A 144,179-nucleotide genomic window follows, 5' to 3' on the forward strand; every position below is an offset into this window, starting at 1 on the left:
TGACTTTACGACCAGGGACATAGCAAGGTTGGAGTGGGCCCAGAGACAAGATTTTAAAATCCCCCACCCACTGAAACAGGCTCACGAAGTAAAGCAGATATGTGTGTGTGTGTGTGTGTGTGTGTGTGTGTGTGTGTGTGTATGCAATAGAACATCATCCTATGTGGACGATGCAAGTCATTTAATGGTACTAGAGAAAGACATGCTGTTCTAGTAGCTTCTCCAGGTCTTAACACCCACTTCAATTTTGGAGGATGAATACAACTGAAAGGAAGCCCAGGCAGGTGCGCGGCTGGGGGAGTCAGTCATGTGACTTGCTTCTGGGGGCCCCCCAAGGCAGTGGGCCCCCAGACACTATCTCCCCTTGTCCTATTATAGTTACGCCCCTGCTTACAACTAATTTTAAAGGTGCCCTCTCACCACACTCCCAGCCAACCTTTTGAAGCCAGGATTCTCCTTTGCTTGTAAAGGGGAACCCTCACTGGATTCCCCTTTACAAGCATAGCCCCTCCAGCCACCAAACTGGGTCAAACTGGTTTGATTGAATGGACCGGACCAGCCAGTTGGCTTCGCAGAGCAGTGGTTTTGTCTGAATTCAAACCTTAAAATGGTCTGTGCACACCCCTACCACTGTCTTCTGTGTTTCCTACATCAAGGAGATGTATTTAAAAACATATGGGATGCTTGAATCTGCAGCCTTAAGTAGTACAGTCTTTCCTACCACTCATTGCCTTTTGATTCTGCTGTGCTGCATGAGTATGCCAAGTCCCCCACCTCTTTCTGGATAAAGGCAGTGGATTCAAATGTGTCATGGTAGGGCTGGCTCTCTGGCTTAGCTTCATTCTGGGCTTGCAATACCATTGAGAGTCTTGTGAGACTCCTTAAAATCAGAATGACCGTGGCATAATCTTTTGTGGACTAGAGGCCACTTTCCAGGTGAATGCTATAGCCCACAAAAGCTTATGCCTCAACATGTAGTACGCAGGTTCACTTTTTAAATGAACGCATGTACAATCTTTCACATACAAAACACGTACAAATACAGATACAACATGTATGCATGTTCAATGGAGTGGAGAGAGCCAGTCTTGTAGTAGATGCATGAATTGTCCCCTTACAAAGCAGGATTTCCCTTGGTTTGTATGTGGATGGGTGACTACATGTGGTGTGGGCACACACGGTCTGTAAGATATTCCCCTGGAGGGTGGGACTGTCACTGTAGCTCATTGACAGATCATTTGCTTTGCATGCAGAAGCTCCTTGTTCAATCCCTGGCATCTCCTGATCTGGCTAGAAAAGACTCCTGCCTGATATTTGAGAACCGCTGCCAGTCAGTGCAGACAATACTGAACTAGATGGACCAATGGTCTGTCTCGGTATAAGGCAGCTTCATATGGAATGGAATGTATGTGAAGAGAGCTTCCCTTCAGTTGTTTTGTGTTCTTCCACAACAGCACAGAGAAGGCTAAAGATGCAACTCATCCAACATCCTGTCTCCTATGGTGGTTAAGCAGCAGATGCCTCAGAGGAGCTGCTGCACCCAGATGTACAGCTGTAGATTAATCATGATAATAATAAGCCCTGCGAACGCACTGCACACGCGGCCAGCGTCGGTGGAAATGCTCTCCCTCTCCTTCGCCTCCCCCCGCCACCCCCGATCCAGAAAAATCCTCTCTCGAGGAGGCCAAATTCTTCTGCAGAGCTAGGGCCTGAGGGGGCTCCCAAGATCCCCCACCCGCGTCTCCTTCGCGGCCTTCCCCTCGAGCGAGCCCCGTCTGTGCGTGTCGGGCGGGCCTGCCTTCCATGCGTTCTGCAACAGCGCTCTCGAGAGCAAGAGCGGCAGCCGCCGCCTCCGGGCGGAGTCCAGCAGGGAGGGGAGGCTGCGTTCTCATTGACAATGTTCCACCCTGTGCCGCGCAACCTTCCCTTCCTCCCTATCTCTGTCGCACACACGCGCAGAGCGGAGGGAGGCGGCGGCCGCCACAGCACCAGCTGTAGCCCAGCCAGCCAGCTCAGAGCTTGAGCAGCAGCAAAGACAGACAAGCAGCAGCAGCCGCATGGCGGGGCTGCGCTACCCGCAGCAAGGCAGCAGCTACTGCCGCACAGCCACGGCCATGAACCTCCTGCTCGGCGTCTTTCAGGTCCTCTTGCCCTGCTTTCGCCCGGGAGAAGCGCAGGGTCAAGGTAATGCATGTGGTTTGGAAAGGCGAGCTCTGCGGGGAGAAGGAGCCTAGTGGGGTTTGCACCGAAGGGAGGGGGCAGATGGGTAAGGACGGGGGGGGGGCGGCGACGGCGTCGGCTTGCAAAATGGGGAGAGCTGAGGTAAAAATCCAAACCCGCGCGAGCCGTGTGTGCGAGCGGCTGCAAAAGCCCCTTTCTCTCCCTCTCCCCATCCTCCCTTTGTGCAGCTCTGTCTGCTGTGTTGCTTTCTTAATGGTTCCCAGCCCTGAGAGTTCCTCTTCCTGTGCCTCTTTGCTGGAGGAGCCTGATGGCTTTGCCTCTTGTCAGTTGTTTTTCTTTTTAACATTTTCCTTTTTTAAAAACGCGGCTATATAGCACTTGCAACCTTGTGACAGACCAGTGATTAAAACGCCACCACCGCCACAGGAGGGGAGCGAGTGGGGATGGCGGCTGGAGAGCGGACGACGTTTACACAATGCGTGGTTCCTTCCTTCCCTTCCTCCCTTTTCTGGGCTGGTGCCTCTGCCTCTCCCTCCCCCCCGTAGCACGCTGCTGCTGCACAGGCTCGCGCTGTTGAGAACAAGATGCCACCCCCCCCCCGCCTTTTCCCCGTGGTGGAGGCACTTCAAGAGAAGGCCCCGGGTTCGAGCCAGCCCTGTGCTGATCTTTACCCTCGGCTGTAAACTGCCTCCCAACACAGCTTTTGTGCGCCAGGTTGGCCTTCCTCCTCTTGCAGGCGACCCGCCGCCGCTGCAGTTTTTAATATGGAAGCGCCTCTCTGCATAGCAGGGAAACAAAACAGAGCAAAGCCCAGCCGCGTGTGTACAAAGCCAGCGGGCAAAAGACCCACTTCTGGGGTGGGGAGGATCTCCCGTCAGTTTCGATCAAGAACGGTCCAGCCCTCGACAGTCCGCTCTTGTCCTCGATTGAAATTCTGACTTCTGGTTGAATGTGGCTTTGTTTTTCTTACCTAGCGATTGACCCGATCCCCAACGTGGTGGAGTTATGGCAAGCGGAGGAAGGCGAGCTCCTGATGCCCGCCCAGGTAAGGAAGGCGGGGCGGGGGCAGGGATGGGGCTAGTATATTGAGCAGGCATCTCAAAGGGAAAAACCATCCTGCCCTTAACTGTCCGTAGTGGATGCTGATGTGGGTACCTCTAACCCCAGTCTGTGGACTCTGCACATGGCAGTCTTGTTTTCCATTCCGTGTTATGCAGGTTCTAGATTCAGGGATGGTGGTGGTGGTTGGTAAGGAAGCAGCGTTTCTGCGTCATTTTGGCAGTAGAACCATTTGGGATTAATTAAGCCTCTTAAAGAGAAACCATGCAGCTATCAAATCACTTGTGATTCGACTGGGGAGGAAGAATTAAAGTCTAGTAACACCTGATTTTTGCAAGAGAGATGCAACAAACATACTGCAGTATTGCTTCTTCAGGGATATCTCCCTGCACTGCAATCCTATCAATACCTTAGAACAAATCTCATTGAATTTGGTACTGTGAACATAACATAAAATCAGTCTTGTAGTTCTGTTTTTAATAAGTTTTGTGTCCTTTAAACAGGGGCGTAATGAGGCTGGAGTGGGCCCAGGGACAAAATTTTAAAATGGGCCCCTCGCTGATACACACACACTCACTTCACATGTGACTTGCCTCTGGGGGCCCCCTCGAGGTGTGGGGGGCCCCAGGCAGCCGCCTCCCCTTGCCTAATGGTAGTTACGCCCCTGCCTTTAAAGATACACTACATCATTATGTATCAGGATACAACTGCTACTGCAATAAACATTTATATACTGCTCTTCAACCAAAGTTCTCAAAGTAGTTTACATAGAAAAATAAATAATACATAAATAAGATGGTCCCCTGTTCCCAAAAGTCTTACAGTCTAAAAAGAAGGCAGTTCCCAGCAACAGCCACTGGAGGGATGCTATGCTGGGGTTGGATAGGGCCAGTTGCTCCCCCTGCTAAATATAAGAGAATTGCCACTTTAAAAGGTGTCTCTTTGCTCAGGGTGTTTTAGCAGGGTGTTTTAACTCATGTTAGTTTTTTTGATTGATATTAATCTTGAGTTTTTCTGTAAATGCTCTTAGTAAAGTGATCGAATATAGCCACTTAAAACTGAATTTTCTGGAATCTGTATGCTGATGCACATGCATATACACCAAGCCGGTTAATCATCTATCTTAATATTTTCTTAAAAGGATTTATAATACCACCACTGAAAAAGATTTTTCTTAATTAACACATTGAGTGGAATCTTTTAAAATTAAGTGGGATTTAAAAAAATTCTTTTAAAGTTCTTTAAAAAAATTCTTTTAAAGTTCTTTAAAAAATTCTTTTAAATTCTTTTAAAATTCTTTTACAAAATTACACTAGGGGGTAATGGACATGTCTTCAAATGCTTTACTTACACATATTATCATTATCATCATTATCATTATCTACATTTTATATCCCGCTCTTCCTCCAAGGAGCCCAGAGCGGTGTACTACATACTTAGGTTTCTCCTCACAACAACCCTGTGAAGTAGGTTAGTCTGAGAGAAAAGTGACTGGCCCAGAGTCACCCAGCAAGTCTCATGGCTGAATGGGGATTTGAACTTGGGTCTTCCCGGTCCTACTCCAGCACTCTAACCACTACATCACACTGCAGTTGTCGGCTTGCAATTTTTGTAGTTGTGTAGCATGTAGGGATGTGTTAACAGTATAAATATGGGAAGGATGTGTGATTGTATATGCTGTTTGCTGAACTGATATTTTTCTAAATGTCTGTAGGTAGTGAACAATAAGAATAAAGCCATAAATCCCACTGAACTCAAAAGAACTTACTTCAGTGTAAATATGCAAATACTTTGCTGCTTGGGGGTCTGATACAGTAGGGAGGGGGATATGTAAATCCTCTGCTCCTGTAAACTGTCCAAAGGATGATCAATGTGTACAGTATTTGTTTATCTAATGCCTATCTATCCTCAGTATTGTGCAATTGTACTAAACTGGGGAATGGGCTGGAATGCAAAGCTTTTTAAACATGTTGGAACACACATGAATGTGACTATTTGAAATTCACTCCCAAAACGGAAAATCCTTTTAGCCCTCAAGAGAAAGCAAGCGCTCTCATCAAACTGTTTTGTCTTCTGACCACCCCTTCACTCCTCAAAATGAAACTTCAACAATGTTTCTGCTCCTGAAGCTAGAAGAGAGGCCTTGGCTCAGTGGCAGAGTGGGTGCTTTGTATGCAAAATATCCCAGGTTCAATCCCCAGCCATCCCTGACCCTTCTCTGAAACCCCGGAGAACCAGTCAGTATGGACAGTACTAAACTAGCTGGAGCTATGTCTTATACCAGCTAACGGTATAAGACAGCTTCATAAGTTTAAGTTGCTTTTTAAAAAGGACAGTTTCAGGTTTTGTGAGGCACATTTGTATGTTATGTGTAGCTTTCCCCAAAGCAAGAAAGTTAACATTATCCCTCAGTTTCAAACTAATGTATTATTAAAATAAAACTATTTTAAAAATTAATATTATGGTAAAAGCCTTACTGATTTCAACAGAGCATACTTTCAAGTAGACTGTGCTTAGTATTAACCACATTACACCCAGATCCTGTAGTTGCATGTAGCTGTAATAGCTTTCAAGAGTTGCTAACACAACACAGGAGGTATCGTGCATTTGGCAGTTGGTTCAAGTCTGCTTTAGTAAGCTGTATGTCAGTTACAATCCTACTGAGACGTTTCATCCTGTGTCCTGGGTGCATAGAATTTTACTGAAGTAGCTAGCTCTGTGGTGGATAAAATGTCTCTAGGATGTTAGGTAGATCAATGATTTTTGGCCCAACTCTTTCAGTTCTTTGTTGAGCAACAGTTTGGAGTGACACTGCTATTCTGCATCTGATAATAGCAGCTGTTGTCTTTACAGCAGCAGTTTTCCATACTTCTGGACTGGTGAGATATCTTATAGTGCTTTGGATGCATGCATGTGATGGCACAAATATTAATGTTGCTTTAATACAGCTATGCTTGATCCAGAACTTAAACACCTAGTTGCTAGCTTTGTGACTAATAAGTTCAGGTCTTCTCAGAAAAGATGAGCTGATGCATTTAATGGCTTAATGAACAAATAAAACAATAAGTTTATCTCTCTGTAGAAACTCTCAGAGATGTGAAATGTGGGATCTTCCAATATGTTGGATAGTTCAGTTTCTGAACATTTATCTGAACATGTAAAGATAGAAGATAATCTTTCCACCTATCAGGTGGTTAATGACAAGTTAAAGTGGTAGAAATACTAAATAATGTGAGGTTATATTTTTGATATTAATTTCCTTCCTGTGGCTTGCATAGTCTACCAGATAACTATGAAGGTGGTATATGTTAGGTAATAATTCTGTGGGAGCCCAGGAAAAGTGCAGAACATAATATTATCTGCAGAATTCAGCTTCTTGAGACTATCAGTTTTTTTAAAAAGTGTTTAAAGTCATGGTTGTGCAAATTTTCTTGCAAGTATGCTTGACTTGCTGAAGTTGCAGAAGCTAATAAGGTGGGATGATGCTCCATTTTCAATGCAAAATAAGAAAAAATGCAGAGTTTTGCAAAATAAGAGGAATTATTCAAATTTGTTCAACTTAAATACGATTTTGATTGCCTGTGTGCAGAATTCTATTATTATTAAACACAGAGCCCTGAGCAAAAGGCTTCATTAGTAAATCTAGTTTGATGAGAAGTTGACTGTCATGTCCTTTTGTTAGAATCTGAATTGCTTTAAGATTCAGATTTGTAATCTGAATTTTGAATATACTTCTGAATACAATAATCTGATATTTACTTCTGAAATATATCAGAAGCAGCTTTTCTGCCAGTTTGGGGGAAATATTCTTTCCCCTTTCTATGAAATGTTTTCTCCCTTCTGTGTCATGGGCCTACTTTTATACTATCAAGGACTGTGGAAGATCCTCTTCTACTCCTCTTTCCTCAGTCTCTTGTATTTCTTTGCTATGAAAAGTTTCAGTGGCATGACTTCCTAGTCATGCTTTCTTGTAGACATACTGGTATCAAAATAGAATCAAACTTACTTTGGCAGCTCCAGTGCTGACAATTCTGAAAAGGCAGCTGTGAATTGGTGGCAGATCATCTTAGTTCTGAACCATAGCTGCTGTGAGAGAACTAGAAATAGATTTCAAACAGAACAGCTAAACTGATTCATATTTGACTCCTTAAAACAGAGCTGCACAAATTTGGCCCTCCAACTGTTGTTGGACTACAATTCCCATCATTCCCAGCCACAGTGGCCAAAATCAGGGATGGTGGGAGTTATTGTCCAACATCTGGAGGAAGGCCAAAGTTGTGCAGCCCTGCCTTAAAATTTTGTTGAGAAACAAGTTCAGTTTGACAATCTCTCTGCAGTGGAATATTGCTTTTCATGCCAAGATAGTAACAAAATATTGCAACAGATTAAAAAGGAAAAGAGGGGCCAAGTTTTTTTTTGTCTGTAAAGTACTTAGCAATATGTTGTGTGCTTTATGAGCTGGTCTACGACTGTAATAAACTATCTATATATCTACTTAGCCTCCAAAGTTCTTCAAGACTGACATAACTTCAAACATTGTTGGATGATTTTGGAATGCCAGTAAAATGACATAAGAGATTTTTACATACTGTTTAGGAGCAGGGATAAAGTAAATAGTGGAGTGCATTTGAGAGTACATATACTAGAAAGCAAAAAAGAAAAAAGAAAGGCTGAGGCAGTTCACAGAATTGCTTTGGTGAAAGAATATTATTATGTTTGCCCACAATGACTATATTAGTCATTTGTGACCTAAAAGCGAAGGGGAAAAAACCACAGTGGGGCGGAATAGAAGATTTTCCACTACCATATTTCTCTGCACAAAATTCTCTGCCCCACATAATTGCAAATAGCTTAAATCAACCCATATCACTGTGTAGTGATCACCTGGAAATAGTCATTACCTACCACAGGCATAGTATTTTTCAAGCCTATGTTAGAGTACTAATAAGAGCAGTGAGGATCAACCCTCATATCCATTATGAATTCATATTTTTAAAAGGGATGCTTCTATGTGTGTTTGTTCATCTGAACTTCCATATATGAAGATAATTCCCCAGCAGCTTTATATCATTAAATAAATGAGCTCCAACTATCCTTTCAGGTGACTAGGTGGCACTGCTTTGCTGTGGTTCCATTCCTATCTCTCTGGTAGATTCCAGATGGTGTTGCTCGGAGATAGTTGCTTTCTGAAACGAGAGCTATTATATAGTGTCCATCAGGGCTCCATCCTATCTCTGATGCTTTTTAACATCTATATGAAACCGCTGGGTGAGATAATCAGGAGATTTGGAGGAAGGTGTTATCAATATGCTGATAACACCCACATCTATTTCTCCATGACATCATCATCAAGAAATGGCATAGCCCCCGTAAATGCTCGCCTACAGGCAGTAATGGACTGGATGAGGGATAATAAATTGAAACTGAATCCAAGCAAGACAGAGATACTCATGGTAAGGGGTCATACTTCGAGGGACATGATGGATCTTCCTGTTCTGGATGGGTTTGCACTCCCCCTAAATGAACAGGTACATAGCTTGGGAGTGCTTCTGGACCCAGGCCTCACTTTGGTTTCTTAGGTTGAGGCTGCAGCCAGAAGCACTTTCTATCAATTTCAGTTGATACAACAGCTGTGTCCATTCCTTGGTGATCTCAGAACTGTGGTGCACTCTTTGGTAACCTCTAGGCTTGACTACTGCAATACACTCTATGTGGGGCTGCCTTTGTATGTAGTTCAGAAGCTTCAGTTGGTCCAAAATGCATCAACTAGTTTGGTTTCCGGGGTGTCTTGGAGAGACCATATTATGCGTGTTTTAAAGCTATTGCGTTGGCGACCAATAGGTTTCCAGGCAAAATAAAAAGTGCTGGTAATTGCCTTTAGAGCCCTAAATGGCTTAGGACCAGGTTTCCTGGGAGAGCGCCGCCTTCTACATGATCCCCACTGCACATTAAGATCAAGAGAGCTCCGTCTCCGTGTACCGCCAACTTCGCTGGCAGTGACTCGGGAGTGGGCCTTCTCTGCAGTCACTCCTGGGCTATGGAATGCGCTCCCTATAGACATTTGTGGTTTAACATCTTCACCAGCCTTCAAAAGAGCCCTTAAGAAACATTTTTTAAGTCAGGCTCTTAGTATGTTTTAAATGTTTTAATTGCTGTTTTGTTTTATTTTGTTTCTTTTTTTAATGTGTGAACTGCCTAGAGCCTTTGGAGTCAGGCGGCATATAAATAAAATAATTAAATAAATAAATAAAAATAGGAACAACCTTTTAGGAAAGGTTATGTTTGATGTTTCCTTCCCCAGTTGACTCTGTCTCATGGTGTCCTGGGTTAGGAGAACCTGAGTTGTGCTTGGTGCGCTTTAAACAGTCACATCTTGATTTACACATCATTTTAACAGTAATTGTAGTGTGTGAACACAAACAATCCGAATGCATATGAAAGCGACCACAAATAGCTGGTTTGTTTTGAAATTCCCTTTGTGGGAGCATTGGCTAATCTGTCTTTAAAGTAGTGGTACTTCGTTTTTCTTACATTGTGGTGCTTCTGGCACAGATTAAATAAAATGGTGTAGTTGTAAAGGTGTTAAAAGTATTTTCAGTCAACATATTTCCAGACTAACTTTTACTTAAATTACCATGGTTATTTTCCAAAGCATTTGGAAATGCAATATTAGATGGCTGAGCAAAACTGAGCAAAACAAGATAAATTAAGGCTGCAATCCCAAACACACTTACTGTATTGAACACAGTGGGGCATGAATAAGTATGTATGGGATTGTGATATAAGTTGAGTAAGGCCAAACTTGAAAATAGAAAGCAGATGCTGTCTAACCAAATAGTACTGCGCTAGATGTGTGAAGAAATTAGTTGAGAGCAGAGGCTGTTCTGTTCTGTTTCTTCATGTTTCAGGAAGAGTTACAGTCCAATAAGGTTAGCCACCTAACGGTGCAGCGGGGAAGTAACTTGCCTAGGGAGCAAGAGGTTGCTGGTTCAAATCCCCACTGGTATGTCTCCCAGACTATGGGAAACTCCTATATCGGACAGCAGCGATACAGGAAGATGCTGAAAGGCATCATCTCGTACTGCATGGGAGATGGCAATGGTAAACCCCTCCAGTATTCTACAAAAGAAAACCACACGGCTCTGTAGTCACCAGGAGTCAACACCGACTCGACGGCAAGACTTTACAATAAGGTTAATCAGTACTGTAGCTTGTGTATGGCTGCTGAAGAAATCCTTCTTTATTTGTATTTTGACCATGTGCTGCATGTGTGACTGTACATCTAGATTTGTAATACTCACCTTGGAAAGTGTTGTGTATATTGCTAAGACATTGAAGAATTGCTATTGTGACATGCTATTGATTGAAAACAACGCTAATAACCCCTGCTAACTGAGCACAGAGGCATCTTTTTAAAGTGGTGATCTCTTTACTGAGATGGGAGAGCAACTGGCTCTATCCATCCCCAGCACAGCATCCCTCCAGTGGCTGTTGCTGGTATCTATCTTACGTTGTTGTTTTTTAGATTATGAGCCCTTTGGGGGCAAGGAGCCATTTTATTTATTTATATCTATGTAAACCGCTTTGTGAACTTGCGTTAAAAAGCAGTATATAAATATTAATCACATTTGTAATATACGAGGTTTCTGTAGCTAAATCTGGCTCAGTTTTGTAGAATTGTATGCCTAGAAGAGTTCTGAAGGTAATTGTCTTTATAACACTGTACTTAAAACCAGTTACAGATTAACATAGATTATTCCGATAATGTGCTACAAGCAGAGACCAGGAGATAAAAAGGCTTCATTCTGAAGGTTTTCCTTATAGCCAAAGCACTCAAGAAATGGGTTACCAGAATAGCATATATAGAGTATATAAACAAGGAAGCCTAGCAACACTCAGCAGGAGAAGGCAAGCATCTCAGGGCCATTGCTTACATGACCGGAGGGTGGGCAAAAATACATCCAGCTGTATGCAAAGCACTACCTGTTCTGCATGTCTCTTGCATGCGCAAACCTATGCTGCAAAACAATGACTGCAGCTACTGCGACCTCCAGGGATGGCATGTAATTTGAATTTTATGAGAAAACATTTTAATTTTCCTTAGGTTTTTATCAATGGTATCCTTTATCAGTGTATCATATGTGGATGGGGAAGCTACTTTTTCACAGTTTTCACAGAAACTATTTTCACAGTTTGCAATACAGAATTAAAGGTGTTTAAAAACAAAAAACAAAACACCCAACAACTGTTCTGACAAAGATGGCAGGGAAGCCTTCACACCCTCAACAGGACAAGAATCTATAACCTCTGAGCTTGGAGCAAAATCTGATGAAAGCATGTCTTCAGTAGATAATTGATGAGTGCAAGGATAAGTACTGTATGACCACCTCAGCTGCAAAACTGTGAGCAAGGATTCAACAGAAGAAGCTGGTGAATGAGTCATGGGCTGCCAGAAATGGGCTTTGAGAAGACTGCTTTCTCACGGCCTGAGTGTTCATAGCATGCCACCATCCATGTATGAAGCTATGCTTTCTGAGACTCTTCCAGGAACTCTCAAATGGTGACTAATTCAACTGAAACATTGGCCATTATAGACAATGTTTTGCTGGGTAACATTTTTTCTAGCCTACTTTCCCTAAGGAAAGTAAGCTTATGAGATCTCCTGGCATTCTCTCTCTTTGTGTGTCTGTGTCTTTGTCTGTGTCTATCCCAACAACTTTGCAATGCCTGGATCAATATGATTCAAATTGAATACAGTTGTAGGGACACATAGGGACACCTCAGTGGTGTAGTTTGTGATGATGTCATCCACCTAATTCAAGATGGTGGATGAGTGAACATTTGAGGCACAATTGGGTAATTGGTTCAAATTGGCTAGTAGGTTCACAAAGTTTTCCACAGCTGTAGGGACATGTAGGGATGGCTCAAGAGTGTAGTTTGTGATGATGTCATCCACCCCAATTCAAGATGGTAGATGCATGAATGTTTGCGGATCAAGTTGTCCACCTAACCGCTGTGAACCAAATTTGGTACAGTTGTAGTGAGTGACACATAGGGATGCCTCAACCCCACAATTACTGAATTGGAGGTGTCCAGCGACTCCTTATGTGGTCAAGCTGGATCAGTTCCAGTTTGTGACTCATGAGGATGTGGACAAGCTGGAGCAGTGCAGCCTACCACCTGTTCTCTTGACCCTTGCCTGACATGACTTATACTATCTGGCAGGGAAGTTGCTGTAGAAGGCCTAGTAGAGGTCATAAATGCTTCTTTGAGGGAGGGTAGGATGCCTCCTTTCCTTAAGGAGGCAGTTAGAAGCCCTCTTTTGAAGAAGCCTGCATTGGATCCCTCAGAGTTAAGAAACTATAGGTGTCCCTCGGGGATTGTTGTTCTTTAAAATCTGAACTTTTGTATGGTGTCCCTCAGGCTTCCGTATTGTCTCCAATCTTGTTTAACATCTACATGAAACCACTGGGAGAGATCATCAGGAGATTTGGTGCAGGGTGCTATAAGTATGCTGACAACACCCAAATCCTTTTCTCCATGTCAGCATCATCAGGAGAAAGCATAACCTCCCTAAATGCCTGCCTGGAGGCAGGAATGGGCTGGATGAGAGATAACAAACTGAGGCTGAATCCAGATAAGACGGAGATACTTACTGTGTGGGTTTGTAACTCGGGAGATAATTTTGATCTGCCTGTTCTGGATGGGGTCACACTTCCCTGGAAGGAACAGGTACACAGTTGGGGGTGCTTCTGGATCCAAGCCTCTCCCTGATGTTCCAGGCTGAGCAGTGTCCAGAACTGCCTTCTATCATTTTTGGCTGATACGCCAACTGCACCCATTTCTTGAGATAAATGACCTCAGAACAGTAGTGCATCTGCTGGTCATCTCCAGACTTGGCAACTGCAATGTGCTCTATGTGGGGCTGCCTTTGTACATAGTCTAGAAACTGCAGTTGGTCCAGAATGCGGCAGCCAGGTTGGTCTCTGGGTCATCTCGGAGAGACCATATCACTCCTATCTTAAAAGATCGACACTGGTTGACGATAAGTTTCCTGGCAAAATACAAGGTTTTGGTTATAACCTATAAAGCCCTAAACAACTTGGGCCCTGGGTATGTAAGAGAATGTTGTCTTCGCTATGAACCACACCGTCCATTGAGATCATCAGGAGAGGTTTGTCTGCAGTTGCCACCAGCTCGACCGGTGGCTCCTTGGATGGTCCTTCTCCATTGATTCCCTGAGGTTTTGGAACATGCTTCCTGCTGAAATAAGAGCCTTCCCATCTCTCACAACTTTAAAAAAGGCAGTTAAGACACACTTTTTCACCTAGGCTTTTATTTAGATACTGTTTTAATAGTTTGATTTTTAATTGTTTTAACCTTTTAAATTATTGTAATGTATTAACCTTTTTATTTATTTTAATATTTTGTTAACAAAAAATATGTCAAATAAACAAAATAAGCCATCTAGAGCCTTTTGGAGTCAGGCTATATATAAATTAAATGAATGAATAAAATAGTGTAGTTTGTGATGATGTCATCCACCCCAATTCAAGATGGTGGATGCATGAATTTCTGAGGTGTGTGGCCTAGCTTATAAACCGCCTAACTGATTTGAACCAAATTTGCTACAGCTGTAGGGACTCATAATGACTCAAGGGTGTGGTTTGTGATAGTGTCGTCCACCCAAATTCAAGATGGCAAACTTGTGAATGTTTAAGGCTGAAGTGGGCTAATTTAGGACGATGGTAATGATCAATTAAGATTATAGTGAAAGGAAAATAGCAGATTAATTCTCACCAGAGTACCTTGTTACTTCTGTCATTGCACTCTGTTTTAACAGAGAGGATTTTATTCTGAACTGGTAGCATCCAGACTAGTTAGTCATGACTAAAAGCAGCACTAAAATCAACAAACTAAGTTAGTGCCATTAATTTCTATGGGTCATGATTAATTTAGCCTGGATGCTGCCCAGTGACACTAACTGCACAGTGCATGAGTAACACCAATTTAGAAGTGTTTCTTCCAGTTGATCTTAGTTCCTTTGTGGTGATTTCTTCACATGTTCTGATCACAGGGCCATAGCCAAGTTAGTGTGGGCCCTGGAACAGGGCAATTATAAGCTAGATTGGTGTCGTCCTGTTTATTAAGGTGGCCCAGTCCTGGGTGGTCTCACAGAAGATCAGCCTTTCTCCTTAGAAGCAAGCACTGATATTCTCACATCTCTTGATTGGTCCCACTCTGGTGCGTTAAAAGAAACATGATAAAGTATTGCTGGGTTTAAAAAAAAATGCATATTGGTGGCTTGAGAGATTCTCTGAAGATGGCATTTGGAGCTATAATTTTTTTTTAAAAGAGGCATATATGGCCATGCCTCCTGATAATATCCAGAGTGCTCTTACTACTCATAATAGCGATGAATGTTTGCCTTGATTTTTTTTTAGATTTCTAAGGTTGTTGACCAACATGTTCATATATTTAGAATACTTTATTAGTTTACATGTAAGAGATTGGTTCAAACATCTTACAAAACTGGTCTTATTGAATGATGTTTATTTGAACAGCTCTAGCTGGGATTGTTAACATGCAAAATGTATGCTGAAAACTTGTCTTTGTTGCTGTAAACCTTTCAATGTATTTTCTCTTGTTTACTAGGCTGAATCAGAAGAGGATGTCGAGGAACATCCACAAGAACAAAGGTAGGCAAAGTGAAAATTAAAAGAAGTATCTTCAGTCAAGAAAAATAAAATGTCTTTGTACTGTGCCCCCATGGTAAACTGAAAGCAGCATTAGAACATAAATAAGTATTTTGAATAGTTTAATTTTATATTGCACTTTTCTTGGGAAAATGCAGGTTTAGTAAAACCTATCTGTTTGGCCTGGCCTTCCAGGATTTTTAAATGATTGACAAACTGTTTTAAATTGTTGCCCTGATTCTCCAGGGTTTTTAGCTGTTTGAAATTTTTAATTGGTTTTATTTTATTTTTATAGTTTGATTTTAACTGTTAACTTGTTTTAATTATTTTTACCTTGTTGTAAACCACCCTGAGCAAATAAACCACCCTGAGTAAATAAATAAATAAATAAATTAGTAGTTAGCATTCCCCCCTCCCCCATTTCAGTGTTTTCTTTATAATCTTGGACCTCCTTTTTAAATTGACACTTTAATGGGAGATGTCTTGTTGCAAAGGGTTTTTTTTTCCTAAAGAAGTCATGAGTTCTGATGTTCATATTGCCCTTTTCAACATCATGTGTAACTATGGTTTAGTTCAAACTGTCCACTTACCTCATCTGTGAGAGTGGGGAAGAAGGGAAGGGAGAGCATATGAACCTATGACTCTCCCTGGGCTCATCCTTGCAGTGGGAAACTACTGTTTTTACCTGAGTCCAAGACTAGATTTCGCCCCCATGTTTTTTTTATATTGGGAGGTCATCGTAAATTCAGAGTTGTGTTTTGAATAAATGCAGGCATAACCTGTATTTAACCTCTACATTTTAAGGTGATCATCTTTAAAAAAAAGTCATCTTTGATTTGAATAAATAAGAGTGTGATTTCCTATTACTTTTCTGTATTATGTTACAGAGGCACCATATTACTGGTGTAGAACGTGTGCACCACCAGGGGTTAATTCAAGCAAGCCATGGATCCCTGTTTCACCTGGGATTGAAATTATGGTTTGAAATGGGCATGCATACCAAGGTGTTTATGGAACCTGATTTGCATTAACTATGGTTTAAATTGGTGCACATGTAATGTGAATGGAAGGTTATTAAAGTGAAGGGAGGCATTGAATGTGTTCCTTATTTCTAAACCATGATTTGCAGGGAGCTGAAACTCTCTGTACTAGATTTCAGAGGAGGTTGTGGGCAGGTTATCTCAGAAAATGCAATTCTTTAGAATTCAATAAGCTGGTGTTATGTTCCCACCATAAAACTTTTCAGTATTTGCTTTCATGTTTTGATGTGGACATCTGGTGTTGGTTGGATCATGAGGTTGCTTTTAGCTAATTAATGGAAGTCCTTTTCTAAAAAAAAGAAGAAGAAGAAGGTAAATCGAGCTTCATCTGCTTTTTATGCAGTAACTTTTGGGAACATACCTTAGAAGAACCTGCAAGTTGGAATATCTTTGCAATTTATCTCAAAGTAATTTCTTTTTATATAATTAGATATTGTTCGCAGTAGGTTCAGTCAAATGTCTTAAATGATCATGCAGGATTCTTGCACTGTATTCTTTCAGAATTTCCAGACTGAGCAGGTATACACTAATGTCAGAGTTTGAATGCACTGCAGTTCTAAAAAGCTAATGAAACATCCTGTAATTAAAAATCAAGATTTGGTACATTAACACACAATCAAGATTAATGCTGTATTTTTTTAAAAAAAATTATTTAGTATCTTCTTAGGCTAATTTTAGAAAATAATTGCCATAGTATGAACAGCTGACTTCCTGTGTGTATTCATGCATCTGTGTATGTATGTATCTCAGAAAATCTATATAAGGTAATTTAAAGTGATGTTCTGCTAAGTTGATGAGAATCTATTTTCTTTATACCCAAATGTCTGTCTTGGATCATAGCAGATTTAGTTGTCCAAGCATTAAACCAGAAATGACAATGACACTAAATGTGCCATTGGGGATTGCATTTTTTCTTAATTGAAATAGCAGCTGCAGGAGGCCCAAGCAGAATCAGGACTCTGGGTGTGTGGGAAGGGGCATTTAACCCTTTAAACTTCTGCTGTAATCTTGACCAAAACAGTGCCCTCCTGAAGCTGCTGTGTCTGTCCTGAGATTTGTAGCCATTAGGGGGTATTCTTTCATTATGTCACATAATGGTGCAGCGGAGAAATGACTTGACTAGCAAACCAGAGGTTGCCAGTTTGAATCCCAGCTGGTATGTTTCCCAGACTATGGGAAACACCTGTATCAGGCAGCAGCAATATAGGAAGATGCGGCACACTTTACCTTTATTCTTTTTTTGGAATGGCCCACTTGCCATGTTCCCAATCCTGCTAACACCTCCTAACATTTCTATTTTAATTAAAGAAAAACAATGCAAGCCCCAGTGACTTGTTTGGCATTATGTTTGGCTTGACCTTTGGACATCTCCTTTCACATATACACTTATAACCCAAGCTCTAGCATGTCACCATGTTAACGCTCTTGAAGAATTATTTATAAGAAATGTTTGCAGCACCGTAGGCTGGCATAAATTAGGAAAATTCCATGACATATTTAAGTTTTTGTCTCTCCAACTGTATTTAGTCTTTTGGGGATAAATTGTATCTTGTTTTAGGATATGGTAGGAAATGTCACCTAATGGCACAGCAAGTAAACATCCTGTGATTAAGGAGCAAAAGGTTGCTGGTTGGAATCCCTGCTGACTATGGGAAACACCTGTATTGGGCAGCAGCGATGTATGAGATGATGCCTTTCAGCATCTTCCTATAACGTGGGAGAGGGCAATGGTAAGCCCCTTCTGTATTCTACCAAACAAAACCACATAGCTCTGTGGTTGCCAGGAGTTGACATCGACTTGACGGCACAACTTTACTTTAGGGAATGTAACTGTTAGAAGCTGTGAATGTATTTTTCAATATTATTATTATTTCTTGTTTACACAGTCAGACAGGTGTTATTGACTGGTTTGTTTTATCCAGACATCGAGTCCTTCCATTATTATTATTAACAGCAATAATATATCTTTTGGGAAATGAGAAGTTATGTTAATCTGAAAAATTCAAGAAAAAAATTTCTTACATTTGGATAGCATTGTCTTGTTTTCAGAGAAACTAGATTTCCTTTTCTTGGTGGACAAATAAGGATGAAACACCCTAATAAATCTTGTGGTTAAGCTTGCGTTTGACAAAGGGTTGGGATGAAATACATGTCCAAACTGGCCTGCTGATAGTTTTGATTTCCTGCATGCAAAGAAAAGGGCTTTCCCCCCCAATTTAGAAATATGCAGGAGAGGTATGTTAAAAGGTTTCCTCTCCACTTAGACATTTAGGGTGCAAGCTATAAAAGTTCTTTAAATCATTTCCATTTCCAAAGGACTTGGGTGCACAGTTCATATATGGGTCATTTCAGTGATAGATGAAGAAAAAGGAGCCTCCTAATCTCATCAGAACAATATATTCCCCCCTTAGCCAAGGCACTGCTGGAACAGGGATGGCCTTCCAACTGTCACATGGGTTGCTGGGGGAAAGGAGTATGTAGAATAAAGAGAGAGTGGCTGGATTGGTTCTTGTGAAGTTGCGTTGCACAATTTCCCCAAGCTTGCTTTTTGGGGCTGAATAAGCTGCCTTGTTTCTAAGTCAGATATCTACCCTGATTTATGCTGTTTTAGGTTAAAATGTATGTATGAGCTGTGCAGCTTTCTCATTCCTTGGGCTATAAGTATGAAAATCCATGGATTTGAATCCATGTTTGGGAGGCATTGGACCAAGCCATCAGCAGTTAAGATTTTGACTATGTGGAAGTAGTTGAAATTCAGAGAGAACGCAATTTGTACATTTGTCCTTTTTCATATTATACTAGCAGGGGAGGCCTGTCATTGACCAGGCAAATTCACTTTGCATAGATTACACATATAGGATGTATAGTTTTTTTTTAAATTAATGTGCTTGCAGAAGGGAAGTAAGAGAACAGCTTGAAATTTGTAGGATTTCAGCCATTTATTTAATTGAATAATTTGCATATATGGTAAATTTGAATCTGAGAAGCATCTTATGCATCTTGTGGACATCATGTCATTTTCAAATTATTGATCTAATCATTGAGTGTTAAGAATCTGAGGACTGTAACAGTTAAAATCTGATTATTATATTCAGAATTTTATTTTAAAAAATCCAACCACTTTCCCCCAGCATGTTCTGGTGTAAAAATTTCAGTAGCAGGATTGTATGCAAAATGTAGTGTCTGTAGGTAATAAGTAATGTGACTTCCTTTTGCACAAACACGCTCTTCAAAATATAGGATCGATTGTTGAGCTGGGGTTTAGCAGATGATGAGGAAAAGTAAAGCATGCATGTAATTCTGTACACACAGGCAAAGGTTCTTTCATGACCTCTCTGAGTAACTGAGCAGTGTTAAGCAGGCTTCTGCATGTAGAACACATTCTCTGGGTGCAGCTTAACTACCTTCTGCAACATTCTTGCACAATTTTGTTGCACAAGGAAGATTACTGTATCACACAGTGAATAAAGGTTATCTAAGTCTTTTCTTTGTACCCAAATGTGTTTTTTATGTTATAACTGAATCTGTGTAGTAGTTGTCCAAGATGTCATTGTATCACAACTTATGGAAGAAGTCTTTCACAGAGTTTTGCAATATTGTAGGCCGATTACTGGCAAGAAGGGTATATTGTATATCTATTGTATATCTTTGTTTTTGTGTTCCTGATAAGTATGAATTTGAGCAATTCCGCTTCAGTCATTGGTTAAAACAAGAGTTTTTTGCCACTTTTATAAATCCTCCTTAACCACATGGAGTGATTCATTGTGTGCTGAAGTTCTTTTGACCTCAAATTTTTTGGCTTTTAACAGTGGCCAACATGTTGTGCAGTGAAATGCAGGCTGTTCTGCAACACGCACACTGCTGCAAGTGCCTAAAATAAAGCCAGCGCCCTTGAACAAGAGTACTCTCATGCAAATTCCTAAATTGGCATGATCACACTTCCACAACACTACTTAGATTATTTCCAGTGTAAGTCATGTAACAGAAGTACAATCATGCCAGTTAAGTATTTGCATGAGAGTGCTCTTGTGCAAGGGTGCCGCAGTGTGTGTTTTAGGTCCTTGCAGCAGCATGGGCTGTTCACAAGCTCCCGTGTTTCACTGCAACATTTTGGCCAGTGGCCCTAGAAACCTTGGAGTTTCTTAGTAACTTTCCTCTGTGGCTGTGCATTACAATAAGTGTTGAGTGTGTTCTCAATATGCCTGGGACAGTGGTGAGGCTGAGCCTTACTGGTGGCCCATCTGAACTGACAATATACTCCAGATTTCCCTACTTCACACAGGGTACACAAGAACAGCCCTGCTGGATCAAGCCCAAGGCCCATCCAGTCCAGCATCCTGTTTCACAGAATGGCCCACTGCTGCTCATTTTAAGATATAGTGACCAGAACTGTACTTAGTATTCCAAAAGTGGTACTGTTTTGCAATGGTTCTGGCCTTTCCTGAAGGGTAGGTTCCTAAAGGTAGCACTGGGGAATTTTCCCTGTGCATCATGGCCATTGGCATATAGCATAACACAGGATTCGATCATATCCCCTATACTACTCAACATCTTCATGAAATTGCTGAGGGAGATCATGCAAAGTTTTGAAGCTTGGTTTCACCCTATGCTTTTGGTACTCTGTGGTGGGGTTGGACCAGGGGTGGTGTTCAAGTTTGTTTTTAGGTTTCCCCCCCACCTTGGATATTAGTTAGATTTATTTATATATACATTTATCTTTGCTGCCACCAATTATATGATGAAGCCTCTCTAACTCTTGTGGTTTCTTTAGCTTAATAACATGGCTTTGCAGACATGAGGAGGGTTTGACAGAAATAACTCAATCAAGATGTTTTCCGTAATAAAACAAGTGTAGTATCTATCTGTCTGTCTGTCTAATTCTCTGAGGCATACCCATGGCTAATCCCGTGTGTGGCTGCTCTTGTGAGAGTTCATGAGCAGAAGCCGTGGGGATTGGGCAGTGGGGATTCCATATGCAGATAGGGGGGAGGAGCCTGTGAGAGCAAAAGCACCATAGTGATTGGGCAATGGGGATTCCATATGCAGATAGGGAGAAGAAGCCTGTGGCACTGTAGTGATTTGGCAGAGAGGAATGTCGCCATTTGTGTGTGTGTGTGTGTGTGTGTGTGTGTGTGTGTGTGTGTGTGTGTAAATAAAGGATAGTGGGCAGAGGTCTGCAAGGAGAGGGTTCATGAGGGAGGAAAGAGCCTCTTCAGAAGGAGGCTGCCTTTGTGTGAATTAGATGAGGAAACAAGATGAACAAGATCTGTTAACTCAGGAAGGGGGAGAGAGAGAATGAGAAGGCAGGGGAAGAAAGACGGGAAGAGCGAGTGGAGGAGAGAGAAAAAGGGAGAGAAAGAAGGAAGGGTGAGGGACGGGCCCAAGCCTGTCAGTGGCCTGAGGGGAATGAGAGGCCATGGCGGCGGCAGTAGCAAGGAAGGGCCTAGTCAACCACTGCTGCTGTTTGGGGCTACTGAGGCCATTGGCAGAGGGAGGCAGGCAGGCAAGGGATGGGCCCGGGCCTGTCAGCGGCCTGAGGAGAATGAGTGGCCGTGGTGGCGGCAGCAAGGAAGGGCCTAGTCAACCACTGCTGCTGCTCCTGTGGGGAGGATCAGGAGTGGGGCTCGGGTGAGGGTGTGGAGGTCTTTGGGGATAGGGGGCTGCAGCTTGGCCAATAGGCACCATGACGCTGCCTATTCTAGGGGGGTGGAAGCAGTGGGGTAGAGGAGGAGGAGCAGGCTCAGGTGAGGGTGGAGAGATCTCTGAGGTGAGGGGGGCTTTGGCAGGGGTGAGGGGAGCAATCAAGTACTAGCGCGCAGATGCTCTGCGTGGGTTAAGCTAGTTTATTTCAATTGTTGTCTGTGGTTTGTTTTTCATTACTGTTTAGTAGGGCTGAAATCTTGCTTGGTTACAAAGTTGCTCTTATTTAATTAATTTATTTTTATTGTTTACATTTTATATCCCGCTCTTCCTCCAAGGAGCCCAGAACGGTGTACTACATACTTAGGTTTCTCCTCACAACAACCCTGTGGAGTAGGTTAGTCTGAGAGAGAAGTGACTGGCCCAGAGTCACCCAGCAAGTATCATGGCTGAGTGGGTATTTGAACTCGGGTCTCCCCCAGGTACCCAGTCTTGTACTTTAGATTGTTGTTCCTAATAACCCAGTCCTCTATTTTAAGCTGCCTTAAACATTGAGTCTCAAATCAACTCTTCCTTGAGACTGTCCCTAACCAGACCCAATTTCTCCAACTAACTGAACTTTAAACGTCACTCAGATTCTTATGACTGACTTTCCAGGGTTCTAAGCCTATTTGCATAAAAGTTCAAAACCATTTCAGCCAATAAACTGACATTTAATCCTGACAAGATAGAGGTGTTTCTGCTTGGGAAATAGGCGGCCATGCACTCCCTTTGAAAACTCAGGTTTTCTTTGGGCTTGATTATCTGGGCTTGATCCTGGATGCTCAGGTGTTGGCTGTGATGACTAGGGGTTCCTTTGACCAGCTGTGCCCATTCCTTGACATGACTGTGGTGACACATGCTTTGTTCACCTCAATAAGACACCTATATTGTGACCTATGTCGGACTGCCCTTTAAAAAACACACATACCATGCAGTTGATGCAGAATGCAGCAGTTAGACAGTTTAGTGGGGGCCCCTAGACCATATAACACATATTTTACTGCAGCTTCATTTCTGGGCTCAATTCAAGATACTGGTTAGATTACCTTTATAGCCTAAACATCTTGAGTCCAAAGTATTGAAGTAACACCTCTTCCCATCTGAGCCAGCCTGAACACTGAGGCCCTCCTGTGTTTTCCACTGCTTGTGAGTGGACATCTGGCAAGCAAGTGGGAGAGAGCATTCCAATAATTAACACCCAGACCATGGAACTCCCTGCCCATAGAGATCTGTCTTTCCCCCTTGATTGTTTTTCCTGGTGCCTTTACAAAATACATTTATTTAAATTGATCTTTAATCTGTAATTATGGCCTGTACTCTCTGAATTGTATTTTTAGCTTGCTGTGTTTTAATTTGTCTCTTGGTCTTTTATAATAGTTCTGTATTTTAATGATAAAATTATTTTATATACTATATGCTGCCTTGAGCACAGGAAAGGTGGGGTAAAGGGGAAATAAATATATTTTTATGCCCAGTTAAAATAGTAGGAAAAATCCATATGTGCTACTCTCAATCAGAAATTTGAATTTTTTAATGCCACAACAGAATGCTGTCATTCTGCTCTATGTGAGAGATCTCTGCAACTTGTGCCTTGATAGCTATAAAATGGGGGCAATTGGGAGTTCAGATTATATTGAGGATGTACCTCAGTAATTGTATGTAGTATTTGTGCATCACTGTTGGTAGTTCCATGTGGACAGCAGTCTTCTCTCTAATTTTTTTCATCTGTGTGCAGAATGAGTTTTGTTCTGAGTGGCAGTATCAAGGCAGTGTGTGCGCGTGTGCATTCAGAGTGGGGCTTTCCTAATTCAGCTTGACTGGGATCTAAAATTAACTGAGTGGACATCTAAAAACTTTGGAGCATGCACACGCCTTAGAGGGAACACTGGTGGACAGTTTCCCTTTCTATCTAGGAGAGCTAGTCTTGTGGTAGCAAGCATGAATTGTCCCATTTGATAAACAGGATCCACCCTGGTTTGCATTTGAATAGGAACACTGTGTTAGCATAGTAAGATATTCTTCTTAAGGATGGGGCCACTCTGGGAAGAGCATCTGAAGGTCCCAAGTCCCTTCCTTGGCATCTGCAAGATACGGCTGAGAGATACTCCTGCCTGCAACCTTGGAGAATCTGCTGCTAGTCTGTGTAGACAATACCGAGCTTGGACTCTGTATTGTAGACAATACTGAGCTTGGACCATTGGTCTGACTCAGAATGTGGCAACTTCCTATGTTCCTATGGGACTATGCAGTAAGTAACAGTACATATTGGTGTGGATATAAGGATTTACTTGCATTTGTGCACTCTCTGTATGTGGCACTCTCTGTATGGCACAGCCAGGGAGCAACTTGCCTAGGGAGCAAGAGGCTGTCAGTTCAATTCCATTCTGGTCTGCTTCCCAGACTGTAGGAAAAACCTATATCAGGCAGTGGTGATATAGGAAGGTGCTGAAAGGCATAATCTCATACTACACGGGAGGAGGCAATGGTAAACCCCTCCTGTATACTACCAAGGAAACTACATAGCTCTGTGTTCTTCAGGAGTTGACACCGACTTGATGGCTCTATCTATCTATCTATCTATTGTGCAGAGAGAGGAGTGGTTGGGTGTGGAAGCCAGCATGGAAGCTAAACGGAATTGATATGATGGAGTTGCATGAGTTTTACTACTTGTTTCTTCCTCATAGTAGTTTAGGCTGCAATCCAGTATACACTTACCTGGAATAAGGCTTTCGGATACAATAAGACAACTTCTGAATATTATTGATTGATTGATTGATTAGATTTTTATGTCACTCTTCCAAAATCGCTCAGGGCGGTTTGCAATTAAAACAAACCACTAAAACATAAAGAGCTAAAACAAATTAAAAACAATATAACAATTAACAATTTAAAAACATTTTAAAACAACAATTAAACAATTACAGTGATTAAAATCCCAAAATTGGATTTTCAATTTTAGAATAAACCAGATGTTAAAATCCCCCAAATTTAGGAAGCTGAGAAAGCTTGGGTGAAAAGATGGGATTTCAGGTGTTTTTTGAAAATTACCAGAGATGGGGAGGATCATATCTCAGCAGGGAGCGCATTCCACAATCTCGGGGCAGCAACCGAGAAGGCCCATCATGAATAAACATGAATAGGACTGTGATGTTAGTTTGCTTCCCAGATATTCTCTTGTATTCTATGCCAGCAAGTAATTTACTGCCCATTTACTCAATTCCTGGCTTGTGAAGCAAGCTGGCCGAGCAGTGAAAATGAATAGAGTATATAATATTCAGTGAACATGGGACTGATGTAATCCAGACACAGGTACAGTGTATATAGACTCTTATGAACAAGATCCACTGAGATGAGCAAGACTTGTACAGAAACACAGCAGTGCTCATATGGAACTATAATTCTTGTGGTCTTGGCAATTTTTTCTTCATAACCTACTTTATCTGACGTTGATAGCAGTTGTCAAAGTCAAATTTTAGCCCATCTTGCTAGGGTCCAGTATGCTCAGAAGCTGTATATGGAGAAAAGAGAGCTAATAGCTTCTATGGGTGCAGCCCACTGCGTAGAATATATAACCTATTTTAATTGTTCTGGGCTTCTTTGAGCTACTATATTACAGTAGCTTTGTACCACTGTCTCCCTTATATTTACTATTCCAGGACTTGCAGAAATGATGCAAGGACTGGTCAACACATGCTTTAGTTAGTTAGTTAGTTAGTTAGTTAGATACACCTTTATTGCATGACCATTGGTTAATAATTTTTTTTAACAAGAATTAAAAACAAAGTAAACATCTTTGCCTATAAAACAGTTAAAAGAAGTACAACATTATAATGACTTTAAAAATATCATTATCCTACAACAGAAATGATAAACTAATAAGATCATTAGGGACCATATTGGCATGTATAGTAAAAAGAGATATCTATCCCTGTATTCAGTCAGAAACTGACAATTTAAAAGTTAATGCAGCATATAATCTTCTTGGGGGTTAGCACATCTACATGTAGTTAATTCCACTTCCAGAACAATTCTAAGTTTCTGTAAATACACTTTGCAGCAGATTGCATGCATTCTTAACTTACCATAGGCTGTTCTTAAGTGAGTTAGAAGGTACATCTATAGGTAAGGAGCAGTACTAATAAAGACCTTAAGGTCTGCATATCGTTTCAAAGAACTTAGCCGTCTTGTATTATACAGGTCCCCTATCAGTGCCTTGTTCCAATAGTAGTCTTCACCAAGACTTTGGCAGTATCTCTGATCATTGAGAATAAACCTTCTTGTGGCAGATGAAACTCTTTCTGGCAGGTTAGTACTAGAGATTCTCATGGATTGTATTCGTGAAATCTTTGAGTTTCTTTCCACGTAAGACCCAGTAGTGAGGAATCATCGACACTGTTAAGCTTTAGCCAATACAAGATAAGTGCCTTTTTTACATAATGCAAGATAGAAACTGAACTGGTTTCTGCTCGAACCACTGAATTTGCTGTACCTCTTGGGAGAAAAAACATCCACTAAAAAAGAAAGAAATTTGGACCACATTTATGGCTTCCCCATATAGGACCTGATTAATAACCTCAGCTTTTATGGCTGAGGGGAATAAACCAGCCCCAGCCCCTCGTTGAATTTTTAAGATTGCCATGGCCAGTGTTTCAGCATCATTCATTAGCTTTAGTTGCAAATAAACCACTGTTCTTTATAAAGCAATATGCATCAGGGAGTTTCAGTTACTGAAACACACCATAGGGAACCTGGTATTGTGGTAGTCGTTGTGCTATTAGCTGATTTTAGCTGGCGGGGGGAGGGGGGCGGAACCAACATTGTTGCATAGAGGAAAACAAATGCATAACATAGCTTGGCATTATTTAAGCCTGCACTAATTAGAAACAGCTTTCTTGGACATCAGAGCTGTGACATTTGAAGCCTTCTGTTGAAGTCTCCTATAAATGCCTTGAGTTCCTTGCACGTCTGGTTTTTGAAGAGGGGTTTTCTAGGAGCTTACCCACATATGGCAAGAGCCAGCTTGGTGTAGTGCTTAGAGTGCTGGACTAGGACCGAGTTCAAATCCCCATTCAGCCATGAGACTTGCTGGGTGACTCTGGGCCAGTCACTTCTCTCTCAGGCTGACCTACTTCACAGAGTTGTTGTGAGGAGGAACTTAAGTATGTAGTACACTGCTCTGGGCTCCTTGGAGGAAGAGCGGGATATAAAAAAAGGTAATAAATAAAATAAATAAATAGGATCATTCTTATTTGAGAAGACTTACGTACTGTTTAAAGCTGGAGATATGTCAAGTTATGGCCTTGAGTTCGTACAAGGTATTAGAAAAATTCTTGTGCTATTAGGTCACATACTAAGTTAGTCGTGACTAAGACCCATTGAAATCAGAGCATTGGCTCACTTACCGTGAAGGCTTCTTCTGGTTGTTGGAGCCAGGGACATCTCGGCCCACCCAGTTTGGGGTGCTTGTCGGTTCCTGGGAGACCACCCAGCAAGCTGGGTACAGAGGATTAGCAAGCTGGGCACAGCAGATTGAAATCTGAAGCTTGACTGGAAAACTAGGTTGCCTTTTCCCAATGGGTATGGGGGGCTCTTTACGGTCTTCCTAGTTATTATGCATGCGTCTCCCCCATCTGCTCTGATTGTCTTATCAGTGTTGCTTAGTACGTAACTCAGACTGAAAAAACTGGGGTGGAGTTTATCCCCCTCAGGCTCAAATAGGCGTGACCTTTTTTCTCAGCCAATCAATTCTGTCCTGCCATTGGAGCTCATGAGGGAGATAACCCATGGAGATGTTCCTGGCCCCAGCAACCGAGAACAATGGGACTTTAGTTATTTCTGGCTAATTAGTCCCATTGATTTAAATGGTGCTTATTCATAACTAAGACATGACTAAATCATAACAACTCCAGCTGTTGTTGGACTACAACTTCCATCATCCCCAGCCACAGTGGCAATATGGATAATGAGTGCTAGAGGCACTATTCCCTCTAAGGTTAGCATGTGCTTGCACACACACAAGATTCCAGGCCTCTGCTCAGAGGATTCTGTCGGCTGTGCAGTCTCACTGCTTTCCAGTGGCTGCTTGAAGTGCCAGCAGTCTTTCCCCCTGCCTCCACTGTATTAGCTCTTGCTGTGGCCAGAGTGAAGAAATCGGCTTTCCCCCAGGAATTGAACCTGGGACCCTGTGCATGCAATCATGCAGATGCTCTTCCACTGAGCTATGGCCCCATCCTCTAAGGAGAATATTTTACAGTGCTCATATGTACCATGTGAACATACCCACCAAATGCAAAACAACATGTACCCAGCTTAGCAAAGGGGACATTCATGCTCACTTCCACAAGACCAGCTCTCCTCTTAGCACTGAGGAAAATAGCCCATGAGGTACACATATCCGATCCGATCTCCCTGCACCTATCAAAGAGTAGCTTTTATGTGCTCTGATAACATTGGAGGTAAGGCAAGGTTCAGATACAGTGGGAAACCCTGATTTCCTCCTAGGAGGATAAGCATTGGGGAACTGTAGGCTTGTATCATCCCCCTGATTTCCTCCTTTTCCCTCATACACACATCAAAGGAGGGGAGTGAAAGCTTCTGCCCTCACTTTAGAGCAAACCACAATTCCTTATTATGTATGAACTTTGTAATCTTTATTTTTAACTAGAGCTGGAATAAATAAGGACATCAAACCATGATGTGAACCTGGTTTGTAACTTGATTTGTTCTAACTCTGGTTAGCTAGCTAGTTAAGCGACATATCCCCAAGTCTGTATGTAATGTGGAACTGCAGTTTGTTCTAAAATGTAAGTAGAAGCTTTCACACTCTTCCTGTTGCACGGAAAGGATGGGGGTGGCATGAGCCTGCAGCAATTCAAGGCTCGTTCTCAATGCGTGAAACTGCGGTTTCCCATTTATATCTGTTCCTACCTAAAGTCTGGGAAAGAAAAAGTGCTTCCTCTGTTTCTAATTTATCACTCCTCAAAAGACTCTTTAATCTGTGAAAGAAGCAGGACCCCTTATAACTTGTAGCCTGGAAGGAGAAGAAAAATTAGTGCCTGGGAATTGGCGTTGGAAGACACCCAATACTTTATGCCAATTTTCTGTCTCCTCAAATTGTCCCATGTGCTTCATGGAGGGATAGATAAATATGCCTGCCCATCACTCTGCATTGTATAGCTCAAGTTCAGAGCTAAGAGAGCTGTTCTTCAAGCCCGCATTGGTCACTACTGAGCTGCTGTGCTGCTGAGGTATAAGTCCAGATGGGCAGGAAGCTGTTCATCTCTTCAAGGGCTCAGTAGTCTGTCTGTTTTCCTCCATTGGTTTCTTGCAGGTCCCCAACTTATAAGATTCTGTTATCTGTGGGAGGACATGTGAAGTGAAGGAATGCTCTTATACTGAAGCAACAGATTCTTGATGGGATTTTGTTCTGGAATAGTGGAAGGTCTGTAAGTCTCATTGAGTCTCATTTGGGTTTTCCTTAGGAAAGTATCCACCACTTTACCTTTAAAATTCTTCATACTAGATAGTGTTGAACAGCTTATGTCTTCTTATGATATGAGATAATCACCAACACTTGTCTCTTGGGTCAAATGGATGGTTGAAGTTCCATGTGGAGGTGGTGCTCAACATCCAGCAATGAATCTTGCCTGCTGCAAAGATTGTCAAGTGGAAATATGCAGTTTATTTTATATTGCCTGAAAGGGTTTAGGGAAATCTATCTTATATACAAGTTCTTTAGGTCACAATCCTAAACACACTCAAGTCAGTACAGAATAAGCCCTACTATTTTAACACCATAGGACTGTGCATAGGATAGCACAGTAAAAGGTTGTTTTGATTCCCGTCACCAAACACCTTCTCATATGCAGTTATGCAAACATTCAAGATGTTCCTATTATGTAAAACAGTTAGATGTGCACTTTTGAATCTTTACTCTGTCTGGCAAATTGTTTAGAACTGCATGGTTTGTTGTCTGTAAGCAGAATTGGTCTGAGAAATCAAATGGTTACAGTCACTTGTTCTGTAGGGACTGTTCTGTAGGACTCAGGACCAAACTTGGCTATCCAGTTCCTAAGTAAAGATCCTCAAGAACAATGAGTAGCATTCAGACTACTTCTGTGTAGCCCTACTGAAAGTAAATAGTCCTATAGAATAACTTGAGTAATGCTGTTAAGTACGGTAACTTAGTTTGGGTGCTGCTCAATAACACCAAGCATTCTATTCCATTTTTCTGTAGTTTTTAGCTATCCTTCTTCTTTTGATGTAGAACATTTATGGAACAGAAAACGAAACTTTCAAAATAATTTGCTGCAGTAGACATGGTAATTCTGTCATCTTTGCATTTTAATTTTTGAACATATGCAGCCAGCAAATAACAAGAACCCAGAGAATCTTATTCTTCGTATTACTCTTTTTCTTAAAATCAAGGGCAGCAGGAGAATGAAACCCTTTATTGCTTCATATCATTAATTAATCTGGATTATTTTAAAGATTATCCTAAGGGAAGATCAGGAAAAAAAAGCATTCCGGGGCAAAAGAAAGAATGTAGCCTCTTAAGTTTATAGATAGTGACAGTTGCTTTGTCTTGGTATTAATGGAAGGGCAGTCAAGTGTCAGAATAATCCCCCATTCTTATCCTGAACTGTTGCCATTTCATACATGCGATTTCCCCATTGCTACTGCTTCTCTTAATTATTTTTCTGACTGTTGTCATTTTTTGTTTTGTGTGTCTTTGAGTTTATTCTAAAATAATATTAAACATAAATGCCTTGTTAATTCCTTCAGAAATCAATGCAAACAGAATGGTAAACACTCTTGCCAGAGGGAAATTGAGCAAGGAAGTGGTGCATAAATATGATTATGAGATGTTTTAAGCTGTTTAAAATCTGAATCTCTCATTGTGACTGAAAAAGCTTCCATTTTGGGAAGAAGGATGGGCATAAGGAAGATGGTGATAAAAGAAAAAACTGATCTTAAAAACTTTTAAAGCAATAATAAAATTCAATGAAGAAAGCACTGTCTGTAAAATAACTGAAGAAAACAAGATGAAGGGGTGAAATGGCTAAAGCAAAATTGAAGAAAACAACAGCAAGAAAAGATATCAAGTCAGATGCATATGGTTATATCAGCTTACATTCTGAGCCATCTGTTATGTCTGAGGAGTCTGTAAAGTGCAAAACTCCAGAATGTGGTTTCAGTTTGTTGGTGGTTTTTCATTTGGTCAGTAGACCTAGTCTAATATTATATTTAGAGGGGGGAAATGTTATCTAACACTTGGTCTGCCTGTCTCTCTCTCTCTCTTGCAAGTACAAACATGGAATGTACATGCCCTTTTTGAGAGGCAATGGTTGTCTGTTGAAAGGCTCCTCCACAATACATTGCTGTTTGTCATTTTCAAAGCCTTGTTCCTGGCAAGCAGCAACAGAATGTCAGGAGTTGAAGGGCCTCTACTTGACCAGCTCCTTGACCCGTAACTTATGTCCTTTGTTGCTGTTAACTGGTTTTCTTCAGCACCAATTTGATTTCTGTTGCAGTGTTTTTATTGCGAGAACCTTGGTTTTTGGCTGCAGTATAAGGCCGGTGATATTACTTCTAGTTATGTCTTATTTTTTACATTGTTTTAAGATTTTGACTTTCAAAATCCATCTCTACTACATAGTTGCAGGTGTTCGAAGTACAGCTAAGATGTCTGTTTTTCAGACACCTTAAAGGTGACATGAATGTGCAGCTATGATTAGAAAAGTGTGTGTGTAGGAGAGATCCTCATCCTGGTGATTATTCTCTTCCCCTGTAGCTTATATCTACTTTTCAGTGTATGTAATTTTAGTATTGTCAAACAGTAGAACTCTGGTAAAAAGAATGGGATCGGTCACTACTAGATTTGTACATGTTATCACAAAAGGTACAATACATTTTAAGAATATAAGCAGGTCATTATACTCCTTGACAGATTATATTCCTCATCACTACCCACTGGGACTGCTGAAATGGAGGGGCGATTCTCCACTTCTCTGACTGCTACAGGCCCGGTTACCAGAGGCTGTGGATGGAAGGGGGAGAAAAGAAGTATAGGAACTGGAAGAGTGGTGATTTGATATGGAGTGATTTGATATTGCCTTCCGTCTTGGCGATGGGTAACAAAGGACTAGCTCAGAAGTACTGGAGATGTGATGGTACATTTAAGAGGTTTCTAGAAAGTATGTGTAGGAAATTTAGTGTAGCAGATGTTTGTCTTTTGAACTGAGAAATTGATGGTGGTTTAAATATTATCACTTTTCAACAAGAACAGCAACACCAAGTTCCAAAGGTGGTTTACATAGCAAAAGGTATGTACCATGAAAACATGGTTCCCTGTCCCAAAAGGGCTTACAGTCTAAAAGGAAATATAAGGTAAAGGTAAAGTGGTGCCATTGAGTCGGTTTCAACTCCTGGCAGCCACAGAGCCCTGTGGTTTTCTTTGATAGTATACAGGAGGGGTTTACCATTGCCTCCTCCCACGAAGTATGAGATGATGCCTTTCAGCATCTTCCTATATAACTGCTGCCCGATATAGGTGTTTCCCATAGTCTGTTAAACATATCAGCGGGGATTCGAATCTGCTACCTCTGGCTTGATAATCCAATCATTTCTCCACTGCGCTATTAGGTGGCTAAATATAAGGTTGACACCAGCAAAGGCCACTGGAGAGATGCTGTGCTGGGGTTGGAGAGGGACGGTTGCTCTCCCCCTGCTTAAATATAAGAAATGCACCACTTTAAAAGGTGCATCTTTGCTGAATTAGGCCTATAACTAGATACACACAGCAGATGGGGTCGTAAAACTGTTACTAGACTGTACCACTTTGTTGGAGGATTGACATGATTAATTTGATTTAGTGTATAGTGTGTGAAACTAGGACTGAGGAAACCCAGGTTCAAATCTCCTTTCAACCATGAATCTAATTGGGTGATCTTGGGCCAGTCACCATCTCTCAATGAGCTGTCCCTGCTCTTTTTAAATGTTTAACTACATTTTGTTCTGTTTTTCTTGTTTTATCTGGTTTTTAATGTTTTATTTAATTTTATATTGCTGCTGTTAGCTGCCCTGGGGTCTTAGGATGAAGGCTGGAATATAAATATGAATAAAATAAATAAATGTAACCCGGGGTAGGCAAACTTGGCTTTCAAGTTGTTGCTGAACTATAACTTCCATAATCCCTAGCCACAATAAATTGCAACTGGGAGTGATGGGAGTTGTAGTTCAGCAACAGATGGAGAGCCGAGGTTGCCTACCCCTGGTGGAACCTGTCTCACTGGATGTTTGTGAGGATCACGTGGGGGAACCATGTATATAGCTGTGACCTCCTTTGCGGAAGGACAGGATGAAATTGTGAAAAACATATCTACCTTGAACACAGAAAAATAAAACTCAGAGAGAGGAGTTCTGGCCTATCCTTTCACTTACCATTCTAGATATAGATATACTGATCTTTTTCGTGTGAGGCATACACACATGTGCTCCTGCATCAGTTCTATAGTTCAGCAATGTAGAAATTGTAGTTGGCCTTTGAGAAACTGGCAGACCTTCTCACCATCTTTACGGATGAACTTTTTATTTCCTCTCGGCATATTGTTCATGTTCGTCCCTTCTGTATAATTGTTTGGCTTTAAATTTATTTCAAATATATATTACTACAATTACAGATGTGAAAGCAGAGGCATGACAAAAAGGAAAACAATGCAGTGCTTGCAAGACAATTGTATATGTGTTACATTTTCCTTAATAGACAAGGAAAATTCCTTTATTTCCTAGCAATAATGAGATTAAATACAATTCGACTCCATATCTCTCACTGAATAAAAACTAACCATATTGTGAGCTGCCTTGTGACTGTTTAACAGGAATAGATGGGATATAAATCAGTAAAATTGAAATAATTTTTTAAAAAATTAAATTGATCTTGGATGAGTTAACTTTGCAATATGCATTAAATCCATGTGTTGTTGTTTTACCCATACAGACGTCATTGGTACAGCTTGAGTCTCCCAATTCTTAGCATAAATCAGCTTTGCCACAACTAACAAATTTAAATTTTTATTTTTGATCTTAACCAGTACAACATATGCTATAAAAGTCAAATCATACCAGTGGGTCCAGCAATTATATACTTAATAGTCTTGAACTAATTCTATTAGCATTCTTAAAAATGTTTTACTCTTTATACAAGATTGCCACATATAATTAAAGTCTCCCTTAGCCTGATAATGGTGCTGGAAATGGCTAATATACAAATTAAATTTTAGAAGGTTTTTTGGGGCACGATGTATCATTGTGTAGTTCCTGTTAAACTCCATTAATTTCTACTTTAGGTGCTTTTCTAGGCCTCATGTTGCCATCATCAGCTTGTGTCGTCAGTTTGGTGGAGCTCCCTTTTCAGACCCTACACCCATGCTCCTTTAGTAGCTTAGGGCAGGTTTGGCCCTGCCATGAGGCAGAGTACTAAGTTGTTGTTTTTGAAACAAACCTTTAAATTCTGTCCTGGAAAATGTAAGAATTTGACTGGTATAAGGGATTCTGCATGTTGACAGAGAGCAAGTGAAGCATAAGCAAATGATTTAAATAATACATTTTGTGTATTTGTGCACACCTTTAATTTGAGGAAGAAGCAAACGAGCACCATGGGGGAAGGACACAATTTGGCTTCCCCCCCCCCATAGCTGACAAACAAATGTCTTCCAGAAGTCGTGGTATGGAGTGTGACTATTTCTGGCACCTTTTTTCTATAGTCTGTATAAATTATCACCAGAGGTCATTATACTGAGTCAGGCCATTGGTCCATCTAGCTCAGTATTGTCTACACTGACTGACAACGAGTCTCCAGGTTTCTGATAGAAGTCTTTCCCAACCCTACCTGAAGATTCCAGCAGTGTTCTCTCTAATTTTTTTCATCTCTGGGTGGAATGAGTTTAGTTCTGGGTGCGAATATCAAGGCAGTGTGTGCACACATGCACATTCATAATGGGGCCTTCCTGATTCAACCTGAACAGGATCCAAAATTAACTGAGTGGACATCAAAAAACTTGTGAGCGCAGGCATGTGTGCACGTCTTAGAGCAAGGCTGCTCAACTGGCCCTCCAGGTGTTTTTGACCTCCAGTGGCCAATAGTTAGGGATTATGGGAGTTGTAGGCCAACATCTTCAGGAAGGCCAAAGTTGAGTAGCTCTGCATTAGAGGGAACACTGGATGCCAAGGATTGAACCTGGATCCTTCTGCATGCAAGGCAAATACTTTACTACTGAGCTGTGGCCCCATTTCTGATATCTACTAAACACATATTATTTTGTCAAACATTGAAGGTTTAGGCTAACAATGGCAACAACAAAAAAGTTATGTCATTTAATAATAATAGTGATAGATGACAAGACAAGAAATCTATTATACAATACACTGACAAAGTAAATGTTTCATGGTAAGATCTAAAGGGTAGAAGTTAATTGTTGGCGGATCTTAACAGTGGCTGGTTTTGTGGTAGCAAGCATGACTTGTCCCCTTAACTAAGCAGGGTCTGCCCTGGTTGCATATGAAAGGGAGACTAGAAGTGTGAGCACTGTAAGATATCCCCCTTAGGGGATAGAGCTGCTCTGGGAAGAGCAGAAGGTTCCAAGTTCCCTTCATGGCTTTTCCAAGATAGGGCTGAAAGAGATTCCTGCCTGCAGCCTTGGAGAAGCCGCTGTCAGTCTGTGAAGACAGTACTGAGCTAGATAGACCAATGGTCTGACTCAGTATATGGCAGTTTCCTATGTTCCTGTGGCTGCACAAAATTTAGCAATCTTGTGTGTGATAGAAGATTTCTTGTCTGCCAAGAGAATTGTGACATAAAATTCATCTGTTTGGCCGTGGTAATGTAACAGCAAGAGTAATGTAATAGCAATAAGACTACGTTTACTGTCATTATAAAAGGAACAATACAGCAACACGTGGTGGAGAGATTCAACTTCACCCGAACTACAAGGGCAGATCCTACTGGCCAAGGGAATTTTCAGAAATTTCCCATTTAAAAAAACTGCTGATGGTAAGGCATCATATCTTGTTCTGAGGAACACTCTCTGATGGTTGGATATAGAGAGTGACAATAAATAACTGGCTAGTTCCTGGCTGAGACACCAAGGTGCCATCTTGTGGTCTGCAGAATGACACCTAGGTCATTTTTGATACTCTTATGTCCAAGATCCTCTGTTTGAGGATCTTCTTGACTGATTATACCCGAATAATGACAGATATTCTGAAGAGAAGCCAAGTGATGAGAGTTTTACCAGCAGTGCTTGTGTCCAGGAAGATTGAAAGCTGTCAGCCAGTACAAGGGGAATAATGATAGCTGAGAATATGGGTTCCAATACTTCAGATTTCAACAACCCCTGGGTCCCAGGTTGCCTTGGTGCCTAGAAATTTAGCTTTGGCCTACAGAAAATTGACTTTATGATTGCTTCATAGTAACCCCAGATCTCACCCAGGGGTGAAGATACCCCTGTCTTCATACGAGTGTATTGGCATTACTTCAGAGGTGTTGTTGTTTAATATATGTATGTATTATTTTTCTGTGTAAACAACTTTGAGAACTTTGGTTAAAAATGGAATGTAAATATTTGTGGTTGTTGAATAAAATAAACAAATAATAAAAAATTTTCCAGACAGCCTTGTTTCTGTTCTAGGTATATTACTAGTAAAGGTGATAAAGAGAAGCATATTAACCCTTCCTCCTGCCACAGTGTCCATCACTGAGTTTAGTAACTTTGCCAGGTGTCCATTGTCTGACTACTAAATTTTGGACTGTCTCCTTGATCCAAAGAAAATGTGTCAAAACCCGCAGTACTCTGTTAAGAGCAATAAAGGAAAGGATATTTTATAAGCTAGAAGTTTAATTCTGGTTGGAGTCTCTCCTGTGCTACCTTTCAATTGCATTGTGTTTTTTGAGTGAGGGGATGCAAAATGTTTTCCTTTGTAAGAAAAGATTGATAGTTTTTTCAGCTTTATTTAATATTAGAAGCTTTTTCATTATTCAGTTTTTTGGTCTGTATTTGTTCTGAAGGAGATTACCCAAGATGTGCACTGTGCCTAGATTTCAACAAGTTCCAGATGTTAAGTAAAAATGTGCTGATTTCTTCACTAACCATGGCTTCTGTGCTGTCAGTAATACTCTCACTTGATTTCAAGTTTTGCATACTTGCTCAGTTAACAAGTTCTATTTTTATTTTAGTGCATTTTATAAACTTTAGCTGTGGGTTTTCGAAAACATACAACTTCATTGGAATTTACACAAGGTTATAAGAATACTAGCAAGCGTTTCTCTCTCTCTATTAGCAGTAAACTCCCCCCTCCCTTTTAGCATACCATGAAAGGAGTGCTGAGTGATATGAAACATGCTTTATAAATTACTTATTTCAGTAGAAGGAACCAGAAAAATTGTGTCTTTCATCTCCATTTCCTGGCATGAAAATGGCTGTTTTTCCCCATTCCATACTAAAGAAATTATTACATCATGGGAGTAATCAGCCTTTCCTCTTTCAAGAACATGCAATATGTGAGGGCCAAAACAAGGTTGCAGTCTAGTTTTCAGTTGCACATGTCTAAATGTCTTCCTCCTCAGCTTCCTTGAGTTCTCTCCCCCGCCTTCATAGGAACACCTTAGTTAGGGCAGGGGTTCCTGACATTGGATTCCCAGTCCAACCACATCTGGGGACCAATATTTGAGAACCCCTGCAGGTACTGGCTTCAGGTTTTGTGGGCCCTTAACAAGATGCCGTCAGCAGAGCCCTCCCAGTTGGCCTATCTACTTGCTACTGTCTTCACTGTTTGCTTGTCTGCCCTGTGTACTACCTCCTCATGAGAAAGGTGTGGCAACAGCAACTTCCTTGCTTTTGTTACTGCTTATTCAGGTAGGTGAGCAGGCAGTGACAGAAAGGAGGCAAGTTGGGAGCCAAAGAATGGAAGTAGGTTTCCTGCTGAGGTTTTGTCCACAAAGTGCCTGATGATGCTGACCCCTAATGTAGCCTTGTGTACACAGACAACAAATGGGTGAATGACATGAATTTATAATCCATCATGCTGATGTTGCTGAGCCTTGTGGGCATTGCAGTATCTATAGGTGCTCCTGCAGGCATGAGCTTTCAGTTTGTTTCAATGGTAGGTGGTAACTGTGTATATAAAAGGAATACATACCCAAGAGCTGCTCCTCCATTGAAATTAATTGTGCAACTCTATGAGCACACTCAAGCTTCCTATACACATTTGCAAGAGGTCACTGAAATGCAATTCACTGAAATCATTTGACGACTACTACTACTACGACTACTACTACTACCACTACCACCACTACTACTACTAATAAATTAACAACTTTATTTGTTAGCCGTCCCATAACAAATTGTTTTCTGGGCGGCTTATGAAAAAAGAACATTAAAGTGTGAAATAAAAACACACAACACATTAAATTATAACAGACCAAAAAGGGAAAAAAGAAAATACAAAAGACAATGCAAAGCAATTTAAGGTTACCTGGGAGAGTGCAGGAGTGCATCATTGAGAGAGCTCTATCTCCATATACCGCCAGCTTGTCTGGTGGTGACTCAGAAGTCGGCCTTCTCTGTAGTTGCTCTTAGGCTGTGGAATGCACTCCCTATAGACATATGTGGTTTAACGGCTTTACCAGCCTTCAAAAGAGCCCTTAAGACACATCTTTTTAGCCAGGCTTTTAATAATTTCTGAATTTTAAAATTTTAATTGCTGTTTAGATTTTTTAATTGCTGTAATTTCTGAATGTGTTAGATTTTTTTTAATTTTTGTTTGAATAGCTGGTTTTGTTTTTGAGAACCACCTGGTGCCTCTGGAGCTAGGTTGTATAGAAAACAAAACAAAACTAGTGGGCCTGAGCGCAGAGCATCTGCACCTCTAGTTGGGCCAGGCCATCCTGCCATCACCGCCTCCCGCCTCCTCCTCCTGGCTGGCGGGGCTTCACCCACCGTCTGCCCACCTCTTTGCCGCCGCTATTATTTCTCCCTGCTGCCACCACCTCCTTCTCACGCCGCCTCCTCAGGCCGGCAGGGCTTCGCCTGCTGTCTGCCCACTTCTTCAGACTCGAGGGGCTTTGCCCACCTCTGCCTCCTCGCCACCTCCACCTTTATTTCTCTCTGCTTCAGGGCTGGAACTCTCACACGCTCTCTGTCAGCCAATCACCTCCTTTCTGCCATGTCCCCATGCATGGCCCGTCTTGGAGAATTATTATTATTATTATTATTATTATTTTACATTTATATCCCGTTCTTCCTCCAAGGAGCCCAGAGCGGTGTACTACATACTTGTGTTTCTCCTCACAACAACCCTGTGAAGTAGGTTAGGCTGAGAGAGAAGTGACTGGCCCAGAGTCACCCAGCTAGCATCATGGCTGAATGGGGATTTGAACTCGGGTCTCCTGGGTCCTAGTCCAGCAGTCTAACCACTACACCTCTTATATAGATTATAATAATTATATAGATAAATAAAACAAGAACTCATTAAAATCAGTTAAAAATCAAAAGTCAAAAGGCCTGAGTGAACAAAAAGGTCTTTACCTGGCGTCTAAAAGAACAAAGTGACGAAGCCAGGTGAACCTCATCGAATACATGGGAAAGAATACAGCTCCATGTAACTTGATTTGTTATATCAGCATACAAATACATTATGCTATCATGTGTATGTGATGTGTTCCATTGTTCAGTTCAGTTTGGGGACAAAAACAGAATCCTATAATGAATTTTCTAAAGGTAGAAACCTGTTTTGGGAAATTTGAAATTTGCTGCCAATAAGAATAGCAACATTAAGGGAAAGTGCTGTATAAAACATTACTAAGTGCTCATAAACTTCACACACCGCACTACCTCAGTAAGGTAGTCTGGCATTGTACCCATATCACAGATGTAATCTTGAAACTTGAAACTTGAAATCTTGAAACTAAGAATCACTTGCTTAAAGCTAAACATTGAGCCCTTTCTCCCGATTACTGAGAAGAATTTGAGGGCACGCAGGGAGGAAGGTTGCTGAAGCTTACCTTCCCCCACAGATGATTGTTGGGTCCATACTGGGCACGCAGATCACCCAGCCAGACAGATACGGCCGCATGGAGGGCCAGGACATGTTGTCCCCAGAAATCCCATAATACCCTGTGTGGTATACCCTGCATGGTGCATTGTGGGGATCCCCACAGTGGCAGGCAAGTGCCTGTCACTGCTGCAATGCCGACTTAAAGCAACCAGTGCTGCACATGATAAAAAAAATGGGGCTAAGGGAGCACTCAATCCCCTAACCTTGTTTAAGTGGCTGGCTCCACAGAAGGGTTTGCTGTCGAAGTGCCACCAGGATCTGGCATGATCCCGCAAGTTTTCACGCACAGCCAGTCCCAGGCTTGGCTGCCGTAGCCTGCACATGAGAACAGCCTCAGTGAGTTCATGGCTGTTTTAGATTTAAAACTTGTATTTCCTAGAAAAGTGCTGTGCCCCCAACCACTATGCTACATGAGCTCACACTTTCTCTCTGTATAAATCCTGCTTCCTGTTTGAGAGTCACACAAGTCTTTTGAGATTTCACTCTTCTGTTGAACATAACATTTGCTGTTGTATTTTGTTTGCTTCTGCAGAGAGCAGTTGTGACTGGATTTTGCTGTTTATAGTTACATGGTTCAATGCTTGGGGATGAGGGTTGGAAGGGTGAGCCATACTGGACAAAACGTCTAGACCCTGTGAGAATTAGCCGAGGTCAGAGTTCAAGTTTGTAAGCCTCGTGGCTCTACATTTTTCAGCCTTTGTTTAGATTTCCATTTGATTACTGTTCCTTTTTAGGATAGTTTCAGGGAAAGGGAGACTATTTACTCCTTCATGTTGGCATATACCAGATACATTGGCAGAACTTTGTATGAGCCATATAGTCTGTCAATGCAAAGCTGTATTCTGGTATTTCCTGAGTCTGTATTCTTTCATTTAAAAGAAAAACCTGAAGGACATGCATTATCTTGTTCAACTGACATCAGAAAACAAAATTTATAGTGAGAATTATAATAATTTTGTAGGTTCTAGTACCATTCAGACTGACCATGCACTCACAGACCTTTTTAAACTATGTCTTGCTAAATGGCCTGGTTTACATTACTTTTGAGAAGATGGAAGATTGCAATGAGAACATGGGTAGATGTAATGACATTTAGCAAGTGTGTTAATTTCCTATTTGCCCAATTCAAAGTATTACATTGTACTTCCTTTCAGACCCAGTTTCGATCAAAACACGAGCTAATTCCTACATGCATATGGATGAATGTGCAAAACACACACACATGCATGAAGGTGACATTAAAGTTCTCTTAAATTGTCTCCATGGGCTGCCTAATTCCAACTCTTAAAAACATTTAATGTGAACAAAATGCAATGCACTAGTGCTTAGTATGTATGTATGTATTTATTTAACTAACTAACATATTTCTATACCTCCCCAAACTCAGTCTCTGAGAGGTTTACAACAAGGAAACAAACAAAAAGTTAAAACATTAGTTAAAATAAATGACAACAGAAAGCTTAAAGCAGTAGTTAAAACAAGTGATACATTAAAAGTTAAAACATTACAACAATTAATTATAAAATGAAGTTAAGACTGTTAAAACGATATTTAATTAAAAAATAAATTAAGGCAAATCTTATTCCAATCCATAACTAATATAAAAGTATTGTGTTGTCGAAACATTGTGAGTGAGTGTGTGTGTGTGTGTGTGTGTGTGTGTGTGTGTGTGAGAGAGAGAGAGAGAGAGAGAGAGAGAGAGAGAGAACTCTTTGTTCCTTGCCTCAGTTTTCCTGGGTTCAGACTTGCTGCTTCTTTCCAGTAACTTTATATTCATTTCAGTCCTGTACAGTGGCAGCTGCTTCTTCTTGGGGCTGGGAGGGATGGTAAGGGAGCCAGGAGTAACCATAGGTGGGACTAGTAGTAGGCAGGTCCACCTTTAAGATAAAAAGAAGTTAATCATCAGCCCATGGTATCTGTAAAGTTGTTTACTTGTCTCAACCAAAATCTCCATCGTTTACACCACCAGTTGGCTATTTAGTAGGATGTGCATGAAATGGATTATGAGTTCTGTTCTGAGCTCAGAATGGAAAGCATCATCCGTGGGTCATTCCATTGGAACAGCCGCTTGAGTTGGTTCTGATGAAATGATCTCGGGACACTTGAAACACTCTGAGATCATTCCAAGGAATCCAAAATGGTGCTTGGAACACTCTGAGAGGGCTCTTTCCATTCGGAACAGACCCTTCATTTGAAGGGCATTCTGTTCTGTGCTCAAAACACTTGAAACGGCCCGTTTTGAGGCTGAATGTTCAGAATTTGGAACGTTCTGCATGTTTTCAACTGCTGGCTCCCACAGAGCCCTGTGGTTTTCTTTGGTGGAATACAGGAGGGGTTTACCATTGTCTCCTCCCATGTAGTATGAGATGATGCTTTTTAGCATCTTCCTATATTGCTGCTGCTTGATATAGTGCCAGTGGGAATTCAAACTGGCATCCTTCTGCTTGTTAGTCAAGTGTTTCCCCACTGTGCCACTTTTAGTAATTTCATGCTAAATTTACCCCTTGGTTGACTATAAGTAAAGTAATCCTGCCCTTAGAGTGGTCCATGGTGCATGTCAGTGTGGAAAGCAATGCCCTCTTGCTCTAAAGTCCCCATGCCTCTTCTTCCCCTCAGTAGCTCTAGCCCTTCTTCTATAAGCATTGCCTCCATTTCTCCCCCTCCTTATTCTCCTCCTCACCCCATTGAGGACTAGGCTAAGATGATCAACTTAGTGGGGTGGGGAGATTTTGAATCTTAAAACGCTTATTTGCAGGTAGCACCTGCTTAAACACATTTCACATGCTTGAAAATACCACAACGTATTTGGCCACACACAGAGCCCACTAGTTTCCTTTCTTTTCATACATATGGTCATGCATACACATATTTTTTAAAGCAAGCCTTATTTCTCCCTTTCTCACAATATAAACATTTCTGGGACATGTCCTTGGGCTGCAGTCCTATGTACACAGCAGTTACTTGGGAGTAAGCCCCAATGAATTCATTAAGGCTTTACTTGGAATAAACTATATAGAATTGACTGCAGCTTTAAGCAACATTTACTTGAGATAAACCTTTTTTCAGATTTGAAAATTAGGCCATATAAATCACAACCTGTCCAAAGAATTTAGGCTTAGAAACTCTCATTTCAATACTACCACTCCCCCCTGCCCCTGCCAGGTTAAAACACAAAATTACCAACCAAAAGCAAACAAGAACTGGCATAGCAACTACGGAGCGGTGGAGCTACTTGACTATTTTGGATTGGCCTGGTTTCTAAGCTGTGCCTATTAGGCTGCCCATGAAAAGAAGCCCATCTTAGAATTCTTTTTAAAAAAAAAAGGGGGGGGGGAAGCAAAACACATTTCTGCATTAAAGACATGTTTCAAAAAGGATAAGTTTGAAGTCCAATTAGTAATTTCAGTTAAAATGCCTTGTTTTATTGGGAAGCTATAACCCCGCTCCCTCTCTTTCACCCTCAGGAGATGTGAGAGGGTAAGAGAAAGGCGCTAGCATGAGGCTTTGCTTAAAGTCTCAAAGAGGTGACTTTAGCGGCGGGGAGCTGCTTGCTTGTTTGCTTGTTAGTAAAAGAACTATTTATTTAACACATTTATATACCGCCCAAAACGCAAGTCTCTGGGCAGTTTACAACAAAACTGCAGAGGAAGTGCCAGTCAACCATCAATCCTCCACTTGCCCCCTCATTCTCTAGATCTCTGAATGTTTTTTAAGACTTGCTAGTGGCATTTTACAAAAGAAAAGAGCTCCAGGCAAATGTTGGAGAAATCCAATGCATCCTGAGGGTTTGGTTGGGGTCCTGAGTGAGGAGAAAAGGGCTGGCTTTTCTCAGGAGAAGGGGAGGCTGGAGAAAGGTAGCCAGGACTTCTACCTTTTGAACTCCATTTGTTTGCAGACTGAGTGCTCCCATTTACAATACATATCTCTAGAGAGTCTGCCTAGAAGGAACCTGGGAAATGAGATGACTGGGCTGCCCTTGTTTGCCAGCTATTGGTCAGAATAGGTGCCTGTAAGTTATTCTGATTGGTTGGGGGCAGGGCTAGCCTCTGCCCACGCTTGGTGTCGGGGAAAGAAAAGATAGGCAAATCCTGATTGGTGCTGGGGTATTAAATATGCAGTTTGGGTAGTGACAAAGTATGATAATTGCTTCATTTGTGGGGAGTGGATCCCACTGAACATCCAAAGAGCGAGGAAATGGCTTTACAAAGGAATTTAGAGAAAAGAGCAACAGCTAGGGCAAGCAGTGAAAATGCAAAAGCGACATTCAAGCAAGAGAGAGAAGAAGAGATGGTAAGTTTGGTGAGAGAATGGGCTGGCAAGAATGTGGGGCTGGCAAGGAGCGGGGACAATGCCCCCTTTCCCCCAAATGAGGAACTTCCTCTGGTCCTGTAGGGCATAATACTATTGTCTATGAAAGTGAGTGTGTTAATATGTGCCCACGAATATACTATTTTACTCTCTCCTGAAAGTTTATAATTCTCCTAAATTTGATCAAAGGGTGTTCCCCACTTGACTTTTTCATCTGTTACTGACACTGGCTGATTTCAGACATTATACTAAACCACAGTGTAATTGTGGTTTAACACAGGCGTAGGCAACTTTTGGCATTCCAGCTGTTGTTGAACTACAGCTCCCATCATCCACAGCCAAAATTTAAGGTTCAAAAAGCATTTGGAGTGCCAAAGGTTGCCTACCCTTGGTTTAGAATTACAGTGTGGTGTAGTAGCTATAGTGTTGGACTAGGACTGGGGAGATCCAAGTTCATATCTCCATTCAGCCATGAAACTCACTGGGTGACTCTGGGACAGTCATGTATCTCTCAGCATAACCTACCTCACAGGGTTGTTGTGAAGTTAACTATAACCATGTACACTATTCTGGGCTCCTTGGAGGAAGAGTGGGATATAAATGTAAATAAATAAAATAAATAAATGTATGATGAGCTTCAGGTTTGTGCATTGCTTTTTCTCCTCCTCATGTGAGGGGAGGAAATATAACTTTCAGTCCTGTTCTAAAATTAATTGGGATTTGTCTTTGCTTCCAAACCTGGCAGATCCTGGCTTGTTCCAACCTCAGTTTGTAAACCAGTCAGGCTTTCAAAGAAGGATTCATATCCCGTAATATCTATATATAATGCTGGATCAAATAATTCCAGCTGCACCTGATATATGCATGTTGGAGGCTATATTAGGTCTATGTGAATAGAGTCCAAAATACACGATCTACATTACTGAGATTCCTCAAAATTAGGGCATAAAAATAGCATCAGTTGGGTGTACATGTGTTGGGCTGTACTCAGCCTCCTACCTAGATGTGATATCCAACACATTAAATCTCAAGTAGGTTGCCGAGTAGACAGGACCAATGTTATCCTGATCCTTCAATGTGTACTAGCACTCTGCTGACCACACGGCAGCTAACATACAGACTGTACTTGAGATTTTCTATATTTGCATTCCAATATTATCAAATATTTGTTAATAGCCTAGTGCATATTAAGTGATGTGAATAGGTAAAAGTCATCAAATTGCTGCCTGCAGCTCAGAAACACAAAGCAAAAAACCTGTCAGTTTATCAAGATGTTGTGGTGGTGTGGAAAATTTCTTCATATCCTATGCCTGCAAAACCACTTCTGTCCTTTCCTTCCTCTTCCATCGTGAAGAGATATACATCTGTATTATTCCTACCATGTTCCATTCTTAGATAACTGTTTGGCACTTGAAAAACAGTGGCAGGCCACTTTGAAAATCGGAGCTGAGTGTATGTCTATACAGTACAGGCTGTTTTTCACAGTTCAAATGGTGTGTTTCAGGGTTTCCACTGTCATGAGACAGATGGTGCATTGCTTTATCTGTCTACAGGGCAGAGCAGCCACATGAGAAATAGCTAGGTCTGCCACTCTATGGAATGTAGCAGTGGAAGGAACTGGTCAGTTTCTCTGTATCTGGAGGAATAACTCCTAAGCTTGCCAGAGATGTGGTCATGGCCATCCTCTCTCATCCTCTAACTTGCAAGGTCAGTTACGGAAACTTCATAAGCTAAGGCAGGTTTCCCCAAGTTGATGTTAATTCTGCCTGTGTGACAACGGAGCACAGGGGACAAAAAGTACCTAAACATGGGGTTGTGGTGGTAGTAGTAGTGAAAGCATTAAGAACTATAATAAAACAGGTTCAGTGTTGGTGTTTGCACTGGTTGAAATCAATACAGCTGTAGGCCACCATTCTGTAGGAAAGCTGCTCCACATGCAGAAATAGGCTTGTGTGTGGAACAGGCCTTATGTCAGTCAGTGAATGAGAGGTTATTGGGAAAACTGTGCCAACCCAGGCACTTGGGTAACATGTGCTGTCTTTGGCATTGTGCCTATTGTGATTAAAACTAGATATAGGCTCCTGTGTAAATTTTTGGATAGGCTCTGTGCTATAAAAGGGTTTACTTTCTTTACCTGAAACATAAAACCTCTGAGAACTTGGCAAGAAAGATTTCCCTAGTGCAGATAAAAATATGCTGACAAGCATGTTTGCTTTTTAAAAGAATTATTTATCAGCAACTTAGAAAGTAGAGAACCTGTTGCAGTGTGGAACCTTTGTGGGGGAGCATATGAATTGTAGTGAGTGTACACTTCTATGAAGTATCCTTTATAAAAGTTCTTTTTAACAATATAACTTTGAACTGCCAAAAAAGGGGGTATATTCATTTTATTTAGCACATTTTAATACCACCCCAAACAAGAAGTCCCTGGGTGGTTCACAATCTAAAAACAACCACTAAAACATTAACACGATTAAACAATTTAAAATACAAATAAAACCTCTTAAGACCCGAAGCTTTAAAAGTATAAACTAAAAGCCTGGCTAAACAGGTATATTTTCAGGTCCTTCTTAAAAACATTCAGAGAGGGAGAGACTCTAGTTTCATTAGGAAGCATGTTCTAGAGTCCTGGGGCAACTCTAGAAAAGGCCCAGTTTCGAGTCACCACCAACTGAGCTGGTGGCAACCACAATCAGACCTCCCCTGATGATCTTAATGGGCAGCGGTGCTGATGAAGTAGAAGGCATTCTCGTAAATACCTCAGACCCAAGCATGCCAGGGCTTTATAGGTAATAACTAGCACTTTGTATTTCGCCTGGAAACGTATTGGCAGCCAATGTAGTTCTTTTAAAATGGGTGTAATGTGATCTCTTTGGGCAACTCCAGAGACCAACCTGGCTGCTGCATTCTGTACTAGCTACAGTTTCCAAACGACATCTCAAGGCAGCCCAACCTAGAGCGCATTGCAGAAGACAAGTCTGGATGTTACCAGCATATGCACCACTGTTTTAAGGTGGTTTTTCTCTCCAGAAATGGACATAGCTGGCATATCAGCCAAAGCCATCAGCCTGGCCACTTCCCCAACCTGAGGGATCAGGGAGAGGTATGGGTTCAGAAGTATTCCCAGACTACCTACCTACTCTTTCCGTGGAAGTGCAACCCAGTCCAGATCAGGCAGGTCTAAACCATCTGCTAAGTCTTGATCTCCCACAATGAGTACCACTGTCTTGCTTGGATTCAGCCTTAGTTTGTTCTCCCTCATGCAGCCCATTACCACCTCCAGGCAGGCATTTAGGGAAGTTAATCCATTTCCTGATGAGGTTGATATGGGAAAATAGATTTGGGTTCACAGCATATTGATAACACACTGCACCAAATCCCTTGATGATCTCCCCCAGTGGTTTCATGTGATGTTAAGAAGCATTGGAAATAGAATGGAGCTCTGGGAGACCCCATACAATAACTCTCGTTTTGAACAGCGACAATCTCCAAGTAATACTATCTGGAATCTACCTGGGAGGTAGGAGCAGAATCACTGCAATGATTGGCACAATGCAGTGCCACCCACTCCCAACCCCTTAGGGCTCTCCAGAAGAATACTATGGTTGATGGTATCAAAAGCCACTGAGAGATCCAAAAGGATCAACAGAGTCACACTCTCCCTGTCGATTCCTGATTGCAGATCATCCAACAGGCCGACAAAGGCCATCTCAACCCCATAGCCTGCCCGAAAGCCAATTTGAAATGGATCCAGATAATCTGCTTTCTCCAAGACACACTCTAATGCGCAAGGGAAAAGGTGTATTAGAAAACATGTGTTTAATAGCTCTCAGGGACCTCAGGATAAATTTGGCCAATATGTGGATGTGATGGACATCTCCTCCATTCCGGAGGAGATGTGAACAAAAAGCAGGGTGTGAAAAGCTTCCTAGAGAAGGTGCAGATGAGAGCAACCAAGATGTAGGGATGTGCAAACAGGTTCGACGTTGAACCGGTTCGGTTCAAAGGTTCAGAGTCGAACCGAGCTACCCCCAGTGGTTTGGGGGGTTTGTGATTTTTGGGGTGTGTGTGAATTTTTTTTACCTTTAGCCTTTTTGGGGGGCTTCCTCTAGGCCGTGGGGGGGGGTGTCTGTGAAGGTTCCCCTTCCCTCCGCTGGCCTCAGTCATCACCGCCGTGGCCCGTTCGGCCGCTATTTCTGGCCTGTTCGGACCTCTGTATTTTGGATGCCGCACCAAAATACAGAGGCCCGAACGGGCTGGGAAGTAGCCGAACGGGCCATGGCAGTGATGACTGAGGCCGGCGGGGGGGGGACTTCTGCAGACCACCCCCCCACAGCCTAGAAGAAGCCCCGCAAAGGGGCTAAACTTAAAATAAAATTAAAATAAAAAATTCGTGGGTTTTTTTTTTTTTGAAGGGGTGCCAGACCGAACTGGTCCAGTCAGGTTGAAGTCCTGGCTGGACTCGAATCGAACTGGGCCAGCTGGTTCCGTGCACATCCCTATCAAGATGATCAGGGGCCTAGAGCAGGGATTCTCAACATTGGGTCCCCGGATATTATTGGACTTCAACTTGCATAATCCCCAGCGGCTTTTGGTTGGGGATTATGGGAGTTGAAGTCCAGTAACATCTGGGAACCCAGTGCTGAGAATCCCTGGCCTAGAGCACCTTCCTTACCGGACAAGGCTACAACACCTGGGGCTATTTAGTTTTGAAAAAAGACTTTGGGGAGACATGATAGATGTCTATAAAATAATGCATGGTGTGGAGCAAGTTGTTAGATACTTTTCTCCCTCTCTTCAGGGCTCATCTCATGAAACTGATTGCTAAGAAATTGCCAAATAACGGAATGCATAATTACCCTTTGGAATTCTCTGCCACAAGATGTGGTGACAGCCAACAGCCTGGATGGCTTTAAGAAGGGTTTAGATAAATTCATGGAAGACAAGTCTATCAATGGCTACTAGTCTGATGGCTATAGGCCACCTCCAGCCTAAGACGCAAGATGCCTCTAAATACCAGTTGCAGGGGATCAACAACAGGAGAGAGGGCATGCCTTCAACTCTTGCATGTGGGCTTCTCAGAGGCATTTAGTGGGTCATTGTGTGAAACAGGATGCTGGACTAGATAGGCCTTGGGCCCAGTGGTCCCTCTAATTTTTTTCATTTTTGTGCGGAATGAGTTTTGTTCTGGGTGGCAGTATCAAGGCAGTGTGTGCGCACCAGCATTCAGAATGGGGCCTTCCTGATTCAACCTGAGCGGGATCTAAAATGAATTGAGCGGGCATCCAAAAACTTGTGAGCGCACATACGTGTGCACACCTTAGAGGGAACACTGCTTGGGCCTGATCTGGCAGGGCTGTTCTTAGGTTCTTATTATAGTACCTTCATGACAGCAACATGAATGTTATTTTAATCATGTTTAAATTAGAGGTTCCAGCATTATCCACATGTAATCTGAGGTGTTGTGTTGTATTTTAAGTGTGGGAGGTGGGCAATATTAGAACCATAGGTAAATAGAATTATTGAGTTCAAGTACTTGTAAAACTCAGTAGTGTTGATAAAACAAACAAACCAGATGGTAATGGCATGCATACTACTAACTAATGCTATCATCATAGAAGTTTGTCAGCAAAGAGTTAATAACTGCTGTTTTTCTCTTTCAGCTTCTCAGCAAAAATGCTTAATGGGAATGTCCTCCATTTTCACCCTTCAATTCTCCATTTTGGAATGCAGTGAGTATCTTGTATACTAGGGCAATAAAGGAAAGATTATCACCACATCAGGGCAAGTTTTCTCTCAATAAGAAAGGTATTCCCTGCTGTCTTGTCATGGTGATATTGCTTCCCACCACCTCTGCTCTTCTCTTGGCAGCATAGAGTATTTACTGTGCATCAATACAAACACCTTATATTTAATTATTGAACAACAGTTGTAAGTAAAGATTTGCTGACTTTGAAATTATTGTAGCCATGAACATGGCAAACCAAAAAAAAATTTTTTTTTTAAACATTTTTCAAACTGGATTTTTCACTTATTTATCAGGTCCCAAAAGCTTAGTTCACATATAATGCCAAACAGTCAAGGTACTTGAAGGACTGCCTGTCCCCACATGTATCTGCTTAGCTGTCAAGAGAAGCCCTCTTGGGTGTGCCAGCTCTCTTTGAGATTTGGTTGGTGGCTCTGTAGAAGAGGGCCTTCTCTGTGGTGGTCTCGTCGTCTGTAACTGCCTTTTGGCTGGCACTCTCCTACCTGAGATTAACCTGCTTTGTGAAATCTTCATCTTTATGCACATTTGTTGTTGTTGTTTTCTCTATGCCAATTTTTATGATGCTTTTTGACTCTGCATTTTTTCCTGTTTTTATTTTTCAGTTGTATTTGATTGTCATCTGCCTTGAATTGTACTTAAAAGGCAGGATATACATCTTTAAAAATATATATAGTTTGCTGTCTCAGGCTTGCGGGCCTCCTGTCTTCACAATTCTCTTCACTTGTTCTTTTGAAACAACCCATAGTTTGCAGTTTCATCCAAACCAACAGACTTCGTTTGCACTTGTCCTCCAGACCATAATTGCAACACAGTTTAATTTTGGTTTGGAGGGCAAGTATAAATTGCAGTTTGCTTGCTTGAAAGTCAGTGGCAAGCTATGCCTGATGTGAATGGAAGTGTTGGAGGGTGAGAGGAGATCTGTGTACATGAGCTTGAGACTTTTGCATAACACAAAATAGTTGGTTGGCATTGTGTCTGAACTGACCCAAAGTGGTCTTTATTTACATTCTAATGGAACTAAATTGTGGGTTGGATATGTGTCGTTCTAAGCACTGTATCTTTGTATATAGACTGGAAAATGTGAGCAGCATTTCCTTTTCATTGTCAATAATACTTTTCCCTCCATTTTTGTTCTGCCTAGGTTACTGGGACTGCCTAAAGCTAAAATGCTATATGCTTACAATCCCAGTAAGGATAGAGATGTAATAGTGAATTCAGTGTTTACAACTTCTAGGCATTTTCATGTGTCTCCTGTTCATAGCAGGGTGAGTACTGTGCTTTTGGAAACTCTTCTGTGGCAGAGTGCCAAAGTTTAATGCTCTCATTGGCCTAAAGCTTTAGTTCTGTGGTCCCTCTTCACTACTTTCCCAGTTATCAGCTTGTTTCTGATCTTTCCAGTGTATTTCTACTAAGGCAGAGCTGACTGTCCCATGGACATTCAGCTCTGCCCTAGTGCTTTCAGTGTGTGCCAACTTTTTCATGCCAGTTCCCTGATATTTATCACCCCTGCTGGCTGCAGCTTCAGTGCCATAGTACCATTGTTCTTGTTTGAAAAATATTCCATATAATACAAATCCCTTCATATAGCCCTTTAGCCACTCCTGCCACTTGGCTTCCAGTGGATGCTGGAGGTGGGAAAAGCTATGTCAAACCACTGATGAGGCAGGATGTGTCACACTGCTGCTGAATCAGTGTGTTGACATGTGGGCATAGACCAAGTGATGTAAGCAGGCAGAGTATGTTTGCTAGCCCCACCCTTGTGCTGGTCCTCTTTGGAAAGGGAAGGATGATCCCAGGTACTTAAATAAAGCATGCAAGAAGATCACCAGAATTATACCTAATCTTAGTCTCCACTGTCAGCAGGTATATTTCTCTCCTGGGGCATTAAATACCATTTGGTACACCTGTACAGAACGGATGGTGTGCACCTCTCTTAACAGGAATTACCTTTTCTTGGGGGATCTGCAACATGGCCTGCATGAGCTTATTCTCAGCAGGTGGGAGGAAGGGAACTAAGCTGGTTTCCCTTCCTGTGGCAGGTGAGATTGCCCTGGTACAATTATTGGTGAGAGACCAGAGGTACTGTTACAGTGTAGGTGGTGTCTTCTTGGAACAGACTCTCAGGGCTTTGTGGCTTGCGGCTATCTGGGAATAGCCTTTTGAGGATTTGCTTGTCCCACCCACTCAAAGCTGTGAGGCTTGGATCAGGGCTGCAACACAGGCAAACCTACCTTATCACAGCCCACTGTGTGACCTGAAGAGCTGGCTACAAACAGACAATTGCTGCTGCACTTGGGCTTGGTTTACTCACACAAGAAAATGGGAGGTATGAATTGTTAATCAGTTTTGCCTCAACCATTGAATTCTACTCTCACTTTAGGTTCATGGAAGTTTGATTAATAAAGTAGTGGCCAGAGTCTAAATCTATCCAGCTCCGACTCGTCACTTATTCAGGGCCCCAAGTACAACTAGTGTACTAAAACTGAAGCTTCTACACTAGCGAGTCTCCACGGCAAAGAAGATCCCATTCGTTTCAATGGGGAATTGATAATAAGGTTTTTGGGAGCCAAACCCTTTTTAAAACAAAACAAAACAAAAAAAGAGTGACAGCTCCAGTTCTCCTTGTGTTTGAGAGGAACTGTTTGATATGACTTGGGCAGGATTTCAACCTTTGACAAGTTTTAATTGTGGGGCTGCTAAACACATCCCCAGTATGCATGTGCAGAAAAAGCTGAGAAAAGTAGCACTATTGGGGAGGCATTTAAAGGCACAGTGCCTCTGTGGACACACAGAAGGGATTTCCACTGAATGCAACAAAGTTGCATTCCTCCGCCCCAAGAGATTTACAAACACACTGTGGTTCTGGGCAGATTGCTAAATTCCAGTGAGAAGATGGGGAAGTCATTTATGCCGTGCTCTGATAAGCAGCATGGCAGAGAGGGCAGAATGTTACACTACAAACGGAGAGACATGGATTTAAGTCTGTCTTACCTTATAGGTTCATTGTGAGAATGAAATGAAGTCGTGGGAACTATTTACACCCATCCTAAACTCCTTGGAGGAAATGTAGAAAATATATCAATAAATGACAGATAGATGAAAGTGTGTGTGTAGATAAAAATATTCATTCCACACTTTCATCTATTTGTCATTGAAGTGTTGCAAATTGAGTACATTATTGAGTACATTATTGACATTATTAGTGTGGGGGCCCTCTGAAGGGATCTTCAACTTAAGATATTGAAGGTCAACACCTGAGCAACATGGCAAACCACTCTTGAAACAGAAGGGGAGTGTAGTGTGAGAGATAAGTGTTAGGCATTCAAAAAAGTGTGCCCAAGATGTATTTAATTACTTTTTTAGAGGAGTGGTCCTCATCACAAATTTCCTAAAAACTCTTACATAAGTTTCAGAAGCAAATGTTTTATGTGGCATGAGGGTTTTCTGTTCGGGAAACACATGTTGAGTATGTGTAATTATTCACATGGGTTTTGCATCCTGGCCTTAGTACAACATTTCAGCAAAGAAAGTAAAAGTAGGTTTCTTAACTGCCTCTTCAGATCACCCCTTGTGCGATAAGAGTGCCTTCAGTCACCCAAGTGCTTCTTTTTCATTCTTTAGCTTTTTTTTCCTCTACCAGAAATGAAGTGAGTGTCTTTAGTGACCCCAGAAGAGACAGAATGTCTCTTTGAGTGTGAAGGTAGAAGAGCAGCTATGATAACTGTGCCACAGAATGGCAGATGATAGCTGTCATTATAGGTCTTGTTCCTATGCTCTGGCTTCATGGAGGGAGGCCCGGGGTTTGTCTGGTGGGACAGATTCAGGCCAGTGGGGCATACTTTTTGTTCTTTAACTTACAAGGCTGTCATTTAAAAAACACATTGCAATTAAGTAGATTGAACATCAGACACCTTTATTTTATCTGTAGGTGATTCCAGCAATGGGAAAAAGTTATTTCAGAGTACTGTTTCTTCCAATAGAAGAAGGCAGTTTTGAAAGTTCATTATTTATAAATACCTCATCTCATGGAGTATTTTCATATCAGGTAATTTTTTATTTAGTGGCTTGAGATTTAGAAGATATTTGCTCTCATATGATATCACAGTGGGCAAAAACAGGGAGCTCTGTCAGTGGTTTTTGGTGATAAATTAAGATTTGCAGCATGCATTATGATTCCAAGGAACTGAAGCATAAAGCTGTTTGTCCCTCTGGTCTTCACTGTATGAGTGATTTTTTTCCATATATACTGGACAAGGAGCAAGTGAGTGGCTTCTATCTTTGGTAGCTGAGGCAGGGGCATGCATGTACATTTCAGCAGCATCTGTAAATAGCATTTTAAATGCGTTTGCTTTGCTTTTACTTGGTAGATAAAATTGGTGAGTGGTAGCTTTCATAAATGCTATTGTTAAAAAAATGCAGCTCTTGCTATGTCAGAAATCTCTTGGGCTATATTTAATGTGGTCTTTTAAAAAGTGTTAGGTTTCCCCCCTTGTGTTTGTGTTATATCTGAAGTGGTACAGCCTGTGACACTGGATGACTGCTGTGGTGCTGTAAAGTCTTCAGTTGCTCTGGGAACTTAAAGGGTTGTAGTCCAGATTGTGTGAGGGAAGGGAAGGCTGTCCATTGGTATGGGATTAAAACCTCACACACAGGCAGGCAAGAGGGATGTTTTCCAGACCGACTCACCAGACAGGAAGAGATGCTTACCACTGAAGCGTTGGAACATGGATTTAGCGAATCCTGATCATCTCGTTTGATGACCCTGTTCTGTCTTTGCTCTCCTACCCTCACTGCAAACTGATTCTTTACTAGCAGTTGGTGGGGAAAGGAACCACTTCTGAGGGATCTGGAAGCTGAATGAAGGGCAGCTCTCATTAGGCTGTTCTCTTTTTCTTCCACAGGGCACGCTGGCTATTAAGCAGCCTTTTAGATAGCGACATCTAGGGAGCTACTATGCCAGTGCAATATAGATCCATCAATGTAGCAGAACTAAGAATACACTTGTCTCACCCATTTTCCTCAGCAATCTATCTTGAGACTTCAGAGCAATATTTCCTCATGTTGAAAGACTTCTGCTTGCTTTAATAAGTTGCTTATTTATTATTTGGTGCCCCAAAAGCTGAATATCTTAGACACTTGTTTTTTCTTCATCTTTTTTTTTTTTTTAAGTAGACGTGGATGAGAAATGGTTAAATGGTTTTCCCCTTCAGCAGCAACATATATAATGCCTGGGTAAATTCTCTGCCATAGTGATACCTTGATATCTAGTCGTGCTCAGGGCACAACATTCCAAATAATCACCAAAATGAGGGGCCGCTTCTTGCAAAAGCTTTTGTCCCCTGTGAGGAATCCTTTCTTTGGCGTTTTTCAGGGAGTTTGCAAACAGAAGCTTTGTCCATTCAGAGTGAAGGCAGAAAGCACAGACTTTGTGACATCACCACTTGGCCAGATCTGATTAACTACATGGGGTAGTCCTATTCAGACATGATTGACTTGCACACAGCATTTAAAGTGGAGCAGGAAGCACTGCCCCAGCCCTGTCACCCCACCCCACCCGTATGCTGCGCTTGGTTATAGCAGTGTTTGTCTGAAGAAGTGAACGTCATATCTATGATGGCCAGCGTTTCCATGACAGGACTGGGCTTCCAGCCCCAGTTTAGACACGAGTACAGTGTTTCTTCAGTCACATCTGGGACATAGGAACCTAGGAAGCTGCCATATACCGAGTCAGACCATTGTTCCATCTATCTCAGTATTGTCTACACAGACTGGCAGTGGCTTCTCCAAAGTTGCAAGCAGGAATCTCTCTCAGCCCTATCTTGGAGATGCCAGGGAGGGAACTTGGAACCTTCTGCTCTTCCCAGAGCGCTCCATCCCCTAAGGGGAATATGCAACCAGGGTGGATCCTTCTTAGCAAAAGGAACAAGTCATGCTTGCTACCACAATTGCTCTCCTCCCCTAGTCTGAATAGGGCTGCTGTGCCCTTGTCACACTGTCTTAGTCATTCTTGATTGGCTGGTATAACATAGCCTGGAAAAAGCCCCAACTTAACCAATGGTGCTGGAGCAGTAGCCAACTGGCACAAAAGCCTGTACAAACTGTGGGCGCCAGAGGAACATCTTGGGCCTCCACACAGAAAATGATTGCAGATAAACATTGGGAGCAGCCCTAACTTTGAACAAATTGATCTGTTTCTTATATTTACAGACTATTTTAGAGTAGACCTTTGAGTGTTGTAATGTGGCTTTAGTTTAATCATTTGGAATTGTTTGTCAGTGTAACGTTCTATTTTGCACTAGGTCTTTGGAACAGGAACTTCAGGGACCAGTTCAGAAGACTCTAGAAAGCAGCTAGCAAATACTTATTTACTGCTTCCACATATCAACAGTATCCAGATCTCTCAAACACTGGTATAGTATATTTTTAAAGGCAGTGTTGCAATGTTTAGGTACACTTTTTTGTACTTTAAAAAGAACAGTGTGTAACTTGATGTACTATATTAAGCACGAGGACAGCAAGGGACCAGCAATGGCTGTTGATTCTTGGGGGACTGGCAAGTTGGACAAACAACAGCATTGTTTACAAACAGTATGTATCTGTGACAGCACAGCTGTAGATATAATCTTTGCATGTGAATTGTCATGCATAGGTGAGTTTGTTCCATCGTTGATCAGCTTCTAAACTTCAGAGATTATGCTTACATTTGTTGCATTTTCATTTATATTAAAGTTTTCAAGGACCTTCCAAGTAAAATAAACAAGAACTCTGCAGCAAAAAATCTGTCTGGTTTTTCAAATAAATATAGAAGGGTGCCAGCTAGGGCATGATGTATGTGCTGAGACCTGGGCATCCTGTTCTGCAAGGGGAAAATGGTGTTATATTGATAATGAAACTAGAACTGCTGGCTGATTTTGAATCTTTCTTCTAGGCAAATGTATAGACCATTGTCCTGGTTCTGGTCAAGAGATAAGGAAAATGTTTAAGTGCTTATTTGATTAACATGTTGTTGTTTTTTGCATCTGTTTTGCATTTTATTATTTGCAGCCGAACCTTGTTCTGTCTATCAGCAGTCACTTGTATAGATGTCTAAGAGAGAATGATTCTTTAAAACATTTTAAAGTTACCTAAAGTTACTGAAAACTAAATCACTGGCTCTGCATGAAGTGGCAGAAGCAAGAGGAACAAGTTATCTAGATTAAACATGATAACGGAAGCATACAGGCCTTAGATATAAAAGTATAAAGCTGTTCATTCGGTCCCATACCCTGAGCCTTTTGGAAGGGTGGTATAAAAGTTTTAATAATAAATAAATAAATAACATAATAAATGGTGGGCATCAGAGGTTTTATATTCTGAGCCTTATTTGTTTATTTTGTTTGTTTTATTGTTAGATTTCTATACCACCATTCATTAAAACAATCTCAAGGTAGTTCAAACAAAGTTAAAACAAGACTACAAAAATAACACAATTAAAATATCAGATAGAATATAAAAATATGGATCTGATTAAAAGATTAAAAACAAGCTTGTATTAGGATTCTCCTAAGATGATTTGTTCAGATGATATTTCATTGTGAGTATTTTAAGGGGAGGTTTTGCTGGTATGCCTTGTAAGGATAACCATAATAATTGCTGATGTGCATCTTGACTTGGAAAATTGAATGGTAGTAGGTATTGCCAGCTCCAGGTTTCATGGGGAGCTCATCAGGTTCTTCCAGGTTTCATGGGCTCCCCTCAAGAGAGTTTCTCTGCTCCTCCTACTTGTTCCTTCTGCCTTCTATCAGCAGTGCATTCTTGTGAGGGCCCTGGACCCTTGGCATCTGCCCAACTATGCTAACCCCTTATGCTGGCCCTGGGAAAAGGAAATGAAATTGAGGGCTGCTCTTGAAAAATGAGTCAGACTTTTAAAGTGCATTATCAGATGTGCTACAGCTCCCCCTTGTGAAATTTGTGTGAAGTTTGATATGGAATAATGGTGAAAATCTATCTATTTAGGTAGGAATATTTGGTACTAGACTGACTTTGGCAATATGACTGTTAAAGGTTTAATTGTTTTGTGGTTGTAATGTGTGCTTTAAATTGCGTATATTAAGTTTTGTAAGCCTCCCTGGGGCCTCTTTTTGGACTTTAAGGCATCCTGTATGCTTCAACATATCTCCTTAAGTGGCGCAGCGAGGAAATGCTTGGCTAACAAGCCGTATGTTCCCGGTTCAAATTTCCACTGGTACTATATTGGGCAGCAGCGATATAGGAAGGTGCTGAAAGGCATCATCTCATACTGCACAGGAGGAGGCAATGGTAAACCCCTTCTGTATTCTACTAAAGAAAACTAGAGGGCTCTGTGAGTGCCAGGAGTCAAAATCGACTTGACGGCACATTTTACCTATGCTTCAACATAATAAAAATATAAAAGAAATTGTTCCATTTATGATATATGGTTGCTCTTGCTGAAATAGACATACAATCAGTCATCTAAAACATAGAAGAAAACTTTGCCATTTTTTTCAAAATTATGTTTTTCTAAAAAAACTTCAAGTACATAATGTGAAGTAAGATGGCAAATATTGATGTAGGAACATTTCCAAGATCAAGTATATATCAGAAGAATATTTTATGTTGTGTTTTCCTGGAGATTTCCCATGGTCTCTTAGGTTGTTGATGACTATCAGCTAGAATCATGGATCCCTACTTTGCATGTGAATTTTAATTCTAACCCAGAAAAGGGGTGTTTTTCATTTAATCTGGTGTTCCTGGGAGAACATGATATTGTATATCACTTTAAAGATTACTTATTTTGCCCTGTTTCAGCTGAAAAATTCCAACTCTTTTTTGGTTGTGTCTTTTTCCAGGCAGAAACTAGAAACGTCAGTCACTTAAAAGTTCGTCTTGAATGCAGTTTACATAACAAGTTGCATCAGCATTTTAAGGTACAATATATCCTTTAGATCTACTTTTTAAAGAATATCCCCAACATTGTATGTACTGTACACATTCACTATCTAAGCCAGCTGGACAGGCTTCAATTGCAGTTTTGAAGTAATTTCTTGTTCTGAGTGGCTTCAGCATATGCAGCAAGACTGGCATTTCTTCCAGCTTGATCACTCCCTCTTTATCTTTGACAGTTCTGCCTCTTCAGTTTCAATCAGGCTGCAACGTAATCCAAGAATGTATAGCACCTTACCTAGTTCAGTGGTTTCTTGTTTACTCCTGGGTGTTTATCAACAGAGGTCCGCAATTACTGTCTGGCTTTGATCACCAAGCCAAGAATTGTGGTTGCCCCTCAGCTAAGAGAGGCTAAGGAAATCCTATTCAGTCTCCCTTTCCTTCTCTTGAGCAGGAAGGGGATGGTGGTGGTTGTGGTGATTGGTTTGGCCCTACATGGTCAAGACACTCTGATCACTTCAGCGACACCACAGCCAAACCATTCTTAGCCTTCTTCCCAACTTTGGGGGGTTTTTTGCTTGGGAGGGGATGGGGATTGCTGCTCAACTGCTGAGATGAACCTGCCCATAACTGTAGTGTCAAGGCTGAGGTCTGTCGTGCTTGCCAAATGGTGGCAGTCACTTGCCATAACAAGCGAAAATGTGCAAGTCTGTATTTCAGTATATTAGGGATCTTTAAAAATGTAAGTAGTTTAGCCTAAGGAAGGCTTTCTCTATCATCCAATAAAGTACTGTAGCATAACATTTAGCTGAAGGACTCATTGCTGCCAATCTCCTCATTTAACTATTTCATGTCAAAAGGGATTCCTCTTTCTGTATTATCTTTTGTAGATAAAGAGGTCAGGTTCCCTCTTTAGTCCATTGTTGTTGAGTTTAAGTATGGCCATAGATTTTACTGTCTCGTTTCAGGATACTGTCTGGAGAGAAAAAAATATAATGGTCATGGCTGAGTACACAAAACCATGTGTGCCTCTTTAACTTTGTGTAAATTGAGCAGAATGTTCTCAGGGACAGTACTTACAGGCTACTTACCAAGAAAGAGAGGTTTTACTGTGCTGTGTCACTGTTGTACCTCTCTGCCAGAATAATATTTCCTGAACTAGTGTAAACCTGTTTTCAGAATTCCGGCAAATGAGTCCCTTATTTGTAGTGCTGAACATAGCAATTTGTGTGGGGAATTTGTTGGTGTGGATAATTGCTGTTGTTAGGAGCTGGCTAAGATTTGCATCAGAATGAAATATTTCTGATTAATCCACTGAGATTTAATATATTGAATTTCCTTTTATTTTACATTAAGAGTTGCTGCTTTGCATCCGATGGTCTGATGCCGCTAGAAATAAGCTTAATGGTCAGAGTGGAAAATATGCAGCATGAATTTGTGGACCTTAGACAATACTTATTGGAAAACCTTTTTGTAGTTTATGTAGCAGTGGACAAAACACAGACCTCAGGTAGGCCTAAGTTGTTTCTGTGTGTTTACATAGAGTTCGTATGGTGGTGTTTTTGTTTTTTTGTTTTTTTTTTACATTAATGTACAAAAATGTAGTAGAGCTTTGACTTGTGTTTGTTTTTTAAACAGATGATTCCCCAGTAGTCTTGTATGTGCTGCATTCAGGGAGCAACCATTTGTATGTGCAGGTAATTGTTTTTCATGTTTATACTTTCCTGAGTGGCTGTGTTTTATTAGAGCAGGGCTACCAAACTTCAACCCTTCTACAGATGTTGGGCTACAACTCCTATCATCCCTGACTATTGGCCACTGTGGCTGGGGATGATAAGAGTTGTAATCCAAAAGCAGATGGAGGGCTGAGATTGTGCAGCCCTGGATTAGACGATTCACTGACTATCCTGCACTTCCTTGCAGCCTACCAGTAATTGATATGATGATTGAATGAAGTACTTTCTCTGGATGGAGGCAACTGTCTCTGGACCCAAGATTTGCTGAAATCAAGATTTGCTGAAATATTAGGTTTACAGCATTAAATGCCTTTATTATTACATTATTTATTCTGTCAGTGTTTCAGCTATTATTGAATTCTGGGAATGGCTGCAGGAACCATGGGGAGCAAAAAGCACCGTGTAAACCAGAGCTGAACAACATTGACTCACCAGCTGTTGTCAGTCTACAACTCCCATCAGCCCCAGTAACAGTGGTCAATAGTCAGGGATGATGGGAGTTGTAGTCCCAACATTTTCAGGAGGGCCAAAGTTGTACAGCTTTGGTATAAACAGTTTGCCCCGTAAATTGCCAGAGATCTTGGACTTATCAACTTTCATGGTATTGGGGTGGGGAAAAGTGATAACAAGATCAGCACCTCAGTTGGAAACAGACATCAGTTGAATGTCTCAGTCCAGTTTGAGTTGGGGCCAAATTACATTGTCTGTGGCTGTTCTTGAATGAATGAATGAATGAATGCAGTTTTAAATCAGGAGGTTGGGAGTTCATTTGATCAAAGAAGCAACATGGAGTAGTGGTGTTTCTTTTCCTCCCTTGACGGTTTCCTAACCTCACCTTATTAGCTCCTGGTGCCAGGGGAGTAGGCATCCTATCATAACTACATAATTTCTCTCTCTACTCCAGATAACACCTGGGCAGGATTTTAAACTGGAAAATAATGTGTGTGGGGAGGAAAAAGTTAAACAAGGCCCTGTTGCCTCTTCCCCATCAGATTAACAGTTGATATTTCTCCCTTACCCCACCACCACCACATTTATTTATTTATTAATTAAGCTTTTTATCAACTTAGGCTGATTCGACAGCCTTGTCCATTCCTAGAGGACGATGACCTCAGAACATTGGTGCACCAGCTGGTAACCTCCAGGCTTGACTACTGTAATGTGCTCTATGTGGGGCTGCCTTTGTACGTAGTTTGGAAATTTCAGTTAGTTCAAAATGCAGCAGCAAGGCTGGCAACCCAGAGAGACCATATGATGCCTGTTTTGAAACAGCTGCACTGGCTGCCGATATGTTTCTGAGAAAAATACAAAGTGCTGGTTATTACCTTTAAAGCCCTAAATGGCTTAGGTCTAGGTTACCTTAGACAGCGCCTTCTTCGGTCTGATTCCCACCGCACGCTAAGATCATCTGAGGAGGTCCGGCTCCAGTTGCCACCAGCTTGTCTGGTGGTGACCCAGAGGCAGGCCTTCTCTGTAGCCACTCCTGGACTGTGGAATGCACTCCCTGCAGACACCCGTAATTTGAATTCTTTATTATAATTTAGGAGAGCCCTAAAGACCTACCTGTTCGGCCTGGTCTTCCAGTGCTCTTAAATTGTTTTAAAGGGTCTTTGATGTTTGTGAACCTCCCTGAGCTATTTTGTAAGGGTGGTCTAAAAATCAAACAAACAAATAAATCAATACATTTAGAGTTTAAAAAAATAAATAAATCGCCTGTGTGGAGATCAAACACTGGAATCATGAAATCGTGTTTACTTTGGCCCTTGGATCACTCCTGTCCCTAGAACTGTAGGCAACACGGCTTGACTGGTGGGATGAGAATTAAATAGCCTAGGGCAGTGTGATGAGACAGGTTGATGCTTTGGAGAAATAATAAAAGCATCTTCTTTTGTCCATCCGGTGAGCCACTTTGGGGCTCACCTACCATATTTTCATCTATTCACACTTTCTTTTGTGCATTTAGTGAATGTGCATGTGATAGGATGGGAGCCTGTGCCCCTCTGTCTTAGGCATTTATTGAATGTGTAGGGGAGAGCCTTAACATGAAGAGGTCTCTGGGCCTACTCTTTGAAGAAAGGAAGTGTATGTATGCCAAGGAATATATTGGTGGCTTCCAATAAGGCTAGGAACAGAGGGACTGAGCAAGGGCCTTCATTTGCCCTCTCTCAGTGCTGAGGCTTTTAGTGCTTAAGAGATCAGGTGGAAATAAACTCTCATTCCCTCCAAGAAATTCTAGTACTCTGTTCCCTTCTGTCCTCATTTTCATAACTGGGAGAACATTTCTTGTGATTCCTGTGGGGATTGGAGATGAAGGGGGACAGACCTTGCTCTGTGTGTGCTGTGGTGGTGATAATCTCTGGTGGTGATAAAAACATTTTCAGCAAAATTTTGTTGTTCTGCTTAATGTTGAAAGTAAGTTTGTGTGTGCGTGCGTCCATGCATGCTTCTGAACAACACAGGTCAGTGTTTCTGTTCTGTAGTATTTAAAGGCAACTGGTAAGGTTGACATTAATATTTACTATACCTGGATTTAAGACATGTGGCTTGCAGTTTAAATTGTCATGAACTTACAACTGCTAAAATGTTTACTGTAGTATTTTGTTCATTTGTTGACAGGATGTAAAGCATTTATCACAGAAAGGAACATTTTCTGTGCTGTTTGAGCCAATATTGCTGCCATCATCAACCACAAATTTTACAAAAGTTGCTTCCATTGTTTGTAAAGGTATGATATTTGCACTTAAATATATGATACAATGTATTCTGTTTAGACCTATACTTTCCTACATTATACCATATGACAAGCTGTGGTAAAGTGAAGACTGCTGGAATGGATAGAATAAGTTCTTGTATAACATCTGCTGAGTATGTGGATATATGTATATGTTATAATCCTTGCAGTGGTCCAGTATCCTTCACAACGTGAGCTTTGTACATGCGCAGTAACCCTGTGGAAGGATTCACAAGCTCCTTGAAGTGCTCTGAAGCTTCGCCCTTTGTACACAGGGCTTGGTATATTTGGCACCAGAGTGCTTTGTCTCTCTGCTCCTTTCCTACTGCCATTGAGTGCACTTCCCTTGGAGTTGCTTCTTCATTTCCCCTGGTTCCTGGAAAACAAAATTTAAACAGTTTGCTTACTTGGTTGATTGAGCTTTGGAACTTTTTTTGACTACTCTTTGCCCCCACATCTCAGATTTATCTATTTTCTTCATCTAATGGTCTCTAGAAAAACTTTTAAGTGGTACTCCTCCTGCCATGGGGCTTTGTCCTCCTCCGATAGGCATGACCTTTTCCTTGGAGAGGACCACAAAATTTGCACCTGCATGATTTGCTTATCCTTCTCAAAGCAAACTAGGAGGACTAGGTATTTACACTTGATGGCTACTTTATACGAAACCACTTCGCGCCCTCCGACCCCAGTGCCATCAACATTGTCAACCTCAGTGCTGTTTAAGCTGAGTTCAGCCTTCAAGTTTCTCCAGCAGGAGACTGTGCTTTGTGCTTTCAAAAAACCTCGGGATCTCATGACGGAAACCCACCACAAGAAGCGCAAACACAGGGAAGGCAATTGTTCACCACTACCTAAATGCCACAAAACATCTTTGACGTTGTCTACCTCACACAAGTCAACTGCAGCAGCATCCTTGACATCGACCTGTCAATCACCCTTGACTTTGAAGTCGATTCACCCACCTTCTTCAACATCGACAACTCGCCCACCTTCATCATCGACACCGGTCCTAGGCCTGATGCCATTGCCACCCACAGTACAGGTTGTCCCTTCTCATTCTTCTTCTTCTTCTCCTCCTCCAGAGATCATAGAGCTGGCTTCTTCCACTCCCCCATCAACATCATTCACCCAAGTTCCAACTCTGGTATTGCTCTCAACATCAACCACCATACCGGCTTCCTCACTCAGCTCCTCTGGATTCCTGTTACAGGATCTGGGCAGCTCAGAACAGCCCGTGCTTCACAGACAATCCCAATATTGACCACGTTGCAATCTACCATGCCTAGGGACCCACATCTTCCATTTTCCATCCTGACGTTGCGGGCCTTTGGGTCCAATTTTCCATCAGCATTGTCTGTATCGAAGGACTTCCCTGTCTTGCATGTTTTTTACTCCATCCTGGGATCGCCTATGTCTATGACATGTGGGACAAAATGGAGACTCTCCCTTTCAATGGTGAAGGCTTATTTCGCACTGAAACCGATGAAACTGTAGTACATTATTAAATCCAGATTCACAGCTAGAACCTTTATTGTTTCTACCCCTCAATCTTACTTGCAAAGGTTTTGGAAATATGACAAACCTAAATCCCAATACAAAAGATCAGAGCTCAAAGAATATCACAGACATTTCCAACATTCTCAAAGGCACTCTTTCCCTCAGAAGCAAAGACAACACCCAAAACTGAGGGGTTAGGACTAATCTAAACAAAGTATCTGATTTCCAAGTCACCTTACCCATTGGAGCTTCTCCTACACGTATCCAGCTCACTCCTTACCTAGCACCCTGTAGTCATATCACATGAGACACCTGGATGTTAAGTATCATCTTCACTGACTACGCCATAGACCTTCTCACACACACCCCTTTCTGGGGATAAAAATCACCCCTGCAACCCCTACTCTACAAGCAGAGGTGCAAGAACTCTTATCCAAAGGGGTGATAGAGCCTGTTTCCCCCGAAACCCAATGGGCAGAGTTCTGTTTCATGTACCTCCAAGTCCTGAAGGGTGATGGAGGCCTATATCCTATGTTGTTGCTCATCTGAGGACTGATATTACTGTAATTGGATGATTGGTTAATCACCTCAACCAACAAGGACATGCTGACCAATCAAATCAACTGGGTTCCCTCCATTCTGGACAACCTGGGCATCCCAGAAGTCTCTGCCGTACATAGGAGCAATAATCAATAGAGGTCAAATGTGCGTTCCTCCCAGAGGAGCGACTAATTGCAATCATGAATCTTATTCACTCCTCTCAGATCCAACCCAACCCAGAGTGCGCAGACCACCCAACATCTCTTGGGCCTGCATGTTGACCTTCAATTACTCCAGACTCTGCATGTGATGCCTCCAGTTGTGGCTCCTGTCCAATTTCAAACCAAGCATAGACAACCAACAAATGTAGCATGTAGTTCCACAGACTGTACTGGATTCTTTCTTTGGTGGACTCTGCCAGAAAATCTCAACATGGATATGCCATTCTAGCCTTCTACGCCAATAGTGATTATTATGACAGATACTTCTCTGAATGGCTGCACAAGGCCTGTGGAGCCACCAACAGACATCTCTACATATAAATTTTCTAGAACTTCTGGCAGTCCTCTTGGCCCTGAAGTCTTTCCTTCCACTCCTATCCAAAAAAAAGATTCAAGTGCTCCTAGACAACACCACAGCAATTGCATATATCAGCCGCCAGGGTGGCACAGTTTAAAAATCCCTCTGCAACCTTGCCATTCAACTCTGAGACTGGTGCATTCATCAGATCTATCCCCTGGCTCTCCATATAAAGGGCACTGCCAATATCCTGACAGACAGTCTCAGCAGAGAGACAGACGTAGTCTGCCAGCATGAACGGGAATTCAACAAAGACGGTCTCACTGATCTTTTATCAGTGATAAAAGTGGACCTCTTTGCGACATGGCACAACAAAACATATGTCCTTTTCTGCTCGAGGGCGGGATTGGGGACAGCATCCTTAGGAGATGCATTCCAGATTCCCTGGGAGAACCAACATTTTAAATCTCTTCCCGTCCTTTCCTTTCCAGGGTCTTAAGCAAAATTCTACATCACAAAACAAACTGCAACTCACACCTTTGGTGCACAGATGGCCTTGGTTTCCTCTGATCTTGTGACTGTCTCGAGTTTCCCAGACCACCCATCGTCTCCATCAGCATTCTGATCTCCTGATTAAGAATAATGGCAGTGTCCTTCACCACAGCCTCAGGACCCTGAATATAACTGCATAGAGGCTGGACTTCTAGATAATATTGTCCTTCACAAAAGGAAGACCTCTATCAGCCGCAACTATAGCTGCAAGTGGAAAAGATTTTCTATTTATATGATATCCAAAGAATTTTACCCATCTACAGCTTCTATACATCAATCCTCTTTTGCCTTACCTCCTTAAAACATTTTGGCCTTTATAATTCACCTATTAAGGTCCACATTTCAGCCTATCTGCACCCCATACCAACTGGGATTCTAAGACTCTTTTCTCCCACCCTGATTGTAAAAGGTTTCTTAAAGGTATGAATAACCTTTTTCTGCCAGTGAGAAAATTGTTTGAACCTTGGAGCCTCTACCTAGAGCTCCCGATTCTCACCAAGGGCTCCTTTGAGCCCCTGTCTTCAGCACCAGTTAAATTGCTTACTCTGAAGGCAGCATTCCTAATTGCTGTTACCACCATTAGAAGGGTTAGCGAACTGTCTGCCTTAAGGGTTGATATTTCATACTCTGTCTTTTATCCCAATAAAGCAGTAAGGTAGTACCCGACTTCCACATTAACCGGGATGTTATATTGCCAGCCTTTTTAATGATCCGAGTTTCATCCCTAGAAAGCTCTCTACATTCTTTAGATGTTCGCAGAGCGCTACTGTTCTTCTAAGTGGTCTCTGTCCATCATACAGACCTTCGTGAAGACACCTCCGGAATACTTACAAGCTAATCCTTTTCTGACTCTCTGATAGGTTGACAGGCTCCTCCCCTATACCTTGGTCATGTGCTCCACACCCTCCTCTTCAGTTCACAGTACATACTTACAAGCTTTCTGTCAAAACAAAACATAGAAGTTATTTTATTCTCATGACCTTCTTTGTTTATTCTGCGGGAGGTTAAGCAATTTCTAAAGGGTCTGGCCAAGCTCCACCTCAGTAGCCCCTTCTTGGGACTTGCCGCGTTTACTTTCGGCTCTCATGGGTAAACTCTTTGAGCCCATGGCAATGTGCGACCTAACATTAACTCTTAAAACTGTCTTTCTGGTTGCCATTATGTCAGCCAGGAGGGTGGGAGAGTTAAGGGCGTTATGCTGTGACCCTCATTATTTCATAGGGAAAAGGTTGTTCTCTAAGGGTTTGTGTTTCATTTATCCCAAAAGTGGTTTTTGCTTTTCATAGGTCGCAGGCTATTTCCCTGCAGGTTTTCTTCGCTGACCCATCTTCTGACCTAGAGCGTAGATGGCATACCCTGGATGTTAGGAGAGTGCTAGCCTTCTGTGTCCACTGCACAGCATCCTTTAGGTTCACCACAGCACTGTTTGTTACATAAAGAATGGCCTGTTAGGGCCAAAGGGCATCGTCCCAGTCTATTTCAGCTTGGATCGTTCAATCAATTAAACTGGCGTAACAGGTGGCCGGTTTGGATTCCCCGTCACATTAAAAGCTCATTCTAACAGAGCTATGGCCACTTTCACTGCCTTTAACAGGGGACTCTCATTAGATTCCATTTGCCAAGCTGTGACATGGTTTTCACCATCGTCCTTTGTAAAACATTAAGCTCTAGATGTCAGGGCCCATAATGATGTGGCCTTTGGGAGGTCAGTTTTGCAAGCACCTTTTCAGCTGTTTCTTGATTATCTCTCTGGGTTGTCATCTACTTTCTTCCTCTGATTGTTTGTATGTGTTAAAATAAATCTGTTTTGTTCGCAAATTTATCCTGCCTAGTTCCTTAGTCTCCCGAGGAATTGATTTTTTCCTTATCTTTTCCTGATCTTCTTGCTCTGCTTCCCAGCTCCGGAGTTCTGGAACTTGCTATGCGCCCATCTGTGTGATGGACAGAGAAGAACTGCAGGTTGCTGACTTGTAACTGGAGTTCTTCTGGTGGTCATTTGTCCAGTCACACGCCTGCCCAGCCTGCCCCACTGTAGAGCCTTTTTAGCAGACTCTAGGAGGAGAGTGTGGAGCACATGACCAAAGTATAGGGGAGGAGCCTGTCTACATATTAGAGAGCCAGAAAAAGATTAGCTTGTGAGTATTCCAGAAGTTTCTTCATGCAGGCATGAAGCCCATCTATCTGTGTGACCGGACAGATGACCACCAGAAGAACTCCAGTTACAGGTAAGCAAGCTGTAGTTCTACATGGATAAAACTAAAGACTTTAGAAAATCCAAGATACCTTTGTGTTACTTTTTGGTGATGCTCACAAAGCCAGCCTGTATCTGGGCAAAGGTTGTTGCAATAGCTGATCCAATGGGTCTTCACCTGCTATAAGCAGCAAGGGGTGACACTGCCTTCTACTATCAAGGTTCATTCTACTAGCGCTGTGCTCACCTCAGCAGCTCACCTATCTAGAATTAAGTTCTCTGATATTTGTAAAGCCACTTCATGGTCCACTGACCTGCACTTTACACCTTAGACGTCCATTGCGTGGTTGAGGCTGGTTTGGGGCATGCAGTAACACAGAAGGTTCTTTAATGTAACATCCTCCCACCTCCTTATATGGGAGCTCGCTAATTGCCCATATTGTGAAGGATACCAGGCCACCACAAAGATAAATAGGTTGTTTATGTGTAACTTCTGATTTTTTTCGTGGTCCAGTATCATTCACAAAACCCACCAGGCCTCCCCGCCTAATGGATGTACTTACCAAATTTACCTGTTTTGTGATATACAAACTCCTGTTAACATAGCGGCCATCCAGGAACAGAGAGACAAAGCGATGTGGTGCCACAGATACCAGACACGCAACCAAACCGCCCTGAGCCATTTTTGGAAGGGCGGTGTAGAAATTGAATTATTATTATTATTATTATTATTATTATTATTATTATTATTATTTGCAAAGGGCAGACTTTCAGAGTGCTTAAAGGAGCCTCTGAATCCTTATGCAGGGCTACAACTGGTCCTGTCCAACCCCAGCACAGCATCCCTCCAGTGGCTGTTGATGGTATCTGCCTTATGTTTCTTTTTAGATTGTGAGCCCTTTGGGGACAGGGGGCCATCTTATATTTTCTATGAATTTTTTCTATGCAAACCACTTTGAGAACTTTGGTTGGAGAGGTATATAAATATCTGTAGTGGTGGTGCACAGGCGCAAAGCCCATGTTGTGAAATATACTGGACCACCAAAGATCAAAGGTTACAGGTGAACAACCTATTTTCTACCTTGGCATGGTTGTGGGGCTTGTATGCTCTGAGGAAGGTGAGAGCTATGCCAGAGGTCCAACCATACTGTACAGGTCTCACCAGAGGAGCCAGACAAAGAGTGCCTCTCCCATCAACAATATGGTGAGACATAACTTTAATAAATCTATACCGGATCAGTCGTCACCCGGGTCAACAAGGACCGCGCCAGGTGCTATAGTCCCTGGACATCTGGTGGCAAGTGGGCTACAGGACTCAGGATCTTCAGTTGAGCAACCAGGGCTGGAGACTGCAAGGTTACTGAAAGAAACGTCGCTTAACCGAAAAAAATATACGAAAAATGCCAACAAGGAAATAATGATCTGCTATTACAAGTCTAGTCCAACTAGAAGAGGTTATTTAAAAAGAATGTACCAAATTTGGAAAGAGAAGCATCCAGATACAGAAATAACAGAACAAAGGCTAGCAGACCAGAGAAGATTCATAATAAGAAATAAAGTATTCACAGGAGTTGAGCTGGAAGAACTGCAAAGAGCAACACAGGCTCAAGATATGGAAGAAGAATTACCACCAACTGAAGAAGTTGCTCAGGCGCAGGGGGAGGAGGTGTTGGAAATAGAGGATGCCACTGTTGCTGAACTGTTTCAAAATCAAAACCAGGCAACCTCCCCTTTGCTTTCACCTCAAAAACCCGAATGCCGTTTAACAGAAAAGCAACAAGAACTAAAGCAAAAAATAACTGAGCACATGAACCAAACAACCGCCAGGGTTCGACTTCCAGCTCTAAAAACAGTTGTCAAAAAACAACTTGCTCAGGCATTAAGATGTCAATGCTGCACTTGCAGAAATATCAACCAATAATTTGCAAGAAACAAACCAACTAATGTACAGTGCAGCAACAATAACAACACAAGAGCTCGGATATAAGATCAGTGGACCTGTAAAAAAAGAAAGCAGTACATCACCTAAATGGAAGATTAGATTAGAAAATAAAATCTCCAGGCTTAGATCAGATCCTAGTAAATTGAAATATGTGAAAGACAAGAAGCTGAAGAATGAAAACACCAAACAGTATCTGATCCAAAAATACCACTTAGCTTCAAGGAAAATTAGAGAAGTCCTGGAAATAATAAAGCAGCAAATAACAGCAGTGTCAAAGAAGATTAGCAGATATGAAGCCAGAACTACACAACACAGGCAGAATCTCCAATTCCAGTCAAATCAGAGACGTTTTTACCAAAGCTTAGAAGGAGAAACTGCAAGAAAAGTAGAAACACCAAATAAAGAAGAAACAGTGCAATTCTGGGGGAAATTATAGGACAATCCAATAGATTATAATAAAAAAGCAGGTTGGATGAAAGAGGTCAAAAATGTAACCAACAAAAGCAAGATCTAATAATAACACCAGAATTAATAAGTGAAAGAGCAAAGAAAATTAAAAATTGGACTGCGCCAGGTGACGATGAACTGCATGGCTTTTGGCTTAAACACCTAACAAGCCTTCATAAACAACTATCAAAACAGTTGAATCACATTTTGCAAGGCGGTGATGTTGAACAATGACTAACAACTGGGAAAACTCATCTCATAATGAAAGATCCAGCAAAAGGTGCAGTTCCAAGTAATTATAGACCTATAACCTGACTACCAACCATGTTCAAATTCTTAACTGGAATAACAGCAGATGAAGTGATGCAACACTTATTAACTAACAAACAGCTTCCAGTTGAACAGAAAGGAAATTGCCCGAACACCAGAGGCACAAAAGACCAGCTGCAGATTGACAAAATGATTTTAGAAAATTGCAAGAGAAGAAAAACCAATCTAAGTGTTGCATGGATTGACTACAAGAAAGCCTTCAATTCATTGCCTCACACATGGATACTAAAATGTTGAGAAACAACTGGTGTCAGCAAAAACATTCAGATATTTATAAAAAAAGCAATGAGCATGTGGAGTACACAGTTCACAATCAATGGCGAGACACTTGGACAGGTTAGCATTAGAAGAGGCATTTTCCAAGGGGACTCACTATCCCCTCTGTTGTTTGTAATCTCCATGACCCCACTTTCAAAAAAACCAGGCCTCGGATACCAAACATCTAAAATATCAAGTCAAATCAACCATCTGCTGTACATGGATGATCTGAAGTTGTATGGAAAGTCCCAGTCAGAAATCGAATCACTGCTAAACACTGTCCGTATATTCAGTAGCGATATATCAATGGAGTTTGGACTAGACAAGTGTGCTGCATTAATAATGAACAGAGGAAAAATAAGAAAAACAGAAGGAATAGAACTGCCCAATGGAAGCAAGATCAAGAACCTGGAAGAGAAAGAACATGACAGATACTTGGGTATTCTCCAGGCTGATAACATTGCACACACTGAAGTGAAAAGAAAAATAGGAAGTGAATACATCAGGAGAGTTCGAAAAATCCTCAAGTCCAAACTCAATGGTGGGAACACCATACAAGCCATAAACACCTGGGCTATACCTGTTATCAGATGCACTGCAGGAATAATAGACTGGACCCAGGCTGAGCTAGAGACGTTGGATCGTAAGACCAGGAAAATCATGACCATCAATCATGCTCTGCACGCCCGCAGTGATGTAGATAGGCTATACCTCCTTCGCAGCTCAGGTGGAAGAGGAATGCTGCAGGTCCATCAAACAATAGAGGAGGAGAAAAGAGGCCTTGAAGAATATATCAAGGACAGTGAAGAAGATGCACTTAAAATGGTCAATAACGCAAACTATTCAACACCAATGAAAGAAAGCAGACCTACAAGAAAGAACAAGTCAAGAACCGAGCAGAAAAATGGAAAAATAAGCCACTGCATGGTCAATATTTGCACAATATAAGTGGAAAATCAGACATCACCAAGACCTGGCAATGGCTTAAGAATGGCTACTTGAAGAAAGAAACAGAGGGTTTTAATACTGGCTGCACAAGAACAGGCACTAAGAACAAATGCAATAAGAGCCAAAGTCGAAAAATCAACAACAAACAGCAAGTGCCGCCTTTGTAAAGAAGCAGATGAAACCGTGGACCACCTAATCAGCTGTTGTAAAAAGATCGCACAGACTGACTACAAACAAAGGCATGACAAGGTAGCAGAGATGAAACACTGGAACATCTGCAAAAAATACAAGCTACCTGTAGCCAAAAATTGGTGAGACCATAAAATTGAAAAAGTTGAAGAAAATGAAGATGTAAAAATATTATGGGACTTCTGACTACAATCAGACAAACATCTGCCACACAGTACACCAGATATAACTGTAGTTGAGAAGAAAGAAAAACAAGTCAAAATAATCAACATAGCAATACCAGGGGATAGCAGAATAGAAGAAAAAGAAATAGAAAAAAATCACCAAATTCAAAGATCTACAAATTGAAATTGAAAGGCTGTGGCAGAAAAAGACCAAAATAATCCCAGTGGCAATTGGCACCCTGGGTGCAGTTCCAAAAGACCTTGAAGAGCACCTCAACACCATAGGGGCCACAGAAATCACTATCAGCCAATTACAAAAAGCAGCTTTACTGGGAACAGCCTATATTCTGCGACGATATCTATAATAACCAACAGTATTGATGATAAAATTCAGCCATCCCATGTCCTTGGGAAGGACTCGATGTCTGGATAAAACAAACCAGTCAATAACACCTGTCTGACTGTGTAAACAAGAAAAAAATAATAATTATATTATTATTATTATTATTATAAATAATAATTCGATTTCTATACATGCATACACCAGATGTAGGTGTCACATTCTGTAGTTGTGAGAAAAGTCTGATGCAACAATTAGCACTTGCAGAGTGACTGATTCACACTGCTGCAAGAGTAGTTTTTAAAGTGCCTGTATTTTAATGTGCAAAAGTGTGACTGGTAGAGTATCTTTTGGTGCCTGTATGTGGATTGGATGTTGATTTTTCAAAAAAGATGATATTGTCTGAGCTGGCCCCACCTACCACACAATTAGAGATGTGCATGAGTGTCTCCACCATGCCTTTCCCCTTCCCCTAATTGCATGAGGCAATATTTGTCTGAAACGTCCCCATATCTAGACTATGTGTGAAGGATTTTTTGCTTGTGCACATTTCTAATCGTGTAGTGGGTAGTGCTGGTTCAGAAGTATCATATGAACATAAGAACAGCCCTGCTGAATCAGGCTCAAGTCCTGTCTAGTCCAGCATCCTGTTTCCTAACCGATGCCTCTGAGCAGCCCACAGCTAAAAGGTGAGGGTATGCCCTTTCTCCTGCTGTTGCTCCCCTGCAACAGATATTTAGAGACATCTTGTCTCTGAGGCTGGAGGTGGCCTATAGCCAGACTAGCAGCCATTGATAAACTGGCCCACTCTTACTTCTCATGATATACCACTAAATAAGTGATACATGAAATTTGTAGATATAATTTAGCGCATAAAAGGATATGCTAATAACATCTAAAAGTGTAAATTTTTTAATTCCAAAATGATTATAAATTTACTCAGTTTTACCCTAGGGTTCCTAAGTATAGTAATTTTTGCCATTTGAGAAACTAGAAAGTGGAAAGTTGAAACTAAAAGCCATCAGCATTGTAGTAAGTTCAGGGAACACTTTATCTGAGCTTAAAATTAGGATGTAGACCTTAGCATTATCAAGCAGAAACAAAGATTCCATTTCAAAGTCCTATTTCAGTCTTAGAAAATAAATATATTTTTATAATTCAGTTTAAGGAATGGCAGTAAATGTGGACCTTCAGGTATACTGTACTGTTGTAATATACTTTAAAAATATTGGCATTTCTTGAGTTTGTTTGATAGGAATTGGTGTTAGAAATGTTCATAGCTTCTGATTATTTCACTTTGTGCTTCATAGACTTCAGAAAATGGAAGGCTTACATTAACTAGCTTTTCAGCTCTCTTGTGTGATAGTTTGTTGTGTGTGTGTGTGTGTTCGATTCATCAGTTTCCTTCACTTGATGCAGAAGATGAAGGAATCTGACAAGTGAGAATGAAGAGAGCCTGAAATCTACAAATTCCCTGCAACACAGTTGCAATAGTACATTTTGCAGACTCCCAAACTGCAGTCTTGGATCAAATATCAGGAGCTTTTTCAGACAGCAGGCTTTACCACAAGTTTACCTTGAGGCTTTACTGCAAGTTCGACCATAATGGATGATCTGACACAGATTTTTTAAAAAAACAAAAACAAAAAAACCCCACCTCTGACATAAATCAGGTTAAGTTCCAATATGGAGGGAAAACCCCAAATCGGATGTGAAGTGCTCTCTAAAATATTACAGACTTCGGGGTAAATCTGGCCGATATGTGAACACACACTTACCCTTCCAAAGTAAAGTCACTGTCTGAAAAAGCTCTTGGAGATGTTCTTTACTGGGCATCTTGAATACCTTTTCAACATCCTGCCCTAAGAGTGTTTCTTGTTTAGTAATTCCCTCAAATGCAATTGCAGTGTTATCACAAAGATTACTACTTTTTGGATTTTGGACCCAAGAGCTTTGCAGTAGTTGAATTTGACTATAACAATATTGTTTTAAAATACTGCTTTAAAAAGTATTTTACTTACTATCCCAAAAAGAAAATAATTTATTGAAGTTTTTTCAATTTTTCAATTTCAGACTTAGGGAGAGGGGAAACAAGGGGGAAACCTATCAAACTCATTTTTAAAAGTGGAGTGAGAATCAGAGTAGTGGTTCTGCTTGCAGTGTTTTTGCTTGATTAATAATAATAATAACAGAGAAATAATAAATAAATAAAATTAGAGTTGAGGTGGTGATTATATTTATTCTCTTTGAAAACTGTTACAATCATAAGGCTATATATTGCACATATGCTGACATAAGGTGCCTTTTCCATTGACACAGGTACATTGTGTGGCCATGAAAATAGTCATGTTGTTAATGGAATGATGACCCTCTTAGACAGTTCAACTTTGCTAAAAGCATGTCTTTCCCATCCTGTGATGGACGGGTGAGTCTTTAATAGTGGCATTTTAAATTATTAAATGTGCACCAAAGCAAGTAATTCTATAACATTATATAGTGGTGCATACAGTATCATTTGAATGTAATAAATTGGGACATGTTTGTGTTAAATTGGGAAGAGTTTGTGTTACATGAACATGAAGTATGAGTAACTTGAGTAACATCTTTACCTGTAATGTGGAAATGGGATTTGCAGATCTCACCTGTGATGAGTCCTGTGATCTTCAACAGTCAACTAGGGCAGATGACTCTCACCTTTGAAGATAACTTTGAACATTATATCAGAAGTGGGAGAAGAAGAATTATGAGTAGCATAATGAGAAAGTAGCATAATGAAAGAGATTCTTTCCCTGCTTTAAAATGCCTTTCTCACATATGTGTTCATGGGTGAAACAGCATGTGATGACTTATCCACATGGAAGAGCAATCTCGGTTCAAACACCACAGATAGAGGTTTTATAAGAGCCCCTGGTGGCGCAGTGGTAAAAACTGCCGCCCTGTTCGATCCTGACCAGGGGCTCAAGGTTGACTCAGCCTTCCATCCTTCCGAGGTCGGTAAAATGAGTACCCAGAATGTTGGGGGCAATATGCTAAATCATTGTAAACCGCTTAGAGAGCTCCGGCTATAGAGCGGTATATAAATGTAAGTGCTATTGCTATTGCTATTATATTGCCTTTTGCATGGTGCTTCTCAATGGAGCTTGTTCATACAGTCATCTGTGAGTCATCAAATGATGTACATATATGTGTGAAGTGGCTCTATGCAATATATGATCTGGTTCTATATATTCAGTCAACTTTGTGCTGTGTATTGTTGCTAAACAAACATAAGACTCTGGAGTTCCATATGATATCTCTGTGTTTCGTGTTGTATATGTTGAAAATATAGTCTGGATTCACACGATCACAAGCATCCTGGTTAAAAGGTTAATTGGGATTAGTGAGCCCAGTGGAGCTGATTGTGCAAACCCAGAATATCAGGGCAATCCTAGTCAAACCACTCCAGTTTACCAGCATTTAACCAGGATAGTTAACCAGGATTCAGATGAAGCTCTACTGCTCGTGCCTAGCCTTTTGTACTAAAACTAAGCTTTCTCAGTGATGGTAATACGCCTCTATGGGACCTATCTGCTTGGTTGATTTCCTTTTGGTTTTTTGGACAACAGGTCAGGCACAGGGCTTTTGCAGTGGTGAGGTTATCTTTGGATATATTTTGTATGGCTGCGCTGGTGTGTTTTGTTTATTAGAGGGGATCCAAAAGCTTTTATAGATCACTGCTACAAATTTATGGTTATGTACAAGCAAAGTCAACAGGTTATGCAGGTTCTCCAACTCTGAATACTAATACAATTGCAATCTGGTTTCCTCTTTTTTCTTATATTGAAGCTCTTGCCCCCCAGTCTGGCACATACCTCCAAAATTCAAGTTTATATATTGCTAGTCTGTTGTGGGTGTAATAAGTGTAACTCTCCTACATTTCCCCTTTGTTCCTTATGCTGCAGATCTCAGTTAATTGATAATGCTTTAATACAAAAAGTACTTTTTATCATTATGCAACTATTATTATTTATATTTGGTTTTCAATATTTAGGTGTATGTTTTCTTCCATGAGGGGTGGGAAAAGAAGACAAACACAGCACTGATAATTATGTATATTTTTTTAATTTTTCTCTGTCTGTAGGTACCTTGGCATCAATCCAATTGCCATGGAATTTCACATAGAACCACATCACAGTGTTTCAGCATCTTGGTCTATATGGTTTACAAACAATTTTGATTTTAACATTGTGCTAAACAATGTCTATGTTGCAGGAGAAACTAAGGATGTTTTAAAGGTGGGTCTGTGTTTTAGGTCCCACTATGTCCTTTTACTTAAATGAACAAAAGCAAGCTATTGCAGCTATTCTCCTTGGACTATCTATTTGCAGCATTAACAAATACATAAAGACAAGTTATGTTTTGTGACTGATATAAATTATGTGCACTTGTAAGCATTTGCTAACTTTATGTACAGTAACTTACTTTGGCTTTTATTAGCTATGGGAGATGAGGATTGCTATTTAGGACATTGGAATTCTAGATCAGCCACTGCCAGACTTGCTCAGCCTCCTTTTCTTTACTGGAGCTTCAAAATGTTGCCAAACAATGCCAATATATTTTCAAGTCCTTTTTTCACAAGCAGCTGAGACTGCCAAGATGCTGAATTTTTGTCTGTTTATCTATCTATCTATCTATCTATCTATCTATCTATCTATCTATCTATCTATCTATCGTATTTCTATACCGCCTGATATATGCATCCGTAGGTGGTATACAGAGTTAAATCACAACAAATGTAAAACAGATCTAATCTGCCTACTTTCATTTATCTTTGCCTACTGTCTCTATAACTACTTTGCCTATTATCCCTATAGCTGGACTAAATTTGGTTCAAATCGAGGTCCACAAGTTAGATCTCTTGTGCCTCAAATGTTCACGTGCCATCTTGGATGGGGAGGATGACATCAATACAAACTACACCACTGAGATGTTGATATTGAGATGTGTCACTCACTATAAATGCAGCAAATATGGTTCAAATTGGTTGGTTAGTCACAAGTTAGTGCACTTGCACCTCAGTAGTTCACACGTCTGCCATCTTGGATTGGGGTGGATGACATAATCACAAATTACACCATTGGGGCATCCATATGTGTCCCTACAGCTTTAGCAAATTTGGTTCAAATCAGGCGGGTCACAGGTTAGCCTACTGGTGCCTCAAAAATTTACGCATCCGCCATCTTGAATTGGGGTGGATGACATCATCACAATCTAGGTCGTTGAGGTATCACTATTTGTCCCTGCAACTGTACCTGATTTGTTTCATATTGGTCTAGGCGTTGCGAAGTTGATGTGGGCGCCCACACATGGACACATAAAATGACAGGTGATCTCAGAAGCCTACTGGAAAGTCGGCTAATAAAAACAGTTAAAATTTCACAAGACAAATAAAGATATCATAAGATAAAAATACAATAAATAGTTTAAAATTAATTTCAATTAGAAGCTGGAGAAAACAGGTGCTTCTTGAGGGTCTTCCAAAAAGCAAACAGAGAAGGAGATGCTCTTATTTCAACAGGAAGCATTTTCCAAAGCTCTGAGGCAGCCACAGAGAAGGCCCATTCTTGAGTCACCACTAAATGAGCTGGCGGCAAACATAACCGGACCTCTCCAGATGATCTTAGTGGGCGACAGGGTTCATTACAAAGAAGATGCTCTCTTAAGTACTCTAGACCCAAGCCATTGAGGGCTTTATAAGTAATAACCAGCACTTTGTATTTGACTAGCTGTCAGTATGCCAACATATTGGCAGCTAATGCAATTTTTAAAAATTGGTTTTATAGGGTCCCTTTGGGTTGTCCTGGAACCAGTCTTGCTGCTGTATTCTGTACCAATTGTAGTTTCAAGACAAGGCAGCCCCATGTAGAGTGCATTGCAGAACTCATGTGCTAGTAACCTAGAGGTTACTAGCACATCCACCACTGTTTTATAGGGTGTGCAATTCGGGATTTCGGGTGATTCGGCTCGGACCCGAACCGAATCACCCCTGTTCTGTTTTGTGCCCGAATCTGGGTCACCCGAATCACCCTTGATTCGGTTCAGATTTGGATTTAATCCGAACCTGAATCGATTCGGGGGGGTAAAAAGGGGCCCAGGGGCAAAATTTTGGGGTGGGGTGGTAGTGCCCAATGGGTAGAGTCTACCACCCCAATTTCAGGGGGATTGGGCAAAATCCTGATTTTTGGTGAATTTTTAAAGTTTTAGTGACTTTGGGGCAGTTCGGGGGCATAGCATGGGATCTGGGCAAAAGGAGTGGGGTGGGGTGGTAGTGCCTAATGGGTGCAGGCTACCACCCCAATTTCAGGGGGATTGGGCAAAGGGCTGATTTTTGGTAAATTTCTGAAAATTTCATGTCTTTGGGGCAGATTGGGGCATATTGGGGCAGAAAGTGGGGCCTGGGGCAGAATAGTGGGGTGGGGTGGTAGTGTCTAATGGGTGGAGGCTACCACCCCAATTTCAGGGGGTTTGGACAAAGGGCTGATTTTTTGAGAATTTTTGAAGTTTTAGTGACTTTGGGGCAGTTTGGGGGCAGAAAGTGGATCTGCCCCAAAGGAGTGGGGTGGGCTGGTAGATAGTGCCTAATGGGTGGAGGCTACCACCCCAATTTCAGGGGGATTGGGCAGAGGGCTGATTTTTTGAGAATTTTTGAAGTTTTGGTGTCTTTGGGGCAGATTGGGGCAGAAAGTGGATCTGCCCCAAAGGAGTGGGGTGGGCTGGTAGATAGTGCCTAATGGGTGGAGGCTTCTCTATGATAGATTCTCATTCTATCATAGCAAATGAGCTATTTTTCAATTAAACAACTCTCATGACCCCACTTTCACTTTTTCACACTTTCCTTTACTATGAATAATATGAGGAAGTAATCAATTTAGCACACTTCACCTTATGAAGACAAACCTCATACAAATAAATTCACCATAATTCACCCCCTGCCCAATCACTCTTAAATTGGGGATGGGTGGTAGCCTCCACCCATTAGGCACTATCTACCAGCCCACCCCACTCCTTTGGGGCAGATCCACTTTCTGCCCCCAAACTGCCCCAAAGTCACTAAAACTTCAAAAATTCTCAAAAAATCAGCCCTTTGTCCAAACCCCCTGAAATTGGGGTGGTAGCCTCCACCCATTAGACACTACCACCCCACCCCACTATTCTGCCCCAGGCCCCACTTTCTGCCCCAATATGCCCCAATCTGCCCCAAAGACATGAAATTTTCAGAAATTTACCAAAAATCAGCCCTTTGCCCAATCCCCCTGAAATTGGGGTGGTAGCCTGCACCCATTAGGCACTACCACCCCACCCCACTCCTTTTGCCCAGATCCCATGCTATGCCCCCGAACTGCCCCAAAGTCACTAAAACTTTTAAAAATCGCCAAAAATCAACCGTAAACCGAATCACCCAAATTTTTCATGCCCGAAATTCGGATGATTCGGCTCGTGCCCGAAAAATATCAGTGGACATCGGGGGTGATTCGGTTAGGCCCCGAATCACCCGAAATTGTTCGTTTTGGGCACAGATCGTTCTGTGCCCGAAATTTTTTGCACATCCCTACTGTTTTAAAGTCCTTTACCTCCAGAAATGGAAGTAGCTGACGTTTCGGCTGAAGCTGATAAAAAGCGCTCCTGGCCACTGCCTCAACCTGAGAAACCAAAGAGAGTTTTGTATCCTAGAGCACTCCTGAGCCACTTACTTGGTCTTTCAGTGGGAGTGTAACGACATCCAGAACAGGCAAATCTAAACCATCTCTTGAGTCCTGACCACCCACAGTCAGTAGTAGTAGTAGTAGTAGTAATTAATAATAATAATAAATAATAATAATAATACCACCCTTCCAAAGTCACTGGAGGTACTGGGGTGGATAGGACCAGTTACTCTTCCCCTGCTAAATAAAGAGACTCCGACTTATTTAGTTTCAACTTCAGTTTGTTATCCCTCATCCAGCTCATACTGCCTCAAGGCAGGCATTTAGAGAGATTATGCCATTTCCAGATGATGCTGATATGGAGAAATAGATCTGGGTGTTAGCATATTGAGAACATCCTGGACCAAACCTCCTGATGATCTCTCCCAGCAATTTCTTGTAGGTGTTTAAGAGCATTGGAGACATGTTAAAGAGCATTGATGTTGCAGGAGAACTAAAGAGCATTGGCATGTTAAAGAACACTGGAGAATTTTGTACTTCTTGCCTGATTCCATATTTGTACAACATAAATGACAGAACCGAAGTATATGTTCAGCTGTGCTTGTACCTTAATGAGATGCATTTCTGAACTTAAGGTTGGATTCAGCCTTTCCCTATGCCATTGGGTGTATGCAGCCTGCCAAAGTACACCTTTCCATTTGTGCAAAAGCTGCATACATGGGTGATCTGGAGGGATCAGTAGTAGGGTGCTCTCATTAACATGTCAGCAGGAGGGGCTAGGATTATGCAGTAAGAACTGGGTTGCCCCCCACTCTTCTCTTTATTGCCATCTTAAAAGAATCTGACAGTCTTTTCTCAAGGATTTAGCATGTTGTTGCATTAGAAGCAATATGTGCATATATATGCTCTGTGTGGTCAGCTTAATCTGATGTTTTTGTCATTAGGTTCTGAACTTCACGAATCCTTTGACTCTACCTCCAGGCTGTTGGAATGTTTTTTCTTTGAAACTCTATGTCAAAGAATCTGTAACAAGTTTGTTTACTAATGTTTTTGTGACCACAAATGTTGGAGTGATACTTGAGATACCACTACAGATTTATTCTGCTTTGTCCCAGGTATGTTATTGATCTGAATTGCACATGTGTAGGTAGATATGATTTGAGTAGTGGAATTAATTGTGGAGTGATATTGTCTCTTCTAGTGGATATTAGACAGAGAAGTTGAACCAGGAAAAATTAGGTTCATCACTAATTTTGATTTTTTGTTTGTGTGTTTAAATCCGAGTTCAGTTCCAGATTTAACACTTCACTTTAAGTTCAGACAGTTTGAAAATATTCTCAATGGAATGTATGTACTTCAAACTCTTTTGCTTGCAAGGTAATTCTATAAAAGGAATACAATGAAAAGCATATACCTTGAGGGGAGAAAAAATTATTGGGCAAAATCCAGACTAGCTACTCATGATGAAATTACATTGCAATTAAACAATATAGTGATGACTAATTTAAGGCACATTAATTCCAGTGAGGCTTAATCTCTGGATGTTGCCCATTATTTTTAACTACTTGTTTTTGAATATTTAAAGGCTTTGAGAAACAAATTATATGCAACAGGAGAAATAAAAAATAAATAATAATAAAAATGAAGTGCCAGATTAATGAAACCATGACTTTTGAACCAGTTACTGCTACTTTTTTGGGTTCAGATTCAAGGCAATCAAGAAGGAGAAATACTCTCTGGATTCAATCATTCTCTTTATTCCGGTCAATGACCAGCTTAACAACTACTTTAAAAACTCTGAATTGGTTTTTGGGTTAAGGTTTGGTTTAACTCGCTGGTGATTATTTTGGGTTAGGGTTAGGGTTAATGTTAACCATAGAATTTAAAAGGTAGGGAAACTCTTACAGATCTAATGAAGTAGTAATTTTATATGAATCCACAGAAGCATCCAAACTCATTTGGTATTGTTCTTCAATCTCAATAAGAGAAGGAGCATGAATCCAGGATGCTCTCAGACCCTTTGCACAGTGCTGTAAATGACAGGAAGAGAAAGTTTGTGCATACAAACCTGCACTCTGCATGTATCTATCTTCCAGTAATGCAGATGGCTCTTAATTTAAGAATCAACCGAACATGAACGTGCAACTACTTGCCATTACTACTTGACTTGTAGTACAAAAAATGGGCTGAAATTTTTTATTTTATCTCATTGTTTGCACAAAGTAATTTTATTATAAAAACATTGCAATGATCATAGGGCTGGTTTTCATACTTTACTTTTAGATTCTTAATGTGCATAGTGCTGACTTACCAAATTTTCAATTAATCTTTTTCAGCAGGGAGATCTTCATTTTGAAGCCATAGCACATTATGATATGTACTGTTCTTTGAGAATGTCAGACACAGGTAAATGTAGAATAAAGTAGTTTCTGTTTCTGGCCAGTGTTCCCTCTAAAGTTTTTTATTATGAGTGAGTGGAAAGATTTTTGTTCTGGGTGGCAGTATCAAGGCAGTGTGTGCACATCACTCTCTCTCTCACACACACGGAAAGAATTAATGTGCAAAAAATAAATTAATACTCCCCCCTCCCCCAGTGTTTGCTCTATTTTTTTTCATAATGGGCAGTTTTCTAATGGGCAGTTTTCTAATGAGCAGCCAAACACTTGCCTACTTTTTCATTCAGGAATGCCTTCCATGCTTCCATGTGTGTGCGTGCACACACACACACACACACACACTCCCCAACATAACTTCATGGTTAAAGTGTCCAAAAAATGCAAACTACAAATAATTGAATCTATGCATATAATAATGAAAAACAGATTAAAACAGAAAAATAGAAGATTTGCTTCCAAATTGAAAGTTGTGATCAGGCAGATATTTGCTATCATTAACAATAATTAATTAAATTCCAGCAAGAGGCCAGCCATTATCAAAACTACTAGAAAGAGCCTAATTTGACTGGGGGCAGGGGAGTGGGTGGGTGGGTGGGTGGGTAGAGAAAGAGGCAGGTGTGGGGAAACCTCAACACCCGCAGTGTGGAAGAAGCTTTTCCAGTGCCTTACCTACACAGCAGAAACTTCCAGATTTCACAAACAGCCACTCTTTTCCTTTTCCTTCCCCCACTGCCTGATGCCAATTCTAGGGGATGCAGCATTTCTTTCTTTCTCCCCCCACCCAAAACTAGCTCTCTTCCCAGCTGTTTCCCGCACACTCATTGCTGCCCCCCCCGCCACCGCCACCGCATTGTTACAGGGAGGTGAGGGGAGGTTATTTACTCATCGCCATTCTCCCCACTGCCACTGCCGCTTCTCTCCCTGTCTCTTCTCTCCCTGCAGCAGCCCCTGTAACCATTCTCACTGCTGCCACCATCGCTTCTCTCCCTGCAGCTGCCCCAGCGTGCTTCTCTCCCTGTTGTTGCTTTTCTCCCTGCAGCTGCCTCCATCACCATTCTCTCTGCCACATCCTGGCGGGGAAATCAGCTCTCCCGCTCTTACTGTGGCAGAGGAGAATTAGAAATGGTGAGAGACACATATGTGCCCCAGCACTATTTTCAGGAAGGTACTTGCTGCCCTAAGAACAGGAGAATCAGAGAGCCGATCTTCCTGCTCTGGCCAAGGCCTTCCCTCTTCAGTCCCTCCAGGGGCAGGGAGATCCTCTGGGAATGGGGTGGGGAAGGGATGGCAGGGGAGCCACCTGCCTCTGGCTGCCAGGGGAGGGAACTGGAGGTGGAGGGAGTGAAGTGCAGAGCAGGGAGAGGAGGAAGCTGTGCAGCTTCTGTAATCAGCTGTGTGGAGGGCTGCCAGTTTGTGCTTGCGTGCACCTTAGAGCCTGTTTCTGGCCCTAATATGTACAAGATGAGGAATAGTATTTTGAGTAAAAATCCCCTTTTAAAACTCTCTTATTGATGTTAGAACCCTTTATCTATGCCATGTTGCACATTTATAACACAAAAATTTGCTTCATGTAATTTGTTTCTCTCACAGGCAACCTGTGGAAATTTAAACACTAGAATACATTTTTTAAAAAAGTAGTAATACATTTTCACAGCACAGAAGGTTTGGGAGTATGGCAGTGATACTAAGTTTGTGATAGGATAAAAGAAAGTGAACCAGAAGATGATGCAGCTCTGAAGGACAACAGCTGGGAATATTTTAACAAACTTAATGAGATTATTTTAGCCAGCTGAGAAGTGGAATCTTCTCTTTTACTCAGTTGGGATTTAAAAATTAAAGGTTTTCCCCTTTTAACTTTTAAATCCAAACAGTGGTGAAAGACAAGATCTGACAGGTATGTAGTAACTCCAACAAACTTTCACAATCACAGGAGAGATTGGAGTTCTGACCATCTTCTGTCATGGTGGAACTACTGATAATGCCCAGCAAATGGCATATTGGGCCCTACACGCCTGTTGAACCCAACATGATGCAAAGCCCTAATAGCTGTCATTGTGTATCAATCCTTGGGGTCCCCCCCCCCCGTGGATTCCCCTTGAAATTTAATTATTGAAGTGATAGAGCTGTATTTTTTCTTTTCTTTTTTGAAGTTGAGTGCTATGAATCAGTAAAGTAGAACATTATTTATTATTTTAGCAAACCTCCTTTGGGAAAGGAGCCTTTCTTTGGACAGTTCTACATGGCGTGTGGATTCTGATCTAGCGTATGAACTCCATGAAAAATGGCAAAAAATTAAGCACAATGAAATGTGTAGGTCTGTATAAATGCTCTTAATTTCAGTAATGCAGACTAGCATTTTTGTCTGTAATAGTAATCTTGATGTGTGTATTATTGCCTTAATAGCCCATGATTTGGAGAATAAAATTAATTAGACCTCCTAAATTAGAACAAATGCAGACATAACACTCCTAATTCTTTAACTTTGGTGCTGGTATTAACCATGGTTAAGGTTTATGTTGATGAGGATCAACTATGGTTGTTGTGACCTGGGGGCTTCCTGGGCATTAATGGTTAGCATTTGTCATGATTAAGACTGTTGTCAATTAAGTTTGAAGCTGGCAGTGGAATTTTCTCTGGAGAAGGGGGGAAATTTTGATTACTTAACTGTAATTAAGAGACTGGGAGCGCTCCATCTGCACCAGTCCTTAGAAGTGCTGAGAATCAAGTGCTTAGTTTAAGCAACAATCAACAGTAGTAAAATGTGTAAATATCTAACACAGAAGTTTACAAAGAATGATTTAGAAGGAATTGTTGAATCCAGTGATAGTGTATGAGAACTAAAAGTGTAAGGAACGTACTGAAGAGGTTAAATATAGCACAAACATGAAGGTTTTCCTGTATAGCTATTAAACGATTTTTCCTAAATAGTGATTGCCTGTTGAGACAATACAGTTGATAAGATTTTGTTTTTTAAAATATTTGTTCACAACTCAACAGGAAAAAGTTTGGGGAAATGATTCAAGTGTTCAATGAGAAGATTCCCGAGGAAGAGTCATTTGCATTCTCTTTGCCCCACTTGGTTACAGAGCTGGGTCTTACACTGAATTTTAATGCAGCTGCACCAATGAATAGCATGGTAAGGTCATTTTTGTATTGGTGGTGGTAAAAGTTTTTGTCAAAACTGTGTGCATGGTCACAGATTTTCATACTGCTTTTGAAATACAAAAGCTATTCGTGTTTACATAGGAGGTGATATTTTTTACTAAGACCAGAAGTTCTAGAGTGAACCTGCACACCTTTTGATATCTTCCCCCCACTAACCTTTTAAAACTGATTTCTAAATCCAGGTATTGGTCTTATTGAGTCTGGGATTTAAATGAATTCAGAATTACTGTTTCTCTGTTTTCCATCATAATTCACATGAAATAAAAAGAGAATTTATTTTGAGACTTCTTGGGTCACAATTGAAGAACCAGAATTTACCTAATTAACAATTTGTCTCATCTGAGTTTGATAGTTTTCTTTAGATCTGATACCTGTGACGTACGAAAAACTTCACATGCTATTATGTCATTTATGCTAAGCTGTAATTTTTGGTTAAAACCTTTTCTCTTTCCTAAAGATTTTAATCCCTCTGTTATCAGGTAGTTTTCATTCCAGTTGGAGATTCTCTGTTGAGGCCAAATTGGCTTTCCCCCTGCCCTATCATTGGATGGGGCTACGAGTGAACTAAGCTTGTTCTCAAGCAGAGGATACTGGATGTGGCTCATCAAGAAGAATACACTCTTTTGTCTGATAGATTTATTTATCCTGCCCTTATTTGATGCCTGCCCTTATTTGAGGTGCCTGCCAGATATTTTTAATATTTGGGAACCACTTGTGGTTCCCAAATATAGGAAAATATTATCTTTAGCTCGCTTCAGTACATTTCCATCTGCGGTACTAGAGGGCAGGTACAAAAAAGTCCCTTATTCAGCACGTCTTTCTTTGTGTGGTGATAAAGTGGTTGAGTCAATTACTCATATTTTATTATATTGTAAATTTTATAATGACTTTCAGGTTGCTCTTATTGATCCACACTTAAGAAATTGTTATGGCCATTCAGATCAATCTTGCACTAGCTATTTGCTTCTGGATCGAGATGCTGAGCTTACATATAATATTTGTTATTTCTCTGCGTAAACCACCCTGAGCCATTTTTGGAAGGGAGGTATAGAAATCGAATAAATAATAATAATATAATGTGGCCAAATTTCTTCTGATTTCTAAAAAGATTAGCTATGACATCTTCTACAGATCTTTAAGCTCTCTGTATTATAGCTGTTGGATGTTGTTGCTATGTTTTTTGATGCACTTTTTCCCTTTCCTCTTCCATTTTCTGATCAGTGACTGAATAAATATTATTGTATCCTATCATTTATAAATTCTTACCATTTGTAATACATTCAGTTAATTTGTCCAAAGAAAAATCTTTAGTGTATGCCTGCTTTACATTTTTTTAGAAACACAAAATAAAAGGAGGTGTTTTGCATTCAATTTACGCTATTGTTAACTGCCCAGAGACGAAAGTTCGGGACGGTGTACAAATTTGATAGATAGATAGATAGAATGTATCACTCTGTATATTTTATAACAATTCTGCACATTCCTAAACATTTCAGAAAACCAGAGTTTGTAAGGCTTTTAAAATAACTAGTACCTAAAGATGTATTCTTTTATTTCCTTGACTTGAATTTTTGCACAACAGCATGAAGTACAAATGTTTGTTTGTTTGTTATCTCTTTAGGTTAAATATTTTACATTAAGAAATCCTTCATCTTTCCCAGTTATGTTGCAACTGCTGCCTCTTTCTTATTATCCTGATCCTCGAGCTCCATTGAATCTACTCAGCAAATGGTAACGAATGAAACTGTTTAAAAATGTCCTATTTTCCTTTATAATCTGTAATTGTCTTCCTTTATTGCTATCTAAAACTACTTTTGATTTAAAGAAACACCTTGGATATTCAAGTTTTGGACTTTTCTCTGCATCTTTAGTTTGAATTACCGTATTTACCCAAATCCAAAATGACTCTGAATTTAAGATGAGACCCCTAAAAAATAAAGGTTATACCTATATACCTCAAAAAAGAAAGATTCATATGAATTGTATCACCCGAAGATTCAAATGAAGAATGTAAGCCAAATTTTACTCAGAAATAAGAGGCATTGCTTTTTAAAAAACCAACCAAAATATTGCTAGTAAACTAGATTGATGATACAGAAGAACCTTGTTAATCATGGGTCCAGCACCCGCAGTTTCGCTTATCTGTGGTCAGGTAATGGACACCCAACCTTGGTATACCTGGGGTGGGGGGAAATAGCAGGGAAAGGGTTAAACCCACATATCTGCGAGTTGGGAGTGGCCGGAAATGATCTCGGAGGTCATTTCCAACCACCATTTTGAGTTAGGGAGCCATTTTATAGCTCATTTAAACAAAAAAACCAAGGGGGGGGGGAATGCAATTTTCAGCCTACCTGCATTAGTTGTCCACCCTTGCTTTCTCTGGACCCTCCCTGAGCCAAGCAATTCACCTTCTTCCTGGATCACCTTTTGTTTTGGTCAGAAATCCTACTATCTGAGGAAAGGAGGAGAGACACTTGCTCCCCACTGGCCAGCCAGTAGTGACTGCCTCAGCAGCGCTGAAGAAAAGAAAGGGCAGGCTCCCAGACAAGCAGGTCCTAAGCCAATGTCCAGAACTGTTAGGTTCCCAGTCCATGTCTAGTGAGGAGTTCTTCTGCTGAAGTGGGCAGCATTTCTTCCCTGTCTTCCCTATGATTTCACACCTGCAGAAGTGGGGCATGGCAAGGAGGTGTGCTGGTGTGGGGGCTGCAGCGTCTGCCTCTCACAGCAACTTAAGAGGCATTTAAAATGACCTCCAATTTACATTGTTAAGCATAAAAAATATCGTCCTAGATTTGGGTAAATAGGGTAAGAGCATATGACTTCTTGCTTGACTTAAGGAATATGACTCTATCTTCTGTATATGAAATGTATTAATAGAAACTATATGCATTATGTTTAAAAATCATCTCTGCTTTTACAATGATGGATTAGAATTAGCTGCAACCACAAAAGTATCCTAAAAGTCGGCTCTTACTCTAATACAAATGTAAAGACTTATATGTGTGGTGTTTTGTTTTTATTAAATTTTGGTTTATATAGGTTTGGTGCAAGTGTACGATCTATTAATTACACAACCACTGAATTCCGGTTGATAGAAGATTATGCTCACAGGGTAAGCCATTTATTGTGATTTGCCTTTTGAATATATTTCTTTGTTTGTATCTGTCTACATTAACTAAAAAATAGCAGGCTCCCTGGTGATATATCCACCTCACCCAAATCTCTGGTTTATTTACAAGTATGATTGTGCATGAAAGAGATGTCAGTAACATTTATTTAGCTTTTGGATTGCATAGTTATTAAAGAGAAACCATTTTTGAAACAGCCAATTTGAATTATTTGGAATTATAGAAGTATACCGTGAAATGTCATTTAAAGATTTATTTTTTTAAGAACTTCATACACTGCAAATTGTTTCTCTTGTGGTTCTTAGGTGAGGCAGTCTTGATGGTATTCTTCTGATGGGATGGGATTCTTTCCTGTTAGTAGAAAAGTAGGGTCCTATGTTAAGCAAATACAAAAGGGAGAGGCTTTCCTTTGGCCCTCATACAGGCTTTTTATCAAAGCATTATCCAAACATCTGTCTGTGAAGTAATGCAATTAACAAGGGAAATGCAGTACTGCTAACTCTGTAATTATTGTGATTACATTTACTGTGCTAAATGTAACATGTTAAGAAAGTGGCCTCAAAGGATCAATATAGTAGCCTGAAATTCCCATATGAAGCAAATAGAAATTTAAATGTGCAATAAAACCAAATTTTCCTAAGAAAAAGGTCTGCAGGAAAAAAATTGTTTCCCCCATAAGCTATTTAATAAAGTTGTTGGCAAAATAACGATCTAAATGTGTTATGTTGCATTGGAAATTAGCAGAATTTTAAAAGAATACACATGTAATCATTGTGCTGTATAAAGCATTGTAGGTACTCTTAAGTGACTGTATCTATGTGTATAGTATAGATACTGTATCTATAGATACAGGTGAACCTCATCACCCACTGTTCCAGCAACCACGGTTTACTGTATCTGTGGACGGAGCTAAGAGACCCGGTTTCTTTATCCGCAGTGCAGAAATAGGCTAAGGTTCGCCTAACCGTAGTTGCAGAGTGGCTGGAAACACTTCAGCTGTTACTTCTGGCTTCCATTTTAGAGTATAGAGCCATTTTGAGGCTCTTGCTTAAAACGCCCCCCCCCCAAAAACATGTCTGATTTGGGGGGCATTTCTAGTGCTCTGCAACCTTGGAGAGCAAGGTATTGTGCATTCCTATCTTATTTTTTCCCCTTTTCAACGTTTTAGGCATTTTAGGCTCCCCCACTCTGTTTGGAACCTAACCCCCCAATTCCCATAGAGTTAAGGTTTCATTTATTCATGGATATTGGTGGGGATGGAATCCGCACAAATAACAAGGGCCACCTGTATTGTAATGGTGCATAATTAATATTTTATTTTGCAGGATGAACTACAGGACCAGGATTACATCCGATCAAGTTCTGAAATGATTCATTTAAAATTGCAGCCTTTAGAAAGTAAAAGAGTTGGTGTTGTCTTTACACCTATTGACTTCAAAAAAGTAACTTCCCTTATATTGGTCCGGTAGGTGTTTCCTTGAACTTTTGTGGAGGGGAATTATTGTGTTAACAAATACTTCAGATTTCCATTCATCTGCTTCTGATGGATCTGGCATCAGCTGCAGTCCCCATAGCCTGGATTCTATATCTTCCTTCAAAATGTGGCTTGAATTTAAATAAACTTTGTTATAAAAGTGTTTTGCTATCTAGATCTCTGAGAATCAGTTATCCTGAATGGTAAAGGTGTGGTTTCTTTTCTTTTCTCTAATTAATGGAATACTCATTCATTTCATTTTGGATGCAAATACTTGGACATTACTCAGAAAAGTTCATTAGGTGAAATGGAGAGGAAATTGCTTTCTAAATATATTCAGAACAAGGAGTACTAAAATGCATATTTTACTCTCTTCAGCTTGATGAACAAGTATATGCTTACCCTCTAGTTGTGAGCTGCACTGACTTATGAGAAAACAGTAGATTATATATTCAAATATCAAAACATATATTTCATATAATACATTGCCTATCAGGGGTTTGCAGAGTGTTATTTAAATACATACACACTCCTAATTGGTTATATTTAAATAATATCCAGAAAATATGACCAATAAGGAATATTTGGGGATCTATTTAAACACTAAAAAAACCCTGATAGGCAATGTATTATATGAAGTATATGTTTTGATATTTGAATGAATAATCTCCTGTTATCTCTTTATTTAATACTGTTGTTAAATATTTGCCCTCCCACTAATGGCTATATCAGCAGTAATGTAATGTATCCCTACTGGCTTCCCCTTCCAGTTAGAATCATAGATTTGGAAAGTGACTGCATGTGGATGCACATACCTATCAAGGTATGAAAATTCATATATCAATATAGTATATCTGACCTTTTCTCTTTGGAGATGGCACGGAGCACCTTCTATCAACTGGAGCTGGTCTACCCTCTGCAGTCCCTCCTAGATAGAAATAGCCTGACCAAAGTGATCCATGCACTAATCACATCTATGGGTTGTACATCTACATATGCAAGGTTTAGCTTTGGTCTAATGCATAGGGCTACATTTGTTTTTCCTGAAGATCCCCATCTTTTGTGCTGTTGACAGAGAGAGCTCTCTGGGAACCTGGTTTTTCTTTACTTTCATTAAATTTAGTTGGAAAGACATCATTACCTTTTTTCTTTTTTAATGTTTGCGTTCCAGGAATAATTTGACTGTTCTGGATGTGGTTTACCTAGAAGGCGTTGGGGCCAGAGAATTATTGAAAGTAGGAGGAAGGTTGCCTGGGGCAGGAGGATCTCTTCGATTTAAGGTGCCAGAATCAACCCTCATGGACTGCAGACGACGTAAGTGATAGCCCAGTCTCATCCAATCCTTTCCTTTTTAAACAACAGAGGTGTACATGATTGGCAGTGTGGACAGGATGCATATTGATTAGCAAAGCCACGTGTGAAGATCACATGCATATTGATTTTGCCTAATAGAATAGAATTGTGGTTCCTGATCTGCATACTTGAATAATATATTTCTGCCAATGACAAGGTCCATTTGTCCACACACGTCCTGCATGCATGCAGGGGAAAATATTATATGCAAAGTGACGTTGCATGTCACCAACATGCCCATTTCCCATTGTCTCTCAAAGACAAGCTTGAATGTATTGTACCACAGTTTTGGAAAAATTTGTTCTTGTCAATAAGATAGCAGTACCATATAAAGGTGTTTAATGTTTCCTGTGAGAATAACTAAGTTTCTTTCTTTTTTTCTTCCAGAGCTGAAAGATGGCAAGCAAATTTTATCTATCACAAAGAACTTTAAAGTTGAGAATATTGGTCATCTTCCTATCACTATAACCTCTATGAAGATTAATGGGTACAATTGCCAAGGATATGGGTTTGAAGTACTTGACTGCCAAGATTTTTTCTTGGCACAGAACTCTTCACGGGAGATCAGCATTGTGTAAGCATCTGCTTGTTAACTAACTTACATTAGAATTTTGTTTACATCTTATTGATGGGCAGACCACAAATTACTAGAAATGTTTGTTGGTTTTCACACACACAATCACATTTCTCCCAGTCAATATTTTCTTAGTTAGCTGTCTTGAGATCTCATTTCTGCAATTGTGTTAAGGTACTGTGAGTACTGTGAGAGCCCCTGGTGGCGCAGTGGTAAAACTGCCGCCCTGTAACCAGAAGGTTACAAGTTCGATCCTGACCAGGGGCTCAAGGTTGACTCAGCCTTCCATCCTTCCGAGGTCGGTAAAATGAGTACCCAGAATGTTGGGGGCAGTGTGCTAAATCATTGTAAACCGCTTAGAGAGCTCCGGCTATAAAGCGGTATATAAATGTAAGTGCTATTGCTATTGCTATTGCTATATAGTGCTCCTTTATAAAGGCTAACTTGGCAGTGAGCTGTTAAAAAGGTTCTATATGCCTTCTTAGCTGCAGAGTTCATAATTTGTGTTTCTCTGACACTGCAGTGTGTTTCTTCAATCAAAGGTGTGTTCTTCAAGGATGTCACTCCATGAGGGCAGTTGCAGAACTGAAGGGGGTGGGGGAGGAAGTTTTCCTGTTGTGTAATGTAGTGTCAGATAAATGAATGAGTTACTCAGGTGAAGCTTGCTAACCCTGAACTGTAAACTTCGCTGGGAACATTGTTCCTCAGAAGCAAAAACTTGATGTAATGTCTTTATTCTCATAAGAATATGGTTGGTGATGGACTTTTTCTTTTGTGCTGGCCTGGGACTGTTAATTTTACAGAGGTTTTTTTTTACAGGGGTTTTTTACTGTAAAATTAATTTAGAATTAGTTTTAGTGGTTTGCTGCTATTTTTAATTCATTGGTATTTCTTTTGCTTTTCTTAATTTTTGTTTTTCATTGATTTATATTTCTGATTTTTTTGTTGTATGTTGCTCTAGGCTGCCTCTTAGGCAGGCAAAGCAAGATATAAATACGTTAACATTAAACAATTAAGCTCAAGAGTTAGGGGGAGAATTATAGCTGTATTTTAATTAACATCCTTTTCGTAAATAAATATTATGTATCTCCAAAGGGAGAGAAAATCCATTTGTAATTTACTGTGTATTTAGATAGAAAATGCTAATGTAGCAAAGATAGGCAAGTGACTTGCTTTAGATCAGGGTTTCCCAGCCTTGGGTTCCCATATTATTTTCCCATCATGTCCTTCCATAATGGCCAAAGGGGGGTGTAGTGCAATATTATCTGAGGATAGATAAATGAGGTGATTGTGTACCAGACAGCTGTTGCCTCTTCTGTTTCCATTTTTTTCAGTATGAAGCTATATACTAGCATCATTCATTATTTCTAAATTGTTCTCCATAGAGTGCTATTAGTTATCTTTCCTATATGATTTGGGAACCTTTGATTTCAGCAAATACTGTTCAGTATCTGTACTCAACATTAAGTCCTAAGTTATGTTTATAGTACAAGAGTTTGTCATGAGAGAGTTGCTTCCTCCTCCATAGATGTCTTGGAGGCGAGTCTTGGAGAGTATAGTGTGGGGAGGGAACAACATTGTAAATAGAAAAGAAAAAAAATATTGACTTAATGTTTGTTATTTTTGGTGGGGCAGGGGGGACATATTTACTCCACAGTCACCTTAAGTGGCACAGTGGGGAAATGCTTGACTAACAAGCAGAAGGTTGCTGGTTCAAATCCCCACTGGTACTATATAGGGCAGCAGTGATATAGGAAGATGCTGAAAGGCATTATTTCATACTACGCAGGAGAGGCAATGGTAAACTTCTCCTGTATTCTACCAAAGAAAACCAAGGGCTCTGTGGGCACCAGGAGTCGAAATCAACTTGACAGCACACTTTGCCTTCTTTACCTTTACAGATTTACTCCAGACTTTACTTCATCATGGGTAATTCGTGAGCTGACTCTGGTGACTGCTGGTGGGGTGGAGTTCCACTTCACTCTCAACGTCACCCTTCCTCATCATCTTTTACCCCTGTGTGCAGATGTGGTGCCAGGACCCAGTTGGGAAGAGTCCTTCTGGAGACTCACAGTGCTCTTTGTCAGGTAAATAATTATAATTCTTTGTCATTTTCAAGTAGATGCTAAAAGCTCACCAATAAACTCATCAGCAAAATTAGAATAACTTCTTAATTAAAATAACTGTTGCAATGTGTAGCTCTACTTAATCACCACTCCTCCTCCAAATTTCAGAGTGCCATCTTTGCCAGTTAACATTATGCAGTGTAGATGGTAATGATGTATGTTGAGACTATGAGCAGCTACAGATGTATAACCTGCATCCTCTTAGTTTTTGGAGGTTACATGGCAAGAATCTTCAGTATTTGCTTGCTTACTAGCCTTCTTCAGATGTCGTTATTGTGAGCAGCACTCACACTTACAGCAGGGAAAGAGGGGATGAAGTCCCACCAACCCACTATCACTCACCCCCTCCTGCTCAACAAACACACTTACGGCGCAGTTTGTCTACACGCACTGTAGGAGTGTTCACCGGCATTTCTATGAGCTGCAACTGCAGTTGATTGAGGCTGCAGCCCATGGAATCACCAGTGAACATGCTTACAGCACCTCCTCTTTCAGAAAAACTACAGCATAAGCGTGTGTGCCCCATGGAAGGAGGCAAGTGACAGAAGCAGGACTTCTGCCCCCATGAGTGCTGCTCTTGCTGATAATGGCTAAAGAGGGCTATTGTGTCACTGTGTGTGAATAGCTCCCCTAGAAGCATCTTTTGGGACCTCCAAAAAGTTCAATACTTGGGCACCTAGCTCTCAAACATGGGTGACTATATAAAGAGCAGGAAATCAGGATATATAGATAGAAGAGGTTCATACTGGCAGCTGGGAGAGCAAGGGCCAGTTGGAGATAAAAAAAGGTACTCCTGACCCCAGCTTCTTACAAAGGGTATTGTATTGTTAAGAAGCACCTCAGATGCATATCTCACTCATCATTTGGTCATCATGACACACCAGCCTTACTAAACTATATGCAGCCGCCTCAAAGGTTTTTTAAATAGAATGTAAGGGAGACTTTGTGGCTTTATAGATCCCTGTGAACCACACTCCAAGTGAGCCGTAACAAGGGGTCCTTCTAGCATTCCAATCACATTTCAGCTTGTCTCTTTTGTAAGCATTTCTTTCTCTTACAGCTTATCTCTACTGGGTGTGATTCTGATAGCTTTCCAACAAGCACAGTATATTCTGACAGAATTCATGAAGTCAAGACAAAGGCCAAATCCCAGTTCTTCTCCGCCCCAAAACAACAGTTCTGTGGACATAATTAGCTCTGAATCGTACAAGTAAGACATCTTTTTCTCTTTCTGTGGAAGATTCTTGAGGGGAAAATCTTTTAAAAGTGCTGCTGATTTATCTGAGAATAGGGAAGTGGTGGTTAGTAATTCTTAATTTATCAAGGGAATGACAAAAACAAAATAAGGGGCTTTTCATACTGCCATTAATTGTATTTATTAATTACATGTCTGTCCCACCATTCCCCCAAAGAGCCCATAGTCCATGGTAATGTTTATCTTCACAACAATCCTGTGAGGGTAGGCTAGTCTGAGAGATAAGCCACTGGCCCAGAGTCCCCCAGTGAGTTTTATGGCTGAACAGGCAGTTGAGCACAGGTCTCCCTGGTCCTCGTCTAACACTCTTAACTACAATACCACACTGGCTCAGTGTTATGATACTTGAATACTGTGATGACTACTTGATGTGTGTTCATACTATAATATCAACTCACTGTACATCATGGGGTTGTGAAAGCTGTGTCCACATCAGGCACTTGGATGTCTCCCACATTCAGGAGGGGAGGTGGTGAAGGTTTTGTGTGGGACAAGACAGATACAAAGACAGGGGGCATAATCAGCATGTGGAATTCTCTGCCACAAGATATGGTGACAGCCAACAACCTGGAAGGCTTTAAGAGGGGTTTGGATATCTTCATGGAGGAGAGGTCTATCAATGGCTACTAGTCGGAGGGCTATAGGCCACCTCCAGCCTCAAAGGCAGGATGCCTCTGAGTACCAGTTGCAGGGGAGTAACAGCAGAAGAGAGGGCATGCCCTCAACTCCTGCCTGTAGGCTTCCAGTGGCATCTGGTGGTTTACTGTGTGAAACAGGATGCTGGACTAGATGGGCCTTGGGCCTGATCCAGCAGAGCTGTTCTTATGTTCTTATGTTCTTAAGCAATGTTTACACAATGAATACATAAATTACTTTGTTTCAAATTCAGGGGCAGCTGCAAAGCCTTTACAGATACTTTCAGCTCTTCCGATAAAGGTAAAGGAAAAGGCTCCCTTTCTGTGGGTAGTGCAACCAGCCGTAGCCAGAATGCTGCTAAGAGGAGTCCAGCAACATACAGTCATTCTCAGAAGAAACACAAGTGTTCTGTATACTACGGTAAACAGAAATCAAACACAGCAACTAGTGGTGCCATTCTAACTACTGATGACAAACAGAACCAGACTGTTGAAAATGAACCTTCAACACCAAAGGAGGACATTTGCACTGTTAGCGAGAGCTGGCTAAACCTGAAATATGCAAACAGTATAAATGTAAACATGCAAAAGAACTTAACACATCCAGGGAACTTTGTAGATAAAGAAGAGAGTGCATTGAAAAATGCAACACTTATGAAAAATACTTCTTCAGAGTGCAGTTTGAAGGAGGGTCTCCGAACAAGTATGTTTCCCAAGGAAACGAACCTTAAGACTTCGGAAAATATAGCTGAGCTCAAAGTACCTGAGCTGTGTCCTTTGAAGTCATCAAAGAAGCTATCTGAAAGTCATTTCTTAAGACATTCGCCTCAGCAACAATCAGAATTTCAAGAAGTTTGCAGAAAAAATAATGGTAAATATTTAAATCTAGAGGGGGGGGAGCATTTTGAGTAGTCTGAATTGAGATGTGTGTATGCCAAAGTGTTGGCAGAAGGGAGACTAAAGGTAGATTTCTTGCAAGGAATGTCAGCTAAATGGGCATTAGACTAATTCAGCAAGGTGGTACTTAAAGTCTAGGCAAGAATGCATATTAGGATCACTTAACTAAGATGTAAAACCAAAGCTGTGAGTGGGAAGGAATTTTTAACTAATTGTTATGAATTTACTAAGGACTTCCAAAAAATGACTGTTTAGGTTTTTTTTTTAACAGGTAATTTAATTAGGCCTAAGCAGTAACATCTAAGGATAGTTTGTATATCATAAATTGACCTAAAACAATTATGTCATGCTACATTGTGGGTTTGATGTACTAGATTTATAGACAAGAGCCCTATTCAGACATGACATGTGTATACAGTTGTCTGTAGACATGTACATCTGTTTGTATGAATGACTGTACCTGCATTCACGTTACAAGTGAAGCTGGGTACAGGCTCCCTGAAATGCAAGTCACAAATAGGAAGTATACTGCTGTAACTGTATTCAATTTAACATGTGAATAACTGCCTGTGTACAGGCAGTGTACAGTCTGTGTACAATGTGTACAGCAGACACAAAAACATCTGTACACTCATACAGCATAATGTCTGAATAGGGCTAGATTGTACAAGTGTTGAGCCTAACATGTGAATAGGGCTAGAGAGAGAGAAACAAGCATTAGTATCAAAGGAAATGTTACTATCTCTTGAAAACCATGCCCAAAATTAAATATGAAACTGGTGGGAAAGTAGGTAGGTGTCCCTTACTCTTCCAAGATGAAGTGATTGTATTGCCTTTTTAAAGGGAATAACCAGCAAGTGCCTCTCAGGAATGAAACAGAAAACTGTGAGACTTTGAAAAAGCAGGTTAACACAAAGCCTTCCACAGAGAAGATGATAAATAAAGGGCCTAAAGATGAATCACTGTGTTGTGGGAAACAAGAACTTTCTTCTGCTGAGGTTTGAATTCTATACTTCTCCTTTTAATATTTAAAGCTTTTTAAACTTTTGAGCAGACGGTTTAATGGGAGTTATATATAGCTGCTTTAAAAAAAAGTGCCAAGTAGAGTGACACAACATGGGGAATTGTATAGTTCCGTATGCAGCAGTGTAAGGCAATTTCTATGCAGTTAATCCTGATGCAACCACAAATATCTGGCCATGCTGATGCATAAGTTTCTTTACCAGCATTGCTGGTACTGGTTAATGCAGTGATCTTTGAGGTGAAATAATAGTTCTAGATTTCTGTAGGAGTGTGACTTTGTGTATGTGCTCCCACATAATAAAACTGCTAGTCGCTGCAACTTGAACTAAAAAGTTCTGGACCCTTTTAAAATGTAATATATATTTTGTCCTCCTTTATTCATTTTTTCCTCCAAGTTAAACATATCCTACATCCTTTTGATATAGATACATTGGAATGGGTTCAGACAGCAAAGATGGGAATGGAATATGTTTAAACCGGAGAAGAAACAAATAAGGGATGGCTATTTTAAAGTGTGGCACCCAGAACTTTTCAGCAATGGTTAAAGTTGTAGGTGGGTTGGGGGACATGATAGCACTCCTCAAATACCCGAAGAGCTATAATATATAAAAAGGCAAACACTGGTTCTCTGCTGCTGCAGAGGGCAGAACTGGATCTCATGGGTTTAATTTATACAAGGTTAGATTGTGGTTGAACATTGGGGGAAACTTTGTAATGATAAGAGCAGTTTGACAATGCAACTGGTTACCTGCGGCAGGCTCTTCCTCACTGAAGAGCTTCAGCATAGGCAGCCTACCTGTGCAGATTTGCAGTTTGGGTCCATTTTTAAAAGCCTAAAGTGGTTCTTATAATTAACATTTGCATCTTCTGTTCTATGGCTCTATGAATAGCTGGTATGTATTATTTTAATTTAATTTAATTTAATTAATTTATGCCCCGCCCAAACTTACATCTCTGGGTGGCTAACAACAATTAAAACACATATAAAAGTTAAAACAGTTAAACATATAACACATATAAAAGTTAAAACAATACAATAATTTAAAAACCATAAAATTAACAGTATTTTTAAATTAAAAACCTGAGAAGGCTTGGGTAAAAAGAAGGGTTTTCAAATGTTTTTTAAAAATAGCCAGAGATGGGGAGGATCGTAACTCAGCAGGAAACACATTCCATAATCTTGGGGCAGCAGCCGAGAAGGCCCGTCTCTGTGTGACCACCAAATGAGTTGGTGGTACCTGGAGACAGATCTCCTCAGATGACCTCAGTGGGCGGTGGGGTTCGTAGCGAAGAAGATGCTCTCTTAAATACCCAGGACCTAAGCTGTTTAGGGCTTTATAAGTTATAACTAGCACTTTGTATTTTGCCCAGAAACCTATTGGCAGCCAGTGTAACTCCATCAGCAAAGGAGTAATGTGGTCTCTCCAAGATGACCCAGAGACCAACCTGGCTGCCGCATTCTGAACCAACTGAAGTTTCCGGACTATGTACAAAGGCAGCCCCATGTAGAGCGCATTACAGAAATCAAGTCTGGAGGTTACTAACAAATGTACCACTGTTCTGAGGTCATTGATCTTGAGAAATGGATGCAGCTGGCGTATCAGCCGAAGCTGATAGAAAGCACCCCTGGCCACCGCCTTTTCACCACCGTTTTTCTATGCATTAGCTATGTAATCTAAAGCTGAAATAACTTGGTGGGGGGGCATAAAGAAAAGGAAAATTTATAGTGGCACAACTTATAATCAAGCTGCTCATAAATCTCACAGCTGGTTCTGGTTTTAATCCAACCAAAATTGTATGGAACATTTTTTTTAGTTTTTTAAAATGCCACTATGACATGGGCTGAAGAAAGAATCAAGGGATATGAAGCTTATGCAAACGTAAGAGTCAGAAAAGTATTGCTAAGTATTTTAATGTGATATTGATGGTTGAATGTTTCTGTAGTTGTTATCTGAAAATTAAAATGCTGTAGCATTGAACTCTACCAAACATTATTTTGAAGCAGTTAAAGATCTTGAGTACACATTTTGTCTAATTAGTTTCTGTTTTTGCCTTACAGCAGGAGGATGCTCAAAGAAAAAATGGGTCTCAGGAAAAAAGAGGACACTTAACAAATACAAACTGGAATAGAAATAGGACAAACAGGAAAAATAAAAAGAAGCATACTAGTGGAGCTTCTCGGTATGTATTGTTGTCTCTCTATGTTCAAATATGTTATTGACAGGAAGACTTCCAATGTTTCTGCGCTTTCTTAGTTTCTAAATTTTTTTTGTTAATTTTTTATACCAAAGATTTTAGCATAGCATTGCAGCCTCCCAACAATCCTGGGAGATAAGCTAGGCTGTATCTGGCCTAACAGTCGACATCAGAAGTTCCTAACCTGTGATACTTCAGATGATGCTGAACTACAACTCCCATCATCCCAAGCTACAATTTACTGTGGCTGGGGATGATAGGAGTTGTAGTTCAGCAACATCTGGAGTACCACAGATGTTAAAAAAAAAAGATGTCCCAACCTTTTTTAGATGGGAATCCCTGGTCTACATAAATTTGTTCTTATGGATACTAATTAAAATACCATGTTTGGAAGGGAAATTAGACTTTTAAAATTTGGAACTGTTGTAGGGTTCCTGAACAGGCTGAATTGAAGCATGTGTGCAGTGAATTTGGACCTGAACTTAGAACTAACTCAAGGAACTGGTATTCTCAGAGCAATGGAGAAATTTGTAAAGCAGATGAGAAAACTGGCTTGTCTACACAGAGAGAAGCAGGTATGTACTAAAAAATGATCAGAAAGCCAGTCATTTTTAAGTTTCCACTTTTTATTTTAAATCCTCTTGGCTATTTACCCACATTTAATAAATTGTCTGCTACAGTGTGGTGAATCAACTCATTCTTTGCTGTTCTGTCAGTTTATACTAAAAAGACAAACATTCTTGAAATTAGGAGAAATAAAAGATAGTAAAATCAGTACCATCAATCTTAATATTATTACAATGTCAGTACATTTCTGTGAAGGGCTCTGCTTAATTTGTGAAGTCCAGGGATGAGATAACTTTGTGATTAGGAATGGGTCCTATAGATATGTCTTGTCCTATCTGCCTTTTCACTATGGATAGATAGCAAATTTGCTCAAAAATCTTTCTGGCTGTGGAGTGAAAGAGGATTTGCAGTAGAGGTGAGCACACAACAGTTGTTCATTCTTGAAGCCCTGTTTCATTTTAATAATGCAACATTATTTCATTAGTAGTTCTCACAACTGTTTGTGTTGGCAGCAGCAGGAGTTTGAGAGTGCAACTGCATCCTGGTGGGCACCATCTTGAATGCCTATTCTGTCCCAGGATGAAAAGGCTGATATCCTGATTTAGCACGACCTGCATGTCAGAAAGAAACATCCCCACAATGGAAAGCTTCCTGAGCTCTGTAGTACTTATCACGCAGTGGAGGGCAGAGGCTGGTTGCACCAATTTCTCCTTCCCATGGAAGTGCCCTGTGCCACCTGGAAATATGTCCCGAGGGCTACAAGTCAGGAACATATTTTCAGGTGTCACAGGGTACTTCTGAAGGAAAGAGATCAGGAAAGGGATTGATCCCCCTTGCTAAATCAGTGCTATGGAGCTCCAGTACGCTTTTTCCTGGCATGCAATCATACACTTAGGATGTTTGCCAATATGGATTTGAGGGCAGGGGGAGACTTCTGACATGAAAAAATGGTGGCAGCTATATGGATCAGCCTTTTTCTTTTTTTTTAGCATGGTGCCCTTGGAGAATGCTACATTCTGGGGCAGAGTGGGTATTGACCGCTAGAAAGTATCTTCTGCATTACTTTGACATCTGCTTGTTTGCCTGCTAGGAAGAATAAGCTGAGTCATATGTTATCAATTTTCCAAATTTACCAGAAGGTTTCTATCAGTGGTCCAAAAAGAAGTGCATAGAAAGGTTTTGCTCGGATTCAAGTTCAGACTGTGGAAGTTCTTCAGGAAGCGTGCGGGCCAGCCGAGGCAGCTGGGGCAGCTGGAGCAGCACCAGTAGCTCTGATGGCGACAGGAAGCCACTGATCCCCAGCAGACACTTCCTTCCTTCTAGTAAGTACTGTTAGTGTACTATTTGTGTGTTCTGCATTTCTGCTATTTTTGAAAAATCTGCCCTAGTACATGTGCATTTCTTGTACTTGTTGTTTAAGCTGAAATTTCAGGAATCAATTGTTATTATAGAACATGTTTCAGTAAAGCGTTGTCTTAAAAATCTTAATTTGGAAACCAAAGTTACTTAACCCTCCACCTCTCTTTTTTAAAAAAAACAAACAAAAAAACAAGCAAGCCTATATATTGTAAAAATGCATTTGAATCTAGATGAATAGCCACCACCACCACCTGTCCCTGGCTATTTTAAATTATATCTCAGTTGGCTGAACAAAATTCCTAGTCAGCTATTGGCTGGGTTGAGACATCATGTAAGTTAAACAAAGGTTTAGCAAACCTGGATTGGTGCCAGAACTGATCACCAGATCTTGGTTTGTTTTGCCATATCGTTCAGGTCCCATTCCTCTTTCTTGTCTCCATGATCTAGGCTTGCCTATGTCTATTTTTGAAAAGCCCTATAAGGGCAGCGTTACTGAAACGAATGATGATTAAACCATGGTTTCTGTTTCAGACATCACATAAGACCATGATTAGGACAAACCATCCAACTTCAAACCTTGGGTTCAGATTGTCACTTGATTACCCAAAATAAACCATGGTTTGTTGACAGGCACAGGTTCAGACGTACAAACTAACCACAGTTAATAAATCCATGGAGTAATAACGCTTACTGTACTTTCTTAGATTACTATTATCAACATATTTTGATTCACAGTCATTGTTTGTGCAGGGGAAAATATTTCATGCAGTGATTTTCCAACTGAAACACCTATCACTTTAAACCTCTCTCACAACATCTGCAATACCAGGTAAATGCTTTTAATAACTCTGCTTGTCTGTGAAGCAATAAAACACGGCCAGCTTGAAATCTGACTAGAAAATGAATTGAAAGCAAAATAAGTTTTGGAATTAAGGCTGTGCCAAAAGTTCTTGGAAGAGAATCTTCCATTTTAATTGGAGGAGATGAAATCAGAAGGCTTTAAAAACCTGGGGTATGGGGCAGTTTCAGGAGGGTCATGGAAAATGCAGTGGATATTGGGCAGGGGGGATATTATCAGGCTGGTGGCAGTGAGGGGTTTTTACTTTGCCGCTCTTCCAATTTTATGCCACTGAAGAGGTGGTAGGAGGTACTTGCACATGGCAAGCACAATTTTTCTCCTACAGAATACCCATGCAATGATGCTATGTAATGACATAGCATCTGAGGGGACTTCTTCGGGAGATAAAATGGCAACTGCCAGTGAGGTATGCTATTGTTGCACCAGAAATTCCCTAGAAAAAGAGTGTTGCGACTTAGCATCTTTTCAGTGGCATTCTGGGAGAGCAAAATCACAGCCTTTATGAAGAAGACCCTCCATCACTGCTCCTTTACCAGAGTGCTGAGAGAGAGACACACATACTAAAAGTCTCCTGGGTAAACTTCCTGAAATTATTCAGTGAATTACCGCCCTCTTGAACAAATGGCTCCTGATTTTTTCTATCTGCAAATTGGCATTGGAAGTCAGCAGGACACTCTTGCAACACATTTTTGTGTGCTTCATTTAGTAGCTTATTTGAAATAATCCTGTAAATGCATGGAAAGCCCCAAATATCAAGCAACAGTGACACAGGTAAAACTTCATGCAAAACAAATAGGAAAAAATATACCCAATATCTTACTGCAAGTTGTTTATTACTCATAATTGTATCTTTTATGTTAGTGGCCTTCAATGCAAATTTTTCCTCTCACAAAACAAGTAGCTTGATTCCACTTTCATGTACATATTCCTGTGAGTGTGTATAAAAATTTGGTTCCCTCCACTAAAACGAATGGAGATTTCTTCCCTCCTTCCCTCCCTGTCATGTGTGCAATATATTGATTGGAGAAACCCATCATTAATCATTCAGAATATAAAATAATTTGTTTTAATTTGTTGTTTGCAGAGATGTGACTAGTGTCCCACAGTATCCAGAGAATCTGTGTCCCAACTTCACTGACATAGCTGCAGAGCCAGACAAAAATAAAGGTTGGTTAAATCCAAATAATAATATTGGATATTGATTTCTGAATTCACTCACACACACACACACACACACACACACACACACACACACACACACACACACCATTCTCATGTGTGTGTGTGTGTAGTGACACATATGTGTATATGTGTGTGTGTAGTGTGTAACAAATACACAATATTTGTCAATTTATAGCTGTATGCATTTTTCAAACCAGAGCTATTGTTTGCCAACAATGGAGCACTGGCCCAGGTACCCACACTCATTGGAGGCCTTTCTCACCCCTGAAGCCCTCCCCATACCTAGTTTTGTGGAGTGCCCGTGGTGGCATGAGCCTCTTGACAGAGAAGCCGTCATTTCTGACAGCTCCTTCTCTTCCCACCCCTCCCCATCAGTGAATGGGCTGAGTACGCAGTGGTGGCTCCTCTTCCTACCCTTCTGAGGTTAGCATGCTGCTGCCACCACCAATGAGTAGGGTGAATGGGAGGATCAGAAGGAGTTGCCACATCAAAAAAAATTTTCCTCACCTCAGTTGCCAGTTTCCCCATTGGTGAATAGAGGAGAAGATGTGTGCAGTGTAGCAGTTCCTCCTACTTTCTAAGGTTGGGAAAGAAGGAGCCACTGTGACCACTGGTAGGATCAAGGTTGCTACTGGGACACTGAAGATGATTTGCACCCATTTGCTGTTTCTTCCTTGGCAAGTAGAATGAGGATGCATGCAGCAGTGGCAGTTCCTCCTCCGAGAGGAAGGAAGTGAGAGGAGGAGGAGTGCTGTCACTGCAGCCATCCCCACCCAATTTGCCAGTGGTGGAAACAACAAATGGGATCAATTTTCAACAGCAAGTCTGAAGCTTTTGTCAACTTTCTTCCTAGATGCAGTAGATTTATGTCGCTGCTATGCAGCCCACCTTGAATATTGTTTCAGTGGATGTTATGTTATCCCCATTTAGTAAATGCTTGAATACATATATTTTCCAGGCATACTTGGGCAATGTCAATTGATTGTGGTCCATAGACCAGAATGGGAGGGAAACCATTCATTGTTACAGTTTGGGTAATGTTTTCACTAATTTTGCAGAAGTGTTTTGATGTTTTTAAATCCACTCCTAACTTTCTCTTTTTGAAAGGAAATTCCCTCTCTGAGTGTGTTCTATAATTTCCTATCCATTTTTTATTTCTCATCTGAGAGGCTAGTGTTGTAGCATTTTGTTACAAAAACATTTTGTTGTTTTTGTATCATTTGTCGTATAGTTTGTATCATTTTTGTATCATTTGTTGTAGCATTTTGTATCAAAATAGCAGGATATCGTATTTGGAAGTTGTTTTACAGCAAATTAAATGGTAAAGCACATGTGAGCATTTTGGGGTTTTTTTGGCATTACATGATGATGATGATGATGATGATGATGATGATGATTTTCTTATTGGAAAAATAAGAATAAAGTTGCATTGTAGTATTAATTCTGGGTGGCTCCTTAATGCATAGATTGTGCTGTCAATCCTATTTGTATCTCTAGGTCTCTGTCCAACAGGAGATCTGTGGCTGCCTCAACCTGTCTGCCTGGCGAACAGTGTAAACTACAACCTTGAGAACAACATACCGTGCATGATCCAGGAAAACCCTTCTTTACAAAATGGGTAGGGGTATTTTTCCTTATGTGTTTTACTAGAAAAATAATGCCATTCTGTAAGTCTTATTACAGTGTTTCTGAAACTAGGTTTTGCTTTACAGCTTCGTTGACTGGAATGCTCCATGTGATGGCCAACATGTACTGCCCAACATGTACTGTCCAGTGGAAGTGAATGAGTACAGTGCTTTCCCAGAAGGTAAATTGCCTACCAAATATTTATATGAAACTGGCACATTCATATTAGGACTGTTGCTATCTCCTATCTGATATTTGGTGCTGCAGTTGGCAGCTTCTGTGAATAATACTGGCAGCCCAGCCCTGGTCTGCCTGTCAAGTTGATTGCAGTGACTCAAGCTTGCAAGGGGGGCCTTTCTCTGTCTCCGCCACCCCAACTATTACTACCACCACCAGCAAAAAAAAAAAAAAAAAAAAAAGTTTGAATCCTCACTATAATATGAATGCACACTTTATTGACAGATAGCTTAATTTTTATTTCAATAAAACAGGTTCATCAAGTGAAGGCTGCCAGTAATTTCAGTGCAAAATCTGAAATTTATTTAATTCATTCCGTAGCGTTTCAAATTCAGTTATGCATTGGACCATGTAGTATGTCCAAAGGCCAAAGTACAGATTTTGTATGGAACACTATGAATCTCACAGAAGTATTTTTTAATTGTTTTTCTTTGGTAAGCAAGCCATATCTGTAACATTTAAAGCCACTCTTAATGTTTCAGTGATGGATTGATTATGTGCCGTCAAGTCTGTGTCGACTCTTAGCAACAACATAGATAGATTATCTCCAGGATGATCTGCCTTCAGTTTGGCCTTTTAGGTTTCTCAGTGGTGCATTCATTGTTGTTATAATTGAGTCCATCCACCTTGCTGCTGGTTGTCCTCTTCTTCCTTCCTTCCTCCAACTTTTCCCTGCTTTATGGACTTCTCAAGGGAGCTGGGTTTTCGCATAATGTGTCCAAAGTATGATAGTTTGAGCCTGGTCATTTGTGCCCCAAGTGAAAATTCTGGATAGATTTGTTCTACAATCCATTTGTTTGTTTTCCTAGCTGTCCGTGGTATCCTCAAAAGTCTTCTCCAGCACCAAAGTTCAAAAGCATCAGTGCTTACCACTTCAATGTCTTCATTATCAATTCTGAGGCTGGTTGCTGTACACGTTGTCATTAGTTTAGGCTTCTTTACATTTAGTCACAGTCCCATTTCTTCACTGTGCTCCTTGACTTTCATTACTAGAGCTTGCAGATCATCTGCATTCTCAGTTATCAGAATAGCATCATCAGCGTAGCGCAGGGTTATTGACGTTTCTTCCTCCAACTTTAAAACCATGCTCATCTTCTTCCAATCCAGCTTCTCTCAGTATATGTCCCGCATATAAGTTGAATAAAGAAAGAGAAAGTATACAGCCTTGTCTTACTCATTTGCCAATCTAGAACCAGTCCATTTCACCATGTCCTGTCTGGACTGTGGCTTCCTGTCCTTTGTATACTGTAGGTTTCTCATGAGAACAGTGAGATGTTCTAGGACGCCCATTTCCCTAAGGATATTTCACAACTTGACATGGTTGACGCAATCAAAGGCTTCTCTGTAGTCAATTCTGTAGTCAAGTAGGTAACTATAAAATTTGAGTCTGACCTGAGCAGTGCAGTTAAATAATAATAAATAATAGTTGTCATCTGTACTCTTGTGAATTTTCATTAAGAAGCAGCTAGCAATTCTGATTGTCCAAGAGTATTCACCTTTAAATCATGCGTGTGTCTAATGCAGAAATTATTCTTTCCCCTGAATTATAGAAAATATGAACTACCACAATGGCTTCACATGCCCTGCAGAAGTTCAGAATACACCCTTCATTGATCAGAACTGTCAGTCTCCTTGGAGCACCCCACCTAATCTCCCGCCAACTTGGGAACCTGCCAACTACATCAATTCAACAGTGAGAACCACAAATGCTATCCTGATGTGATTTATTATTATAGTTGATGATGATTGCCCTTTAGATTTCAGAATATAGCCTTAGCTGCTTAAGTTTCTGGTTTATTCTGCCCCAGTCTGTGGGTGAGAGACTAACTTCAAAATTTGATCTTGTTTCTGATGTGCTTGATGTAGTATTTCTGTCTGAGCATCAATTATTATTTATTATTATTATTTATCAAATTTATGCCCCACCGAGACTTGCGTCTCTGGGCAGCAGTTTTATCATTCAGTTGGAAGTGCATTTTCTGTGGGACTTTTCTTTAAGCAAATTGGAAAACATTAGTTGGTAAACATAATAGCAGTTTTAGTTTTAGTTGGATACCAGCAGTGTTTGCTGGCCATTGGAATACAAGCGATAGGCAATGGTATTGGAACAGAATTGCAGTCAGGAACTTGGACAGATGTTGTCTCTCATTCCTGTATGCAGCTCTGTTGCCCTTCACAGCCTGTGTGGTGTGCTAAGGACATTTATTCTGCTGCTTACTTGATCTTCTTCTCTGAGCCTGAAATCATTTTGTTTTTGTTTCCACATTAAGGAAAGTTTTTTTAAACCAGTCAGTTTAAAGCTTTTTTTCTCCAGTGTTTGTGCTGGATTTGAGAGTTCCCCAAAATAAAAATCTTTCAGAGTGTTGCTCATTTTGACAAAGGCAAAAAAAGGGGAGGGCATCATCCATGCTTTGATTTACAGATATTTTAGAAGCTAATCCAAATCCATTCCTAAGCAGTAAAATATGTTCCTTGGGCTTCTGTTTTTCACCAGTGCCCTGTCATTTCAGTGCTGCGGTTTTAACTGGAGATGGGGATATTGCGTTAGTAACCATTATCAATTCAAGATAATGGTTGAATCGCATTAGTTGAATTGCAGTTGAGAACTCTAGCTCTCCATCTTTGACTGCATCAGAACTTAACTACTGAGCTTTGGTCCTGCTGCCCTGTTCCAGAGCACATGGCACAACTAAATTTGTTGCAGCAGCAGTTACGTAAGTGCCATGCCAGAAAGGACTTTCAGAACACCTTATTAAGGGCGTGTGTACATACTGATTTTATTTAACAACTTCCTATCTAATTTGCTTTTTGTTTGTCACTGAGTTTTGTAAGCTTCTTTGTTTGCAAACGTTTTTGCTTCCTCCACCACTCTTCATTACATTTTCTCTTGTCTTGCAGCCCTACCTCTCAAGCACCAGAAGTTTGTCACCCATGTCCGGACTGTTTGGTTCCATCTGGGCCCCTCAGAATGATATCTATGAAAGCTGCTGCCCAGTCAGTGCCACCACTCCACATTCAACTCAGGTTGAAAACCAGGCAGTGCTATGTAAGCAGGAATACTACCCGAGATTTAACCCATTCCGTGCCTATATGAATTTAGACATATGGACTTCAGCAGCCAACCGGAATACAAATTTTCCTATTTCGAGGGACTCGGGTTATTGCGGAAACATGTGAAAAGGAATTTGGTTTTTAAAATGTGAAATAAAGATGCTTTCAGTTTTGATTACTAGAATGGTTATTGAACTAGACTTCAATGTTGGTGGATATTTTGGCACTTTTGTATGGAAAATAAACTTTTTTTTTTTTAAACTGAAATCTGGATTCTTGGACTTCTAAAAACCAAGACATACTAATAATCAGCGAAGATGGAAGTCTATAGACTTTTTATAGACACCTTAACAGTCTATATCAAACAATTGCTGGTGATACCATAGCTATTTAGCAGCTTCGTAAGTGAGCAAGAACAAATAGGCTACCCCCTAGAGAAAGCTTCCTCCTGAAGCCCACATCTGTTGGATTGTGCTTCTGCAGCTTTGATGGCTTTGAGAGACCGATTGGGGTGCTGCATAAGAGGCATGGAAAAGCATGTTCTTTTGCAGTTCCATTGCAAACATATGAATTGATGTCTGACATTCTGTTTTAAAAGTGCTGAGCCAAATGCCTCAACAAAAGTTCACAAGCAGAACTAGGGATGTGCGAGCTGGACAAATGGATGGTTTGGCTCTGGACTGGATTCGAGCCGCCCTCGAGTTCAAGTGAGCCTGGGCCCGGTCCGGCCATCGAGCCAGCTTGAGGCACTTGATGGGGATACTTAAAAAGGGGAATCCGGCAAGAATTCACTTTACAAATAAAGCGCAGGGTGAGAAGAGGGGAAAGCCTTTCATTTACCTTGAAAACCAAGCCAGGGGGGAGGCTTGTTTTTCCATCCCTCCGCCAGCCTCCCAAGTGATGCATTTGCCTGTTTCAGGCCTGGTATGGTGGCTCCATGGATTCGTCAGCAGGCACAATGGAGGTGGGAGCGGGGGCTCCTTGCAACCCCCCAGCCAACCTCCCAAATGACCTATGCCATGTTTTGTGACTGCACCACCGTCTTTGGCCATCCCAGAACACACACACACACGTGCACAGAGACCCGAAACAGGCCTTGGAGCAGGCGCAGGTCATTTGGGAGGCTGGCGGGGGTGTGAAAGGAGCTCCCTCCTGCCGCTGCTTCTGTTGTCCTCACTACCAAAGGCATGGCCTCAGCGCCATCATCCCAGGCCTGAAATGGGCTGCTTGCATCACTTGGGAGGACGGTGGGGTGTTTGTGGAAGGAGCCACCCCCACCCCGCTGCCGCCTCCCCCATCCCCACCACCACAGCTGCATTTAACCCTTTAATTTTATAGAGCAACCCTTGATGGATTCCCATTTACAGGTATCCCTTTCAAGCCAGCTAGAGAGGTGCAGGCTGGACTTGGCTTAACTCACTCCACCTACAGACTGACTTCTTCCAGTTCAAGGGCGAATCTTTTGAGCTGGCTTACACATCCCTTAGTAGAACACAGTAGTGAGGGCCATAATTCTGGTAAAATCAGAATTACATTGCCTCTAAAGATGCACGGTTGATGGATCTGCACACTGTAAATTTGATTTAAAACAAATTGCTTGGAATTGTTTTAATGAAAGGCAGTATACAAATTTAACAATAAATAAATAATTCCTAAACTGATGACCCAGAGCCACCTAATTGCACAGCGGGGAAGTAACTTGCCTAGGGAGCAAGAGGTTGCTGGTTTGCTAGTATGTTTCCCAGACTGTGGGAAACACCTATATCGGGCAGCAGTGATATAGGAAGATGCTGAAAGGCATAATTTAATACTGCACTGGAGATGGCAATGGTAACCCCCTGCCCCCGTATTCTACCAAAGAAAACCGCATGGCTCTGTGGTCGCCAGGAGTTGACACCGACTCAATGGCACAACTTTACTTTACTTTAAGATTACCATCATGAGTTTTGTGATGGTGAATCCATAGCATAATGTGCTTGTTTTCTTTTAACACTTAAGCATACTTGTAATTATCAGTTTCACTGGACAGCCCTGAGCTCGTTATCTCTCTTTGTTTTAAAAATGTGTTCATCCTCTCTATGTGACTCATAACTTGTCTAAATTAAAAACACCATCTCTTTACCGATTCTTCTTATGCAGTGTTGCAACCTGTCATCATTCTATTAGCTGCTTTTGTCTCCTTTCAGTTTTACTCTATATTCTATATGAGATGGGACAATCAGAACAAGATATAGTGTTGTAAATGTGGCTAAACAGTTGTTGTTGTTGATGATGATGATGATGATTAGACATTTTTATACGGCCCAAAACTTGCGTCTCTGGGCAGTTTAAAACAAAACAAAATAAATGACAACAGAAAAGGTTAAAACAAAATAAATGGCAACAGAAGAAGTTAAAACATTACAATTTAGAACTTTAAAACAATATTACAACAGTATTTAATTAAAAGCCTGGGTGAACATATGCATCTTTAAAAACTTTTTTAAAGTTGTCAGAGATGGGGAGGCTCTTATTTTGGCAGGGAGCACATTCCAAAGCTTCGGGTCAACAGTGGAGAAGGCCCGTCCCCAAGTAGCCACTAGGTGAGCCGGTGGCAACTGCAGACAGACCTCTCCTGATGATCTCAATGGGCAGTGGTGTTCATGACGAAAAAGATGTTCTCATAAATACCCAGGGCCCAAGCTGTTTAGGACTTTATAGGTTATAACCAGCACCTTGTATTTTGCCTGGAAACTTCAGCAGCCAGTGTAGCTTTCAATACGGGAGTAATATGGTCTCTTCAAGATGACCCAGAGACCAACCTGGCTGCCACATTCTGGACCAACTGTAGTTTCGGGACTACATACAAAGGCAGCGCTACATAGAGCACATTGCAGTAATCCACTCTGGAGGTTACCAGCAGATGTACCACTGTTTTAGGTCGTTCATTTCAAGAAACAGACACAGCTTGCATATCAGCCAAAGCTGATAGAAGGCACTTCTGGCCACTGCTTAACCTGGAACATCAGGGAGAGGCTTGGATCCAGAAGCACCCCAGACTGTGTACCTGTTCCTTCCAGGGAAGTCTGACCCCCATCCAGAACAGGCAGATCAAACTCATCTCCCAAGTTCGAACCATGCACAATGAGTACCTCCATCTTATCTGGATTCATCCTCAGCTTGTTACCTCTCATCCATCCCATCACTGCTTCCAGGCAGGCATTTAGGGAGGTTATGCCCTCTCCTGATTATGTTTACATGGAGAAATGGATTTAGGTGTCATCAGCATACTGATAGCACCCTGCAACAAATCTCCTGATGATTTCTCCCAGTGGTTTCATGCAGATGTAAAGACAGTATGGAGACCTGAGGGACACCATACAAAAGTTCAGATTTTGAAGAACAACTCCAAGGGACACTATCTGGAATCTGCCAAGAGGTAGGAGCGGAACCACTGTAAAGCAGTGCCTCCCACTCCCAACCCCCTCAGACACTACAGAAGGATACTATGGTCAATGGTATCAAAAACCGCTGAGAGGTCCAAAAGGACCAACAGAGTCACACCTGCTCTGTCAATTCCCAATTGGAGATCATCCATCAGGCTGACCAAGGCAGTCTCTACTCTATTGCCCTCCCGAAAGTCAGTCTCAATTGGGGCTAGATAATCAGTTTCCTCCAAGACTGTCTGGAGCCAGGAGGCCACCATTATATAGATGTATATAATGATACTACTTGTTTTTTAATTGTTTAATTTTTCCCCCAGCATAGTTGTTTTTCCCCCCATTGGCACAGTATGCAGTATGCATATTTCACTATGACTCCCAAGATCTCTCTTCTGGGTAGCCACAGCTAATTTATATTATGTAAAATAAAATATACATTGTGAAGTTAGAATTTCCTGTCCCAGTATACATTACTTTGCAATTATATATACTGAATTTTTATTGACCAGTTGTTGCCTGTTTACCCAACTAGGAGGGGCCTTTTCAGAGCTCTTCACAATCTGTCTGGGATTTCACCATATATAATTAGGTGTCATCTACAAACTGGCTCTGTGCTATTCATCCCCAATTCTGGATCATTTATGAAGAACCATATTTTATTGGAACTTAAAAGGATAATTGTGCCCATGAGGTGTATTCAGAGCTCTGGGGCTTGCTATAGAATTTATGAGCCCATCTTCATGGCTGCAGAAAAAAGTGGAAATGGCTAAAGGGAATGTCTGGTGCCTAGGCTGCATTCCAAATCATACTTGCTAAGCAGGAAGTCCCATTGTATATAGAAAGACTTACTTCTGAATAAACATGTTTGGTATTTGGTTAGAAGAAGCCAAAAGATTATCTTGCACAACTTCTTGTTCTTGCACCCCTGCTTCTATTGCCTCTCCTTAGTCTGTCTGTCTGTCTATCTATCTGTCTATCTATCTATCTATCTATCTATCTATCTATCTATCTAGATTTATATGTCGCCCTACTCCCATAGGACTCAGGAGACAAGCAGTAACATACACAACACAATTCCATTTAAAATATCTTACATAACATCATAAACCACAACCCCATACAATACGCTATTTATTTATTTACACAGTCAGACAGGTGTTATTGGCTGGTTTGTTATATCCAGACATCGAGTCCTTCCCAAGGACCTGGGATGCCAGAATTTTATTGTCAATTTTGTTGCTGTTATAGATATCGTTGCAGAATATAGGCTGTTCCCAGTAAAGCTGCTTTTTGTAATTGGCTGATGGTGATTTCTGTGGCCCCTATCGTGTTGAGGTGCTCTTCAAGGTCTTTTGGAACTGCATCCAGGGTGCCAATTACCACTGGGATTATTTTGGTCTTTTTCTGCCACAGCCTTTCAATTTCAATTTGTAGATCTTTGTATTTGGTGATTTTTTCTATTTCTTTTTCTTCTATTCTGCTATCCTCTGGTATTGCTATGTCGCTTATTTTAACTTGTTTTTCTTTCTTCTTGGCTACAGTTATATCTGGTGTATTGTGTGGCAGATGTTTGTCTGTTCGTAGTCGGAAGTCCCATAATATTTTTACATCTTCATTTTCTTCAACTTTTTCAATTTGATGGTCCCACCAATTTTTGACTACAGGTAGCTTGTATTTTTTGCAGATGTTCCAGTGTATCATCCCTGCTACCTTGTCATGCCTTTGTTTGTAGTCAGTCTGTGTGATCTTTTTACAACAGCTGATTAGGTGGTCCACGGTTTCATCTGCTTCTTTACAAAGGCGGCACTTGCTGTTTGTTGTTGATTTTTCGACTTTGGCTCTTATTGCATTTGTTCTTAGTGCCTGTTCTTGTGCAGCCAGTATTAAACCCTCTGTTTCTTTCTTCAAGTTGCCATTCTTAAGCCATTGCCAGGTCTTGGTGATATCTGATTTTCCACTTATATTGTGCAAATATTGACCATGCAGTGGCTGCTTCTTCCATTTTTCTGCTCGGTTCTTGACTTGTTCTTTCTTGTAGGCCTGCTTTGTTTCATTGGTGTTGAATAGTTTCTCGTTCTTGACCATTTTAAGTGCATCTTCTTCACTGTCCTTGATATATTCTTCAAGGCCTCTTTTCTCCTCTTCTACTGTTTGATGGACTTGCAGCATTCCTCTTCCACCTGAGCTTCGAGGGAGGTATAGCTTATCTACATCACTGCGGGGGTGCAGAGCATGATTGATGGTCATTATTTTCCTGGTCTTACGATCTAGCGTCTCTAGCTCTGCCTGGGTCCAGTCTATTATCCCTGCAGTGTATCTGATAACAGGTATAGCCCAGGTGTTTATGGCTTGTATGGTGTTCCTGCCATTGAGTTTGGACTTGAGGATGATGGTGATGATGATGATGATTGATTGATTCAATTTCTATACCGCACTTCCAAAAATGGCTCAGGGCAATTTACAAAGAGAAATAACAAACAAATAAATAAGATGGCTCCTTGTTCCCAAAGGGCTCACATTCTAAAAAGAAACATAAGACACACACCAGCAACAGTCACTAGAAGTACTGTGCTGGGGGTGGATAGGGCCAGTTACTCTCCCCTTGCTAAATAAAGAGAATCACCATGGTAAAAGGTGCCTCTTTGCCCAGTTAGCAGAGGCAACTCATTCCACATGACATAACAACCATGGATTACAAGATCACTCTACGACCAGCTACCTCAGCGACTGAACGCCTGGCGGAACATTTCAGTCTTACATGCCTTACGAAAGGCCAGCAGATCATGGAGAGCTCTGATATTATCCGGGAGACCGTTCCATAGAGTCGGGGCCACCACTGAGAAGACTCTGGCTGTCGTTGATTGCAGTTTAGTATCCCTAGGGCCCAGGATCACCAAGGCATTACTTGTGGCTGATCTCAGGACCTGGCGAGGGACATATTGAACAAGGCAGTCTTGGAGGTATGGATGTCCCATACCATGTAGGGCTTTAAATGCTAAGGTTAATACCTTAAACCTAACCTGGGACTCATCTGGCAACCAGTGCAACTGAATGAGCAAAGATGCCACATGTGCTCGCCAAGGCGCCTTAGTAAGGACCTTGGCTGCTGCATTCTGCACCAGTTGCAATCTCCGAGTTAGGCATACCTCCCATTCTTGTTTACCCTGTGCAAAAATATCCCACATTCTTCTTTACCCTCTCCAAAGTATCCCACATTTCTCCTAATGTGGTGATTCAAACACATTATGCAGATTTAAAGTTATTTGTCATTTAAATATTGTATAAAGTCTACACGGAGCTCTGTTGGTGCAGAAGTTTGAAGAGAGGGCTCAGAGTATGAAATGTTTTGTACAGTATAAAATAAGAAATATTGCACAAAATAACTTTGGAGAAGAACATAAGAACAGCCCTGTTGGATCAGGCCCACGACCCATCTAGTCCAGCATCCTGTTTCACACAGTGGCCCACTAGATGCCACTGGAAGCCTACAGGTAGGAGTTGGAGGGTATGCCCTCTCTCCTGCTGTTACACCCCTGCAACTGGTACTCAGAGGCATCCTGTCTTTGAGGCTGGAGGTGGCCTATAGCCCTCCAACTAGCAGCCATTGATAGACCTCTCCTCCATGAAGTTATCCAAACCCCTCTTAAAGTCATCCAAACTAGTAGTCAACACCATATCTTGTGGCAGAGAATTCCACAAGTTGATTATGCATTTTGTGAAAAAGTACTTCAGTTTGTTGGACCTGAATTTCTTGGCAACCAATTTCATGGGATGACCCCTGGTTCTAGTGTTATGTATGTGAGAGAGAAATTTCTCTCTATCTACTTTCTCTACACCATGCATGATTTTATAGACCTCTATCATGTCTTCCCACAGTCGTGTGTTTTTTCTTTAAAAATAAAAATAAAAAGCCCCAGGCATGGTAGCCTTGCCTCATAAGAAAGATGCTCTAGGCCCTTGATCATTGTGATTACCCTCTTCTGTACCTTTTCCAGTTCTACAGTGTCCTCCTTTAGATGTGGTGACCAGAATTGTACAAAGTACTCCAGGTGTGGACCTTAGTTTTGTATAAGGATATTATAATATTAGCAGTTTTATTTTCAATCACCTTCCTAATGATCCCTAACATGGAATTGGCCTTTTTCGTAGCTGCTGCACATTAAGTCAACACTTACAGCAAGCTGTTCACAATGACCCCAAGATCCCTCTCCTGGTCAGTCACCGACAGCTCAGATCCCATCGACGTATACTTGAAGTTGGGGTTTTTCGTCCCAATGTATATCACTTTACACATGTATTTCCTGAATCATTATGATTAAAGGCTAATTCAGCCAGTGACCATGTTTGTTCATAGGAGACTTTCTCCATGACAAAAATCCTGTTGTAGATGTTATGTCTGCACCTGTGACATAATAGTAATCCCATAAATGGTTTGGCTCACCCACATCTGATGTATGAACAAGCATCGGTATAATCTTCATGATAACTTTTATCATAGGGTGCCTTGCAATGGATCACCTGTGAATTAAAATGGTAAGCATGGAAGAGAGTTGTGTTGAGCAGGCACTGTACTTCTGGGATAGTGTTAATATGGGTAAGAGCTGGATTCATTTGTACTTCCTATAGATGTTATGGGTTGCATGGACTACTAATAATCTCTGAGTTATGACCTGGTTGTAGTCTTCAGCAATGTTCCGTGCAATGGTTTCAGGAATGACAGGATGCTAAGTGCTTGTAATGTATTTGTGCAAGTTCTTTTGGGCCCTTTGTTCAAAGGATTCACTCCTTTCATTCAGCCACTTGGCCAGTAATTAACACATCTTTCATGGTTATTAATTTCACAGCCGTTTAACAGCAGGGTGTAGCAAAGTTTCCAGGGTTGCCAATGCTTAATAAAGGCTTGGCACACCAGTTGCTTACTGAGATCTCTATTGTATTTAACCACAGGAGTATTTTCCAGAAAGTATGATTCTGGGGAAAGAGAACAAGTTTTGCAACCACAACGTCATGTAGTTGTAAACACTTGGTTGCAAAAGTCATGTAGCTGTAAAAGCTTTCCACAAAGTTCTAGGTTGTTGACATTTTAGAGCTAAGGCATGAGAAAAGTCCAAGTGCATTGGCTGATCACATGCTGGGGAAGCAGAAGGGCTCAAGTTCATTCTCTTGCATTTCCAGATTTAGACGGATCTCAGCAGGGTTGGGAAGGACCTCTGTCTGAGACCCTGGAGATCTGTTGCGAGTTGATTATGCGATATTGGGTTACTGAGACTGATAGTCTCATTCAGCACAAGGCTGTTTTATGTGTTCAGCCTGTCATTCTGTAAGCTTTGCAGATGTGTGTTTAACTTGTAGATATGAAGAAGAAACTTTCTATGATCAGTGATGAGATACACATAAACTCTAACCCAGAACACCCCCTGGTAGCATTATACAATACAATGCAATATATACAATAGGCCAAGTTAAATATAATGATACCTCTCACATACATAATCGAATTAAATCTCATTGGAGGTTCTGTGTTGCCTAGTTTTAATAGCTGCCAAGCAAAAATTAGCTACCTTTCAGGTAGTGTCTATATAACTATCAGAGAAGAGAAACCGTGTGTAGTGAGATTAATCTTTACCTGGCCTGTTCAACAACAATGGTGTAATCAACCTGGCATGTGTGTCTTTATAAAAGGAACAGTATAAAAGAATGTGCTGTCTGGTCTCAGGCGTTCCTTCACCCCATGGACAGGTCCTGTTTGCTTGGGGTGTTTTATTATACCTGCCGAAAAGTACTCCCAAGGGGAGCACATCATGTCTGGCTCTGAAGAATGTTTAGCTTAGAAAAAGTAAGTGCTAATAGATATTTTGCTGGAGAGCCAGCATGGTGTAGTGGTTAGAGTGCTGGACTAGGACCGGGGAGACCCGAGTTCAAATCCCCATTCAGCCATGAGACTTGCTGGGTGACTCTGGGCAAGTCACTTCTCTCTCAGCCTAACCTACTTCACAGGGTTGTTGTGAAAGAGAAACTCAAGTATGTAGTACACCACTCTGGGCTCCTTGGAGGAAGAGCGGAATATAAAATGTAATAAATAAATAAATTAAATAAATAATACTCTCTGTTGGGAATCAGATCATTCTGAGATCATTTTGGCATTGCACATCTATTCTTTGAGCAAGGACTCTCTTAGCTTGGGCTAGGCCTGGGACAATAGGTACTCTGGGGACAGTCTGTAGGACAGAAGCTTCTCCCTGAGTACTATCTCCCACCCCCATCTGTAGTTTATCAACCAGGACCAAAGGGGCCAAACCCACAGGATGCATATTAAGCTTCAGCCTAATCCAATACTCATCAGTTTTCATGCCCTTGCCTCAACTCTTAGAATTCCTGTCTCCAACTTCAGTCTTGTGTTGAACCACACATCTAGGCACTCTGAGGATTACTCTCAATAATTTAGTTTGAATGATCTCAGTCTCCTTATGCTTGATGTAAATTTGCAGTTGCGCGTCATATACAATTTGGGCCAAGAGTTTGGCCTCAAACAGCTTTAAAGCAGCAGACACCAATTCTTCACTTTGAAGAATCTTTTATGGTAAAAGTGGGACCGCATCGGTAACATTTGTCACCTGACACGGTACTTTTACGGTCAGGTTTGTCACCCGGCAGGGGCTATACAAAGAATGTTAGATCTCATGGCCTCCACAACAGTCATGTTACAGACAGCCAGGCTGCACATGCGACTGCTACAGCGCTGGTTTCTCGATGTCTTTCGACTGGCGAGAGACCACAATTCTAGAGTATTGCGGATCCCAGCTCAGGTACGCAATATTTGATTTGGTGGATGAATGTTTGGAACCTGGGACAGTTAATGCCATTTCAAAGACCTCCTCCGCAGGTCCAAGTGACGACAGATGCCTCAGAAAGTGGTTGGGGGAGGCACATGTTCAAGATCTTCACTTGAATGGCCACTGGTCCAGGGAGGAGTCCCTCCACCATATAAACTATCTAGAGCTTCTGGCCGCCTTCAAGGCCTTAAAAGGTTTCCTACCGGAAGTGGAAGGTCATCATGTACAAATAATTACAGACAATACCACCACCAAGGCCTATATCAACAGACAAGGAGGCACCAGATCTCGGTCCTTAGTAGCTTTGTTGCTCGACCTCTGGCATTGGGCCTTGGGTCATCACATAGCCCTTTTCTCCATTCACATCAAGGGTGTAGACAATGCCCTGGCAGACTCCCTAAGCTGCATAAGCAACACATCTCACGAATGGAGATTGGACTCAGACGTCCTACATATCATCTTCAGATGCTGGCGGTTCCCCGACGTCGACCTTTTTGCAAGTGAGGACAACTGACGGTGCCGACACTTTTACTCCAGAGCAGGAGAGGGAAACGGATCAGAAGGAGATGCCTTCATGACCACCTGGTCCGAGAAGTTTCTATATCTGTTTCCTCCGATTCCTCTTCTTCTGTGAGTGTTCCAGAAACTGGACCTGGACTCAGCAGATTGCATTCTTATAGCTCCTTGGTGGCCACATCGTCCATGGTTCCCTCGTCTCTGGGACCTCTCAAAGAGCCTGTTCATATGACTTCCCCTCCTACCATCGCTGTTGTCTCTGCAGGGGGGTCAGATTCTCCATCCAGACATGCGAACATTGCGCCTGACGACATGGAGAATCCGGCCGTCTGGTCACCGGAATTGACAGAGGTGTTGGAGGCTAGCAGGAAGCCGTCTACAATGAAGTCATATGCTGCGAAATGGAGGCGTTTTACAGAATTTGCAGCCTTGCGAAATTAACTGGACCCGACGTGCACAAGTCTAACAGTAGTTCTGGCTTATCTTTTAGAACTAAAAAAGCCGGGTCTGTCTGTGTCCTCAGTTAGAGTACATTTAGCTGCCATCTCAGCCTACCGGGAGAAAGGGGCCTGTAGCCACTCATTGTTTACTTTGAGGGAAGTTAAGCAATTCTTAAAGGGGCTAGCTCACATGCACCTTGATATGCCCCTGATTACACCTTTCTGGGACTTACAGTGTGTGCTTAGGGCACTAAGCACACACTGTAATGTGTTCAAACGGTAAACCGTTTGAACCGATGGCGACCTGTGACTTAAAACTGCTAACCCTTAAGACGGTCTTCCTTGTCGCTATCACATCAGCAAGGAGGGTGGGGGAGCTACAGGCATTACGATGTGATCCTCCTTTCCTATTGTTTCAAAAGGAGAAGGTTGTGTTTTGAGTCGGTGTATGGTTTCTGCCCAAGGTTGTGTCTTCCTTTCATAGGTCTCAGACAATTTCCTTACCTATATTCTTCCCTGATCCGTCCAATGACAGAACGTAAGTGGCATTCACTGGATGTCAGAAGGGCTCTAGCCTATTATGTTGATAGGACCAGGCCTTTCAGGACCTCTCTGTCCTTGTTTGTAACCTGCGGAGAGCTCCATAAGGGACATAGGGCTTCCTCACAATCAATCTCTTCATGGATTGTACAAACCATAAAATTGGCTTAGCAGGTGGCTGGACGGACTCCCCCGAGTTTGCTATGTGCTCATTCTACCAGAGCAATAGCTACGTCCACTGCATTTGACAGAGGCCTCCCTCTGGAATCAATTTGTCAGGCACCTACTTGGGCGTCACCCTTATCCTTCATAAGGCATTATGCCTTGGATGTTAGAACTCGTAAGGATGCTTCTTTTGGTAAATCAGTCTTGCAGGCTGTATTTGATTAACTCCCTTGTGTTTATATTATTCTGTATTTCCATTGTTGTATGATTAATATTATACTAAGGTTCAATAAAGCTGTGTTTCTTTCAACAATGTACCTACCTTTTTCCTCTTGCTGGCCAGCATATTTTCAAGTAAACACAAAAGGTCATGGGCTCTGCCCCTCCTCTGTAGTTATAGCTTGCTATGCGCCCATCTGTGTGATGGACAGAGACCAGTCTGAAGAACTGCAGGTTACTTACCTGTAACTGGAGTTCTTCATGTGGTCATCTGTCCAATCACATACCTGCCCAGCCTGCCCCACTGCAGAGCTGGATTTGGCTATCTATGGAAGTGAGGAGCAGGGAGAGGGTCCCATGACCTAGGTGTACAGTGGGTGGGGCCTAGCCACTTATACTAAGCATGAAGAAATAAAGCTTTTAGCTTGTGAAGTTTCTGTTCCGGATGCTTCTCGCACTGCATGAAAGCTCATCTGTATGACTGGACAGATGACCACATGAAGAACTCCAATTACAGGTAAGCAACCTGCAGTTCTTTTCAGGCCAATTGATGTGGGACACCATATGGGACTATAAACAATGATGGTCAAAATACTGATTTTTGCTCCCCCCCGCCACACTTGAAGTTCGCAGTTGGGCAAAAGCAGTTAGTCATTGTGCATTTCCTGAACCCTAGACACCACAAGCAATGGTTCAATATTTTTTTCTGTCACAAGCAAGTGACAGTAACTTATAGTTTATTGGGATCTCTCTCTAGAATGTTCCTCATTCATATACCCATATATCTGTCTTCTCTTCTGGAACTGCTTTGCTAGCATGGGAATGAAAAGTACTGTTGGAAAATAACGATGGTATGTCTGGGGGAACTGTGACCTTTCATCTCGAAAATAGTTCCCTGTCCTTTCCTTCCTGTTTAGAACTGTAGTGGGACAAGGTCTTTGTAGCATCTGCCAGTAGACTAAACTTACCTGCCCTCTCTCTCACATTTGCAATCACTACCTGGCATACAGCTACAGAGTTAATTCCATCCATTGCTCTCCATTTGCCAGCTTCCTACCAACTATCCCCTATAAACTGGGTTCCCTAATTACCATTATTTCTATGTTCTAAGAACTGAAGCTATCACCACACACTGGGTGTTCTTCACACAGGGCTTTTAGCTGGGATCTAAATATGGTGATATGGAATGGAGCGTGTGCATTCACACATCGGCCAGATTTACCCTGAAGTCCTTGTGAGCACTTCACAGACTCAGATTTTTCACTGCATTTTAGATTGGAGCCCTATTTCTATCCAGGATTTTTTTTTAAATCCACTTTTTGTGTTGTATTTTGCGGGGCAACTTCAAACTTGCAGTAAAGCCTCGCAGTAAATTTGCAGTTAAACCTGTGTGATAAAAAGGCCCTGGCCATATCTTGTGCAGTGTTAAGAGGGTGGAGCCAATCTGCCTTTGATGCTGTGGCCTTTCGGAGAACATGCCTCTACCACCTGCTGCTGCAAGTTTGAAGCCATTTTGGGTATTTTACAAGAGTGCGAATACTGTCCATGGTATCCTCAAAAGTCTCTCTCCTGCCTTTCAAAATGTATCCTCTTTACAAGCTGTACATGTGGATACACATACACAGGATAAAAACTATTTTTAACTGGGGAAAACCCTTGGGCCTTTCCTTGGTTTCCCCCCTGAGATATGAAACACTTGAATAAATGAACTACTCTGTCGTCATCTCTTTTTAAAAATATGAATCAAAACACAGTCCCTTGCTGAGTGCTGTTTCACTTGATTTTATGCAAATAATTGTAAAGACATTCCAGCGACTAGAACTGGAACAAAATTGGCAGGCAAAAGCACACTTTTTTTTTTAAAGTCACACAGCTTTAGAACAGCCAAATGAATAGCTCTGTACAAGTCAGGAAAAAGACCCTTTTATTTCCTGGAGTAGAGAGGACAAAGGCAGGGTTGAGTGTAGTACTGTCACAGCCATTTTATAGTGTCCAAGAGTGATCCTTGAATATAGGTAGTTCTCGATTTAAAAATAAAAATTACTGGTAGAGTCCTTACTCTCTGTCTCCCCAACTTCAGAGGTATGGCTGAAAGAGACAGAAAACCATGCCTTTCCAATTGCTGCACCGAAGCTTTGGCACTCTCTCTTCTGGAAACCCATCTAGTCTCCACTTTACAAGGCTTCAGTCAAGTAAGCCTTTGGGTTTCAGCAGTTGTTTTGTGATTTCTGTTTTGATATATGTGTTGCTCTGTGTTTGCTGCTTGGATATTCATTGTTCGTGTGGGTATCAATGTACCATTATTTGACTATTTTATGGTGACTGATGTATGGTTTGTTGGTGGCCCTTTTGGCAGCCTAAAAAAAATTGCACCGTCCCCCATAAATGTTGGAGAATGGCTCCTTCAGGTGGCATTTATTTATTTATTTATTTATTTATTTATTTATTTGCGTATATCCTGCTTTTCCTCCGAGGAGCTCAGAGGTTATTTTTATCCTCACAACAACCCCGTGAGGTAGGTTAGGCTGAGAGATACATGATTGGCTCAGAGTCACCCAGTGAGTTCCATGGTTGAACGGGGATTTGAACTCAGGTCTTCCCGGTCCTAGTCCAACACTCTAACCACTACACTATGCTGGCTTGAATGTCTGTCAGGGCTGGGATTGTAATATGGCAATAAAGCCCCAAACCGCTGTAGTTTTAAACTGCTTACAGGCCAGCAATGGCCTTAAGAGGAACCCCTTGTGGGTGTGCTCTCTTTTATTGATAATCTTGTGGGATGATGTTGTCTCAGTTAATAAACTGCCAGCTGTATTTTGTATCAACTGATGCTTCTGGGAAAGTAGCCCGAAGTACAACACATTACAGTACAGGTAGCCCTCAACTTAGCCCTCAGAATTAAAATGCATTTAAGGCATTTGCTAATTGCTACCTTGCTTTGGCTTTACAACACTCACTGTGGATGGGGAGGCTCTGTGAAATGGCTGCTGGTGTGTGGGCTAGAGGAGGATGAGGTGGCAAGGGCAGTCCAGGCTCACATTTGACATTGAGACTGGCAGTCATGGTGGCAGCTGCGACTGCATCTGAGGCTATGGAGCGAGTGGCTGATTCCTCTGTCCAAGAGGCTCCTGCTGCTGCTTCCATACCTCTTCCTCCTCTAGGCTGAAGTGCTGTGCTGTGATGGAGTGAGGAGCCCATTCCCAGCCCACCGGCTGCTCCCTGCCCACCTTCCTTCCTTCCCAGGAGGACAAGAAGATGGAGGTGAGCTACACAGTTGCCTCTGTTGCCTCTGGAAAGTCAGCGAGAGCCAGCAAGGGACGGTGAAGGGAGTGGTTGGCACAACGGCAGGCAACTTCAGATTCAGATTCTCCATCATCAACTGCAGGTCTGTGACTGAAGGGGCTGAATAACCACCGCCGCAGATTTAAAAAGGCAGTTCTGTGGGTAGGTGGCGTATCTGGATTCTGCGACAGTATGTTGGCCCTTAGCCATGCCATTGCCCACTCCAGGCACTGGTTCAGTACTTCCAGTGAAGGTAAAGTGTGCCGTCGAGTCGGTGTCAACTCCTGGTGACCACACAGCCCTGGGGTTGTCTTTGGTAGAATATAGACCTTAATTGGATGAAAAGCTGGATGTCGTTGGCATACTGATGGAACCTCTTTCCTTTCCAAATCTCTGTCTGGGTGGCCTCTGTTCAAGGCAGTTGAGATCGCCCCCTCCCTCGAGGAGGCAGTAATTACTGTCTAGACTCAGGAATCCTGTCCTACAAAATGTTCAGCGCCACGAAGGGACGGGAGTCAAGCAAAAGAGCCAGCCCCACTCTCCACCAACTAGCTTGTCTGCTTCCTCTAGCGGTAGCACCTGGAATTCTATTCAGCAGAATGAGGCACCGGACTGGACACATTGCTAGACAATGCTGCTGGGTTAGTAGTGTTGAGGCTGAAAGGGGTATGAGAAGAGGTGTCTGGAAATACTTAGTAAATAAGTTACAAGCACCTGCTGAGGGTTCCTCCACATGAACCCTCAGCTCTGAAGAGGACAAAAGGCCTTGGACTGCTGGAGGGCACTGTGAGGACACAATAGTGGTAGAGAATAATATAATAATAATAATAATAATAATAATTCGATTTCTATACCGCCCTTCCAAAAATGGCCCAGGGTGGTTTACAAAGAGAAATAACAAACAAATAAGATGGCTCCCTGTCCCCAAAGGGCTCACATTCTAAAAAGAAACATAAGACACAGACCAGCAACAGTCACTGGAGGTACTGTGCTGGGGGTGGATAGGGCCAGTTACTCTCCCCCTGCTAAATAAAGAGAATCACCACGGTAAAAGGTGCCTCTTAGCTGTTAATACTGCAGGTCCTGAGGAAGGACTGATAAAACTGAGAAATTAGACAAAAGAAAGGAGAATGAATAACGAAGGGGAGGGGACTAAAAATCCCTGGGAGCACGGCTGAGACTTTGCTCATTAAAGCCAGGAGTAGGTGTTCACTGTACCTCTCCCCACCCCAATTTTATATCAGTTTAAGGGCTGGAGATGTTATGAATCCTATGGACACATAATCAGACCACCTGCGGGCAAGAGAAGTACCAGCAGACTCAGGGTAACCTGCAGATACATCAGTTTAACAAAATTCTGAAGGACAGTTGCACCAATGTAATTCAATTGAGCAGAACATTTGCATACTCAGAGAGTTAACAGAAAACCACATAGGAGGAGCTAAAGGAATTCAGTGCCAAAGAGGGGGGATGAGTGCTTGAACAAAAAGAGTGAGGGATTTCTCAGCTTGAAGAATACACCCTCAAGACAGTCTCAATCCCTTCTTCTTCTGAGGGTCAAAGATGTATAGAACTTTCATGATGCTTAAAGCACAGGCAACACATGTACACCAGGTATATATGGCAATGTTTTGATGTGGGTCATTTTGAGAACTGTAAAGTGACTGTAGCCAATTAGGAAGAATGCTACAATTTATTCATACTTGGTGTCTTTTAAAATGCAGAATGGGGTTGGTATGGAGCAGACAGAAGTATTCTGCCACTTCTCCAAGAACTGTTTCTCAAGTATATTAGTGGTTGCTAAGCTAAAGTTTTTCTTGGCAGTCTTTCATTGATTTGTGCATGTATTTGTTTTTGCTTCAAAGCTCAGTAAGAAGAAATGAATGGCATGTTCATAAACCAGTAACCTCACTGGGGCAAAGTGGGTATACCTGCAAGTGATTTGTGCCAGGTCACTTTAGTTCAAAATCCAATTACTTTCCACACAATCTGACCCGTGAACCTGTTGTGCCCAAGTAGTCAGATTTAAGAGTATTCTAGCCCTAGTGAATGGAATATGACACATCAGATTAAGTCCATCTCTTTTGGTTCAAGGGACAAAAACTAAGGGCCAGTTAAACTTCAGCAGCAATTTGGCCACCTGCCACAACACTGTAATAACAAGCAGAGCAGTATAATATGGAAGGCAATGACAACTTCCAGTGCCAGCACTGTCTGGAAATAATCACCGGCCTTTCCTATGTTATGATCTTTCTGAGTTCAAGTCTTCCCAGACTAGTGTAGTAAGCAACCCAGAGGGAGAAGCAGCATTTGTGCATTCCTATTGATGGTAGTTTTTTGGTGAAAGTAAGAGCTCTTCTTCAGCATCATCTTTCTGAAATATCCCCATAAGGACTATACTAATAACAAGAGTAGAATCTCCCACCAGCCCACCATGGGGCAATAGCTCAAAATGCTTATCATGCAGAAGGCTCCAGGTTCAATTCCTGGCATCTCCAGAGAGGATGGAGAAAATTTCCTGTCCAGAGAACTGCTGCCAGTCAGAGTAGACAGTAAGGAACTAGATCATGCAGTGGTCTGACTCAGTAGTAGATGGTCGTTTCCTAGGTTCCTACAAAAGATAAGATTAGCACAACTGTCCTGCTATAGCATGGCTCCAGTCCCTATCTCTTATAATTAAGAGAGAATTGTGGGGCAGTAAGCCATGCCACAGCAGAAAATGTGTTGTAGTCTCTTTGGACCTTTAAGAGAAAACAAAAGTTCTCCATCTTTTGGAAAGGGGGATGCAGAGTCTGTACCTGCAATCTGATTATGCACACTTGCTTCCAAAGAGGTTCCAGAGTCTAACTCCCGAATAAACATGCATAGGAGGCCCCCGCTGAACGATTAACAAGCCTATGGACATTTGTGTGGAAATAAATCCCAGTGAATACGGTGGAAATGGTCGCTAAGTAAACATGCCCAGAATTGGGCTGCGATTGAAGTCTTAGTTTGCCTTTAGTTGCGAGCGTGGGGTGCCCTACTCTTCTGCCTGGCGTCGTGGTGAATCGTTTTCACGTGAGTGCAAAAGTCTGCGGGAGGTGGTGGTAGCCATTCCGGATTAATGAATCCAGAAGTGATGTTACCTCGGGAACTGCGATAAAATTCCGATCCTAGCTTCATTCAACGATATATGAGGCTCGAAGTCAGTGTGGAATAACAGCCAGCTAGTTCGTTCTCCTCTGTTGACTTTGAAGAAGCACCGGAGGGAAAAGAGAGGAAGATTCGCAGATGGACCACCCATCTGGGGGTGTGTTTTTTTAAAAAGCATTTCCGGCAGCAAGTGAAATCTGCATTTATTTAAGTGAAGCAGCAGCCTCTCAATTGCATCTCCGTCCGCAGCGAAGGCAGGCAAGGGAAGGGCAAGGCCTGCCTGACTCCTCCCCTTTTGGCTTAGTAGTCGCCAGACCCGGCTAGCAGGCAAACGCGCCTTTTCGTGCCGTGGGCGATCAAAACAGTGAAAGCGAAGAAGAAGAACCCGCCAGGCGAGCTGGCTTTCTTTCTAGCTGCTTCCGCCACGAACACTTAGGTGATCCAACTAAGCTTTGCAAAACTTGATCAAAGCGATCCGTGGAAGACACTTGGGAAGACTCGGAATCCGGTAGCCGCATCACTGACGGTAGATATACAATGGGGCTTACTGTTGAGTAAATGGGTAGGATTGCGCTGGTATCTTTTGGTTTTGAGTTTTTTGCGGGGCAGTTCTTGTTCTGCTCTCTCCTGATACGTTTACAGGTTTAAGCCGTTATTCTATCATTTTCTCAAGTGATTTAAAACAACAACTGTCCCTTTATTTGCAATTCGAATGCAAAAGGTCCATTGGCTAGCATAAAATAGTTATTTTAAATTTGGTTTTTAAAATTGACATTTTTTAAAAAATCCAAGTTTTAAAATTGTTTTGTACCACATTTTGTATTTTTCTTTTTTTCTGTTTGGTGTGTGTTGCAATTTGATGCATTTTATGTTTTTATTAGATGTCTTAATGTTCTGTTGTGTGCCACCCAGATAGTTTGTTATGGGGCAACTAACCAATAAAGATTATTAATTATTAGAATGTTTTTAAATGTGCTCCTAGTGTCAAGCACTCATGCACAAATAGTGCAACAGATACTCAAAGGTATTTTTTGTGCTGTATATGAAAATACTCATAGAATTTGATTCTTGGCAAAACTGGGCGGGCAGTAAGCAGTCTTCAAATCCTAAAAGTTAAGATCTTCCCCTGGGACACCACCTTCTGTTTAGAACTTGTTGCCATATTTAACCTGCACTACACCAGGTTTATGCAGTGGCCATTCAGGTTCTTGGATTTGCTCCAACAATCTCCCAGTCCCATTAAAGATGCACTGTTAAGGATGTTCGGATGGCAGATTCCCTTCCAGTACACAACTGAGTCCTGAGTGAGCGTGTGTGTGTGTGTATGAGAGAGAGAGCGAGAGAGAGAGCGCACAGGAGGACAAATCTGTTGCGACTAATATTGTGGTGGTTGTGTTTGTTTTGGACGCTATTACTCTTCTCTGAGTCCTACAAATGTCCCAGGCTAACATTTGGATCATCACAATTGCCATTTGGCTTGTGGGGATGGGTGATACAGAATCAATATGCAGGACATCCCAAAAGCCTCTGTCATAAAAGAACGTTCTTCACATAATAGCCAGCTTTGACTTGCAAATAATTAAAAAATGTAGCTATTAATACTCCCATCCTCCTAAGGCTGAAGTGATGAGTATGTAGGACTGTGTTTACACAATCACAAGGATCCTGGTTAATAAGTTAATCAGGATTAGTGAGTCCAGCAGAGTTGATTGTGTGAATGCAGAATTTCAGAGCAATCTAAATCAAACCACTCCAGTTAACCAGCATTTAGCAGGATAGATAATTAGGATTAACACATATTTTCAGACAATATTACTTGACTTTGCTCCACAAATTTTGCGCTTATTAGCATTATCAGTTTCCTTCCTTTGCTGATCATGCATATGCTTCCTGCCACAAAGTTTAGAAGTGTAGTTTAGAAAAAAAAACAGTGATTATGCAACATCAGTGGCAATGTTTTATATTGGTTTATTATATGCCATACTTCCTTACAGGGTAGTATGTGAGATCATTGGTCATGGCAACATCTTTTTATATTGTGCATAAGATAGAACTCAGGTGATAGTGCACGTGATGATGGCAGACCTGTATGTACCTTCAGAGGTGGGCTTTCCCAATTGTATGTAAAGCAGTGGATGGGGTGCAATTTTAGAACATAGCAATAGCAATAGCAATAGCACTTACATTTATATACCGCTCTATAGCCGGAGCTCTCTAAGCGGTTTACAATGATTAGCATATTGCCCCCAACATTCTGGGTACTCATTTTACCGACCTCGGAAGGATGGAAGGCTGAGTCAACCTTGAGCCCCTGGTCAGGATCGAACTTGTAACCTTCTGGTTACAGGGCGGCAGTTTTACCACTGCGCCACCAGGGGCACCAGGAACATAGGAAGCTGCCATATACTGAGTCAGACCCTTGGTCCATCTAGCTCAGTATTGTCTACACAGACTGGCAGTGGCTTCTCCAAGGTTGCAGGCAGGAGACCCATTTTTTTAACCACCACCCCGCCCCCAGCTGAGCTCCGGTCTCTTTGGGCTGCGGGGGTGGGGGGAGGCGTGCGTGGAACCGCCGCTGCCACCTCCCATCCTCCTCCCGCTCCGTCTGCCAGAAGTCTCATGAGATCTGCATCTGGAACTGGAGGAGGAGGAGGCCCAGCTGGGGGGAAGGGGAGGGAGGAGGAGGCAGCGACCCAGCTGGGGAGAAGGGGAAATGGGGCAATGCTTCCTGGCCAGAGAGAGGGGGAAATGGGCAGCTGGGCAGTTGGGCGGTGGTGGTGGGTGCAGTAGAGACTGCATGCCTGCCAGAATCTGCTGCATGGGGGCCTGAGGGTTGGTGCGCATGTGAACACCTTAGAGGGAACAGTGACCATGACCCCAAGATATCTCTCCTGATCAGTTACTGACAGCTCTGACCCTATCAATGTATATGTAAAGTTGGGGTTTTTTTTGCCCCAATATTCAGCACTTTAAACTTGAACCACATTTGCCATTGTGTTACCCACTCACCCAGATTGGAGAGATCCTTTTGAAGCTCCTCGCAATCTGTTTTGGATTTCATTACCCTAAAGTTTAGTGTCATCTTCCAATTTGGCCACTTCACTGTTTACCCCAACTTCTAGATCATTGAACAAGTTAAAAAGCACTGGTCCGAGTACAGATCCCTGGGGAACCTCACTTTTTACTTCTCTCCATTATGAAAGTTGTCCATTTATTCCGACCCTCTGTTTCCTGTCCTTCAACCAGTTACCAATCCACATATAACCCTGTCCGCCTACCCATGCCTGCTAAGTTCACTAAGTTTACTTAGCAGGGCCTTTGGTGAGGAACTTTGTCAAAAGCTTTTTGGAAGTCCAAGTATACTATGTTAACAGCATCAGTTTTATCCACATGCCTGTTGACACTCTCAAAGAACTCCTTTTGGCACCCCTCCTGCCACCCTGGTCAGCATCAGACTGAAAGTGGCTGGTTTGCGTGCATGTGCATGACGTGCGCATATGCAACGGCCACTTCTGGTCTGACACTGACTGGGCAAGAGGGTAGGCTGCTGCCCAACACCAGCGATTTTGCAGACAGTACTGGTGGGGGAAATGCGGTGTGAGGGGGGGTAAGAACATCCTCCCTGCTCCTTGAAGGTACCCCTGCCTCTGCTGAACCAGCCATCTGCCAGTTCATGCACATCCCTACTCCACTGCATATCCAGATAGGACTGGGAGCAACTCCTGCCTATAACCTTGGGGAGTCTCTGCCAGTCGGTGTAGATAATACTGAACTCGATGGACCAGTGGTCTGACTCATTATAAGGCAGCTTCTTGTAAGAGGACATTTAAACTCAGTTTTCCGTTCCACATACGATGCCAGTGAATTTTGATCATGACCAAACTGCTGCTTAATAATAACAAAGAGCAGATTCCTTCTCAAGGCACTGCTGCCATGCAGTTGACTTAGGAAGTCATGTGCCTGGGGACATTCCTAGTACAAACATCTGGAATGAATCAAGATCTTGGCCTCTGTGTGAATAGGAAACTGGAGGCTCTGGTAGGAAACAAAGGAGTGGGACTTTCCCTTCTATTTGCCACAATATTCGGCCAATTAAGAGCACTGCAGGAGCATAGCAGAGAGAAAACTGGATGGCTTGGAAAATTACTCTTGTGGATAGCATGTTAGGTGTGGACTTGAGATCGGAGTTCAAATTTTTGTTTAGCCATAATTTCAAGATGCAATCTTCAGCAAATAATTTGGGTCCCCATCTCTAGAGTAGTGATCTGTGTGCTGGTGAGTGTGAGAATGAGCAAGATTAGAATTCTAGTGGGGAAGAGAAATTCCTGTTAATTTCTGACATTGATGCACATGTGGAAGGTAACTTGGCTGCCTATGAACCTGCATCTGCATGTGTCTTCTACTATACAAGTGTTTGTATTTTATATCCCAAATGTCCATTTATAAGATTTCTATAGCCTAAAATCAATGAGTTAGCCTTCTTTTGGTTTTGTTTCCGAAATAAAAGAAATCATGGTGATCTGATCCAATCAAGAACAACTTTGCTGTCAGACTCACTCAAAATAGCCAAAGAGTAGCTGAAATATGATACGTACTTGCAAGGTATGAGGATTAGGAGCCAGCGTGGTGTAGTGGTTAGAGTGCTGGACTAGGACCGGGGAGACCCGAGTTCAAATCCCCATTCAGCCATGAAACTAGCTGGGTGACTCTGGGCCAGTCATTTCTCTCTCAGCCTAACCTACTTCACAGGGTTGTTGTGAAAGAGAAACTCAAGTATGTAGTACACCGCTCTGGGCTCCTTGGAGGAAGAGCTATATAAGAAGAGGGATATAAATGTAATAATAATAATAATAATAATGAGGAGAAATCAGACAATTAGTCACTTCTGTGCCTATGAGAGACACATTCTTTCTTTCATTCTTTCATTAAAATATTTTAAATATTGATATTAAATATTGATATTTTAATATCAACATAGAGTTGTTCTTTACATGCTTAACTTTTTTGTTATTGTATTAGAGCCACACTACATGTGACCCTTTGTGGTCACTACGTTAAATTTACAGTACATTAGACCCATTGTGAATTTCTCTGGCTTTAACCAGGAAGTGGATTGGAAGTGAGCCTTTTATATGCAAACACAGTAATGGGAGCTCTGATCCAGTTTGAAATTAAAGTGTGCATTTGCACAGGGGTAATTCTATATATTGATAACATAACCAAATTTATAATCCAGGTTTTAGGGGGTCCCCAGCAAACTGTATTCCATTGCCCTCTTTTTACCCCGGTGATGCTCAGGAGAGTCCCTCAGCCACCATCACATAAAGGCTGTGGCCACAGAGGTGGCCTCAGGGCTCAGGAGTGGGCCCAGGGGAGAGGAGGTGCTTAGCAGTGCCAACCCCTGATACTGGCCTGCTTACAAGTGTGATGCAAGTTGAATATGTGCATTGTCTTGTACATTTTTCTTGTTCCAAATACTACTCTCCCCACCTCTGCCAGATTTCATTCTTCATATATATATAAAACACACAAATCAATCTTTCTTTCTTTCTTTATTTATTTATTTATTTTACATTTATATCCTGCTCTTCCTCCAAGGAGCCCAGAGCAGTGTACTACATACTTAAGTTTCTCCTCACAACAACCCTGTGAAGTAGGTTAGGCTGAGAGAGAAGTGACTGGCCCAGAGTCACCCAGCTAGTATCATGGCTGAATGGGGATTTGAACTCGGGTCTCCCCAGTCCTAGTCCAGCACTTTAACCACTACACCGTGCAGGCTTATTAGGGTATTTGACCTGCATAAAGTAGATTACATTAAAACAGCATTTGGGCAGCAGTAACACACATACAGAACACTTAATTACCAGAACATACCTTAATTAGGGCAGTCGATTTACTCATGACCATAACCATCCAAACCTTTTTGCATCCCTTGTTGGTTGAGGGTTTTTAAGATCCTCCCAAGTTTTTGCAAGTTATTGTTGTAGCACCTGATAGACTGTTGACTAAGTTCCTATTCACTCTTCAGTAAGACAACTTTTTAGGTAATCTAAAAGTATTACTCATGGTATTAAACATAGAGATCCTGTTTATCATTTATATATTGCCTGAGGTGGTGTGGCTGCTTCTGTGATGCTCTGGATATAATGTTGCACATGATGGTTGGGGTGAATTGTGTGGTTCTGAATAGAGATGTGAAGGTCTTGGTGAAAACTTGGGTGGGGGGAGAAACTCTTTTCCCACCCACCCCTGGAAAATACCTAGTTTTCCCCCAGGCTTTCGCATCTCTAGTCCTGAACCATCTTAGCAACTCTCACGTATTTAGAGTATGGCTTCATATGATTTATATTTCCACAAACTGTCCAGACCATATGGCATAACATGTAGGCCTTGCTTCCCAATCCCCTGAGAAATGACATACATTTTATTGCTTGCTTTAAATTTTCAAGCTCATGGCAAAATGTTTACTTTTAAGACATTGGACTGCATCCAGATGTTCCCTTCTTCTGATGGAAGTGCTCCTTTCTCCAAAGGAAAAGAGCCTTTGGATCCAACCCTGTTAGGTCTAGACTCAGGGATGCCCACTGCGCCTGTTTATTCATAGTCACTGATGTTGATGTGCCTCTTCTTCAGAAGAGGCACATCCTCTTCAGTAACTCGGTTGTATCTATGCAGTGGGAGTGACTGCCTGACTGAGCCAATCACACTTAAGCAGCAGAACTGCCCACTCTGAAAAATCTTTTATTTTAAATAAAACCTCAAGTTTTTTGTGAAAGCACAGAGTCTGATGGATGGATTGAGCAAGAAAACAAACTTGAAACAACCCCCAGAGGAAACTGGGGGAAAAGGCATAGCCAGAACAGTGACCATATAGCCACTGTGACATAGCAGAAAGCCTCTGTATGCTCTATGCATGAGGGAAGGTAAAATTTGTGTTTAACGAATCCTTCAATACATTTCTCGTGGCACACTATTTTGCCCTTCCAATACGCAATTTTGTAATCACGGATGTGGACATTGCCTAAGTAGCCGGGCAGTGTCCATGCAGGTGGATGCCAACCACATTGTCCAAAGTAATGTGCTCAAAAAATAGTTAGGAAGTTCTCAATAATCCAGGAAGCTGGCTGGTTTTACCCCCTTAAGTAAATATGCAAAGAGAATCATAAGTCCTATTCACACGTTATGGTGAATACACATACTGCCTGTGTACAGTGTACACACAGTTGTTCACACATTATGTTCAGTGCATGTACAGTAGTAGTCTTCCTGTTAGTACCATGCATTTGTGGAGGACTGCACCCAAGACCTGGGTCCCAGGTTCACTTTTAAAGTGAACACACATTCAACCATTCACACTCCAAAAAACAGGTGCATGTGTACCCAACACCTGTACGCCTGTACAACATAATGTTTGAGTAGGGCTATAGTCTACCTTGTAATAGAGACCAATGCTGCAGTCGAGAACAAGCCAAGTCTTACATGTGATAGAAGTCAGGGGTGCAAGTATTTCTGCACATTGCACATGGACCTGAAGGTATGTATTTATTTATATAAAATATATTTTTATCTCCCCCATCCCAGCACACTGCTGCTCAGGGCGGCTTACAGTAAATGAATAAAAATATTAAACCAAAATAAAAGACAACAAAACACAACAAATACTCATCAAACACAATAGAAGTCAAAAGCAGATACTATAAGACATACACAGGGTAGAACTGCAGCGTGAAGGTGGACAGAAAGCACTCCACTCCACACCCAGCTCGCAGATAATCATTTCCCCCTCCTCCTACCTTGCTTGTAGAATTCTCATGATGCCCAAGCGGAAGTGGGCATGGCTCCCAACCCTATACCTGCTTGTGAGAACAGCCCATGTGATAAATTGTTGAACTAACTAGTGAAGCTGGTCTATTTTGAAATGCCAACTGTTTTTATATTTGAAGAAATAACCTATCTTATGTTTCTGCTTCTTTAGAGCTGTAAGAAAATCATCATGCTTAAGCCAGACTGGAGCCTTTGGTTTCTCTCTGTTGTCAGAGCTGTGAGTCTTTTCCCACCAAAGACCACTCCATCTTGTGATGCCACTCATTTTTGCTCCTATTCTTCCATGAGTTTACATGCAATTCCTTCTGGTCTAATGGATGATGTCACAGGGCTGGACCTGGCCTCCAACAGGATAGAGCAAGTCAGGGAAATGGATCTGAAGTTTGCTGTCAATCTTATAACTCTTTTGCTCCAGTTTAACCAAATCCGGACAATTGATGAGAATGCCTTTCGTTTTCTTGTAAAGCTGGAACACTTGGATTTATCAAACAACAACCTGACCCACATGTTACCTGCTTGGTTCAGACACCTTTCTTCCTTGCAACAGTTAAACCTAAAAGGTAACTACTACACACAACTGGGGGAAACCACCCTATTTTCTGATCTGCAAAAGCTGAAGTATCTGCACTTGGGAAATGACTTCTTCTCCACTCTACGGAAGCAGGACTTGACTGGAATTTCACATCTTGAGACACTAGAGATTGAAGGACAACACCTCAACCAATATGACCAAGGAGCTCTAGACTCAATTAAGCACATAAATCACATTATTTTAAATGTTTCCTCCATTGGGACTTTACTTATGATTATATTCGATGTTAGAACATCTGTGGAGTGTTTGGAAGTGCAAAATATTAAAAACTCTGACGTTCTAAAGTTTGACCAACCTGTTCCATTCAATCAACATGATTTCATATCAGCACACAAAATTATCTTAAGAAACATTGAACTTTCAGATATGGCTTTTTTAAAGATCGCACGCGTCATTGCCATTATGAGTCAGCTGCAGGAGCTGGAGCTAGAAGATATCGTCTTTCATGGTAATGGGTATCTACCTGATATTAAAAATTATGCCTATCCATCCCTAAAAATAATCACAATAAGAAATCTAAGAAATAATCAGTTTTATTCATTTTCAGATCTTTCAACTGTGCGGTCTCTTGTAGGGAACATTGTCAAACTTACAGTAGAAAATACGCAAGTGTATCTGGTGCCCTGTGAATTAGCATCCTCTTTTTCTTCACTGCAGTATCTTGATCTCAGTGTGAATTTACTGCAGGATTTTGCTTTGAGGTATTCACTATGTGCAAACGGCTGGCCTAAACTTAAGACTTTAAACATTAGCCGAAATTCTTTGCAATCTTTTAAAACAGTTGTGGAAAGTGTAGCTAATCTAATAACACTAACGAGCCTGGATATCAGCCAGCATGACTTCATGCACATGCCAGAACTATGTGAGTGGCCAGCAAATCTGACATACTTAAACATCTCTGGCTGCAAACTAGACATGCTGACAGCTTGCATCCCTCAGACTCTCAAAGTGCTGGATGTGAGCAGTAATGACCTGGCAGAGTTTAGGCTGAGCCTGCCACAGCTACAGGAGCTTTACCTCACAAGCAACAAGTTAAAAACCCTACCGGATGCTACCTTCATTCCTTATCTTAGAGTTCTGACGATTAGAGAAAATACTGTAATGGACTTCACTGAGCAGCAACTTGCAAACTTTGCAGAAATGGAGGCATTGGATGCACGTTTCAACAGTTTCACCTGCCAGTGTGTCTTTCTCTCTTTCATTCAGTCTCATCAAAGAATACCTAATATTTTGGTTGGTTGGCCTGAAAACTACATCTGTGACCGTCCACCTTCTGTAAAGGGGAAGCAAGTTAACATTGCCAAGTTAACACTGACTGAATGCCACAGGTCTTTGGTGGTGTCCTTAATCTGTATCCTGATGTTACTGTCAATACTGGCAGGGGTCATTCTCTGCTACAAGCTTCATGGCATCTGGTATATCCAGATGACCTGGGCCTGGCTTCAAGCAAAACGCAAGCCCCAGAGAGCTCCCAACAAAGAAATCTGCTATGATGCTTTCGTTTCCTACAGTGAGCATGACTCTGAATGGGTGGAAAGTGTAATGGTGCAGGAGCTAGAGCAAGCTAACCCCCCATTTAAACTCTGCCTTCATAAAAGGGATTTTATCCCTGGCAAATGGATTGTGGACAACATCATTGACTCCATTGAGAAGAGCTGCAAAACTCTGTTTGTGCTGTCAGAACACTTTGTGCAGAGTGAGTGGTGCAAGTACGAGTTGGATTTCTCTCACTTCCGGCTTTTTGATGAGAATAACGATGCAGTGATTTTGATCCTTCTGGAGCCCATTCCAGAGAAAACACTTCCCAAAAGGTTTTGTAAACTCCGGAAGCTAATGAATACAAAAACCTACCTTGAATGGCCAAGGGATGAAGATCAACAGCAAATATTTTGGTTTAATTTGAAAGTGGCACTCAAATCCTAGGAGCCATGTCACATACTTGACTGGTTCTGGTAGAACCAGCTTCAAGGCTATTGGTCCCCTGTAATGAAAAGTATATGTTAGGAATAGACCACCTGCACTCTAGGCCCAGACCATCAGGTTGTGATGATCTTCGATCGTAATAAACTGAATTGAATTGTTTCCATCAGGCGCCTGCTATGGCTACTAGACAACATGCAGACTAACGAAGTGCCAGGCTATATGAGATTTGTTGCTACTTCTGAGTTCCCGACTAATGCAGCACCAGTGCTTGTGGGGATGTGAATTTAGATCTCCCATCCCCCAGAAGCCCATTGTGCCACCTAAAAATATGTCCCTGAGGACTGCACAACAGCCCCTTAAGGACATGTATTTGGGCAGTGCAGAGCACTTCTGGGGAAAGGGGTAAGTCTTGAACCAATACACTGCCCTTCCTCTGCAGTGTGAGCAGCAATAAAAGGAGCCAAGGGACTGGCAAAATAGATGACTAGCTAAGGTACATATAGGGAGAATGCTGGCAGAGCCTCTCTTCTGGTTTACACTGGAGAGAAAGGGAGCTCTTTGTGCCTTGGGTAGCAAAGGAGTGGGAAAGCCAATCTTGCTGGTCCTTTAGCTTTGCTCATTAATATTACACACACAGAGGTACTACTACTATGAATATTTATATACTGCTTTTCGACAAAAGTTCTCAAAGTGGAATGAATGAGGTGGTTCCCTGTCTCAAAAGGGCTCAAAGACTAAAAAGAAACCTAAGACAGACCCCAGCAACAGCCACTGGAGGGATGCTGTTCTGGAGATGGATAGAGATGGTTGCTCTTTCCATGCTAAATATAAGCGAATCATCACTTTAAAGTGTAATTCTTTCCTCAGTCAACAGGGGTCTAGATGAGTCATTTTGCAGGTGTCTAGAATCTCATTTTGGCTACTGACTGGTGACAGTATAGTTCACAGTAATTACTTTGGATGTCAGTGTATAATAAATGTAGAATCTGTACACTCCACTGCAGAATCTCTGATGTACACATGAAGGTTCAGCAAAAGCAGGGGCTTTCTCATTGGGAATGTTCACAGTGTGTTTGCCACATTTATTACTGGGAGCACTAGGCTGTCAGGATGCTGCTGCAGTTCAGTGTCCACTACTTACGCACTGATCAATGCCATCCTATCTTACTGTGTGAATGAAGTATTTACTGGCAACAATCTGTCATTAAAAAAAAAAAATTAAGAAAATTTCCACGAAATGTAAAAATGGATCTGGCTGTCAGCCAATCATTCTGAATTGGCATTAACAGATGCTGAATTGCAAGCCAGTTAAGCTAAAGAAGCTAGATTTGTTCGACCTAGTTGCTGTATTCTTACTTCTGCGAGTGGGAAAGCAGGCAGGGGGATTTTGATTGCAAAATGGCAAAGGCTTGTTCACCCCTCTCCAGGGCCATTGCTGCAATAAAAATCCACAACACACTCACTTTCCCAAGGACATTGATTGGAGAGAATTTTATTGTAAATGTACTGTTTTGTGAAATATATTAAACTGATTTTCATCTCAGTAGATGTTCTTTTTCTCCCTGGGGGAAACTTACGTTGTGCTTCTGCTGTCCCAGGATGATCAAAAGGTAATTTTTGCTTATGGTTTGCATATTACCTGAGCTAGGACCTGATGCAGAACATGAGTACTGAGGCTAGGCCTTAAATCTTAATATAAGTAGTAAGTATTTTCTGACCAATACTCTCACTGTAATCTCAGCCTCAGTTAGGGCGGGGTGGTGGGAATCAACTTTTTGCAGGGGCTACATCATTTGGAGAGAAACACTTTGGAAGATAGCTTCAGCTGCATAGACTCCTTGTGTATATTCTAGTGAACAGATAAAGCTGGGATTCAGGTACACCCTTCTGCCACAAAGGGCCATATTGCTTTGCTTAAGCGTGTCTTCTTAAGGGTGTGGCCCTTAAGAGGTGCAGTTCCCTGAGCATTTTGGAGCTTGAGTGGCCATGGAAAGCCCTTAACAAAAAGGTTAAACTGACAGGACTTTTTGTTAATGGAATATGATTACCAATTGAGAAGGCTATACTTAACAACTCTCTGATCAGGTACACTTGAAACTGAAAGTGAGAAACTCAATGGGGAAAAGAAAAGGAAGAAATATGATGATCAATAAGGAATGACACACCATTTAGAATTAATTCTATCACTGTGGGTTGTACCCATGAAAATTTTGATAACTTTCTGCCAGGCCATTCACAAATCTCATTTTGGTAGGGACTGGTCCTTGCTGCTCATACACATTAGATGTTGCCATTCACAGTGGTGGATTAATGGAGAGGAAGAGTAGGCATTTGCCTACAGCAGCAAAATTTGAGGAGCAGCAAATTTTGCTCCTCTTCAAATTTTGCCACCCTTCTCTGTGGGCAGCAGTGGCTGCAGCAAGGGTAGATAGGCAAGGAGAAAGTCCCCCCCCCTTTACCTTATATTTTAAAAAGGCCAAAAAGGAAAGAAAAAAAGGCTGGTCTGGTGGTAGCAAGCATGGCTTGTCCCCGTAGCTAAGCAGGGTCTGCCCTGGTTGCACATGAAAGGGATACTAGAAGTGTGAACACTGTAAGATATTACCCTCAGGGGATGGAGCTGCTCTGGGAAGAGCAGAAGGTTTCAAGTTCCCTCCCTGGCTTCTCCAAGATAGGGCTGAGAGAGATTCCTGCCTGCAACCTTGGAGAAGCCGCTGCCAGTCTGTGTAGACAATACTGGGCTAGATATACCAATGGTCTGACTCAGTATATGGCAGCTTCCTATGTTGTTCCTAAGGTAAAAGGGTGGCAAAAGCCTTTTTGCCTATGGGCAGCAAAAAGCTTAATCTGCCCCTGGCCATTCAGAGTCTAACCACAGGTTTCTCCCCCTAGTATGGTCTACTCTGGCAGACTGCATCTCACTGGGAAATCAGGAAGGACACTTGGGAAGTATCCATTGCACAATGATAGCATTAAGAGTGTGCTGTTTGAAGAAAATTGGTGCACTCTGGTTTATTTTAAATTTTTGCACTTGCTCTGATGAACTGTTCTCTCTTAATAGTTTGCTTACTTAATTGTGCTTTTCGTCCAGAATTTTCAAAATTATCAAATTATTATTATGAAATTATTATTTCAAAAACCTTTGTTGTCTGCAGATTGTCAATGAATTCTCAATTGACTGAATTCAGCTGACTGAAAAAAAATTGCCTACCCTGCCCTTAATTATCCTGATTAAAATTGCTCCTCTGAAACTACTATTTGCTCTGTGAGATAAAATGTAAAGCTGGCCATATGACAGGCAGGCAGAAAGACCCAGGATTAGCACAAAGGGGGAGGAACAACAGTAATTTTAGTAGAAGGAAAAGATGGGGGAAATACAGGGAACTTTTTTTTAAAGTAACCTAGCACATCAACCTAACCCCAACCACCATACATACAACAATCCTTTAATTTTGGGAATCTCTACTACTGTGGGAGTGGGATGTGCCTACTTAATGCACTGTTGTTGAGATAATACACACTCCCCAAACAATCGGCTTCAGGGGCATTTCAAAACCTAACAGAATCAGAGGCATCATTTTTCACTCAAAAGAGGCATGAGCCAGAGTGGTGTAGTGGTTAGAGTGCTGGACTAGGACCGGGGAGACCCGAGTTCAAATCCCCTTTCAGCCATGAAACTAGCTGGGTGACTCTGGGCCAGTCACTTCTCTCTCAGCCTAACCTACTTCACAGGGTTGTTGTGAAAGAGAAACTCAAGTGTGCAGTACCCCGCTCTGGGCTCCTTGGAGGAAGAGCAGGATATAAATGTAATAATAATAATAATAATGTTCTGTAGCTAAAGCTGTTGCTAGGCAATACAGATTCCTAATGAGCATGTGCCCTGACTGACCTTATGATTACCATATGCTAACATGGACTGATTAATTGCATTTTTAATTTGTTTTCAAAAACTACAAACATCATGATCTATTACTACTACTACATCAAAGAACATTCTGGATGTTCCCCTTGATCTAACACAAAATAAAGTTTCCAAAAAGACGCAGTACAAATGAAGAAACTGCCTAAGAAAGTCCAGCAAAGTCTATTAAAAATGAGAAAAACCTGTCAAACTGCTGGAGTTACTTGTCAAACTCAAAACTCCTACCAATAAGCAAATTCTTGCCCTTTGTATCTCAAGTTTTGTCATGGATCACCCTCAAACCTAGCTCTTTTTGTAACTGCCAGGTTTCAAAATCAAGCCACTGATGGTTTTCTAACTATAGTGCCTGCTGCCCCACCCCTCTCCTGGATTTCTGGATAGAATGGTAGGATGCAATTGGTCTGTCTTGCCCTAATATACAGCTGCCACTGCAGGGCTGCACAATTCCAGCCCCCCAGTTGTTGGATCATCAACCTTGGGGAATGATGGGAACTGTAGTCCAACAACTCTGTGTGTGTGTGTGTGTGTGAGAGAGAGAGAGAGAGAGTGAGAAGTGTATAGCCATACAATATTATAATCAAATATGAATATGATGAATATTTATATACGGCTTTTCAACAAATGTTCCCAAAGCGGTTTACATAGATATACATAAATAAATAAATAAAATGGCTCCCTGTCCTCCAAGGGCTCAGAATCTAAAAAAGAAACATAAGATAGACACCAGCAACAGCTACTGGAGTGATGCTGTGGTGGAGATGGATGGATTAGGCCCGTTGCTCTACCCTTGCTCAATAAAGAAAATCACCACTTTTTAAAGCACTTTTTAGGTGCCTCTTTTGTTCAGTTAGCAGGGGAATAGAAATACAGTAATTGGATTTTAACTGATCACAACAGATGCAGAAGGCTTTTCACATGTTATGGCTATTGTGCATGAAAAATGGCAGTAAAATACAGTTTTATTTATTTTTACGTTTATATCCCGCTCTTCCTCTGAGGAGCTCAGAGTGGTGTGCATGGTTATTTTTATCCTCACAACAACCCTGTGAGGTAGGTTAGGCTAAGAGATACATGACTGGCCTAGAGTCACCCAGTGAGTTTCATGGTTGAGTGGGGATTCGAACTTGGGTTTCCCTGGCCGTAGTCCAGTTGCTTTCCTGGCAAAGAGAAATGCATACTGAATTTCCTTATGTTCTTTGAAATAAAGAAGATTGTGTGAGTGTGTGCTGTGGTCAAGATTTTTCTCCAGCTCAGAGCTGGTGGACCACTCTCTTCTTAAAGAAGGCATATTATTACAGGAAGCTCAATAGGTTTTGGGTGGTATACAAATATAAATACATAAAGAATAGCAGCAGAGTTTTCTTCCTTGTTTCTGATGGTTTACAAGAAAAGTGTGGGAAATGGATTGAGACAAAAAGCATCATCAGGTATTTGTGTATGTTATATGAGGCAGATGCAGATTGCATTTCTTTTTAA

General features: G+C 41.4%; 2 protein-coding genes and 1 non-coding gene across 8 annotated transcripts; all 3 read left to right on the forward strand.

The window, feature by feature from the left end:
* The first annotated feature begins 1,841 nt into the window (after window positions 1-1,841).
* Window positions 1,842-110,157, forward strand: TMEM131L (transmembrane 131 like). Of its 6 annotated transcripts, none has more exons than XM_053254953.1 (35): window positions 1,859-2,184; window positions 3,156-3,226; window positions 14,896-14,939; window positions 49,741-49,809; window positions 50,986-51,109; window positions 53,773-53,889; window positions 56,144-56,254; window positions 58,694-58,771; window positions 60,084-60,237; window positions 60,366-60,424; window positions 63,080-63,188; window positions 75,431-75,536; window positions 77,232-77,385; window positions 81,738-81,908; window positions 83,130-83,199; window positions 85,386-85,503; window positions 86,187-86,325; window positions 87,976-88,085; window positions 89,394-89,466; window positions 90,808-90,947; window positions 92,128-92,270; window positions 92,697-92,883; window positions 94,785-94,970; window positions 96,070-96,219; window positions 97,154-97,770; window positions 98,640-98,794; window positions 100,879-101,000; window positions 101,445-101,590; window positions 102,722-102,904; window positions 103,677-103,770; window positions 104,885-104,967; window positions 106,480-106,600; window positions 106,695-106,789; window positions 108,396-108,538; window positions 109,744-110,157. In XM_053254953.1, the coding sequence occupies exons 1-35, from the start codon at window positions 2,058-2,060 to the stop codon at window positions 110,020-110,022; spliced, it is 4,848 nt and encodes a 1,615-aa protein (XP_053110928.1). In that variant the 5' UTR covers window positions 1,859-2,057; the 3' UTR covers window positions 110,023-110,157. The 6 variants fall into 6 exon arrangements, 4 of the variants coding, with proteins under 4 accessions (XP_053110928.1, XP_053110927.1, XP_053110930.1 ...); XM_053254952.1 differs by having other exon boundaries at window positions 1,863-2,184; window positions 102,719-102,904; XM_053254954.1 differs by having other exon boundaries at window positions 1,867-2,184; window positions 102,719-102,904; window positions 103,692-103,770.
* On the forward strand, window positions 56,978-57,113 carry LOC128328596 (small nucleolar RNA SNORA66). The gene has a single exon (XR_008309322.1). It is a non-coding gene; the product is annotated as a small nucleolar RNA SNORA66 (small nucleolar RNA).
* An 18,542-nt stretch (window positions 110,158-128,699) lies between the features above and the next one.
* TLR2 (toll like receptor 2) lies at window positions 128,700-140,327 on the forward strand. Its single transcript, XM_053258120.1, has 2 exons — window positions 128,700-128,971; window positions 136,421-140,327. Exon 2 carries the CDS (start codon window positions 136,439-136,441, stop codon window positions 138,782-138,784), a length of 2,346 nt encoding a protein of 781 aa, XP_053114095.1. The 5' UTR covers window positions 128,700-128,971; window positions 136,421-136,438; the 3' UTR covers window positions 138,785-140,327.
* The last annotated feature ends 3,852 nt before the right edge of the window (window positions 140,328-144,179 follow it).

Source organism: Hemicordylus capensis, chromosome 5, assembly GCF_027244095.1.
Source record: "Hemicordylus capensis ecotype Gifberg chromosome 5, rHemCap1.1.pri, whole genome shotgun sequence".
Lineage (NCBI taxonomy): Eukaryota > Metazoa > Chordata > Lepidosauria > Squamata > Cordylidae > Hemicordylus > Hemicordylus capensis.

Excerpts from the sequence above, each read along its gene's own strand:
- TMEM131L (XM_053254952.1), top strand. The coding sequence starts at position 2,058 with ATGGCGGGGCTGCGCTACCCGCAGCAAGGCAGCAGCTACTGCCGCACA. Across the intron at positions 96,220-97,153 it reads ATTAGCTCTGAATCGTACAA|GGGCAGCTGCAAAGCCTTTA; the intron begins GTAAGACATCTT and ends TTTCAAATTCAG. Across the intron at positions 98,795-100,878 it reads AAGAACTTTCTTCTGCTGAG|CAGGAGGATGCTCAAAGAAA; the intron begins GTTTGAATTCTA and ends TTTGCCTTACAG.
- TLR2 (XM_053258120.1), top strand. The coding sequence starts at position 136,439 with ATGCTTAAGCCAGACTGGAGCCTTTGGTTTCTCTCTGTTGTCAGAGCT.